Source organism: Gavia stellata, chromosome 13 (genome assembly GCF_030936135.1).
Source record: "Gavia stellata isolate bGavSte3 chromosome 13, bGavSte3.hap2, whole genome shotgun sequence".
Lineage (NCBI taxonomy): Eukaryota > Metazoa > Chordata > Aves > Gaviiformes > Gaviidae > Gavia > Gavia stellata.
Window position 1 is genome coordinate 1,054,316 of NC_082606.1, and position 113,969 is coordinate 1,168,284.

Consider the following 113,969-nt stretch of genomic DNA (forward strand, 5'->3'; position numbering starts at 1 on the left):
GTGATTTAATACCAAATGAAAACATAACGCGTAATAAAATGGGATTTATTCTTGTTCCACCTTCATCTTGCCTGTCAAGCTGTTGTATTGTGCGCTTCAGGCACGTCGCTGGTGGCACCGCATCTCTCCGGCGCAGGATTGACGGATGGAGCAGGTTTGCTGCAGATCAGCTGTCTGCCCACGACTGCACAGCAGCGATTGCTGCAGAAGTGGGAAGATGATGGTAGAGAGCTCCAGACCGGGAAAGACAACAGGCTTTGAGCTGATCCTCCCTGGGCAGGAGATAATGAATGCAGCAGCAAGCAGCAGGGCAGGTGATGGCCGCATGGATCACTTGGTGCAGGACACCCCTGATTCCTCTTCCCCAGCAAACACTGATTTGGAAGGTGACTTTGGCTAGGGAGTGGCACAGAGGTGTTCACAGACTTACACAGTGTGTGCATAGATGTACAGGGCCGTGCACAGAAACGCACGGTGTGCGCACGGTGTGTGCACGGACACACACACAGTGTGTGCATCAGGTTGAGATAACAGCCTTGGCCTAAGCTGTTCTTGTCACTGGTATATCAAACCTCGGTCCAAATGGAAGGGGTGGTTACAACTTGAGTCAGATCTGCATGTGGAGAAACCTATGTCCACCAAGAGAATTGCCAAGCCCAGCAGATGTCCAAGCCTGGGCATATGGGAGGTCAGTGACATCTGTGGACCAGGGGTTTGGGGGGAAGTTTGTGGGGAGAGGCGGTGACTGTGAGCGATTCAGCCATGCAATCTAGTAGAGTGGTACTTGCAGACACCACCAGATCCAAAGCCAGGACGCCCAAGTGAATTTTACTCTCATATAAAGTTTCTTGGATCCTGTTGACCTGTCAGAGTCAGTGTATACTGGGTCAACAATTTGGGTTTTGTGGTTGCAGTAGTTACGATGTGGTTGTAAGCACTCCAAATCTGGATTTATTCAGTCGGTTGACAGTGGCCTGCCAGCAGTTGTAGTTCTTCCACACAAGCCCCAGTGAAATGCTTTTCTCAGCTCAGATCTCAGGACAGTCTTGCATTTGAGCAGTGTTTTGGAAGGAGCCTTCTGTCATCTCAGGTGTAGGTATTGGTGTTTATTTGCTTTTTTCAGGCCACTGTGGCAGGTGATTACATTATCAGGCATGTAAATAGCTGGATTTGTGATACCAGAGAGGATACCTGGTTCTGGCAAATGCAAAGGAGATGGACCTTATAAGGTCCATAAGGAGATGGACCACCTTGGATGTGGTCCTAGCAAATGTGGGGAAAGAAGGCAGTCCCAGAGGGCTGACTAAAGATCTCACCTTCACCAGGCAGTAAAATAGCAGATGAAATTGCATAAAACAAATGTAACATGATCCATAGGGGAAACAACGGTACTAATTTTCAATAGGCAGCAGTGGGCTCGGTGTGGGCTAATGCTGCTAAGGAATAATCCATCTCAAACAGAATAGAGTAGACCTGAAAAAAACGAAACCCAAAATTCACAGAAGGGCAGCAAGGATGACCAGAGGTCCAGACTGGCTGCCGCATGAAGAGTAACTACGTAGACTGGGACTCTTCAGCCTGGAAGGAACAACTGAGGTACATGTGACTGAGGTATACACAGCTGTGAGGGACAAGGAGAACAAGACCAGGGACATCAAGTGAAATTAGCAGGAGTAAAAGGGAGATGCTTCCTCCCTTACCTTGGCATTAAGCTGCTTCCACATATTGCTGTGGCTGCTCAATGCCAATAGGGGTTAAGAAACCCCATAGGACAAACCTGTGGAAGGAAAATCTCTTGAGGTTTACTCAGGACAAAGATAATACCTTTGGTTCAAGAAGTCTCTGAGCTACAAAAGAATATTCACTCTGAGTGTGCCCCGATCTCACACCCTTTGCTGTGCCCCGGCTGCTGCCCAAATGTGGGAGGCAGGATGCTAGGCTGGGAGGACCCAAGGTGGCATTCTCCTGCTCCCATCTTTCTCTGAAAGGAGGAGGACTTTCAGGTCCCACAGTTTCAGGAAACCTGAATTCAAGTCCCAGCATATGAATTACACATTATTTTACCATCCCATCACCATGAGCCCTATCTCATGGGGTGTTGATCTGACAGAAGAGAGCCCAGACCATCTTGAGAAGGGTGTCCAGAACAGGTGGGTGTCTGTGTCAGGCCTGGAACTGTGTCCGGTTTCAGACTCCCAAACACAGGAAAGACACTGATATTCTGGAGTCAGTCCAGTGAAGGCCACCAAGGTGATTAAGGGAGCTCAGGCACTTGACATAGGAAGAGAAGATGAGAGAAACTGTGTTTAAGTCTTCAAGGGAGGGCTAAATGGAGACCTCCTTGCCTTCTTCAACTACCTCACGGGAGGGTGCACACCAGACAGAGCCAGCCACTTCCCAGAGGTGCAGAGTGATAGACTGAGAGGCAGCAAATGCAAGTGGCAAGGAGGAAGTTCTGATTAGATGTTAGGAACCGAAATTTCCTTGTGAGGAGGATCAAACAGTACCACAGAGTCCCAGAGAGGTGGGTGATCTCCATCCTGGGAGACAGTCAACTGTGGATGGGAGAAGGTGCCGAGCAACTGATCGACGTCCTGCTCAGGGTGGGAGACTGGACCAGAGACCTCCAGAGGTCCCTTCCCACCCTAGTCATACCGTGGTTCTGTGCCTCACCCCGGTATCGGAGGGAAACCTGGATGGTGACCGCAGGTTTAGCTCTACTGTTTTGAGACAAAGCCTGTTGTGGTGTTTGATCCTCCCCCCAGATGCATGGTGGATGTATTTTTTTCTGTCCTTTTTCAGGCTCTGACTGGTTCTTGTTCCCGTTGCCTTGCTGAGACAGAGATTTCGCCTACAGTATCTGCTCTCCCGTCATTTTGTTTGCAGAGAGTGACAGTGCCCTTTGCTCCCCTCTCCATTTGGAAACGTTCTTTCTCACCGTTAAGTTTTTGAAGCCTAAGCCAGTCAGCCACAAGACTTCAATCCTTGTCAGCAAAGCTTTCCTCCTCTGCCTGCAAATCCAGCGCTGACTCACAGCAAGAGTCGCAGATGTTTTCTCACTCCTCTCACACAATATATCCTTCCTTTTCCCACCCTGCACGCATACCCGTAGGTTCCTCCCTTTCTAAAATCACGGGCTTCTTCCTGTTCTCCGATGTGATGTCAACAAGCTCTCACCCCTGGTTCTTCACCAAATACTAATGCAGACTATGCCAGGGCAGGGCTCTTAGAGAGGACAAGCACGATGGACTTTTTGTCTAGGTATTTGATGGAGGATGCTCTCTCTGAAGGCCAGAGAAGCAGTCTATGGGGAACGCAGCAACCTCCAGCTGTTTGAAGAGATGCTGCATCAACCAGAAGTGTCATTTTTAGCTCTGGGAAAGTGCTGGGGTTAATTCAATGATCATTTTTATTAGCTACCTGCCCTGCATTTATAATAACTCTGCATCACAGGCATGACACGGAGCTACTGGCACATACTCAGCCAGAACCTTCATTTGTGATTCATTAATATGTTTATTTTAAACCTGCAAGGGTATATTTCCAAATGCTTGGCTGGACCCTCTAGAAATTAAGAAAAAGGAGGGTCTGTGTGATCTCAGAGACAGCTGGGGAGATGAGCATAAAGAAAGATCCTACGAGTCTATGCTAAGCATCACCTTCCCTGTATCCAGGAAAGGAAAGGACCGGTCCCTGCAGGAGCAGGGATTGCTGTGGATCATATTGGATGGACAGGGTGTAGCATGTTTTCCTACCTTTGTGGGAAGGTGGCATGACTGTCCCATCCTGCACAGAGGAAAGGACGTGGAGGGAGAAAATCCTTCTTCCATCCACCAATTGTGTTGGGTTTGGCTTTTTCCTACCATCTTCTTCCCCAACCCTTATAAGAGAAAAGCAGCAGGTAGATGCGCATCCCTCAGCCTTGCTTAGTCCCTCCAACCCTATGGCATGGCTCAGCTCTGCCCTGGCTTCCCTAGGGAACCCCGTGGAGGTGATCCATGATTGCTCTCCGCCACGACTGCTTCTCTCCGCCATCCCGAAGACCTGCCTGCACCCTTCCATACTGCCACTGAAGGCACTTTGGGAGAGACATCCCTGATGGCCTTGCTTTTCCTTGGTCAGCCCCCGTCATAGCCACTGCTGCAGCCCCGGGAGAGAGAAATATCAGCAGAGGAGCAAGAGTGTCTCTCACAGCTTCTTCTCCAGATGGTCCGTGGGCCCCCTCATGCTAAAGTCCTGGTCCCCATCACTCCTGGCACCACGGCGACCTGCTGCCCAGGACTGTTGGCTTGGGGAGAAGCCAGACTGATGTGGATTTGTCTGCCCTGGGGCTGGGAACCCATCAGTGGGGCCCCCCAAGTCCTGAGCCCAGACCTCCTTCATCCCCATTGGCTTTGTGTCACACTCCCTGCCCGGTCATTTCAAAGTTCTTTGGGAATGACAACCAGTCACTCCCTGGTCACCCTCCATCCTCTCCATTCACCATTTCCAGCTCCTTTCCACGTGGTCCTCCCATCTCTTGGAAGGTGACAAGTTCTGGTTTAATGAGGCTGACCTCACTCGCCCTAAATGAAATTCACGGCACAGCAGTAACGAGTCCTGACGCTCACGCCACGTCGTTTCCCCTTTGAGAGCAGGCTGTCCCCGGTCGTCCCCAGCCATCCCACTTCTACTCCAGTCCCAGACGGGCTTGTGCAACCTCCGGGCGGGGTGGCCCAGCACCACTTCCCCTGGGGCCCTCGTGATGCCTGGCTCAGCTCGTGGGGATTTCTCGGAGGAAGCAGCCCCAGCCCGGCCGGCCGAGTTTCTACCCACCCGGCAGAGCAGGGGCAGCAGAGCTGTGGCTCCACCATGAGCCTTGGGTCTGCGGCCCCCTGGGAGAGAGGTGAGGGTGGCCGTGGGGAGGGGGTAAGAGTGGCTGTGTGGATGAGAGCAAGGGTGGTCGTGGGGACAGAGGCAAGGACACCTGTGGGGATGAGGTAAGGACACCCATGGGGAGGACAGCGGTGGGGATGGGGTTGAGGACACCTGTGGGGAGGGGGCCGAGAACACCCGTGAGGATGGGGGTGAGGAAAACCGTAGGGATGTGGAACAGGACAGCTGCAGGGATGGGGTGAGGACACCTGTGGGGAGTGGGGGGAGGACACCCGTGGGGATGGGGGCGAAGTCACCCGTTTGGAAGGGGGTGAGGACGCCTGCGGGGAGAGGGGTGAGGACACTCGTGGGGATGTGGGCAAGTAAACCTGTAGGGAGTGGGCGGAAGGGCACGGAGGGGAGGAGGTGAGGACACCCGTGGGGATGGGGGGCGAGGTCACCAGTAGGGGTGGGGGTGAGGACACCCGTGGGATGGGGACAGGTCACCCGTGGGGATGGGGGCGAGGACGCCCGTGGGCAGGGGAGGTACGGGCAGCCTTGGTACCCGAGCGAGAGGCGCCTCCCGCAGCGTCCCCGTCGGAGCGGGCCGGGCCGGGCCGAGGGGCAGCCCCGGCGTCGCTCGGCACCGCCCCGCGCGGTCTCGCTGTGGGAGCAGGGCGGGCCCGGCGGCGCGGAAGTGCGGGGCCGGCGGGGCCTTCCCCGGGCAGCGGGGCCGGCGGCAGGTGAGTGCGGGGCCGCGGCCCGGCCCCGCGCGGGGAGAGCCCGCTGAGGCCCCTGCCCGGCGAGCCGGAGGCCCGGCCTTTCCCCGCCCCGGAGCCCGGCCTACCCCGCCCCGGAGGCCGCCATGCCCGCCCGCCGCCACGCCGGGTGAGCGGCCCCGCCGGACGGGCCTGAGCCGCCCCCCGAGCTCCGGGCGCTGCTGTCCCGCCCGTCCCAGGTGCTGCTGCTGCTGCTTCCCCGGGAGAGGAGCCGCCGCGGGCCCGGCCGGCGGCCGCTGAGGCCGGGGAGGAGCCGCCGGCGAAGCGATGCAGGAAGGTGAGCGGCCGCCTGGGAGCCAGCAGGCAGCTCGGCCTGGGCGATCCCCCTTACCCTGCAGCGCAAAAAGTGCTGCCGCCCGTGTGTTCGGGCCCCAAGAGGTCACCCAGAAAAGGCCCGTGGCATCCCCTGGGCACGGGAGGCCGAGCATCTCTGGTTTTCCAAATCTCCCTTCCTCCCGGGATAGGTGCCAGGGGCCCCCTCTTGCAGCCCAGCGTGCCTGGCCACCGGCTGGGAGCAAACCCCTGGGTTGCACCTGCCGGGTTGATTCCACCTCCACGTCCTGTTTATCCACAGCCATTGTGATCACTGAGCAGCCGGTCTCCGTCTCCGTCCCGGTGGGATACTCCTTCACCCTGCGGTGCAGAGCCGAGGGACGGACATCACTGCAGTACCAGTGGTTTTGTCAGCATCAGGTAACGGTGGGAGCAGAAGTGGCCCTGGGTATGGCACCAGGATGGGTCCTTGCCCGCAGTGATGGAGCTGACTGACCCTCTGTGGGCAGACCTGGTGGGAACCAGGAGGCTAGAAGGAGAGGGGGATAGGATGGGTGTGCATGCCGAGGGCTTCTGCAGATGCTGGCAGGGGGAGCGTGCAATGGAAAATCTCCTTCTGCATCCCTGCGGCTTGAGGAGGGGAGGAAACCAGGGATTTCCACTTTTCCTGCTCTTACAAGGGGCCTGCTGGTGCCTTCTGCTACCAGCGGTGAGGGGGGACTCGCTGCCCACCACCTGTGTTTTCCCTTTAGTCTGTCTGCCGCCAGATTCCTGGTGCCACCAAGCAAGACTTGCCCATCACTGCACAGCAGACCCAACTCTACACCTGCAGAATCAATGACATCTACAAAAATGCCATCTTCTCCGACTGGGTGAAGGTGGAGGTCCATCAGTGCGTCGCCAGAGGTACGAGCGTGTCTTCTAGCTTTTCTATGTTTTATGTTTTGCCTGCCCTTGCAATGCTGATCCTGTGCAGTTCCCAGGGCAGTGTGTCCTCCCAGCTCAAAAATCACAATACAGAAAGATTGCTCCAGCGACGTGAGCCTGCAGGTCTAAGCCAAACCTCTGCGTCCATCCTCTGGATGGTTCAGGTCCCTGTCATGGCCCCAATAACCCCAGCTGTATGTACCTGCTCCTCCTGCTGATTACTTGCCATGGGTTTCCCAGAGTTATACTGGGTGTTTGCCTGTTTGCATTGGGCAGAGGGACTGGAAGAGGCAATATGGCTATTTCAAAGCTGAGCAAAAATAGCTCCGGGTGTGGTTGACCTCAGCATGTTGACTGTGCCCTTGGCAGGAAAGGGCGAGCGTCAGGTTTGGGAAGCCAGAGGCAGGGCTTTGGTGTGTCATTTACTATCGTGGGTGTTGCTCTCAAGGATTCCCTGCTCTCAAAGCAGAAAGGTGCAGCGGTGATGCTGCAGCTGCAGCCGTCCTGTGGGACAGTATCTCTTGGTGCAGGTGGAAAAAGCTCGCTTTTCTGGCAATATGCACAGGGTCTTATACAGGGGGAAAAAATGACCCTTGTTTTTTGTCCTTGTGGAGGGAGGACCAATTCTGTGTCGCTGCTTCGCAGGACTGCCCCCTCAGCTCTGGCGAGGAGAACCGGTCATCGTCCTCAACCCCACCGAGCAGAGGGTGGAGGTGGGGAAGCCGCTACTGCTGCAGTGTGCTGCCATGGGTGTCCCAGCCCCCAGCTATCAGTGGTACCGGAATGGGAACCTGCTGGAACACCAGAAGAAAAAAAAACTCTGGGTAATGTTGCCTTGGGATAGTTCAGAAACTTTGGCTGCTGAGGTGGGTGATGGGAGAAGCTCATTGCTGGATGGTGGGCGTGGGAGAGCCTCAGAAGCCTTGGAGAGACTGTTGAAAATTGTGTTATCGTCATCCTGGACATGACAGGTGGCAGTCCTTAAGCCTGGCTCATATCTGCCTGTCAAGGTCCGGGCGTGCTTTGATCTGCGTGATCAGGTGAATGCCAGCAGAAAGCAGTCTCTCCTTGCCTGTCCTCCCTGTCTCTCCAGCCCTTGAGAAGCGCCCTCGTGCTCAGCTATCTTTCCCTGCCGCGTTGCAGGGTTGTGAGAAAGCACTCCACGTATCACCCCTGTTGCTTTGATAGCTGACTGAAAGACTCCGGGTGAAGAGGGAATACATTTTATGGGCTTCTTTCAAAGCTGTGGATGTTTCTCTAAGAAGTAACCAATTCATAGATGCATCAAGGGCTCTCAGCACGTCTCTCATGCCTTTTTGCAGCAGTGACACAAGAACAGCTATTGTATGTCTGCGCAGGGGACTGCAGAGTCATGGAGCTGCAGTAGTGCTGTCTGCCTGCAGGAGAGCTAGAAGGAAAAGTGGTTAGTCCCAACAGAAAAGAGTCAGGGAGGCAGCAAAAGGTCTGGGTTTATTTTGGGTCACTGGCTGAACGTAAATCAGTGCGGTCTTCTTGAAGCAAGAAAGGCAGATTTCCTTCTGGGGCATCACGTGAAGGGTAACGAAGACAAGAGACACGATCTCTTCTCAGTAGTGGTAGATGGGGACCCCTACCACCAGTGGTAGGGGACCCTGACCTCAGATTGCACTTTTCACAGGGGAGTTCAGGCTGGGAATTAGGAAGAGGTTCTTCATTTGGAGGTGGGTGGTGCTGCACTGGAGCCAGAAAGGCAGTAAGATCTTTGTCCTTGGAGGTTTTCAGTACTTGACTAGACAAAGCCATGGCCAACCTGACCCAGTGGTGGCTTTAGCTCCTCTCTGAGCAGGAGCCTGGGGTGGAGAACAACAGAGGTCCTTGCCAGCCAGTACTGCTCTAATTCTTGTCCCACGTCAAGAGAGATGGACAAGAGTTGAAAACTTGCCAGAAGACAGCAATGGGCATAATCAGAAATCTAGAAAATGCCACCTAAGAGGAAAAACAGGCAACCTTCTGATGTTGGCTACGCACCATCCTCCCATTGTCGCTCCTGGGGAAGAGTATGGCTATGACACAGGGTTTTGGGGCTGCTGGAGAAAGAAGTAAAGGCATTTGGGCAGAGGATTCTTGCGCTGTAGAAGCTGGGGTCAGCAGCAGACCTTAGCGTGTGGCCTTACTGAGCTTCTTAGAAAGACAAAAGTCATGGGAAATCTTAGCTTTGTGAGGCAAGGAATGAGGTCTCAGCGAACAGCAAGAAAAAAGACTTTGTTCCAGGATCACGGGTGCCTTTGGCAGATACTGGCAGGGGGCTGCAAACTTTCACCATAAATGATGTGATTTAACTTTTGATCTGTCTAGATCACCCACACAAAGGTCAGTGACTCCGGCACATACCTCTGTTGTGCCTCCAATAGCCACGGAGAGCACTGGACCAACGCTGTGGATATTCACATAGGTGAGCAGAGCCAACCCACGTCTGCTTTGCTGCAAATCTCCTTCTAGCATGAAAAGTAATTAGAGGGCAGAAAGAAATTTAGTGTTCTCACCTCGAAGCACCGGGCTGGTGAACAAGGAGCCCAGTGCTGGCATGTTACCCTGCGGCTCAATTGGTGCAGGAGAAGCTGGGCTCTGGGGCATGGGATTAGGAGAAGTGGGATGCGTGGCTCTGACACTTGCACCTTCCCCCAGCTTGGATGGATCTTGCACGCTTTTATTAACAAAAAGAAAGGCCACTGGTTTTAAATACTACTTCTGCAGGGAGCCGAAGGTAAAACACTTCAGAGTAGAGAAGCAGCATGGGGCTCTACAGGGAAGCTGGAGTGTCCTGGCAGTCCTGCAGTGGCTGTCACAGGAACAGCCTGCAGAGCGCGATTTCACACCCTGGATATACTGGATAGGATGATCTCAGCAGAGCTGTGCAAGCCCTGCTGAGCAGCGGGCACAGGCATCCGTCAGACCGTGATAAATAGAATTCCTTGATAATGGGGTTTAGAGGTAGCGAGGGAAGTGGTGTCTGTAAAAGAAAAAAACCAAAACCTGGTGATCCGCTGTACTGCGGTGTGGTATGCTGGTGAGTCCTGCAGTCTGTCAGAAGCCTGCAACGTTAGGGCAGCTTGAGCACCCTCAGATGCTTGCTGCAGTTTTCTTGCCTTGCCAAGGTGCTGGTTTAATAGCTCCTCGGCCAAATCGCAGCGAGCTCCTATGCTAAAACTCACTTACAGCCTTGCTGAGATGAAGTGGTGCACTCAGACACATAGAGCTGGAGAGGATGATGTTTATTTCGGGAAGGTTCAGGCCGCTCACGTTGGCAGCCCAGGCATTAAGCTGCGTGAGCTGATGGATCCCAGGGAGAAGATGGGTCCCTAGAGCCTCGGGCATGCTCCACCTTCGGTGTGACGGCCTCTTTGGCCCTCTGCCTTTGTCCTGCTGTGAGACAGGAATAGCACGGGCTCGCTTTGCTGGCTCTTTACTCCATCTAGAGATTTTTCTATGCCATAAGCTTCTCATCTCACCTTTTAGGCTGGCTTTAAAATTGCTCCAGAGGGCAAATTGGTCCTGTACAGCCAGAGAACACTCTCCCTGCCTCCTCGCAGCTGGCAAAACAGCATCCAGGGGGACAGGCAGAGAGAAATAATTCAGAGCCTGTAGGGTTTTAGGGTTTTCTCCTGGGCTGGATTTTTTTTATTTATTTTTAATTTAAATAGCAAAAGCTGGGCTGTTAGGGTAACGATTTTAAGAGGCTGGGAGCGCTCAGGCAGGGGAGCTTGTGGAGCTCATGGAAGTGAGTCACATTTGGGATAGCTTTTCTGAGCTGGAGCTGCTAAAAGGCAGGGAAGGGCAAAGCAAGGTGGCAAAAGGCTCTGGGAATATTATCGCAATCAAAAGCAAATAGGTGACTTCCTCTGTGCTGACCGCTCATGGGGAGAAGCTCTCTGTCTTGAAGCTTATGTTGACCTTGAGTTGTGTTTCCTTTTGCTTTCGCTGCAGCGAGGGAGCAGGCAGGTCATCTCGAGAAGTGTGGCAGCCCAGGCAGGGCTAGTACAAGTAGCGCAGACCTGCTGACGGGTACAAGCTCCTCTGTGCTGGCCCTCCTTCCCCTGGCCTGCCCCTTCTCCAAGCTTTGATTCCCAGCTGCTCAGGATTTCATAAATCAGGCAGGATTTCATAGATACTCCTAAAATCACCAGACCAGTGTCTTTAAGGTTAGCAATCAGGCTATGAAGAACTTGCCCAAGGAGTGTTGCTTGTGCGGACGCTCCGCAGTGTTTGGTCCAGCTTTGCATTGCTGGGGGATGTTGGAACAGGTTTCAGACCTGCGATGGGAGCTGGCACTGGGGTGCTGGGCACAGGCTTATCATTTCACTCTTTGTTTTCCAGGTACATGTCACTCTGAAAAGTTTTTTGGTGAGTACTGTTATCTTTTTTCCCTGAGCAATTATTCCCTTAATTAAAAGCCAGGCTCCAGGGTGGATGGGAGGACAGGTCATAGGAGTGCTTTTCCTGCAGAGACCACTTCAAGCCTTTATGCCCACATTGTCATGGGCTCTGCGCTTTTGGGATCAGAGCTGCAAGGCATAGGGTGAGTCCCATCCCCTGCCAAGCTCTGATCGGTCTCAGCAAGTGGGGTAAGATCATTCCTAATGAGTAACCCAGTCTTGACCTCTGTGCCCACCAAATGAGTTTAAAAGTGGTGTTCACATGATACCTTTTCCCTTCCTTGAAATACCTCCTCAGAGCAGGGCAAAGCTTCTTGCCCCCACCACTGCTGACTGCCATAAATCTGTTTTTCCTGCAATGGAAGGTGGGGATGAAATGAAAGCAGGAGCCCAGGGTCTCTCTCCTTCAGCCCTGTGGGGAAAAAAACCTCTTCGCCTGGCTCAGTGCATCCCCCTCCCAGGCACTGCTGGCAAGCAAGACCTGCGGTCACGGTAGGGCAGGTGCTAAATAACCTCAGTAGCACAGATCCTCCTACACTCCTGGGATTTTGGTTGTCAAGTGAAAACTTTTCAAGTCTTTCTTTCAAAGTGATCGTTTGTGTATTTTGTCAAGGTGTCAGAAAGCCAAGGGCTTTCTGGAGGGCACTGCAGGCTCGTAGCAGCATAGGGTCCGCTCTTCCTGCCTAGATGTAAGAAAAGATTTCCTGTATTCTGACTGAACTGAAGGAGGTGAGACCTTGCCTTCTGCTGAGCATTTACAGCATTGTCGCTTGGTGTTTCTGTTAGCTACAGGCAAGATAGCGCTTTTAGTGGGCAACAACCACTACCAGCATCATCCCAACCTCATGGCTCCTGTCACGGATGTGTTTGAGCTGAGTCGTCTTCTGGAGCAACTGGGCTTCCAGGTTGTCTCCCTTCTGGACCTGAACAAGGCTGAGATGGTGACAGCGGTCAGTCGGTTCCTGCAGCTGCTGGGGAAGGGAGTATACGGTAAGGCAAAGCCAGTAAGGTAAGGTAGCTGATGCGTTGGGTAGAAGCGGTTGATGCCAGGGATTTGGCAATTTTCCAAACAGCTGTTGAATTAAAAGAGAATAATTTGAACTTTCCTTTGGGGGGGGCAGAGGAGCCCTATGGCACAGTCTGCAGCGGTGCCAGGCTTGGCAGAAGCCCCCGGGTAAATGCCGTTCAGTTTTGGCCAGGTTACAGGCAGGCAAAGTAGGTATTTCTCCATCACATGGCTCACCTCCAACTCCAACAGCATGGTCTCATGCTGCGGTTTTGGGGACCGAGCACTTCTGATGGCAAATGGGAGAAGGTCTTTTGATTTTTCCTTAGATGAAAAATTGAGGAGGCTGACTGTCAATTGGCCCCACCACACTCCTTTTGCGAGGAGAGGAGCTCCTTTTGCGAGGAGAGGAGCTCCTTTTGAGCTGTGATTGCTACAGCTGGCCATGATTTCCTTGTTTCTCTTTCCTGATGGTCTAATTTGAGCCTCTGACAGCCTTTCTGCAGAAGCGAATTCCCAGCTGCAGATGGCTTTGAGGTTGGGCTTTGAGCTTATCGCAAGCTGTCCTCAGTAGGAAGCGCTCCTCAAACACAAAACCAACTGGCAGATCTTGTGGTTCTTAAAGCAGGTGTGCAGATTTGGTGCTGAAAGTAGCTTCTTTGGGGTTTCTGAGCTTCTCCCAGCCTGACAAATACCTGAAGATGTTTTTTTTGCTTCCAAACCTTACCAAGGCTTATCTTCACTGCCCTCCTGGCTGCGTGGCATACCAGACAGCATTCAGACAGCAAAAGTCAACACAGGCCAATTCCAGCCCGGCGCTCAGCGTGAGGCTTGGAGGTTGTGCAATGAACAGGGACACAGTCACAAGTGAAATGCTGCAAAGCCACCTCGTTCCGGGAAGCACTGACTCACTCGGGGAGACCGAGCTGGCAGGGAAGGGCAGTACACGGTTGTTGCCACGCTGGCCAAGCGCATCATCTGGTGACAGCATATTCCTATGACTTCACTTGCAGTTTCCTTTTGTGGTTGCTCTCTGAAATCCCCTTGCATCTCAGGCTTTACCTCCTCTGCCAGGTCAAAGTCATCCCTGGGGGGTGCTATGCCTTTCCCACGGCGCTGCTGTTCCTACCCTTTATCCATAGCATGTGAGGACAAAATGGCATTTTGTCCATGGTGCTTCCCTTGTTTTCATAAGCATTGGAGAGAAAAAAGATTTGGAAACAGCAAACCTTTCATGCTGTCATGCCTTATTTAAACTTCTAGTGCTTTTCTGCATTCATGGTCACTGATCTTTCCTGGCAAAATTGATTTTGTGCACTGACCAGGAAAACATCAACAGCTGAGTTACTGAACCTTGATAAGCCTCAAGTGTTTGCTAAGCATAGCCTGCTCCGGATGGTGGTTTCCTTTACAGCTTTCTAAGTTGAGTGGTCTACTATTATTTGGAGGCAGTGAACCCCAGCGCAGGCTGGTCCCAGCAGCGTGACTGAGTTGAGGACTCTTGCCATAATTGGTGGGGCTTTGGGTCAGTCTGCCTGCTGATTGCCCCAGGGTTTCTCCATCTCAAGTGTGCTGCCTCTTGCTGTGATGCATGTTCCAGCATTTCCTCAGCTGTTTTCCTTACATAAAATTAAAAGAACTAGGTGAAGTGCAAATCATTGAAATGAACTTGTCTTGTTAATAAAAATGCACATTTAGAAGAAGCTAACAACTCCTAAACCCCATGTATCAATTTCTCAAGGTACTAGCTCCAGAATAAACATCTAGAACCAATTGAGAGGTTTAGGATTCACATAACTCGTATGCATGGGAAGACAGTGGTGAGACAGCAGCTCCAGGAATAACATAGGCAGCCTATTAAAATTACAAAGACCCCAGGGGTGCCTGTGATAGCCGGTCCTGTACATCCACGTGGTTGTCTCAGACATGCATGTGCACAGAGGCATCCCAGTGCTTCCACCTGGTTTTTCTTGCTTAGGGAACCTGGAGGTGCCATCTCCCGTGTAGCAACCACCATAGCTGAAGTCAGGAGAGCTTTGCATAGGTGTACGGAGTGAAGCGGGGAGCTGGGAGGAGAGGGCTGACTGGTGAAAGACTGTCACTGGACTGAAGTGGGAGACTGGTGTAACACAGACACAGCTGACAGCATGCCCAAGAAGTGAGGCTGGCTGTCTTCTGAAGTTTAACACCAGCGGCAGTGATGCTGGGGCATTCATGCATCTTTCTGCTGGTGCAGATCAGAAGAGAGGACATAGCCATGTGGGTTAGTATTTGAGCACGTTGCTTGTTGTTACTTCTAGAGTTTTATTTAGCTTCAGGATACTGATAAGAGCTGAAGAAGACGTGTCTGACCTCCCTAGACCTCTTTATTATTGTGGGGCTCTCTGGATGGCTGGCCCTCCCTTGTGTGTCCTTACTGACCTGTCTGTGATTTACACTCCTACAGGAGTTGGTGGGAAGGGACTTTGGAGTCATCAACCCAAGGTCAGGGTTGGTTGTGGCTCTCCTTATCAGGTCTTGAAGACTTCCAGGCATGGAGCCCCCCACTTCTCCACCTGCCCATCCCAGGGCTGCACCACCCTCCAGGGAAGTCTTTCCTCCTGTCAAACATGACCCTCCGTGGGTTGGTTCTCGCTGCCCCATGTTGTATGGTCCACACCAACAAGGAGAGTTGGGCTTTGTTGTCTCCATAACCGCCCCTCCAGGAACTGCAGGCTGTTGTTAGACCTCTCTTCACCTCCACGTCTCCAGACCATACCAGCCCAGTTCCTTTCCCCTCTCCTCCCAGGCCCTGGGCCCCAACATCTTGGTAGTGTCTGCTTTTTCCAGCTTCTCTACCTCCCTCTTGAACTGAGGTCCCTAAAAATGGACACAGATTCTAAGTGGGGTCTACTCGGGGCCAGGGAGAGTGGTGACAGGTTCCCTGACGATCTTGCATGTCCTAGCATAGCTCTGTCCCCAGTCAGTGCTGGCTCATCTTCAGCATGGTGTCTGCTATGACCCTAGGCTTGCTGCTCAACTGGTACTCAGCCCCAGCCAAAATGCTGCCTGGGGTTATCTGCCCCTGTGCAGGACTTTGTCCTTCTTACTATTGAACCTCCTCTGAGATTTCTCAAGTCCAGAGCAAAAAGTGGCTTCATTTTCAGGCACAGGAATATTGTATGGCTGCACGTTTGAGGTGATCCAAAGGCTTCTCTAATTTACCGTATGGAGCTGGTGGCTCATCTGGCTGCTTTTCCTCCAGATCTCCTCTTAGAAAAGCTGCAGAGGATTTTTGAAGGCCCTAAACATCCCCTGAATGGTCTAATTATGCAACCCTCAGGCAAACAAGGAATCCCCCGGATGTCATTTCGAGTGTCCTAAAAAGTCCTGAGTCGAAAAAATAATGCCAGAAATGCAATGAGAGCAGAAAATTGTGAGTGAAATACTAGGAATATGCCGTCATGCCTTAATTAAGCTGCATGCTGACATTTCCTGTATTATAAGCAGTGCCTGGAGCTTCCCCTTTTTAGTTTGGTACTCGGAAGCTTCTCTCTGATCAGCAGTTTTGACTCACGAGATGTGGGAAGAGCGTTGAAATGTTAGCTCGGAATAAAAAAACCCTTTCCTTCTCTAGGGAAACTGTTGACTTTCCTGTTCAAGAGGAGAGATTAAGTACAGGAGGGGTTTGCAAAGTTGCTCAGCTGATGTGAAACTCACGTCTTTTTTGATTTGAACGCGAGTATTTCTGGTTTATATAGCACGGGAAGCACTTGGCGGTGCATTCAGGGTGCACAACAAGACCTTGAAAGTTAGAAGATTTAATGATTGAATGATTCTTTGTGGGCTTTTCTGTAACATTTCAGTTTTTTCCAAGTGTCAGTGACACTGCCAGGTTACGGATGTCATCAACTCCCTTTCACGAACAGGAGGAGAGGCAGAGGGACGAAAGCCATCAGTGCTCGATGACTTGAGGGGCCAAACCTGAAGTGCCTGCATCTTGTTTTTCCAGAAGGCTTCCTATTTTATACTCTTTTATAGTCTCAGGGGAGGTTTTTGTGGCTTTGATTTGCAAGTTATGAAAGTTTAAAACTTCTGCAAATCAGAGCCCACTGTCTCTGGCTGGCAATCCACAAGAAGAGGAACTCAAACCTTGTGGAAATCTGTGAAAATAGCCATTTGAGTAACTTTCCATTCTCCCCTGAGAATAGAAATCAAAGGTGACTTGAGGCCTTTTTTTTACTATGAGATCATGCTTTCCATCCTCCACACGATGAGATCATGCTTTCAGTCCTTCAGCTCCTGCCCCATTCACTGCATCCCTTGCAGCATCAGAGATTAAAGCGAGTGTCCTGCGAACTACAGGGGCGGGAACAGTGAAGGGAAAACAGAGGAGAGATTACTCAATGAAGCATGGGCTTTGGCAGCAAATCTGGCTGAAGAATTTCTCCTGCTTTTGCCTCTTAGCCACTTGTTCCCATTTCTGACCTCTCGTTCTTCACTGTCCCTCAATTGCGGTAGTGCAACTGTTTGCGTCACCTTGCAGAGCTATTTTTAACCCATTTCAGTTCCCTGAGTTGGCTTTTGCCAGCACCCCCAAGCAGTTGCATCAGTGCTGAGAAAGGGTAGCCAGCCACTGTGCAGCTTCCTTTCAGGAAGCTACAGCCCACATGGGGATCCCTGCGCAGAAAGAAAGCCCTTCGCCGAACATGAGGGTTGGAGAGAAGAACTAGCTTCGGCCATGCCAAGCTCCTCGGTGCTGGCTTTCCAAGCTGGATGTCCCCGTATTGCCATCTCTTGTGAAGGCAGAAACCATTACTAAGTTTCACATGCTTAAGAGTAAAACTCAAAACCAAAATTCTTGTTGGGTATTGGACTTCCCACCAACACCTGAATGAGTCTGACTCCTCTCCTGCCTTACAGGGCTGGTATCTGGTCTGAGGTTGTTGAAGCACATAGTCCACGTGTTCTGGACATCTGGAGAACTCATTTCTTTCTATCTTATTCTTCACCAGCTTATAGGTGTATAAATACAGGCAGACCTTTGAAGGCTGGAGAGTGTTTCCCATCACCTAATCCCTTGCTTGTCTCTCCTCCAAAACTAGGAAGCTGAGGACCTTCTCATTTAAAAGGCTGTTAATGTATTTTTCATCATGATAAAATACTTTGTCTGTTGTCATATTCTTGCAAAGAGATGATAATTAACCAAAACTTGTAACAAAGATGGTGTTCAGCCTGGCAGATGCCAAGTTTGGGTGTTGTAGCACAGATGGTTATGGAAACATGTAAACCCAGTGACTTTGGGGTCTCCTGACGAGCAGTGCTGGAAACCAAAAGTAAAGGAGAACCTCTCAGGCCTGCTTCCAATTCTGCTGAAGGGAATGGACTGGAAAAAAGTAGAAATTGTGAGGTCAACATAGCTCCAGTTTCATAGGTGCTACTGGTCTAGGTCTGCCCTGCACCAGTATCCCTTCAGGACAGGAGGTGGGACATGGCCATGGGGAGCTGGTTACAGACCTGCAGGTTCACATCGTGACTTATCTTCTCCTTTCCCTGTTCCCAGCTATATTCTACTACGCTGGTCACGGGTACGAACATTCGGGGAGGAACTACATGGTCCCCGTTGACGCTCCACAACCCTATGCCCCTGAGAACTGCATCAGCGTGCAGAGGATCCTCCAGAAGATGCAGCAGCAGCAGACAGCCCTGAACCTCATCCTGCTGGACACCTGCAGGAAATGGTAGGGTGCTCTTCCCCCTTCCTCGCCTGGGATGGGCAGAGCATGGCGTTTTGAGGGGTTGGGGGAAACGGCTGCTAGCCTCAGCCCCTGCTTCAGCAGTGGGCTTCTACACAACCACATGGGGTGTTCCCGTGGATTGCCGGGGCCACATCTCCCGTTGTGCTGCTGAGCCCAGGCCTCTGTCAAAGTTTATCGGGCTGTTCGTAAAATCAGCAAGACTGCTAGGTCTTGCAGGATCTACTGGGAAGCCCAGTCAGTCACGTATTAGGGGCAGAGAGCATCAGATGCTGCCTGAGATCTGCTGGAGAGAAGGAGCTGGAGACCCTCCCTTGATTTTTTGGGATGAAGCAGCCTGACAAATACAGGCAAGTCACCTAAAGCCTACAGGGGGCTGGCTCTGCCCTGGCATAAATTGTTGGCTGAAACTCAGCATAGGGTTTGTCTTCCTGTGTTTCAACCCCCTGTCCCAAACCACCGGCCCTGGCAGGCTGTAGCAGCATCTTGCTGATCTCGGGCTTTCACGGTACGTGTTTCCCAACATGCTCAGGCTGGGACTGTTTAGCGCACCTCTCTTCTCCTGGCTGCGTTTTTGTTAACATCTCAGTGAGAAGACTGCAACATGATGGGGAAAATATTTTAAGCCATGCTACTTGGTTTTTGCTGGCCTTAAATGCTTCTGAAGTGGTCATATCATGAAGTGGGACCCAGGCTGCTGCTGAGGTCAGGGATCAGCTTTTTCCCTCTGTCTGTGAAAAGCCCGTCATCCTCCCTTGGCCTGCAGATCTCCATCCTGCAGCTTGTGGGCTGCAGAAAATTACTACTTGCCCATTTTCAGCAGAGGTAGGTAGACTATTCCAGTAGAAGCTGTCATTACTTCATTTATTTTGGTCTCCTGAGGCAGATTTACAGGTCAGAAAAGACCTGGAGGCCAAATGCAGAAAAGTCTCCCTCTTCCTTCTGTGGTTCCTGCACTAAGAACCAGAAAGATGACAGGGATTTTGATACCACTGCCCTGAAGGAGCTGCCAGCCCCTGGAAAGATGTTAAATCTTTGATGCCTTTTAGCTGCAGAGGTAGAACGCTCGCTTTGAATAGCTTACAAGCTGGCTGCGCTGGGACTTATCCTGCTGCCACAGCTCTGAGTTGCCAGCATCACTGGAGCTTGCTGTCCCTTGATACCTGCCCTAAATGCCCCAAAGTGAAGCATCCCCTTCCTCCCTCTCGCTCACTGCTGCCACTGAGAGCAGAGCGGGTTGCTTCCCTGCACTGCTGAGTACGTCCCCAGCACATGCGGCAGCACCTTGCTGCTTTCCCCAGCACGATATCAGGCAGGGGATGGCTTACAGCCGAGCAGGAACATATGGCTTTTGCAGATGCACGGGTGGAGATGGGCTAGCATGCCTCTGGGCTGCTGGTAGCCCATCCGAGGGCAGTGTGGTGACGTGGAGGCTGCATGGGGATTGCTAACATGAATGGCGATGATCTATGAAATAGCTTTTGAGCTGATGTCTCCTTTCTTGGCGTCGCCAGCGGCTTCCATGCTTAGTGGAGTCTTAACGGCGCTTTGGGAAAAGGATGAAATGTGAGATCTGCTGTGACATTTAGGCATGGTTGTGCAACTTTTTTTCTCTCTCCCGCCCCAAGATCTCACACTTCTTTCCTCCTCTTTCCCACAGCAAGCACAGCACTTAGTGCAGTAGGTGTTATCCCTGGGTTTGCGGGGGATTGCTTTAGAAGCTCTCTCCTGAGCTCATTTTTCTTGAGAAGTCATCATTTCAGCTCAGCAAAGAGTTTGGATTTTGTAGTGGTGTGTGTTTACACCAGTCCTTAAAACAGGGCTCCTGGGGCCTCCTTTCCCAACGCCCTTTTGGTTGGACTGATGGCTGTGAGTCTGTCGACAGTTCACTCAGCCATGCATGAACCATGCATGAGGAGCTGTGTCTGTGCTAAGAGGGATCTCACCCGGAGTATCTCTTCACCCTGTATGTCAGCATCAGAAATGCCAAGGCGATGAGAAACACATCCTTCTTTGCCAAGTGGTAGCAGATGTTCAGCTTCAGCAGAGGAGGAACCAGGAACATGGAGCCTCTATGTAGCCTTGTACATTTATGTGCTGATTTTGGGTGGATGCGATTGCCTCTTCCAGGAGGAATTCCCTGATTTATGAGGGTTTCTAGCGTGTGCCGCTTAGGACAGAAGGACACCATCTCCTGTCTGGGATGCACATCAGAACTGGGTTGCATGAGATGTGCTGTATAAATAAGACTTTTTGTGGGCCTGAAGCAGGAGGGAGCACTGCCACCTTCTCTGCTGTCAGGTCTCTCTCTGTGTTCAGTCACCATCTGGAAGTGCTCCTGGAAATTCAAGCCCCTGCTGAAGCTTGTCTTCTGCTGGGGCAGGGGACCATGGTCAGTGTTTCCACTGTGTTCAGCTCCAGCCTTGCTGGAGCTGTTGATGGCTGCTGGTGTAATCACGAAAGGTTTGCATCAACTCATGTCTGCACAGCCTTGGGTGAATGTCCCCAGCAGTCAGTTTACTTTGGGATCCCATGTCTCGTTTCTCCTTGGACCTGGAATCCCAGATTTCTGCATTCATTTAGGAGTAGCTGAGGGGCAGATAAATCTCTCTGTTCCATGTTCATATTTAGAAGCATATCTCCTTTTCCACATTTTCTCTTCTGATCATCTTTAGAAAACTTACACAAGCCAGATGAATACTGCCATTAAACATCTCCAGACTGTGCCACCAGCAGTAGGTAATGTGCTGGCTGCTGGCGATGCAACCATCCCTTCTGCTCTCCTTAGCGTGCCAGCTTCAGCCCCAGGAAACTGTGCTGGAATTGAGTAACACCGAATAACACCGCCTCTGTGCCTGGCTCTTATCCCTGTGCGATTGGGAACAGCCCCAAGTCACTGGTGTAAACTGGAGGCAGCCAGTCCCCACACTGTTCAGTCTAGTTGCAGTCAGATGAGCAAGGTTTGGCCATTAAGTGCAACCATGATATCGTTTTTGGTGGAAACCAGGACTGTCACCTGATCTTGAAAATAACAGGGTCTGCGCTCATTAAGCTATATCTAGACCAGGGTGCCGGGACCAGTTCTGGGCTTTGAGACCTGGGTGCATGTCCTGATCCCATCTCTCAGTGAGATCCGGAGGTGTATCAGCCATAGCGTGCTTTGGTGTCCTGGGGCAGAAGGTGTGTGCATGGATGGAAGGGAGCTGTGGGGCACGCCAGGCCCCTGGGACAGGCGGTTGAGCCACAGCCATGTGATGTGCACACCTCTGACTTCTTTAGGGGCAGTCATCCCTTGGGCCACAGTGAACCCATATGTTCTCTGCACTGTGCTGCTGCCTGGATTTGTTAAAAACCAGCCTCAGGAGGGAGGAGGCATGGTTGCACCCACAGCTCCAGGCTCGTTTGCAGGGCAGGGAGCAACTCACTGGCACAGATAGGTCAAAGCTGGCCCTATCTACTCATTTCCCCATGGTTTGGCTTCTTTGTAGGACTCCTAGCTTTAGCCTCTGTTGCTGCCCAAGTAACATGCGTGGTTATATTTGACATGAGGGTTGATCTTATTGCCATCCATAGGAGATGGACTTGGTGGAGCACACAGGCTCTGTCCCTTCCAGGTGCATGCTGGCGGGTGTCCTCGACACTGACTCGTGCCTTTGTCTTCTCTTCCAGGTACAATCCGGAGTGTGCCCTTTCCCAGGTACAGCCGCTGGAGCCCTGGGGCAATACCGTTTACGGCTACGCCACGTAAGTGCACTTTGCTGTGCCCACCCTGTGACACAGGACCAAATATTGGCATAGCCATATCTCCTCGCATCCCTTCACACGTGGTTGCTTTGGAGGCTTGAGAGAGCTTTGCTCATGTTTTCTCTGGCTCTCACCCTCCGTCTCTAGTGTTTCCCATTCAGACACTTCTTTTCCTCCTCCTGACATCAATAGCGGCAGCCTGTGCATCAGTTACAGGTTATGTGTGAAGGTGGTATCAGCTCCTGTAATCTGTCTTTCCATGCCTGAGCCTGATTCCCAAGGCACGTGGCCACGAGCATGTCACCTGAAGCCTCTTGAGATGAAGATGAGCGTTGCTTACTGTTCCAGACCCAGTTCTGCTGGCTTTTCAACTGCTGTCACCCACCTAGGCTGGCAAAAGTGGCTGTGCTCTCCTCTCCTGTCCCCCTCCACTGCATTTTCCCATCCCATGCCCTTCCCACCCTCTCCTGGGCCAAAACCAAGCCCTTTGCGCCGTTGTGTGAGGAGCTAACTCAAACTCAGCCAACTGAGTCTAGACAGAGTTGGCAAGCCCTGACTCACCGCCAGGGCTTCCTGCCTGTTGCAGAAATGTGAGGACGAGTCCTTACTCTTGCAGGAGTGAAGATGCAGAAGCCTATGAGTTGCAGGATGGGGAGTTCAGCTCTGGGATCTTCATGAAATATCTGAAGAAACATATTCTGCAGGAGAAGAAGGTTACACACATGCTGGAGGATGTGTTAGAAGGTAAAGGAGTATTTTTAACCCAAGCTAGAAACCACTTACTTCAGTAGCAGGGGTGAGAAGAGATATCACTAGAAACCAAGTGGCTCTGTGCCACCCCAGCCCAGCCATCCCAGCAAGGGTGAGAGTGAGGATCAGCACCTCTGATCCCCCTCCCTAAAAACCAAGTTGCAGGCCATGACCTGTGCAAGCTTTTAATAACCTGGCAGCGGTACGGAGATGTTCCTGTAGGGTCTGAAAAGCAGGATGATAAATAAGGAATCTGGAGTGACCCTTGTGCCTCCAAACTGTCTCCCCCAGACATCGGCCGGGATCCCTTGGTCACTGGGAAGCAGGTGATGGAGATCAAACACACTTTGAAGGAAGCCCGGTCCCTGACAGACCCAATCTGCGCTTCAGGAGCAGCTGCCGAGCTCTGGGGACATGGCCATGGTGAGCCATGCAGGGTGCAGGGAGGGCTACCAGGTGTGGGGGAGGAGAGGGCTGGGTGTCCCTGTGCCCCTCAGGGACACCGGTCTGCAAGGGCCTATTGGTGAGACCCCCTGAGGATCCAAGGGCCACCAGGTGCTGACCCCACTGGGCTTTCCCTTCCAGAGCTGGTGAGCAAAACGGTGACCTTCCCCTGCGGGGCACAGGTGGAGCTCTGCTTCCACCAGGTCTTCTCCAACGTGATATACGTGTGTGCCAAGCTGCAGCCCACCCCGGCCCACGTCGCTGATGCCCATCTCCTGCTCTGCCGGCCCACCGTGAGTCCTCCAGCAGAGATGCTAGTCCCCTTCCCCTCAATTCCCACCGGGCTCCTTTCCCTGGGGCAGACTTGGGAGGGGGGTTATTGTGAGCCCGAGGGCTGGAAAAAGCTGAACCCGTGTGGAAAAGGATCCCCTTCTCTGCTACCTCCGATGCAAATAATCCTCTCTGCAGACACCTCTTTGAGTGTTCCTTCCACATATCAGTGCCCTGCAGACTGCCTGCCTTGCTCCTAATGCATCGCAAAATAGATTTCGTGCCAGTTTTGATCCCTTTAACCAGTTACTCCTCGGACTGATTTCTGGCCTTCCTGATTAAATTATTGCATTTAATCTGATTGAGATGAAGAGCCTTTCTGTTTTCTCTGTTTGGAAGCAGATCTGGCTTTTTGAATGATGTGTTCTTAGCCTGCTGTGCTAATATATCTTAATGCAACAATATATTCTCCTGTACTTGTTCCCAGTTGAACCATACCAGCTTCCTTGCACCCTTTCTCACACCTTTCCTAACAGACCACATGCCCAGCGTGGTCTTTTCTGGTGGTCTCCATGCCACCTCTAAGGATTTAATTTGCTGCTCCTTTTTGCTAACCATCTTCCTCATTTTCTGTAGTCCTTTTGCTGAAACGTAGCGTGACTGTGGTGGATTTTTCGGCCCTTGTTGCTCGCGGAGGGATGCTGCCCCTAAGTACGTTGTGGTCACTGATGCAGAGCGGTGCGTCCAGCGGGAGGTTTGGAGCCTGATCCTGCCCATTACCAAGCCGGAGCATCGTTTCCCCTCGTGAGCTCCCTAACCACGCATGAAAATCATGTGTGTGTGCGTGTGTCTGCACGTGTTTGTGTGCGTCCACCCCACATCAGTGATTGTGGGGAAAGGGAGACCCAGCTGCTTGCTCCTGCATCCGGAGCTGTCTCAAGAGGGATTGGGATACCAAAAAGGGACCCCAGTAGAGCCAGGGAGGTAGGACCCCCATCCTTATCCTACTCCACAGCAGTGCTAGCTCACACTGACCTCCAGCGGTGTCTGCTGACATGGCAGCACATCCTTACATCAGACAGCAATTCGTCTCCCCCACGTTAGACATCCACAGCGAGGCCAGCCACTCTTCCCTGTGGGACCACAGAGAGATGCATAGGTGTCTGCAGGAGGGCATCTGGCTCCTTTCAGGATCTGGGTGAGCTGGTTGCGTTCTCACCATGCCAACCCTCCTCAGGGATGCTGAGGGGAGCTGGGGGACCGTCTGAGCCACGCTTGCATTGCTGGGATGCAGGAGCTGGAGGCTTGAAGGCCAACAAAAACAGGCTCAATGTGAGGTTGTAAGCCCTGGGGAAGGAACCCAGGGAGCCGTTTGGTTGAGGAAATTGTAGTTTTCCCACCATTTGCCACATTCTGCTTATCAAAGTTACTTAAGCAAAGAGCCTGGACTTGCTGTAGGGCTTGCCAGAGATAATTACGATGTAATTTTCTAGCATTGATCCATTTTCTTGAGTTGTCCAGTGGTAGTGTTCTCTCCCATCCTGCGTCTTGCCTGGCTTGCATTTTTACTTGACAAGTACTGTCTTCAGAGAGGCTGTTCTAGGACATATGTAGAAAGGAATGGTGCTGAGAGCTAAGACATTCCCATCTTTTTGCTCTGTACTGTTTAAATGTTTACTTTTTTAAAACTTTTATGTTGGATCTCCTTGTTTTCAAGTCGCTTGATCTGGAGCTGTTTGACCTAATGGGCTCTCCAGTCACCCTTTCCCAATTTATTTTGAATATCTGAAACTCTGTGCCAGCCAAAACTCTGGCCTTGCCAATTCCTGGGCATCATCTTCATGAAAAAATGCCTTCCACCACTGGGAAATATTTATAAATAATTCTGAATAGGCTAAAAAAATGAATTTAGAAAATAATTTTCTCCATTTCCTGACTCCTACACAGCCAGAAATGATAAAGGAGACTAATGGAAGGAAATACTTGCCTGCATGCACTGTAATTAGATTGTGGAAGTCATTGGCTCACGAGGCTATCAAAGCTGGCAATTTAGCAGAGTGCAGATACTTGTGGATAATGAGTTGCTGCCAGCCGAGGGGCTTTGCATCTCACGTGTCAGGGCTTTAATTGATCCCTCGAGATTAGGTCACTCCTTGCCCAGGTGAATGTGTTGAAGGTCACTAGGCTGGAGAGCTGTGTTCCTTTGGGACACGGCCCTGGAGAGACGAGAGGTGGTAGATTTTCAAGAATCCTGATGAACAGGGAATCAAGCTAAGGCAGCAGGAGGCCTACGTGGATGTGCCGGAGGCCCCTAACTGAGCTGACACGTGAAAAGGAGGTGTGCAAGAGGTGGAAGTGAGGGCAGGTGACATAGAAGGACTATAGAGACGTGTTTCAAGCACGTTGGTATGGGGTTAGGAAAGCCAAAGCCTACCTGGAACTGAATCTGTTGGCAACAAGAAGGACTTCTACAAGTAAATCAGCAGCAAAGGGAAAGCAAGAGGAAATATGGTCCCATTGCTAAATGGGGCAGGGTCCCTGGTGACACAGGGCATGGAAAAGGCCGAGGTACTTGATGCCTTCTTCACCTCAGTCTTTACTGGTCAGACCAGTCTTCAGGACTCCCAGACCCCTGAGACCAGGGAGAAGGTCTAGAGCAAGGAAGACTTACACCTGGTGGAGGAGGACAAGGTCAGGGAGCACTTAAACAAACTGGACATTCACAAATCCATGGGGCCTGACGGGTGCACCTACGAGTGCTGAGGGAGCTGGCAATGGGACTGCGAGGCCACTCTCCATTAGCTCATGGTGGTCTTCCTGAGGCCTGGAAGAAAGCCCGTGTCACTCCTGCCTTCCAGAAGGGCAAGAGCAAAGATCTGGGGAGCTACAGGCTGGTCAGCCCCATCTTGATCCCTGGGAAGGTGATGGAGCCAATAATCTCTGAAGCCATTTCCAAACACAGCAAGAACAAGAAGATGACTGGGAGCAGTCAGCATAGATTACAAAGGGGAAGCCATGCCTGATAACCTGGTAGCCTTCTGCGTTGAAATGAGTAACTCGGTGGATGAGGGAAGAGCAGTGGATATTGTTTACCTTGATTTAGCAAGGCTTTCAACACTCTCTCCTGTAACATCCTCATAGACAAGCTGATGAGATAACAGACTAGGTAAGTAGATGGTGGAGTGTATTGAAAACTGGCTGAACTGCCAGGCTCAAAAGGTTGTGATCAACGGCATGAAGTCCAGCTGGAGGCCGCTAATGGGGAGCCCCAGGCATCAGTACTGGGACCAATACTGTTTTACATCTTCATTAATGATCTGGATAATGGGGAGAGTGCACCCTCAGCAAGTTTGCTGCTGACATAAAGCTGGGAGGAGGGGCTGATGCACCAGAGGGTTGTGCTGACATCCAGAGGGACCTGGACAGGCTGGAGAAATGGACCAACAGGACCTTATGAAGTTCAACAAGGGGAAGTGCAAAGTCCTGCACCTGAGAAGGAGTAACCCCATGTACAAGTACAGCTGGTGGTTGACAGGCTGGTAGTCAACTTGGCAGAAAAGGCCCTGGGGATCCTGGTGGACATCAGGTTGACCAGGAGCCAGCAATGTGCCCTCGCAGCAAAGATGATGGTGTCTTCGGCTGCATTAGGAAGAGATGCAAGTTCCTGCATGTGGGCAGGAATAAGCAGTAGTGTAAGCACGGGATTGGAAATGACTGGGGTACCAGTTCTGGTCAAAGTCCACAACAGCTAGTGCAACAAAAGCAGGGCAGAAAACTGTGCCAAGGTTGTAAATAAGAGCTCCGACATTTGTGTGAGATCCTCTCTGGCTCTCCTCACTGTTGCTGAGGCCGGAGCACTGGGTTCAGCTTTGGGTCCATGGTTCATGGAAAAAAGTGTGCCAACTAAAGCACATCCAAAGTAATAAAAGGAAGGAGCAAGAGAATTGTGGTTTAGGCAAGAAAAGTAAAAATTGGTGGATAGGGGCCCTTCAAATCTATAAAAAGTTGTTTCCAATGTGAAAGGAAGTCATGGTTTGAGTTGCAGTAAGGAAGATCCAGGTTGGACATGACATTTTCATGGTAAAAAGAGTGAATGTGTGGGAGGGGTTTTGCCTCAAGGTGTTGCAGAATCACCACCCATGTGGATCCCTTAGAGCATCTGGACATGCATCTGTCAGGCGTGACGGGTGTCACCAAATCTGTGTGTTCTGGGTCACGCGATGTCTTTGGTCCCTTCTCCTATAGGGTCCATATCCCGGTGGTGAGGGTCCTAGCCTCAGGAACAGGACGCAGGCTCAACCTCATGTGCAGAAGCAGGTTGGCAGCATGTGGCTGGCTGTCAAATCCAAAATCATTTAACAATGCAGTCATTTAATCAGTTAATCTCTCGGGCTGCTGGGAGATGCTCCCTGCGTGGATGCTGAAGGGACTTTGGGCATTTCCCCACAGTGCTGAGCATTTGCTCCTTTGTTTCAGGATGGTCCCAGGTCTGTGCCAGAGAGAAAGGGCACATCTGTTTTGGACGTTCAGCACTTGGGACTGGCTTCATTCCGCTTGGGGAGGCTGTGTGGTTCACCCCATCCAAACTTCCTGATGCTGCTTGGCTTTTCATGACCTATGGTTTAACTTGTGATGGAATATTCTTATATTAGCGCTAGTCACGTCTGTAGTACACCGAGTATTTCTTAGGCTGAAAAAAAGGGCAGCCCAACTTCAAGGGGCTCAAAATTGCAGAGCCATAAACAGACATCTGGGAGAAGAGTCCAGTGCATTAGCACAGATCTGAGCATCCCTGCCCTGCTAGCATAAACCCAACTGTGATGTTAGTTGCTGAAGATTCACAGTGTCTGCAAAGGCTGCTAACACAATTGCAAAAGCAGGCACTTAGAGGTCATCTGATCCAGAGCACATCTGTGCCTGCAAGGAGACAAAAGGGAATGTGGCCCAACCCCAGCTCTGACAGGCTGATGAATCCCCGGAGGAGCCACTCTTGGAGAGGTCGCAGGTGTGGGGATGCACCAGGGGAAGGCAGGACTGCAGCAGTCAAAAGACACATGTGGAAACAGCGATGAGGCAGCTACGGAGAAGGTTGGAGGAGAGTGCTATGGCATCATCACATATGGGGAAGAGAGGGGACTAGTGGTGGGGTGACTATGAGGAGGACTTCTGGCCATGGACTGTTTTCCTCCTAGTGATTAGGATGTCATGGGTATTACAAGTCTAGCAGGGTTCCAAAATAACTTTGACACCTTCATAGGAGTCGATAAAGGCTATTGAAAGCACAGACACCACCTTTGACCCAGAAAGTTGCTGATTTTCCCATTGCAGGAGGCTGGCAGGGTAGGTTCACCCTGGGCAGTGCTGGCAGTGTGTGCATCCTGTCCTTCCTTAAGCATGTGCTGGAGGATGGAGCTGGCTGGATGCAGTAGGGCCATTCTGCTCCATTTTGCAGTCCTCCTGCCGAAGCCCTGTGTTAGTGGCATCCAGGCTGATCTGCTTTGTGTCTCTCTCTTTGGTATCCAGGTTTCGTTTAACCTGGCTGCTGGGCTCAGCATAGCAGTGATGGCATCAGGGGAACTGGGAGCAGGTACCTGATGCAGTGAGCCAGGGGAGAGCAGGAGAGGGCAGTGTTCATTTGCAGAAGGTGCTCTGTGTTGCAGCCTGTCTTCTGTTTCAGGCACTGTTCAGGCTGGTGGAAGGAACCAGGACGAGGCTCCCTGAGCAGGAGAGCTGCTCCATCCCTCTGTGAGCTGTGCCCTCCCCTTGTCAGCACACCCATCTCCCTTTCTGCCAGTTCCATTCACTGCCCCGATCTTCCCTAAGCTCCCTCCAGTCTATTTTTCCAGTAATGAGTTGCCAAGTGCAGAGATGGGATTTGTCTTTGCTTTGTGCAGAGATAAATGGTATTTCCTCAGCCTGCCTCCAGTGGACCTACTGGATCAGCAATGGTGATTACTACTGTTCTGCCAGCCTTGCAAGCAGGGGTGACCAGCCAGCATTTGGGATCCAGCATTTTAGCTTCTACCCCCAATATTCTCCTGGCTAGAAACAAATTGCTTTGGCCACTTGTAGACAGCAGTTCAGGGAAGGTCTGTAAAGGCTAGCAAGAGCTCCCAGGGTGTCTCTAACCTCTGCCTCCCTGCGATGTCCTAACAGCCTCCTTCATCACCCAGTGCAACTTCTCCTGCCAACGGCAAGAAAGTTTTGCAAGGGTTGGACCCTCCTGACGTGCCACCAGCTTTATGTGTGGCTACAGCAAGCCCTCCCGGGCTGCTCAGCTCCTGTGGCCAAAGCCAGGCCGGCACATTCTAGCGTTGGCCAAGGCAGGTTAGCAGGATCGGGCTGTGGTAGCTGCCGGAGCCAGCTGGCAGAGGGAAGCGTCTTTGCATGGAAGGGGCTGGTGTAGTTTTCCCAGCAGACACCCTCAGGGGATGTTTAGCTAGGTCTTCCCATTGATATGCACAAGGCGGGTGTGTAAAATGTCTGTATTTCTGTTGCTTGCGCTCTGTGGTACTTCCATTAGGGTATGCAGCATTTCCACCAGTCAAAGTGTCAAGTGCCCAGACCAGCCCCAGGCATTGCTGTGTGCAGAGAACCAGCATGTTTGATGGACAGTTGTGCCTCCATGCCCAGGCTGAAGCTGAAATTTCCTTCGTTTCCTCTTGTTTTCCTGACCCAGGAGATGGACGATGTGGCCATCCTGAAGGAGAGCCGTCTGGACCAAGTGGAGTCCCTGCTCGCCTCTGTGTACAAGCGGGAGGACCTGGACTGCGTCCTCCAGCTCTGTGGACTACAGAAAATTCAGGTAGAGAGCTGCCAGGTGCAAATCTCTGCAGTTCTCCTGCAGCCTCACATAGCCAGTATTCCCTATTGCCACTGGCTTGAGCTGGATGTGCCCTTCTGACCGTGTGTCTGTGACCCCATGTGGATGATGCCTGGGACGCCTGTGTCAGTGTAACGTCCAGATTGATGTCAGAGGAGCTTGATGATCTTCAAGGCACAAAAGCAATCCTCTTTGTCTTGGTTGGCTCTGTCCTTCCACGCTGCCAGGCCAGGGAGGCTGTTCTTTGCCTGTAACAGCCTAGGGGGGATCACAGTAGCCCAAATATTTCAGATGAAGGATGTCTCACTAGGATGTGTGCTTGCCTGAGAGATGGGCTCACGGGCTGGCCAGGATCTCAAGCAGCAGGAGGGTTTATCCCCTGCCATCAGGGTGACACTACTAAGCCTGATCCAAGCTATGCCTCTTTGGCATACTTCAAAAGACTCAAACTATTTAAAGATCATGAGAGAGGCAGAATTGCTAGTCCCCTGGCTTGTCTCTTCCAGCAGATTATCCCTCCCCAAATAGCAGTGTGCACCTTGTTTCTCATTTGATTTTTTTTCCCCCTCTAACACCCAGCCAGTGGATCTTGCCAGCTGCTTATCTGTTCTGCTCCACGCAGCCTCACACTGAACGTTGCTCTCGAGCTGCTGCTTGGATCTGCCTACAGCGAGCTCCGTTTGCTGAGTGTGTGATGTGCCTCGGCATATGGCAGCTCTTTGAGTCCTTGATTGTTCCTGGAGCTCTTTTCTGAACCCTTCACAAGCATTCAGCCTTGCTTTTAAGTGCAGACGTGAGACTTGGACCCTGCATTGCCTGCCAAAATCTTCTTGCTCCATTATACATCTCCCTGCTTTGCACAGCCAGGCGTCTCAGGCACAGCCCCATGCTAGAGGTTCATGTTCAGGGATTTAGCTGCCATGAATATGGTTATTTTCTGATTTCTTCACCATCTTTTATAAAAATCTAAAGTAGTGCTAGACTGTGAATGGATCCCTGTGGAGCGCTGCTGTTTAAAACTGTTGGCTTTTACTGTGCAATGTGTTTTATTTAAGTGATTCATAGCGCTCCCCTTGCATGCTTTCCTCTCACACCTGCGGCAGTCCCATGCCCTGGCCAGGACAGATGTCACGCCATTCCTCACATGGGTGCAGCTTGCCTGGGTGCAGTCCCTCTCCCCTCCTGTTCTCCTGTGCCAGCATCCTGGGGATGATGCTGTCAGTAACAGTGCCCTGACTGGGCTGATGAGGTCTCAAGTGAGATGGCCTGATTTCAGGAGAAGTCCTGAAATCCAGAAAGTATGGCTCAGGCCCACAAACGTCATAAGCGTATGTAACAGCTCATTTTCTCTGACAGTAGCATTGCTCCAGTATGCCACAGCATGGGGCTGTGAGCCTGCAGAAGAGCCAGCCAAGTCTGTGGTTTTGTGGACAGCGGCAACAGTGAAAAAGCTCTGCTTCAAGTCTTAGTCTCCGATTCACTTTGCGTCCTTTGCTCTTCCTTTCCAGACGGACGTGGTCCTGCAGTTGGATTTGCATTACACCCAGCTGGGCACAAAGCAGAGGACTTGTGAAAGCCTGCAAACAACCCTCCAGAAATCTCTGCTAGGGCAGTTTTTCAGCCAGAGGAATTACTCCCAGCCAAACTACCAGAGAACTCCTGCCTACACAAGCAGCATGTGCCTCTGGGATGCATCGGCACTGAGCACAGACCCAAAGGGGCAAGCATCTCTGAGGACAGGCTCTGGCCACAGCTTGCCCAGCAGCAACCCCTCCAACTCCAGCAGCGAGCCGGAGGAGAATGACGAGAGCGACCTGAGCGAGCTCTGTTCGGCACTGCTCCGGGCTGGCCCAGGGCAGGACTACCCATGATCCCCATGGGCTAGTGTGCCCAGCCTTGGGAACTGCTATTTTTTATAGAGGCAACAGTTATTTGAGTGCTAAATTCTTCAGAATCCATCAGCTGCTTTCCAGCCTCAGCGATCACCCTGTCCAAATGAGGCCAAGGCTGCTTTTTCGGAAAGGCTTCTCCAGTCTGCGCCCTGCAGCGTGCAGAGCCTGAAGCCCACTGGAAATAACCTCTGTCCCACAGGAGCAGTCAGGATCAGCAAGGAGTCGTTGTTGTGTCTGGTGGAGGACAGGGCCACCCAACAAGTCATAGCATTTCCAGGCAAAACCCAATGTCGCTTAAAGTCAAGGGCCCCAGCTGATGTTTTCTGCAAATTAGGCCTTGCCTGAAAGCAAATGTTACAGCGTTAAAGGTGTTAAGAAACCCATAAACACTACAGACCCGTGCTATACCAGCAGCACGGCCTCAAAACCCAACTACAACTGCTGACTCTGATCACACTTGTGCAAGGGACACAAGGCTTGAACAAGGGACCCAGATAAAACTGTGTGAATGTATAAGCTCTCCCTTGAGGTCACAATGTGGATTTCTTTCCTTGTGAGTCCTGCCTGTGTCAAAGCAGGTTTTAAGTTATGCATTTATGTATTTCTAAAGAATGTATTTATACTTGGGGCAAGACATTTGCTGCCAGGAAAAGGAAGGTCAGATGTTCCGTCAAGTGTGTATTTGCAATGAAGGCTGGTTTTCCATCAGTAATAGCCACCGGGCAGGTACACTCCCACGTGCCCCATCTAGCATGGCACACAGGGGCATTAAAGTGTGTTAAGTCCTGTGCAGGCCTGAGTTCCTCTCAGATGCAGAATTTCCTACATGTGGGAGATGGAAAAGACGAATGTGGAGGAGGAAGAACCTCAAAAAAGTCACTGTTAATGCAGATTTTATTTCTAAGTGCCTGTCTTCGTGCATTCACTGTGGGCAACCTCAAGCACTACCTTTCGTGGAGAACCAGTTGTCCAGAGAGCGCCACAGGTGAGCAGGGCCCAAAGGATGACCCAAGTGGACACAGTCTCCTCCCTGCCTTCTTCTCTAATATTTGTTTGATAACCATTTCAGCATAGCTCCAGGTGATTGCTCAGCAAGGGCCAGAGAGGGTGATCGAATAGCTCAACAGGGGCCAATGACCCCAATGAGGTGTGGGATTTCCATCCTTGGAGACAGTTCACTCTGGATTGGAGAAGGTGCTGATAAGCTGATCTAAGCTGTCGGGGTGCTGGACTAGAGGTGGCCAGAGGTCCCTTCTTACTGTTGTGGTCCTATGAAAGAAAGAACTTGGAGAACAAAGACTTCTTGAGAGGTCACAGATGGTGGGGTGGGGAGAGTGCGCAAGCTCTGTCCTCTGTCTTGGTCTAAAAGAGAGATGGAAGAGAGCATTTTTGAAATTTCGGTTCTCCATCAGCAGTGAAGATGCTTGCATCTCTGTCTCCCATGCCTGTTGTAGCATGGAAGAATATGAAATGCTCCTTCCAGATAAACTGTCCTACAACTGCTGGAAACCTGTTCAAAAAGAAGAGGAGGCTTTTTATTCTTCTCATAGTGAGTAGAGCCAAGGGAAAGAAGAGAGGCCCCATCTGGCTGAAGTCTAGAAAGTCTCCTAGGAAAAAATGTAAAGCTCAAAAAAAAAAAAGAAAATTACAGGGTGTAGTTTAAATAAGATGGACTGATAGAGAAGCTAAACCAGAAAATAATAAACTAATTGAAGGGAGAACCAAAGATCAACTCAACACCAGCAGAAACTTAAGACAGGTCAGTGGGAATAGCTATGCAGGCATTTGGGAGGACCTGGGAGTCTTGTTACCTCTATGAGGATTATACACACCCTCCTATACTGTTGGGGCAAAATATATTTCTGGCTCACATAATCATGGCAAGTGTCATCTCATGTGAATGTTAATCTCATTCCAAGCAAGGCTGTTTGTATTTTCTGAATAAACCACTATTGGTGTTTTTGAATGCATAAAGCTTCATGTGGCTCTGAGTTAACTGTCTTTATTTTTCCCTCTAATTGGGGAAGGGTGTGACTTAATATTGACCTACTGGGTTTTTATGCTTTGAACTATAGCTTCTAGGCTCTTATGTGTGAGGACTGTTTCTCTTTTTAGGTATCTGCATATTAAAGTTTGGATTTAGAGGGTGGATCAAATGACGTTAGATAGGATGAAATAATGTCAGGTGAAATGTGTAGAAAAAATGTCAGGATTCATTGTGAATTATCCATCGGTATTGTAAAGTGTAGCTCTCAAGTGGCTGGGTCGGGCTTAGGAGGTCTCCTGTCCCGGTGCCAACCACAGGACTTGTCCCTGTCACCAGCTCTCCTGCTCCTTCCAGGTGACCCTGCAGCCAAGGCCAGGGCTACCACCACGTTTCCGTGCACCTCAGTTGACAGGGTGTTATAACTGAGAACGCAAGCACTTGCAAAGCTGTATTGCAAAGGTGGAGTTTGATTGCATCTTGGGCCTCCGGCCATGACAGCATGCCGCCCTGCCACCAACTGGGTTCATTGTAGGAGGGGGTGAAGTTGTGTTTGCCTTCATCCCCCTACCTTACACATGAAATCCAAACTCCCCCATGGTGGTATAACTGTTTAGCATCAGTAAATTTTCCCTCGAACTTGTGTTTCCATCTCCCAGTATGGAGGACAGACAACTCATCCAAGATTACTGTGCTTCTCTTGACCACATCCTTCCCAATCTGCAGCCATAATCCTTGGGCTCCATAAGCTCCCTGTGGCCAGCCTGAAGGGTAGGAAGGAGGGAGCATGCATCCCCGTGCAGTGGACCAGCATTTCAGTCTCTGCTCATGGCATGCCCATGGCTGAGTAGTCCCAACAGCCTCTGCCCACTCAATGCTTAATTTCTCTCTTCATTGCTGCTCCTTCCATCTGTTGCTTCCTGGACAATGCTGCTTTTCCCCCACTTCTATGTGACCTGACCTCACTTCTTGCTGCTGCATCTCTCTGGCTTGCCCTCTGCCACAGCACTGACTCTGCAGCATGCAGCCATTCTTCTTACCGCTTCCCTTTCTCACCTGACAACGTGTATCCCACCCATCTTGCTATGTCATTTCAGGTTATCCCTCTATCCCCATCGATTTTGAGTAGACTTCCATGCCTTTTCATAGATTTTTCTGAAGTAGCAGGTGATACCTCCAAACTTAAAACCCCGGAAATTTGATGCTCTCCCATTGCATTTCTTTGCAGGGTCATAGCCTGGACAGATCCTATGGCTGGGCAGTATGGGTGGGCTCCCCTGTGTCTAGTCTTCATACTCTCTTTAGTAAGAGAACCAGTCCCCATTATTTAGTTTGATTCTCCCAGAAGGACTACAAGACCCATTTAAGGCTAGGACTCCTTCATTAGATGCACAACTGCGGGCAAAGTTTGACCAAGAAATCAGCTCCAATTTACATTCCCTCTCTGCCTCCATACCTTCACTTACACATTCATAACCACAGCCATTGCCCTCTGCTTCCCACTGTTTCTGGGCCAGCCTGTGCCCAGAGGCTACAAACAGCCGCTCAGCATTTAGAAGCATTTACATAGGTAATAGAGCTGCTTTCCCTTTGCCCAAGTCTGCTATGTTTTCTTTGAGAAGCACGAAGTGAACTGAAGCTTTAAAACATTAATTAATCTCTGATGAAAATAGCAACACCTAAACGTTCTATAATTTTATTTTTAGATAGATGCCTTTTTTTTCATCTCTGCTAATGCAGATGTGTTGATGGGAAGGACCTTGGTCAACAGCCTGATGTGCTCTTCTGCTACAGAGTTCATTCAGGATGCAGTTCTCAGCTCATTTGCTGATGTTTGACAGTTCCTGACAAAACAAGGCAAGTGGACCCAAAAGGAGTGAGAAAACAAGGCAGTGAAAACCAGGGAAATGCCATTTCTGTCTGGTTTATTTAGTTACTGGAAAATCACTGGCCCAGCACATAGTCGAGAAGTGTGTTACATGTGCAGTGTCATATATATCCAAACCTGGCACACTTATGCGGGCAGCAGATTCCTTAAGGTTTGTTCTCAGTTGGCTTTTTTGTGACCAAAGCAAGGAAAGGGTAGATTTGTCCCGGATCAGGCACCCTCCAGCCTCAACCAAAAAGAGAGGTAAGAGTAAGGCAGGTCTTTCTGCACCTGAAGAATTGCTCACGCAAATAAACCAGCAAGTTAGGGATTAGAAGGCAGCAGAAGCAATGAGTTCGTATGTCAGGCCAGTTAGGGACACAGCTACAGAGGCAGATGACACCAGAGCATGTCCTCATGCCAAGAGGATCTTCCTGGCGCCTTTGGGTAGCTGCATGTCACTGTGAGTGTTTCAGACACCATGTGCTGTTTCCACGTATCCAAGAAGCAGCATGGAGGCAGGGCAGAACGTGGGATGTTTCTTGGTTCGTGCAGCCCCTCACTGGGCACTGAGCCATCCCTGCTGGCTCTGGGCAAGAGCTGTCTCCTATTGGACTCAGCAAAGGTGCTGGTACAGAAGAGAAGGACTGGGACCCACTGATGGGTACCCATGTACATTTCCATCCTCTATAGTGCATAGGCATGTTTTCTTCCTTACCTATCTAGAGTGTGCAATAGAGGGACAGAAATGCCTCCACCAACTCCTGCGTGATCTCTCACCATAGTCATATTAGTGAGTACAGAAACAACAAACTTTAACCCTAGCCTTATTAGCCAGCCATCGAGTTCTGCAGCTTATCTGGTAAAAACTGTTGACATTCAGGTCGTTGGTGACATGCTTATAGCTGGACTAGCCCAGCTGACTGAGATGATTTGCAAGCTGTGCTGTAAGCCAGGTAGGTTACAGAAAAATGGGTGGCACATACGCTGTCAGCATAAAGTGAAGGTAATAAGCATACCTTATAGAGCGGTTAAGTGTTGTGTGGATAAGACCACTGGATGCTGTATGGATTTAGTGAAGTCGCCTCAACAGGGCGGAAAATGCCTCCTCCATGCAAAGCCGCAGCTCGTCATTTGCTTTCTCAGGGTTACGCTGCTTACCGTGCCGGTCTGGTTGCTCTTGGGGCCGAAGGAGCACCCCAGAGGTGTCTCCTCTCCTTGAGCAAGCTTAGCAAAAGCCCTGACAGGGTCACGTAGTGTCTGCAGAGCAGTGTGGCAGTACACCTGGGGCAATGGCTAAAGCATAATGTCATTGAAAGAGTTGTTTCTGGGGGAAAAAGTCAATATAGAGGAACATTGAGCCATTTCACTTAGCAGCTCACTTATCTCTTTCCAGCTTTTTGGAACAAATCCTTCTCCCTCACACAAGAGTGAATTTGAAATTACTCTGTAGAAACTGGTAGGTTCTCTTTATTTTCCACTTGATAGAGATTTTCCATAATAACTACTACAGAACCTGCCAGATCATTTCCTACTTCGCATTGCAGGACAGAGCTAGTGGTGCTGTCTACTAGATATGCTTGCTTGACACCTCCCACTATAAATGCTGTTTGCTGTTGCTTATAGCTGTCTAACTGATGAGCTGAAATTTTCTATGCTGTGGGCCAATCTCATGCTGTTTTCTGGCCTTTCCAACCATAGGAGCATTTGGAAGTTTGCAACCTTGAGCGTTTTCTTTCTTTTATCCCAGGACAGCAGGATCCGAAGAGCCTCCTGATATGCAGGCAACCTAATTGGTCTAGGCCTGCATGGCCCCTTATGGAAAGGACCTGTGCACTATGGTAGAACATATAGAGGGACATACAGGGAAACTGCAAGACTCGAGAATGCTGTTTTGGTCCTCTTTCCCTAATTTTTGGAAGCAGTTTCTCATACTGGCAGGAGAGATCCTGAAGGCATTAGCTGGCCATTCCTTCCCAGGGAAGGAGGGAGCTTCCCAAAGTGCAAGTTATCATGTTCTTTAGCAGTTATGGTACCTTTCTTGTAGACAAGGATTGAATAGGATGATTTCTTGAACTGATCTAATAGAGGAATTGCTTTTTTTCTAAAATGCACTGATTAGGTCATTAGCTGAGGATCGCTTCTGAAATACCAGGTAGTGGCAGTCTACTTCCTACAGGCGTAACAGGACCATACACAAGACAGTAATTGAAGATACCAGAGTCAGGACTAGTAAGGAGGTCTTGAATTGTTAAAGCCAGGTGGTGCTATCAAAGGCGGTGTGTCACAGATGGCCTTTATCCATCATGCTTTGCACTTGGAGACACCCACGGCTGTGCTCTCCTCTCTCCTAACGTTGGCAATCATCCTGCTTTGAACAGGAGGTTGGACTAGGTCCCTTCCAACTAACGCTTCTGTGATTCTGCTTCCAGAATACATGCCCAAAAGAGTATACATGTTCTGAGTGATTCTGAACAGCGAGCAAACTGGGAGATGCAAGACTGTGTTTTCAGTGAAATATCCCTGCTCCCTGTCCAAAAAGCAAACGAGGACATTGGTTGAGCTTGGCTGGTTTCAAAACTTTTAAAAACAAAAGCTTATGGCATGTCTAGAAAATAAGGGAAAGGAGGTAGAACAGTTCATTTGAAAACGTAAGTTGGTTCAGATTCAGTTCTTCCAGGCTTCCCCAGCAAGCGGATTGTTCAGTAATGAAACCAGGAGGATAGTTTTAAATAAAAGGGGTGAGTGAAGTCATCCACTGTGAAGACAATAAACCCAAGATTACTCAAATTAAAAAGAAGACAAAACACTGTCGATCTGCATTCAGGCAAGCTACCCTTCTGCAGAGAGCTGGGATGCCTCTTTGGAAAGCAAAGAGAGAAACAGGTTTGGTGTCATGGTGAAGCCTGCAGACTGACTTCATTAAAGGTGAGAAATTATTGATAGCACAGCCTCTTCATGTGGTCCCAGAGTTCCCTCCTCTATCAAAGATTTTTTCAATGACTGTTTTGCCATTGTTACTAATCACTGGAAATTAGGTTCATGACATCATGTGGCAGTGAAGAGAAAAGCGTATCACCAAACAAATGAGAGTCCTTGAAGTGCTTGAAGTTGCTTCTTATCTTCACAGTTCGGATAACCTTTTGCATAATAATCAACAATTTCAAATATATTGGTCATATCACCTCCTCAAAGAGATGGAAGACAGTCTCTGAAATTACAGACCAGACTTCATACACAAGAGAAGCACTGACGTGGTGTGACACAGTAACGAAGCGCTAATGTCTCTTTCATAAAGCTGTCTTCACTGAGTTGGATTTTCTTGCCATGGTGTCAGGAATAGTTGATGAGACAGACATGTTATTAAGTGGTAAAAATAAACAGATGGAATAGACAAGTGAGAGATTTCAGCTATGACTTTCCAGAATTTTTCAGCAAAGAATAACCTCCTAATTTCCATTGCCTACCAGAGATGAAAAATACGAGGTACCCAAGTGTTGCATATTTACAGATCCTGTGTACCAGTGGAGCACCCACTGTAACGCTGGGCTGCAAGGCCCTCGAGCCAACAGCTTGTCCCTGCCTGACCACAGCGCCCATGAGATGGGGCAGTTCGTGAACCCGAAGAAGGGGTGCTGGTCCTGCCCTGCTGCTACTCTGGATGCAAAGTCATCATTGTGGAGAGCATCGATGCATGTCCACATGTGTGCTGACTGGCTTGGATCCTGCTGGGCATCACAACCTTTTTTTGAGCCACCTTTCTCTTTTCTCACTCTCCCTCCCCAAACCACAGCAGTATCTTCTCAGCTTTCTTATTGTCTCATCCCTTCCCCCTGTGGAGGATGCAGCAGTTTGGCCAGGACTGTGCCAGCACCCTGCCCGACCAGGGGAAGGACAGAAAATGACAGGCAGGCTGAAGATATTTCATCCCCTGGGATTGCAATGGTTACAGCATCAGCTCCTGCAGAGATGTGACAGTGAAACAGTGTTAAGTGGCAATGTTGTGAGCGTGGAGGAGGCTGCCTTTGCAGCTGGGGTCCTTACCACAGCAGGGCATGACAGAAAGTCCTCTTTTCTGTAGAGTCGATAGAAAAGGGCTGTTGCTCCCAGACCTGGCTCCTACCCAGCCCGCTGGACAATACATTACTGGAGAAGTAGAGGGCAGCTTCTGCTATGTCACTGCAGCCATCTCCCACCTGCCTGCCTTATTCTTCTGTGTTGCTTAATATCAATTATAAAATATTAAATCAGATAAATACCTTTGACCTTTCTGGATGATAAGAAAATACATTGTTCTGCCTTCTAAAATGCCGTTGTTTTCACTGGAAATGCTAATGGGATTATGTAAAGGTTATTTCAGCCTCCTCTCAAGTCTGGAGACATGGCAAAACAATCATGATGCCCTTTGTTTATGCCTTTTTAATGACTGCTTTTATCTCCAGGTATCTAGGGCCTCTACATCTTCTCAGGTGCTCACTTGTGGGGTCCTTGGGCTGCTTTTGAGGGGAAACTCCCTGGGGAATATAAATGTCTCTGTGCTGCCATGTTAGAAATCCGGAGGAGAGCTGTTGTGGTGGAGAGCTCTGGAATTCCGGCAAGGATTTGATGTCTATGTCTTGATAATTGCAGATGTGTGCCCTTCTGCAGTTTGCAGTATGAGCGTCAGGGAGCGGGCATGCATGGGTCCGATATGCTCCTGTGGCGCATCTGTGCAGCAGTGTCTGCACTGGTGTGCACCAGTGCACCCCTGGGGCTCTGTCTTCTGGTTTCCTTTCTTCGAGGCATCTGTGTGTGAGCCTGTGCCAGGATGCACACATGAGTGCACGCAGTTCTCATGATGAGCAAGTTGCATGGCGCAGTCCCTGTTTGCAGCCTCCAGTCTAGACTGGCCTTCAGTGCACCGTGCAGAAGTGACAGGCTGAGTAAGAAGCATAGTTCACGAGCCAGAGCATGTTTTCCTCTAATTTTTGGTTGTTATTGGTAAAAAAACAGGCCCAGGCCCTTGATTTTTACTAAGTCATTCCCTTGCATCCCAAAACAGCCCCAGTGTTGTGCAGGGAGCTTGTGATGGCCTGATAACCTCATTGCTTTTCAGAGAAAAGCAGAGCACCAAGAAAGACTGTCACAATTTTTAACACCAGAAACATCAGGAAAGAATTGGTTCTCACTGGAGACCCCTAGGACCCTGCCTCCATGTGGGCTGATAAATAAATTTCTTTAAACTGGCACTGTCAGGAGCATTAGGGTCACACACATCCTAGGCATCAGAATCACAGTATCATAGAATGGTTTGTGTTGGAGGGGAGCTTTTAGAGATACAGTCCAAACCCCCTGCCATAGGCAGGGACATCTTCCACTTGATCAGGTTGCTCAAGCCCCATCCAACCTGACGCTGAACACTTGCAGTGATGGGGCATCCACAGCTTCCTTGGACAACCTGTTCCCATGTCTCACTATCCTCATTGTAAAAAACGTCTTCCTTATATCCAATCTAAATATGCCCTTTTTCAGTCTAAAAAAACCATTGCCCCTTGTCTTGTCACCACAGGCCCTGGTAGAAAAGTCTTTCTCCATCTTTCTTATAAGCCCAATTTATATATTGAAAGGATGCATTAAGAGTGGCCTGAGCAAGCTCTGAGCCAGTCGATCTAGGTCTGTGAACAGCCTTGCTTTGAGCAGGAGGTTGGCCTGGGGACATACCAGGGGGTTCTTCCACCCCAAGTCCTTCTAGAAGTCTATAAAAATTGCTGTGAAATTCTGTTTAGCTGCAGTCTTCTGCCTTTTCACGTTCTCCTGAAGCTTGTTTTTGATGAGGAAAAGATAAAAACAGAAATGTGGCCAACAGAGGGACGCTCCTCCCTGCCCACACCAGCTGAAGCTTCACATTGTCCTGCGTCATTCATCCCGTTGGTGGCAGAGGACGGGTGTGCATGCAGATACTCTGGGGGCTGCCTGGAGTAGTAGGATGGGGATTCACACTTACCCTAAAAAATTCTTTTATGAACCTGAGGGAGGGAAATGGTATCTTGGGAACAATTCTAGGCATAGCTTGATTGTGTTAATAGATTAATTTGAGAGGAACAAGAGACAAATCCTGGAGAGCAGAGGAGGACATTAGGTAGGACAGCCAGGATTACATCTTTCACAGCTAGTGGAGAGAGAAAAAGAGAAGGCGATTGTCACTGCCTGTTGAATGCAAAAGCATGTATCAAGGACTGCAGGCAGAGAAAGGTGGTGCATCCCTGCTGTTTGGTGGAGATACGAATTGTGAATCCTGTTGCTAAAAGTCGTAATTCTCTCCATTGAAGTTATTTTGTAGGTCTCCCTGGAGTATCATGCCTGAGACGTCAGAGACAGCGCAGAGCAGCTGCTTTAGGAGGACAGTACTCTCATTGCTGATGGGGGAGGGGTTTCTCATGCACGTTGGCCATGCAAATTCATATAGTAGGTTTGATTTTCTCACCTAGTTTCAGTGAGACCGTTTGAATCCTCCCAGGCTGGAGGATTTCACAGTGTGGGATGCACACAGCATAGTTTGATCATACCATGACAGGCAGCGGTCTTGGCCATGTCTGCAGGACAGGATTTGCATGTGGTGCTCCGCTTGGTGTGCTTCTATGCAACTGCTGCTCTCTGCAAGTTTGGTTTGGATGATCGCTTTGGTAGCATTTGAAGGGAGAAGAGGGAAAAGATTTCAGAGGACAGTTGTTCCAATATATGTGCCATTTGTGTAATGCTTTTTCTGAAGAAGTGCCAGGTGATGTTGGTATGGGACAAGCAGTGGAGGTTCAACAGGGGAGCTTGTCTTTTTTCCCTGCAACAGTATCAGCTGGTCTAATGAGATTTATGCACTCTCTCTACAGCCCTTGCCAAGTTATATCCTTAGGCCACTATCACTACTGCTAAATTGATACCTTCATTCACTGTGCTGTTCTCCAAAGTCCCACTGCTGCTGAGTTACTCTCATCCTTTCACTTTCTGTATATCTTTCAAAAGAATCTCCCCAGAACCTGTGTTAATTAGAGAAAATCTGAAATTTAATTACCAACACAACTTTTCCAGTTTTGGGATCATCTTTCCCAGTGCACTGCTGGCTTAACAGAGCCACTGGATTCCCTCCCGAGATTGCCAAGACCCACTGTGGTCTTGCAGGTGCCCGTCTGCAGTCACCCATCACATCATCATAGCTGATGGGATTCCCCATGACGCTGGCTGCACTGGGTTAGGTGCCCACAGCCTACCGCTCCTGCAGCCAGGGAGACACCATGGACCCACCCTGGTGACCAAAAATCACAAGAAGCAGCAAGGTGATCTGCAGCCGTAAGCCTGGAGCAGCACTGTGGGTGGGGAGCAGCCCCAGCCTGAGCTCAGATTTCAGTGAATTTTGGATACACGCATGTCTTCAGCTCTTTTGTGCATGTAGCCCTTGAATGAAGTGTCTGCTCCTTCTGAAATGATAACGTCAAAGCTAATAGCTTCACATGAAAGGTGAGATCTCATCTGGAGGGTCCAGTCTTTGTACTGATTTGGGATGGTCCTGCTGAGGATGCAATGGAGAACATCAAGAAGCATGCTGAAAAGTACAATCAATCTGGGAGGAAAAAATGGAAGGATCTTGGGCAGAAAAGAAGATTTATGGAAAGCATAAGATTGATCCTTGTAAGTGGTCTGCATGCTGTGTCTATCAGTCTTTGGAGTTCCACAGGTTATGGACGCTTATCACTCAGTGAGACAAAGCAAGAGCCTATTTAATGCTCTTCCCTTTGACATCAGCCCTGTCAACCCACCTCAACTCCTCCAGCAGGAAATTAGGAAACACGTCACAAACCTCCAGCACATCAGCAAACTCCAGCGGTTTCCTTCAGGCAATTTAAGTGGCTGGATCAAAAGGACTATCTCAGAAGCACAGCAGGTCTTCCTGAAGTACTCATGTGATGTGCATTCTTCTCTGCTGGCCCTGACTCTGCAGGGCCTGACTCCAAAGTCAGGGTCTAAGACTGTCGGTAGAGCAATGCATCGCTCCTGCTCTCTGCCCTGAGAAGCTGGTGGCCACTGAGGAGAAATGCAGAAGCCTAGGTCTGAAAAGAGACCACCATCCACTCCAGACCCACGACACCATGCTTTGAGCACAAGTGTGTTTTGGGCATGATGTGCAGGTGCTGATCCTGAACATGGGATCTACAAGATCAAACCCTCTCTTTGAAAAGCACCTTGAAGTTGGGGGTTTTGTAGGTGATGGCGATAGCAGTGGCATTAGAGAGCAACGTGCTGATGCTCAGAAAGGACTCTGTCCAGCTTGGGCAGCATGGCCCTGGGGAAAGGGGACACAGGAAAGGGAAGGACATTCACCAGAAACCCCTTCATCCCAGTACATTACCTCTAGCAATGTGACATGGCAAGATGCTCCAGGAGAAGATGAGAAACCTGCTGCCTCCCACACAGGCCAATTCCTTTATTGCTCATTTCCTTCCCACCCCAAAGCTGTAGGTTATAATTTTACCTTGTCTACCCCATCGTAATTTTACCCTTTGTCTTCATCAATGCTTTAACAAGCCCTACTCAGCCCTTTCATAGGAAGAGGGTTTTTTAATCCACAGTGCAATAAGGCTGCTTATTCATTCTTGGCTCTCCACTATTTTCTCTCACAGGAGACACTTCTGCTTCCAGGTAGGCTGCAGTAAGAGCGTTTAGCACACCTCTCTGCTGCGCTAGTATGAGTCAATATGAGTTCAACCTTTGGAAAATTGTTTTTTGAAGGCCAGAGACATTTGTTTGTCCTATACTTAAACATCTTTCACTGACACATCAGAGCAACCACAGCCCATCGCTTAGTATCCCGAGTGATGGCACAGCGTAACTGAGGGCCCAATGAATGTCTAACAGGATAAAAAAGAACATGAAAATACTCTAATGTCCACAGTTAATGGGGTCAAAGGAGGCCTGCTATGGAAAACTTCATTTTCAGATTACTTTTGACTGTGCTAGTACAGTGCTTTCTTATCATCACAGTCCCTAGTGTTTTTAAGGCATAAAACGAATTTTCTCCATAACAAATCTTACAGTTGTTTTCTTTTTGTTTTCTTTTTTTTTCTGAAAAGCCTGTTTGTCACAGCCCCTTATAGTTTCCTATCTTTCTTCATCTTTCTCCCAAAGCTTGGTTTGAACAAAAAGTATTCAGCGTCCTGCACTTCTTATGAGATGCTGTGTCCTGATACACAGTGTTATTTTTTCTCCTTTCTCCACACCCCAGTCATCTTTGTGGAAAAGTAATCAGATGAGATAGCTTCTACCATTGAACAAAAGAATAAAAATGTTAGTGCCTTTTGGTGCCAGAACCCTCCCATATTTTGTTGACTTGTAGCCCAAATTTGCCAATAGGGTGCAAGCCTAAGAAACCTCTGCTTTGCAGCCCCTTCCCAAGGAGACAGGATTTGGGAGCCGGACAGTCGCATGCCCTCCTGACATAGCACTGCAGTTGCCGTGCCAGCGTACAGGCTGCAATTTCTCAGTTACAGCCTGACTCTGTGTTCAGGAGCTAGCACTTTTTCCAGGGACATATGAGTGTGAAGGCAACTTATTATCAAAGGCAGAGCGGAGACCAGTTCTGCCTGCTCAGTCTTACAATGCAGCAAAAGCCTCTGGGACACACGGTACACAGTACCAGTTGTCTCAGTTAAAGCTAGGTTTGAATTTAAGGACAAAGCAAGGTGAGAGAGGAAGGAAAAATATGGTGTATAAATTCCCAAGGTCCTTCTCCCTCTAGGGATAAAAAACCAAAGGTCTGGAGAAGAAGGGAGAGAAAGTCATCAACTTTTAGGAAATAGATTTTACATCTAAAACTGCTTCTCAGGAGCTGTAGCACTGAGAGATGTTGCTGAAGGCTGTGACCTCTCCAGGGGAGTAATTACTGCTGCTTAATGCCAGCCTTCTCCAGCTTTTTCTCAGTAAGGCCTACTATGTCCTATGAGGCACCAGCATGGGCTGCCCCAAGCTGAAATGGCTCTGCCCATGCCACCTCATGTAGGCAGATGATGCAGAAACTAAAGGCGATACAGGAGCCAAAGGCAATGCAGAAATGAGAGAGGAGAAATGAGGCAGAGGAGATGCAGGAGGGAGAAGAGATGCAGGAGGGAGAGGCAATGTAGGAGACAGAGGCGATGCAGAAGGCAGAGGTAAAGCAAGAGGCAAAGGAAATGCGAGAGACAGAGGCGATGCAGGAGGCAGAGGCACGCATGTGCCAGGCAGCAGAAACAGAGGGGTGAGGAAGAAAGGAAGATACACTGCAGCTGCAGCGACTTGTCTACATTTATCCCCCAGCTGCATATAAGTGAGGTAAGTGAGCAGATGTGGGGGGCTCTGCCCTCACGTGTGAAATAATGTGAGACACAAAAATGAAGGCAAGACATTGATGTTCCCGAAATCCGAACCAGATTGAAAATTTAGCAGTTTTTCCGAGACGTTGATCTTTCCTTTGACTGAGAGCTTAGTGGAAGGACTAAACAGGGAGCAAGACACAGCAGAGTGCCCTGGAGCCCGTCTCCAGGGAGCTCAGAGGAGACACATCAGGTCACCACATAGGTGAAATCCAGCTCCTAATGCAAATGCACGAGTTGAACTGCATTCTGTGTTGCTGCACAACTGTGTAGCCATTCTGATGTTGTGAAAGGGTGACACGGAGCTGGCCCGCTTCCCAGAAAGCAGAGTCAAGCACTGAGCTTTGGCCACCTTACCCCCAGCATCAGCGTGGCTGCACGGTCAAGTTGTGGGTTTTCTTGGGAGAGGCGTGAAGTAAGCTGAACTAGTTGCACGGAAATTTAATATTTCCTGGTATGATGGAGACTATCCTGGCAAAGGGAACAGTCTGTTTTAGTATGTGAACTTAAATAACGGTGTGATAACAAATACTTGGAGACTAATGCTGTGATGAACAGAATTCATACATAAACTTTTCCAGTGTAAAGGTTCAGCTGCATTTTCCTACTATTATTCTGAGAGAGAAAACAGTAACATACAATTCTGAAAACAATAACCCACTGAGATTCGAAGTTTCAAATGAGTGAAAAGGTTTTGTTAATACTTTCCAAGAAAAAAAATAATAGAAACTATGACAGGGTGGAGATCAAACATGGAGGATTTTTTGCCTCATCTGTGGGATTCCTAGGAACTCGCAATGGTTGGAAAGCAAGAAGAAAAATCCTTTGGTTGCTAGCTATCTTCTTCTCCCTAGCTATCAAGAAAAGCCTCCACCCCAGATTGGATACAGTTTAAAATCCGTCCCTGCTCCTCAGTGCAGGCTGTGGGATAAAGCCTCAACATGTGCCACCCTGCCCTGGGCTGGAACCGCCCAGTGTGCCACCCAACTGCAGATTAAATTGCTCAGATGCCTCACAGTCCCCAGCGACCTTTCCACTGCGCCCCAAGGAGGATCTGCTAGTCTCCTGCAAGCACCTAGGAAAGTGCCTGAGATCATTTCAGTGCCAAGAAGCATGAGACGGGTGCTCAAGTATGTATGGGCCAGGGCAGAAATGGCACAGTCAGTGGGGTTGTGCACCAGGAGCCCTCATTTCTGAGCTATTTTATTCTTACTGTACTACTGAAATGGGCTTCTGTAATGTGCCTGTAACAGGCTGCCCAGGGAGGTGGTGGAGTCACCCTCACTGGAGGTGTTCAAGGAACGTGTGGACATGGTACTGCGGGACATGGTTTAGTGGGCATGGTGGTGTTGGGTTGATGGTTGGACTTGATGATCTTACAGGTCCTTTCCAACCTCAGTGATTCTGTGATTCTTCTGTGATTCTGTGATTCGGTACATGATGTCAGTTTTAGCATTTTAAATATGAAAACTGTCCAGCCACTGGATGATGCCAGAAGTGTCAAATTCCCTTTAAGATTATCAATGCATTTGCACAGACAGCAAAAATCCTACACCTCGTTTTGGGGCTACCTTGCACTTAATCCTGGTTTGACACCTGGGAACATAGTCATTCATTCTCCTAATGACTCTCCTAGCTATATGAGATAATTTGCAGGCAATGCAATTTCATCTACTCACCGCTTCTTTCCTGCGTCACCTTCAAACCTGGTTGTATTAACTGCCTGTTCCTCCTGTAAGAAAAAACACCAGTTTGTTATAACCAAAGGCTATTGTAATACACAGACACAAGCTCTGCTTCCCCAACAGATCCATCTCAAGAGGGTAAGGATGGAGTGAAAGGGCAGACTGTTAGGGTTTCTGGGGTATCTCTGTTTGATGTAAACATCTTACTATTAAGCTTGATTGGAGAAACTAACTGAAAAAAAGGCTTTATGCAGAAAGCCCAGTCTGGGACTGAGCCTTCCCACACTGGACCGCCTTGTTGCAGTTCAACATGTTGGCCAAAGTATGGGACTACACAACGGCTACCACCAAGCCCAGAACATCCCGCTTTCCCCTCAGCTATGCCTGCAACACAGACCAACTTTGCACCTACATTACTAGCTCTCTTTTCCTGAACGTGCAAAGCAATCTCTTGAGCTTTCTTGATGAGGCTTTCCAAGGTACAACTGCATTGAAACTGCTGGGAGGGTGCTACGGGCAGTTTAGGACAGAGAACCCTTGCAGAATTATTCTTCTTGCAGTTTTTTCAAGCTTTGGTTAAACTTTCTAGCAAAGTTCGGGAGAGTTTCAAGAAGCGACGTGGGCTGTGGCTTGATGCCATGGGTCTTTCTGCCCCAGCAGCTCTCCCTCTGGCTGGCTCCCACCTGGGAGCCAACTACCCTAGTCTTCATTTTTGCCCACACAAACGCGTGTGTAAGCTGATGAGGGAAGTAATGAAGCTTAATTTCTTCCCAAAGAGGTTTATAAAGCCTGGCTCAGTTCTCCCCAGTTCACAGAGCGGTCCCGCTACCTGGGGGTAGTGGGGGGGCACAAAGGCAAGAACAGCTCAAGCCAGTTCTGTCACCCTGGGACCCACTGTGTCCCCCGGCCACCCCAGTTGCGAGGCCAGGCCCGGGGATGCAGTCACATGAAACATTGCTTCAGCAGGAGAACCATCTGGAGCAGATCCTCTTGCCATAGCCTGGAGCCAACTTGAGAAGAAAGGGGTCACTGTGAACCCAGCTCGCGTTCAGCAATCAGGTGCAGAGCCCTGCAGGCGCTTGCATCAGCACTACTCAGGCAAAGCAATACGAAGCCCAGGGCTTTGCGCTGTCTCCACTGTCGGCACAGAGGATTGCGCAAAGGGTCCTTGCTTGCCCAGACCTTGGAGCATGTCCGTACTGCACCAGAGCCTGCAGTTCTCATGGGTGAAGAAAATTGGCTGTGTGGAAGTTATTCTCCCGTTTTCTAGTTGAGTAGTAAAATGGGTTTGCCATTGCGCCAGTGAAAGCTGATATGGGAAACGTACATCGTTGCCATTCCAGCAGTCTTTCACTACGACCTCCTCACAAGAAAATGACCTATCTCATCACACCTCCAACACCACCAAATAGGAATCAGAAGCACGGCGGGGCACGGAACCGTTCTTCTCTAACAGGATTTTGCCACCTAAGGGTTCTTATTGCTATTCCTAAACTCACTGGGATACACAGCTTCGTTCTTTTTGATTTGACACAGGAATTCAAGGTCACGTCTCCATCATTGCAAGCGGTTACCACAACCACTGACTACCAGCTGCCTTGAGCACGGAAGTGGAGTAAGGGCAATTTTTTTCCGTGTTCGTGGTGTATCAGTGGTTGTATAGAGGGATCTTCGTTGAAGAGACATGTCGGCTCATCGGCGTATGTGTCAAGAAGTAAAAAGTGGGGAAAAAATCTGTTTGGGGCAATGCAGAGGGCATGCCCCAGGAGTCAGGGAGACCAAAAAGCCAGAGTGAAAGGTGTAAATGGTTTTAAATGTATACAAATGACAACAGTGTAATTAATTACCCTGATTTAAGTTACACTGATATTTTTTTGTGTAGATAATGCCGAAGGCTACACTGTTATCTTAGAGGAATGTTTGTGTCTGGAGATTCATTCTCACCCTGCCAATAATAAACCTTCCCTGGAGTTTCTGAAACATTAATTATAGTTTTGTAACGCACAAGTTTTGCAACGAGCTCAAGGTAATTCTCTGTAACACCGAGCTCTGACAGAAACAAATTAATCGCTGATTTGAAAACTGACAGTCGCCTAGGCATGAGCACTCAAGACTTTATTACGTTTGTTATGTATAAACAAAATGGGTCTCACCGTACTTGCCAGCCCGCCTGCCTACATATGCACACGCACACCCTCCAACAAAGCCAGCACCTGGGAAGAACCAGTTTCCCCCAGCTAAAAAGCAAGCACCAACAACCCCGAGAAGGAGGAAGAATTAAAAGTGAAGATCTCAGATGCAGCTGGACATCATTTGAGTATTTCATCCAGAGGCTTCCCTCACCAAGGTGCCACCAGGACACAAGGGGTTCCCACCGACGCTGCTTCCTGCTTCAGCCTCGGCATGTCCTAAGCGCAGAGGGCAGCTTTGTAACAGCATCTCCTTCGTCTCTACCACATCAAATCCTTTAGCGTGGATCACGAAACGAGCCTAAAGAGACAAATTTAAACCTAAAAAAAAAAAGGGGGGTGGGAGGAAGATTTTTTATTTCCAGATTTGTCAAGTTACCACATTGGACTAAAAGTAAAAAAAGAAATGTGATTTTTAGATCGTACAGAAGAATATAGATACTTAGCCCTTTTCATGTCTCTGCTGTCTTGAGGAGGGGAATGTAGCTTCCCACCCAGCCATTCTAGGGCTGCCTCTCCTCCTTGGCCATCTGGGAAGGAGCTAAATTCCCATTGGCATTATATTTCTTAATTAGCACAGTCCTTCAAATTACAGTGGCTTTCCTGCAAGCCACAACTTGTTCAGGACTGTGGCAGATCTTTATAAATTGTGTAAGAAATGTCAGCTCTCTTACTAGATACAACTTACAGCTCCTAGGCAGCTTTTCATAGAGACATGCTGAAAATACAGGTAACACTTGTGATATTGAAAGTGTTTGCATGACTTCCTTTGCCCTTTTGTTGGTCTTAAGGGACCGGCTATCACCTCCAAAAGGAGAAAGGTGATGACGCCAATTCAGAAATGAAGGCAGTGAAGCTACGAGTGTCAATAAAAACAAAGAAGAAATATTTTGCCCATGGGACTGATGACAAGGAAAAAAATATTTAACCAGATGAGAAACAAATGCGGTATGAACAATGATGTACGTCCAGTAGGTAAAAAAATGTCATGTCACAGGAAAGACAAAGTCAAGAAATACTTGTCTTTTGTTTCGATGGGAGGGTGATTCATACCTGAACACAAAATGCTTCACAGCATCACAGAGTGGTTGAGGTTGGAAGGAACCTTCAGAGGCCATCTGGTCCAACCTCAAGCAGGGCCACCTAGAGCCAGTTGCCCAGGAAATCCAGAAGGCTTTTGAACACCTCCAAGGATGGAGACTCCACAACCTCCTTGGAGAACCTGTGCCAGCGCTCAGTCACCCTTACAGTGAAAAAGTGTTTCCTGATCTTCAGAGGGAACCTCCTGTGTTTCCGTTTGTGCCCATTGCCTCTGGTCCTGGCTCTGGGCACCTCTGAGAAGAGCCTGGCTCTGTTCTCTTTGCACCCTCCTGTCAGGTATTTATAGACATCGATGCGATCCCCCTGAGCCTTCTCTTTCCCAGGATGAACAGTCCCAGTTCTCCCAGCCTTGCCTCATACATGAGATGCTCCAGTCCCTTCACCATCTTGGTGGCCCTTCGCTGGACTCTCCAGTCTCTCTTGCAGTGGTGAGCCCAGCACAGGACGCAGCTCCCCAGGGGTGGCCTCACCACCGCTTCCGAATCCATCACTGTGGTGGAAGATGTTAAGCACAAACCATTACAATTAATCTTTTTTTTTAACTGTAGGACTTGGTAGTGCATACCCGGGAGTTTCATCAGCTAAGGAAGACACTGAGCAATTAGCATCGACAGTCAATAAATACCAACGGCCTCTGCCAACTCTGTACGGCTGAGGGAGGCAAAAATCTAACGCCATTCGCACGTTTGCAAAAAGAGAGTGGCTAATTCCAGGTCAATGAGTCTAATCATAAACAAAATCACCCCCGTGCTGATGTGGGACACAATGAAGGAGTAGTTCAAAGGCAAGGAGATGCGATTAGCAGCGGGTGCCTTTCGGAAAACAGCTTTTGGCGAGAAAACGTTAAAAATGGAGAAGCGCGGCGCCTCGGAGGGCGTGAGGGGCCCGCGGGCAGGCCCGAGGGGCGCCTCCTGTCAGGAGCCACCCCTGAAGGGGAGGTGGGCCCGGCGCCGGGCCGGCGACCGGGACGCGCGACCGGGGTGGCCGCTGGCCAGGCTCCGCCGCCTCCCAGCCCCGGGCGACGCGGGCCGCGGCGCGGGCGGCCCGCAGGGCCCTGCGGAGCGGGGGAGGCCGCGGCCGAGGCGGAGGCTCCCGGCGCCGCCGCGGGCCTGGCGCGGGAGGGGGGGGGGGGGGGGGGCGGTCCGCCGTGCCCCGGCCCGGCCCGGCCCCGCCCCCGGCCCCGCCCGCCGCCGCCGCCGCCATGTTGCGGCCGTTGGTGCCCGGTGCGGGGTGAGGCCTGCGCGGGGCCCCGGCGGCGGCGGGGCCCTCAGAGGAGCCGCCTGCGTGGGTGAGTGCCGCCGGCCGGGCCCGGCCGCGCCGGGGCCCGCCCCTCCCGCTCGCCCTCCGCCCTCCCCGCGCCCTCCCGCCGGCCGGGCGGGTGCTGCCGCCCCGCGGGCAGGGCGGGCGGCCCCGCCGCCGGCAGCCGGAGCCCTGCGCGCCCGCCCGCCGCACCGGCTCTTCCGGCCCGCGGGGCGTCCGCCGCCTTCCCCCCCCACAACCGACCCCCGACCCCGGCGGCGGCCCCGGGTACGGCTCCGGCTGCAGGCGCCGGCCCCCGCGGCGGCCCGGCCCGGCCCGGCCCGGCGGCGCCGGGACAAACTAACTTCAGCGGGGCTCGCCCACGTGCGGCCGGGGGGCGGCGGGGCCGGGCCGGGCTGTCAGCGCGGCGACGGGCGGCAGGGCCCGGGGCGCGGGGGGGCGGTGGGCCGGGGAGGCCCCCGGGCCTTTGTCTCGGGTGGGTCGCGCGTGGGGACGGCGTGGACCGGGGCGGGGGGGCGGGCTGCCACGGGCCGGGTGACCGCCGAGCCCCCCCGGATCCCCTTGCGCCGTTTACCCGGGACGTGCCGCCTTCCCGTACGGGGCTCCTGAAACTTTAATGCGTGTTAAAACACTGGGTCCCGTCTGCCGTTTGAAGCCTCCGGTTCCATCCTCCACCAGCTGCGGTTTCCCCGTCCCCACACCCTCCTGACAGCCCCTCGGCCGCCGCTTCCCTCGGCAGGCTCGGCCGCCTTGCCCCCTGCCAGTTGGCGTGGGCAGCCCCTGCTCCTGACATCCCTGCCTTCCCAAAGTATTCCCCTGGCAATCGATCCCTGTCCGCCTCCCTCCTGCACCCGCTCCAGGAGACGCCTGCCTCTTCTGGGCCCACGAGAGCAGCCCTTGGCAGATGTTTGCCCTTGTACCTCGCTGTTGTTTTGCAGATTTATCAATATTTGTTATTATTATTTTCCTTTCTTATTTAACTTGCGTGTAATTGCGTTTTTATGCTTTCCTATTAGGTGGCAATCTTGAACCTCCTCCTTGAACAGTATGGTACGCGCTGGTTTGAAAGCTGCAGAGGAGCTGCTGCAGATCTCCAAAAGTCCCCAGGAATAGCACTGCTAGCAAAAGGTTTGTATGGTGCGTGTGTGGGACGTTGGTCCTGCGGTGCCTCTGCCCGACTGCAGAGTTTTGACGCTTAGCCATGGCAGAAGGCCCTGGGGTTTGACATACCGCCTCAAGTGAGTTCGCGGCGGTTTTCTGGATGACTTGGAGGCTTCTGGGTTCCCTGCTTCCTAGAGAAATGTGCTATAGTGAGGTTGGTTTTGCGCATTGAAATACAGGCGTTCTACCCTGTAAGTCCTTCTTCTTTGCTCATTTTATTCACCTCTTCTGTTGCTTTGCAAATCTCAACCTCCATGTTCTCATAGGCAAGTAGAGAGAGAAAACTGGATTCTGAGCTTGGGTTCTAAGGCAAGTCCTTTGCACGAGAAGGATGGAGGTCTTTATTTTCAGCTTTCCTCACAAGCCAGTTTGCGGGAGGCCTTGACATAATTTCCTTCAATATAGTTTTTCTGTTTGTTATCTGAGAACAGAAGTAAATGGGATTTAGTAAAAATTTTAAATTTATGTCAGTTAAAAATCACTTCTGTTGGCAAGATACTGACTTGGTCTTCTCTAGAATCTGGGTCCAATTTTGCTTTATTTTGAGAAATTGTAGCTTCACGTATGACAAGTTTAAGAAGCAATTTTGTGGAGAAATACTTGAATAGAGACTTGTGCTCTCATAATGGCAAAGAGTATAAACTAGTCTTTTATAGGACTCGAAGATGTACGCAAAAGCTTCTGAAAACGCAGGGTTTCTTCCAAGAAAAGCATATTTTGTAATGCTGCAGATACAAGACACAATAAATCCGAGGTATTTCAAAACACTGACGCGTCTGAAGATGTGGATAGGTGTTCGAGAGTGAGAATGGAAAAATCAAGAGCGATTGGCAAGCTCATTTTTTCTCTCTATAAAACTTGAGCATTCCAGGTTATGAATGAAATGTCTTCCTTGTTGGAAGGATTTGTGTGCCAGAAATTTTGGGAGCCGAGTGGTGCCTAGCTCTCTCCCAGCTGGCACAAGTTTTCCCACCCAAAGGAAGGGAAAGTTTCAGGTCCACACTCTTTGCCAACTGCAGTAATCTGCGATGTTTCAAAAGTCCTTATTGAGTGCTGGTGATGTGAAGCGTATGGATAATCTTCTGGGCTTCCAGGGACTTAACACACAGCTGCCCTACCTTGCTGAGGGATGTGATTGTAAATTACTGCACAGCCCTCTGTGGACAGTCATATTTGTGGTTGAATTTAAGAATGAGAACAAGTTTAAGCTAAACCACAGCGAGCCACTCTTAAGCCAAGTAAATCTCCGCAGAGCGTTTTGCAGTAGATTAACCAAAGCGACACCTCCGGGGCTTGTCTGTAGGCCTGGCTGAACTAAAGCTCAAAGACCGGTATGTCCTCCTCTTCCATGCTAAAGTGATTTCTCCTGGCCCAGCTCTGTAAATTGTTCCCCGTACCAGCAGTCTGGCAGGAAGGGTTGCGCTTTGTTTGGTTTTAATGTGACGCTTGACAAACTTTTAAACCCAATTGTAAATAATGAAAGCAGCCTGAAATCAGTGGCTTTCTGGGAAGGTGTCAGAGAGCTGCTTTCTCTCCCTCCGCCTTGTCTCAGGGTCCTCCTCTCTGCCTGCATCTCTGCTCTCAGCTCTTCCCCCTTCTCCTGGGCTCTTGCCACCCTCTCCGTCTCTCTTGCTTGCTGCTGGCTTTGGCAGCGCTGATGCAGCCCAAGTCAAGTGAGTGTGGCAGGGCTTACCGTGCCTGTGGGTGCTCCTTGCCAAGTAGGAACTGGTGCTCTGCTAGTTTAGTTGACGCTCTTTGGGTGTGTTTTTTCCTCCCCTGCATACAGCGTACATCAGTTCACATGAACTTGGGGTTTAAATGGAACATGTATTAAAAGAATGGCTTATTAAATATTTGGGAAGCCTATACATTGCACCAACTTGAAAATATTTTGATTAAATAGGGGAAAACCATTATCCCTGACAGTAGTGAACACAAATGTTCAAGTAATTCTGTGCTGTCAGTTTTCATTATGCATCTCATCAGAGCTTGATTATTGCTGTCGTAGGTCTCTGTGATGAGCGTCTAAGTCCCCACTTCCCTTCTGGAGGGCTTATAAAGAGAGAGCTGTCTGGGAACGCCATTTCTTGTTATGATTTGGATACGATCCTTTATGCCGTCTTTGGGCAGTTTTGCCTCGCATCGTTACCTAATTAAGGATTGCCCCTGTTTCAAATAAACCCTGCTTGGTTTATTGTGCTTTGAGCTGCTGTATTGAAATACTTACTGAAGAATTCTATTATTTAAATTGCTCTGGATAGGGAGTCATCTCACTTTTCAGGCCTGTTTCTCTTGGACCACCTGTTTATTCCTGCCTTTTTTCCTTGAAGGAGGACTGGATTCTTCAGATGTGACAATCTTGAGAAATAGGCAGGGATCGTTGCCTATTAGCTCTAGGAAAAAAACCCCAACCAAACAAAAAAGAAACCTTGTAGTAATGTACTTCTGAATCTTTTCTGTGGAGGCTCATGACAATGTCTGGTTTTGGAGTAGTGATATATCTGACAGGTTGAAAAGATGTCCCCTGTGTGAGCTTGGTGTAATTTAAAAGGTCGTATTTGAAACAGCTCTGTTCTCGGGCACCCTGGGAGAAGGGGATGCTGTCTGCCACCTCATCGCTTAAAGCACCAGGAGCAGCTCTGCCCACAAACCGGAGAGGGCGGATTGTGTTGCAGGACAGGAGCAAACGACTGGTCCCTTGTCACACGCCCCTGCCAGCTCGAGTAGGACGGGACCTGAGCTTTTGCTGATCCTCCACGCACAGCTAGGGCAGGAGATGTTCCTTCCCCATGATGCCCTGCAGAACAGCACTGTTGTGTTGAAAGCTGTGTTGAAGAACCTGGGCTAATACATTTGTGTGTAAACAGTCAAACTTGGAACAGTTAAAATGGAAGCTGAAGTGTCTGCTGCAGATGTTTCTAGCCTTTGTACCCTGCTGCGTTAGCGCTTTGGGCAGTTGTGTTTTTTGTCACATAAGATGTTTATGCAAATGAGTCTTACAAAGTTTGTCTTTGGGGGAAATGTATCTGACACAGTATTTTTTTTTTGCTTTTAATTGTAGCTTTCATCATGGGGGACATGAAAACCCCTGACTTTGATGACCTCTTGGCTGCTTTTGACATCCCCGATCCGACTAGCCTTGATGCCAAGGAGACCATCCCGTCAACTGCAGAGGAGAACGAGAATCACCTGAAGTCATCAGGAATCTGCATAGATGAGAATGTGTCCTTATCCCACTCTTTGCCTCCCTCTGATGCTCCTGTTGTGAGTGTGATAGTGAAGAACACGAGTCGCCAGGAGTCCTTTGAAGCAGAAAAGGAGGGCAATCACCTCGGGACTGGTCTACTACACAATGGGTTTCGTGGGTCCGATCTGCCATCAGAGGCTCATGCTTTAGTGCATAATTATGGCAAGTTTGAGTCAACTTTTATTAATGGCGACAGCTCAAGAAGTTACTCTGATAAACTGGACCAGTCCAAGTCGGAGCCTTTGCCAACATTTAGTCAGTTTAGCCCGATTTCCAGCCCTGAACCAGAGGACGCGTTCAAAGAGAACAGTATTGGTGATAAACCCAAACATGCCCAAACTCCATATTTTCCACCGCCTTCAATGTATATACCAACAGGAGCTTCAGTACTAGATCATCTTAGGAAGGTACCAGAGCCTGAATTAAGCATGTTTGATCAATACTGTAAAAAGGAACAAAAGATGGAAATCCATTGCCAGCCAGAGAGTAGGCTGGAAATGACCAGGAGAGAACAAGACAAAGCAACAGAGAGGTTTGTGGAGTCAAGCAAGGACTTGGTAGATACCAATAGCTTTCTTGGAGAAGGCTTGGTGTTTGGAGACCTCCCTCCCAATAATTTAGGAGAAAGTAAGGGGTCTGTGCCCGAGCTGAACATGTCTTCGTCGGTACCCGCCTCGCCAGAGGTTAAAGCCAACTCATTCAAAGTTGTCATCCTGTGTGGCGGCGTTAGTAGCTCTTCAGGCCAAAAAGGTTGCATGTATTCCAAAAGGCGATCAGCCAAACCTTACCAAGGAACCTGGTCCTTTTAAAGACGGGACAAAGGGAAGTCCAAAAATGCCCAAGTCACCAAAGAGTCCCCGAAGCCCCTTAGAGGTGGTGAGGAAGGCCAGCAAGCAGCCCGAGAGTCCTCGAAGTGTGTGCAGCGACAGCAGTGGGAAAGGCTCTCCTTCCATGGCAGCCGGCTCTCCGCCAGCTATTCCCAAAGTTAGAATAAAGACTATCAAGACATCCTCTGGTGAAATTAAAAGAACTGTAACTAGAATTTTGCCAGAGAATGATGAGTTGGGCAAATCTTCAGAAGAGTCGCCTGTGGAAACCTCGTCTGCTGAAGAGTTTATCAAATCTTTCCCATCTCCTGACACTAGTGCAGTTATGGAAAGCGAGGCTAGCAAGAATTCAACCAAAAATGGGGCTGCTGTGGCTATCCAGCTGGCAAGCATAGGGAGTCCTTACGCAGACGGTATGAAAACAGATACTGCTGCAAACAGCACGTGTGCTGTGTCCTTATCTCCACTGCCAAACTGTGGCGGTGGTGCCATAAAAGTAGGTGTTAAGAGGCAGCAGCAGGGTATCGTGGTGCAGCCGTCCAACGTGACCACCTCCAGCCTTCTTCCCAAAGCCGTGCACTTGGCAAATCTCAACTTAGTCCCGCATAGCGTTGCTGCTTCTGTTACGGCGAAGTCATCCTCACAGAGGCGAAATCAGCCTCAGGTGACACAGATGTCTGTGCCGCTGGTGCACCAAGTCAAGAAAGCTGCTCCTGTCATCGTGGAGGCATTCAATAAAGTACTACACAGTGCCAATCCGGTGCCAATATATACTCCAAACCTTAGCCCTCCGCCTGACACCAGTATTAATTTACCTGCCTCTGGGTATTGTTGCCTGGAATGTGGGGACTCCTTTGCCTTAGAGAAAAGCCTGACTCAACACTATAGTAGACGAAGCGTTCATATTGAAGTCATGTGCACTCAGTGTTCAACTACGCTACTTTTTTTTAATAAGTGTAGCTTGCTTAAACATGCAAGAGATCATAAGAGCAAAGGATTTATCATGCAGTGTTCTCAGCTGCTAATGAAACCAATTTCCGTAGACCAAATGTTTTCACCTTCTCCTACAAGCTCTTCAGCCTCTCTGGCTCCTCAGACTTTGCACTCGCCCTCTCCTTCACGTAAGCCCAGTGCTGCTTCAGGAGGTGGGATAGGAATTTCTGCTAACACTCAGCCAGCCTTGCCTCTCTATACGGACCCATTGAGACTAATCCGTCATGGACTTAAGTGTTTAGAGTGTAACAAGCAGGCGCAGGATTATGTTGCTTTAGCAGCTCATTACCAGAGAACCTCAGAAGATAATGAGAGACTGGTAAGTCATCATTTTAATGTTATTAGTTAAATCTCTCTGAGTTTGAAGAGATTGTCCTCTGGGGGAAAAAAATAGGCATTGTAGTGGCAAATAAGTCGCTTTGCCTAAAAAATTGCTTGTGGGGAGGATTTGGGATATGCATGAGGCCGGACGTGTGCGCATGGAGATATGTTTAGCATAGCTTGCTTGCCCTCTTTTTACCCTTTGCCAGCAAAAAGAGGGTGGTAAGGAGACTATGGTGATCCTTGAGCATCAAAGGAAGGTGTTGGAGATCAAAGATCACTTGGATAAGGTGAGCAGGAGCATTGTAGGGGAGGACCAGCAGAGCGTTATCTGAAACAGGTTTTTGTGCTCTAAGCATGGCTGGAGGAGATCTGATACAATTTAATTTTACCTTTCCTAGAACTTGTGCCAAAATCTTCCATGTAATTCTTTGAACGTCGGGTGCTGGTTTTACTTTTAGCATGGTAAAGGGTATATTGGGATGGGACTGGCTGAGAGCTGAGCAGTGCGGTATGTGGGGTGGGAGGCTATTTTTGCCCCTTTGGGTGGGAGAGGGATGAGCCAGTGCCACGTTTCCATAGCAGGGCTCGGGAGCCCTGTTAGTAGCTTCCTGCCTTACTCCAGTGCTGCCCTGCTTGGGTCTCCACCGCCTTCTCGGAGCTCCCTTGTAGGTGCAGACAGACGTATTGAGTCCCCTTTGAAACTCCAGCTTGGGTCTCTGCTGATGAAGAGGAGCAGATGCTCTTCATTGTGTACCAAGATCATACGCTTCCTTTATTTTTTTTTTTATTTTGGAGGATATGATCAATCCCATTTACGTATAAACCAACCTGTAGTTGAACAGGCGGAGGAATCCTCTCTCCTTATCTCTTTAGATGAGGTGAAAGCTTTCCTTGTTGGTCTGGCTGCCAGCAGAGCTGGCAGGCTCCCAGTGCAGTCTCCTCCACAAGCTCCACGAACGAGGGCTCCATGCCAACATGAGACATTCGGGGAGACGACCGCCAGTCTCTGCCGTGGCCGTCTTATACCTGCATGCTCCAGAGCCTCCCTTTGCTTGTTAAATGGTTTGCATGAGTATTGAGGTCGCTGTGGTCCTGTTTAAGATGCTTTGTTATCTTTCTCTTAAATTCATCCGCAGCAAAGAAAATAGATTATGGCTGAATGGTTTTTATGTCGTGAAAAATAGTGAGGCCAGAAGGAATTGGCATGGCCACATAATCAGGTTTCTTGCCCGAGGCAGACCAGCAAGCACTGTGCTCTGTCAACACTGTAACTTATTTTTCAACTATAATGCATTTTTGGGAAATGTCAGCAGTCTGGAATTAAAACCTTCAGGTGAAGGGATACAGCGAGTGCTCCAAAGTGAGCTAAAATGTCAATCAGTCGCATTAAAAATATATTTCGTACTTTTGTTGTGGGGTTATCAATTCAAGAGCTCCTTAAAGAGAGAAGGTATGTCTGATAGTAAGTATTTTTAGCCTGTAATCAAATAATTTATTCTGTAACTTAACTGAGAAAAGAGTTTAAGCCTCTCACTTCAAGTTAGGTCTGTTACATATGAGATTATTTTTGTAGCATTTTTCTAAATAGAGACATTGAAAAACTGGAAAAAAGAGGTGACATTAGAGCTTGTAAGACCATCTCCTCCCTGTTTGATGTTTCCATGCTTATACTCAACAGGATGCATGCATTCATCCTCTTGCTACTGGGAGTCTTTTTCCACTGTATCTGCTGTCCACCAGTCTGCCCAGTGGGGCTCCATGCTCTTCCTGGAACATCTGCTTCAGCAAAGCTATTACATTTCTAAAGGAAATAGTAATTCTTATTATGAATGTAAAAATTCTTAATGAACGTAAGCAAGTCTGGTATTAAACATGGTGTGAGAAGGATGTAGGTGAGGCTGTTGGACTATGCATCGTAAGCTCCCAAAATAGGAAGACATGAACTGGCCAAACCCATTCTGAGAAGATGCTGTGGATGTGCCAAACTCTGCATTAATGAAGCTAATTTCTTGGGTTGCTATTTTTATTTCGGTCAGAAAAAAGAGGAAAGTTGGTAGGAGCTGGAGACAATCGGGTGACTGATTTTACAAACACTTTCTTAGGTGGTGGATGCAGTTGGAAAATATTCCTGTCCTCTTTTCTTGCTCTCACTCTGGTTTCCATCTCCAGAGTTGCACCAGGTCACTTGGTTTTTGGAGCAGTGGCAGAAATTGCATTGCTGAGGAAGACATCGATATAACACCCGTATTCAATGTAACAAATCTTTTAGTGCCCTCAGTAGTGGCTCGAAAGCACTACCTCCACGTGGCAGAAGGCATTGATTTATATACCGCTACTTCTAATTAAAAAAAGGTACATGAGCGGTAGTCGTGTACCCATGCTTGATCCGGAGCACACTGCTGTTGCAGGACAATCTGCTAGGATGCAAAGGTGGTATTAACAGTCGTGAGCAAGCTCAGACATGAACCGCATCCCCAAATCTCAAGAGACTAATTATCTAGTATTGATCATAATTTTGCACATTTGAGCAAAAAACATGTGTATTTCTTCCTCCATACCTGACGTTTTTCTCACTGTATTGAAACGTTGGTTTAGAAGCAACTGTGTGGGGTGGGGGGGAGAGTGTCGTAATTTCTTTAACAAACAATTGCACTCTAGTATTTTGGAAACTTTTAAAATTTCTTACTCAATCCCAGAATTCAGACACAAACTCTTCACCGTGCCTCCTTGAGAAAGTGTGGAGTATCTTGATATTTTCTGCATAAAGCTATGGCTTGACTTACGCCTTTTAAAGAGCTTCAAGAAATAACAGGGCAGGTCCCCACTGTATTATGGCCTAAAGCTTATCATCTGGGACTATTCAGATGTCTGGTACCAGATTGTCCCAAAAATAGGAATTCTTGGGAAGGATAGATGGATGTATAAGGGAAAGAGCATTTTTGGCTGAAGATGAAGGGTAAAAGTGATTTATTTGCAGCACCTGGATTTGCACTAGAAGATGGAGACCCCTGACCTGTGGAAAATAAGCTAGATGGATTTTTGATCGATGTTCTTAGAAGATCTTCTGACACCAAATCTGGATTATTAACCATGACATGCACATCTAATGTGACCATAACTTGAGAAACTGAGCAGACTTTGAAGTGCTCAGTTACAGTGCTTTTAACTCAAAAACCTTTTTAGACCTGATACGGAATGGGTGTGTCACCTTGCTAAGAAGGAAGGGTTGATCCAAAAGGTTTGATGAAGAAAAGAAATAGCAGGAAAAAGACTGATTTTTCAATAGGATGTTTTTAGTTATCCAGAAGTTGCAGCAGTATAGCTGAAGGACAAGCAAGCTGCGGTAAGAGGCAGGAATGATTGGATTGGAGATGGGGAGCAGCCTGAGCTGGCTCTGCTCCACGAGAAAACTTATCCTGTGTTGATACTTAAGACTTCTCACTTTAATTGGAGTTTCTTACCGTGACTTTGTGAATTACTTTGACATCTTCAGGTTTCCTGTATCTGTTTAAAAGGAAAATACGGTGATTTGGGGGTTTTCTGTTTGTTCGTTCCAGTTGATGGCTTGGGAAATACTTGGTCTTATCTTTCTGAATGGCCTTGGGTAAAGTCCATATTAATAGGACTGATAACGGGTAAATGAGTTTCCTAGGTGTGGCCAAAGTGAGAATGACATGGCTGGGTCACAGTTGTTTTGGAGGAAGGAAGAAAGATATGGATGTCTCTGGACAGCAGGGAAAGGAGGAGATTTGGAGCAAGTGAGAGGAAGAGAGGGAGACGATGCGGTGGTTGAGAAGGTGGAGTGCAAAGACCTTTAGGAAAATGATTGAAAGCTTGACCTTAATATTACAGTTTAGACTTGTGGCAGCTACATGACTGCAGTTGTTCAAAGTACAGCAGGGAAATCCCACCTGGCTTCTTTTTATATGGAATATGCGTAAGAGGAAGGCAGTTCATTTTGGCCAAATACCGTGGTGGGATCTTTGTGGCTTACAGTGAGGATACAGGCTTTGTGAATTGTGAGCTAATCCACTTCAGAAATAGAAAGAATTGGTTTTGTTGGAGGTATGTTTTGAGTGGACTGTCTTAACGGATCACAGTTACTTTTTTTGGAGATTGGTGAGGCCAATTTTGCAATTTTTGCAAGCTTGTGAATTGAGTCCCTTGATAGGATCTGTTTACTGCTTTTCAAGCGCAGAACTGCAAGAAGAGAGCAGTGTGTGAATTTGACTGTCTGGTAGGTTGGATTTTGTTCAAATTAGAAGCTGTGCTGCATGTAGGCATTATGCTTGTCCAGATGTTCAAAAGGTGGTAGCAGATGTTTCATGTAACTTCAGGTCTGTTTGGTCTGACTATAGCGGTGCCATGTTCTAGAGCAAGATTTTTTTTGTGGAAAAAAAAGCGTATGATTAAATAGGTGTAATTTATGCCAAATTAATCTGATATACATCTTCTGTAATTTATTTTTGGAGTAGAGAAATAGGTAGATCCTAATCTTCTTGATGTTCAGCGGGATGGTTGGTGGAGTGCCACGTGAGGAATGGCTGTACTGAAGAAGTTGAATCATGAGGTTGGAGCAGAATCGGGTAAAAGGGAGGTAACTGCAACTGGGGACAGGTTGCTTGTAAGACTCCCTGAGGGATGGCTTTAGGATACATCTGCAGTTAACGTTTATATTAAGGACCTTGGAGGATGAATGTGTAGATAAAATTTGTTGAACCAACAGAGTAAAAAATCATAGAAAATTGGGAATATTTTACAGGAGGACCTAGATGATCTTGAAGACTGAGTAGGAATGGGATGAAGCAACTGAAAAGCAGGATGCATGCATTTGGTCAGGAGAAGACTCTGAATGACCAAGATGACAGTTGTGTAGGGGATTTATGTTAACCTGCAGGTTAACCGGTCAGGGTTGCATTAATACTCCCTGTCGCTGTTAGAAATAACCTAGCTGGAGAAGAGTGTATTGTTTTGTTTATCAGGGATAAACTGGAATAAGTGAGGGAAGAATGACCAGAGAAATGGGAGGATGATCACTTGAGGGGAAATTAAAAAACCTTTGAGTTTAGCTTGGCAAAGACCTGATAAAGTAGGGTGGGTGTCCTTCGGTACTGTAGTAGGCACAGTATTAAGGTAAGGGTTGTGGCACTTTTTTCCCACCAGAAAATAAATCTGGGAAAGAAGTGCTTCCTGTACTTGCAGGGATCGCCCCGGGTAGTTCGTCAGCATCAGACAGTTTTTTGTAGCCTTTTCAGGGCTGGGCTCAAATTACAGGAGATGAACAAAACCCATGGAGCTCCCTCCCGGTGCCTTCATTTCAGATGTGCTTTTCCGTAAAGAGTGAGAGTGGATACAGAGGACACTCTGTAACCGGTGTGATGTTTATAGAAAAGAGTTTTTTAAATTTAGGGGCAACAATGATGCAAGAACAGACTGAAATAGATTTACACAGAAAATTAGAGGACGGTCTGTAGTCATCAGAGCAGTGAATTCTGGAAGAAGTTTGCAGCAGAAGTAATGAACAAAAGACACAAACTGGTTTTGAGATGGAGCTTATTTGTTTTTTTGGCAAGGACAGACCAGTGCACAATAACATGTGCAAGAATTCAAAGTACTTCCTGACCCTCTTGGGCATAATTGTCCATCTACTGGTAACCAGACATTTTTCATACTTCTTTTTTGTCTTTTTTGACTTGACCACCCAAAATCCACTGAGGTAGCTGGGAACTTGAATAAAGTACAAAACATAAACTAAGGACCTTTGGATTTTCTTGCACCTTTGTGCTTTTGTTCTCCCCCCTCTTTTTCTTCTGTCACCCTTTATTTGTCCAATAACAATTTTTCAATGAGTCGTGACGTATCCTGTTTACGCACCACCTACACTGGAGTTATTTAAAAGCAATTTTATTGCTGCCTTTTCTTTTTCTTCTTCCTTCCCCCTTTTAAATCAATGCGTTATGATTTATTGGCTAAAACTTGCCAGAAGCTAGTAAGACCACATGCTGCACTGGTAATTTCCCAGCAGCAAAGTAGCAAGCAAGCAAGCAGCCATATCTTTGCTATTTTTTGTCTTCCTTTTTTCCGTCCCGCCCCCCCCCCCCCCCCCCCCCCGAATGTTCATGTTTTAATTTAGAAAACAAGAGGATTAAATATCAACAAAAATTCCCTTGGCCCCGTAAAGCACTGCTTTCCCCATCTCCCAAACCAAGGGTGATAAATGCAGTCCTTAGGTACTAGCAAGGCTGGATTTTGTTTTATATGGAAATTTTCCCTCTGGATTTTGTAGCAGCAGAGGGATGGAGAATGTTACGATGAAAGCATGTTGAGGGAATGGAGCTCCAGGCAGGGATCGCTGGGAGCGCAGACAAAGAGATGAGTGGCAGGACAGGAGCGAGAATCTGCACCCTGAGGCCAAAACAGAGCATCGGGATGAGGAGGAGGAGAGGCTGGGGAGGAAGAAAAGCTAGGGAGTGGCTCCATGGTCTGCTTAAATCAGTGTGTGATCCACTGCCACACAAGGCGACAATCCCACCCTCTCCTCCTTCCCCACCCGTGCTTGCTTGCCTGGCCCTGGTGATCCTGCAGCCCCTGGGGGACTGAGACCAGCTTGGGGGAGGAGAATGAGCACGGGTGGAAGCTGGAGGCCAAGACATGGCTAAGAGCCAGAAGGAGGGGACAGCTGGAGACAAAGGCAGAGTCTGTCTTAGGTAAAATGGAAACTGAGGCTGGAAGCTGGTGCCTTCTGGCACCAAGAGGAAGGCTCCTACTCCCCTGTTCTTCTTCCACGTGGGCACCAATGATGCTGCCAAGAGCAACCTGGAGAATATCAAAAGTGACTGCAGAGCTCTGGGGACAACGGACAAGGGCATGAAAGCCCAGGTGGAGGTCTGCTCAGTTCTGCTGGTGAGGGGAGAGGGTGTGAGGAGGAGGTGGTCCTCTGAAGTGTCTGATGCTAATGCACACAGCATAAACACAAGGAACTGGAGATCTGTGTGCAGTTGCGCGGCTCTGATCTTGTTGGCATCACAGAGAAGTGGTGGGATGGCTTGCATGACTAGAGTGTTGTGACAGAGGAACCCAGGCTTTTTAGGAGGGACAGGCTGGGAAGAAAGAGGAGGGGGAGTTGTCCTTTATGTGAGGCAGTTGTTGGAGTGCCTGGAGCTCTACCTGGGGATGGGTGAGGAGCCAACTGAGAGTTTATGGGTCGGGATTAAAGAGCAGACTGGTATGGGTGACATTGTAGTGGATGTCTGCTATAGGCCACCTGACCAGTGGATGAGGCTGCCTACAGAGAGCTGGAAGCAGCCTCACATTCACCGACCCTGATCCTCATGGGGGACTTCAGCTACCCTGATACGTGCTAGTGGGACAACCCAGCAGGGCGTAAACAGTCCAGCAGGTTCCTGGACAGCATTGATAACAACTTTCTGACCCAAGTGATAGGGAAGCCGAGGAGAGGTACTCTGCTGCACCTCGTACTCACCAGCAAGGAGGGGCTCACTGGGGATGTGTGCCTTGGCTGCCGTGACCATGAGGCAGTAGTGTTCAGGGTCCTGAGGACAAAAATCAAGATCACAACACTGGTCTTCATGAGAGTCAACTTTGGCCTCTTTAGGAATCTGTTTGAAGCAGTCCCATGGGATAAGGCCCTGGAGGGAAAAGAAGTCCAAGAAGGGAGCTTGATATTAAAGGGCTACCTACTTCAGGCTCAAGAGCAGTCCACCCCAACAAACAGCAAGTCATGCAAAAATGCCACGATGCCTGCCTGGATGAACAAGGAGCTCTTGGTAAAACTCATACTTAAAAAGGGAGTGTACGGAAGGTGGAAACAGGGACAAGTAACCTGGGAGGAATGTGGAGGCACTATCTGAGTATGCAGGGGTGATGTAGGAAAGCCAAAGATTACCTGGAATTGAATCCAGTGCAGGATGTCAAAGGCAACAAGAAGGGGGTTTTTAAGTAGATAAGTAGCAAAAGAAAGACTATGGAAAATGGGGGCTCAGTGCTGAATGGGGCGGGGGACCTGGTGACACAGGACATGGAAGAGGCCGAGGTACTGAACACCTTCTCACCTCAGTCTTTAATAGCAAGACCAGCCTTCAGGCATCTAGGGACTTGGAGACCAGGAGGAAGGTCTGTAGCAAAAAGATGTGTCCTTGGTGGAAGAAGATCAAGTCAGGGAGTACTTAAACTGGACATACACAAGTCCATGCGTCCTGATAAAATGCACTCATGAATGCAGAGGGAGCTTGCAGTGAGGCCACTCTTGATAATCTTTGAGTGATGATGGTGATTAGGAGAGGTACCTGAGGACTGGATGAAAGCAAATGTCACTCCTATCTTTGAAATGGGGCAAGAAGGAGGATCCAGGGAAGTACAGGCTGCTCAGCTTCACCTTGTTCCCTGGGGAGGTGATGAAGCAGCTAATCCTGGGAACCATTTCCAGACACTTGGAAGAACATGAAGGTGATCAGGACAGATCACCAAGGGGAGATTATGCTTGACCAAGCCAATAACCTTCTATGATGAAAGGATTGCCTCGGTAGATGAGGAGAGAGCAGTGGATAATGTCTACCTTGACTTCAGTAAGGCTTTTTATGCTGTCTTGCATAGCATCCTCTTAGAGAAGCTGATGAAGTATGGGCTGGATGACCAGACAGTGAGGTGAATTGAAAACTGACTGAATGGTCAGGCCCAGAGGGTGGTGATCAGTGGTGTGAATTCTAGTTGGAGGCCAGTAACTAGTGGTGTACCCCAGGGTTCAGTACTGGGTGCAGTCGCATTCAATCTCTTCATTAATGATCTGAATGATGGGGCAGAGTGTCCCCTCAGTGAGTTTGCAGATGACACAAAACCGGGAGAAGTGGCTGATAAGACAGAGGGTCGTGCTGACACCCAGAGTGACGTTGGCAGGCTGGAGAAATGGGCCAACAGGAACCTTATAAAGTTTAACAAGGAGAAGTGCAAAGTCCTTCCTATGGAGACGAACAACCCCATGCACCAATATACGCTGGGGGCCACCTTGCTGGGAAGCAGGTTTGCAGAAAAGGCTCTGGGGTCCTGGTGGACACCACGTTGACCATGAGCCAGCAATATGCCCTTGCTGCAAGGAAGACCAATGGTTTCCTGGCTGCATTAGAAGGAGTGTTGCCAGCAGGTCAAGGGAGGTGATCTTTCCCCTCTACTCAGCACTGGTGAGGCCACAGCTGGAGAGTTGTGCCCATTGCTGGGTTCCCCAGTACAGGAGAGATATGGACATACTGGAGAGAGTTGAGCAAAGGACCACAAAAATGACGAAGGAGCTGGACCACCTCACATATGAGGAAAGGCTGAGAAAGCTGGGACTGTTCAGCCTGGAGAAGAGAAGGCTCAGGGGGATCTTACCAATGCGTATCACAACACCTGATGGGGGGAGTAAAGAAGATGGAGCCAGGCTTTTTCCAGTGATGTCCAGAGTCAGGAGCAGAGGCAGTGGGCACAAACTGAAACATAGGAGGTTCCTTCTGAACATAAGGAAACACTTTTTCACTATAAGGTTGACTGAGCGCTGACACAGGTGGTCCAAGGAGGTTGTGGAGTCTCCATCCGTGGAGGTGTTCAAAAGCCGTCTGGTCATGTTCCTGGGTAACCGGCTCTAGGTGGACCTGCTTGAGCAGGGTGGTTGGACCAGATGACCTCTGTAGGTCCTTTCCAACCTCAACCATTCTGTCACTGCCCCTTGGGTAGCAGGCACTCATTAGATTGGCATAAACCAGTCATGAAATCCCAGGAAGCAAGGACCCACTGGCAGTGATGGGGCCTGAGAGAGGCTGTTCAAAGGGGTAAGTGGAGGAGTTTACTGTGTATCTTCCTTCTGGAGCAGGAGCTGAAATCTTTTACTTGGGATTCGCAAATAAATGATTGGTCAAGAAGGGAATCAGTGAAAAAGCAAAGTGATTGATGAAGATCATAGCAAAAATGGCATTTCAAGAGCTGTGGTACTGTCTTTGATGGGATGCAAGGCACAAAGAAGTGCAAGGTGAGAAGAAAGAAGCAGAGTTGGGAGGCTGCGAGATGGGCATCACTCCTGATGGATGAGCAGAAATCAGCCCTGCAGTGTGGAGGGAAGAGCAGAGGGCTTAAACATTGCCATTGTAAGAACGGAGAGGGAACGTGCCGTGTAGCCTTAAGGGTTATACTGGTGACTTGAAAGTGGGGATGTGAAAACTTGGTGTAATCCAGTAAGCGATCATTTTAGCCACTGGGAATTCAGATTTCAAGTTGCAATGCAAGAGGTTAGCGGTTTGTTGGTGGGTGTGGTGGGTTGACCTTGGCTGGCTGCTGGGTGCCTGCCCAGCTGCTCTATCACTCCCCCTTCTCAGTAGGCCCAAGTGAGAAAATAAGACAGAAAGCTTGTGGGTTGAGATAAGGACAGGGAGATCACTTACCGATAACCATCAAGGGCAAAACAGACTCGACTTGGGGAAATTAATTTATCGTGAATTAATTGTAGCAGAGCAGGATAGTGAGAAATAAAAACAAAACTAAAATAATCTTCCTTCTTCCCGGGCTCAACTTCACTCCCAGTTTCTCCACCTCCTTCCCCCGAACAGGCGGGGGAATAGGGAATGGAGGTTTGTGGTGGGTTGACCTTGGCTGGACGCCGGGTGCCTGCCCAGCTGCTCTATCACTCCCCCTTCTCAGCAGGACACGGGGGGAGAAAATAAAAAAAAAAACCTCGTGGATCAAGGTAAAGGCAGTTTAATACAGCAGAAGCAAAGGCTGCACGCGGAAGCAAAGGAAAACAAAAGATTTATTCTATACTTCCCATCAGCAGGTGATGTCTCGCCACTTCCTCGAAGTAGGGCTTCAGTATGCCTAGCGGTTGCTCTGGAAGACAAATGTAAATAACAAATGCCCCCCCTTTCCTCCTTCTTCTCTCAGCTTTTATTGCTGAGCAGATGTCATATGGTATGGAATATCCCTTTAGTCAGTTTAGGTGAGCTGTCCTGGCTATGTCCCCTCCCAGGATCTTGCCCACCCCCAGCCTGTTGGTGAGGGGGGAATGTTGGAGAGACAGCCTTGGTGCTGTGGAGCACTGCTCAGCAGTAGCCAAAACACTGAGGTGTTATCAACACCCTTCTAGTTATCAATACACAGCACTATGAGGACTCCTATGTGGAAAATAAACTCCATCTCAGCCAGACCCAATACAGGGTTGCAGTCAGTTCCTCACACGTTGCCTCTGCCGCTCCTTCTTCCTCGCTCTCTTCCCCTGCTCCAGTGTGGGTCCTTCCCACCGGCTACGGTTCTTCACAAACTGCTCCAGCATGGGTCCTTTCCAGGAGGTGCAGTCCTTCAGGAACAGACTGCTCCAGCATGGGTCCCCCACAGGGTCACAAGTCCTGCCAGCAAACCTACAGCGTAGGCTCCTTTCCTCCTGCCAGGAGCCTGCTCCAGTGCGGGTTCTCCGTGGGCAGAAACGTCCTTCAGGGCACATCCACCTGCTCCGGTACGGGGTCCTCCACCGACTGCAGGTGGATATCTGCTCCACCATGGACCTCCATGGGCTGCAGGGGACAGCCTGCCTCACCATGGTCTTCACCACGGGCTGCAGGTGAATCTCTGCTCCGGCGCCTGGAGCACCTCCTCCCCTCCTTCTTCATCGACCTTTGTGTCCGTAGGGCTGATTTGCTCACATATTCTCACTTCTCTCTCCCAGCTGCTGCATAGCGGTTTTTTACCCTTTCTTAAATATGTTATCATAGAGGCACTACCAGCATCACTGATGGGCTCAGCTTTGGCCAGTGACAGGTCTGTCTTGGAGCCTGCTGGAGCTGGTTCTGTCCAACATGGGGGCAGCTTCTGGTGCCTTCTGCCAGAGGCCACCCCTGCAGCCCCCCACTACCAAAACCTTGCCACGTAAACCCAATACAGTGAGTCAGAAGAAAAGATGTGGAAACTGAAATTCTTGAAATTACAGCTGAGATCATAAAGGGAAAAGAGCTACAGATTGAGAAAATGCAGAATTAAGCTTATTTGATGCCACATTGTCTAACATCTGTGATACTAGTGGTTTTTTCCATTGCAATTCCACTTTGTGTCCTAAAACTGTCAAGTTTCTAGGTCTACACTGATGCTTTAACCAGGGATTTTTCCACATACACAAAAATGTATTTTGTGTTTATTGAACAGCCTTCATTTCCCAGGGAATAAGGTTTTAGTCGAACGCCTTATTTTACTGAGGCTTAAGCACCCTGGTGTCTTGGGATGGTTTAGATGTGTGTGTAGGAGTCAGTCTTGGTGAAGGTCTGAGGAGGACGCTAGATTTGGAAGTGTTGGGCAGTGAGCGAGGTGCAGGAGTATAAATGAGAGTGAACAAGAATGACAGGAGGAGGTGGGGTGCAATAATGAGGCTGAGGATGAATAGATGTGAGGTGGAGAGGGGGAGTAAGCTGGAGGTAGCAGAAGAGAGGATGGATGGGAGAAGTTTTGGATTGAAAGGTGTCTTGCGGTCATGTCCTTTAGGCTGAAGGCCAAGCAGACTCCCTCAGTGGCATTGGCTCTTAAAATAGGCAACTGTAACCAAGGAAATAAAAATATATGCTGTGCTTGGGTATGACAATGTAGCAGCATATAGGAGTTAATTAGGATAAAACGTGTATGTTAGGACTGGACTTGACACGTATTCTGTCACTGAAACTTGAATGCATTGGTTTTAGGGTATCAGTTGGGTTCTAGATTTTTCTTCTTAAAATTAATAATCTTGAGTTTCTGTTGTAGGGTTTTTTTCATCTAGAAATTGAACATGCTAATGCAGTGATGCCTATTCATTTAAGGAGAGCCTGGGGAGGAGTATAGTTCAGTAATCATGGTGACAGCAAAAGAAATTTTCTGCTCGCCACTTTCTGCTCACGTTGGTAAAATTTTGCCTAGCAGCATTGTAAACCGGATTGTTGAAATAAAGCAAGTTAAAAATAATCCTCCAAGCATCTGGATCTTGACTGTAGCATGGCCCAGCAAACAGTCGTACGGGTGGGAGGTGGGGAAGGGGAGCGCGGAGTTGCAGAGACGAAGGTGTTGAGACCAGCTGTGCTGCCAGAGCGAGCACGTCACGCCGCTACACACTGGAGCACCTACGCTGAAGGATGCAGGTTGCTGGCATTTATCCCAGTGAGGCAGTAAGTGAAAGCTAACGTGAAGTTAAAGGTTAACTTTTAAGTAGTCATTCACCGCTAATTTTTTTAATAGCAGAAGCATCCTGCTAATCTCTTAACGGCCTGTGATCCCTCAGCTGCCAGAAGTATCAGCTGCCCCTGCAGCTCTGCCTAAAGTAGAAAAATTAAAGATCATAAAAGGCTGGATTTGGGAAGAACTGGGGCTTTGGGGCACCGCTGGTGGGGGATTTTTGGTTTGAATATGTAAAGGACAAGCACTCTTTAAAACATTTACATTCCAAAAATATAATTTCTGTTCCCCTCTAACTGTTTCACTTTGAGTCCTTAGAAATTTTTTTTTTTTTTTTAGTTTAGAGATCATTAGGCTTATGAATATTTTCCTCTTTCATAGCCCTGATCCCATGCCTTAGGGTTGGTGCAGCCCCATGTTTTTAGCTGAAGCTACATGATGATCATCTCAAGGAGGACGCTTGTCGTCTGGGGGCATCTCTTAAATAGTTGTGAACTTCATCAACATCATTTAACTCTCTGTAACAGCAAAGTGACTCTAAAACCAATGTAAAGTTTCTTCGCTTGTGCTGAAGCCGGTTCCCTTTCCGCTTGCACATTGGGAGTAAGTGAAAGCAAAGAGTTTTGTGCCCCGGGTTCATCTTTCAGTGGTGCGTTGATGGGGATCGTGCCTTGACTGTCACAGGCTTTATCTGGGCAAGAAAACTGGCCGCACAAATTTTGCGGTGATGCCTGTGTGAGAAGGTGGGAGCTTGCTCTGACTCTCTGATTCGGGGTGCTTTGCACTGCCAGCGGTTAGAAGAAAACACGATTGTGAATGGATCAAATCTGACGCCGAGTTGTGTAGTCAATCCTTTCAATGAAACAGAAAGGTTAACGGTGCCGCCTCTACGCAGGCACTTTCCAGAGCAAAACTGTGTGTTAACTGTAAATTTCCTGATTTGCAAACACCTCTGTGGCCACAGCATTGGGTTTAATAGACAAACTTTTTTGCAGTTTTTTCAACCTTCACTCTACTTCAGTGAGTATTTTATTTTTTTTCCCCCTTCTGGAGGAGCTAATAAGTAAAAATGGGAATAAAATCAAGTGTTCTGAAACAGCTGAGCTTTTGAGCATTTCTCTGTGTGTGTGTGAATGTGACTTCTGGAAGAAAAGCCCACATGAAATGTGGCAGGCAAACAGGAATTAAAGAAAACTTGTAATAAATAACTCTTGATTAAAGTGTATGTTATGGGACTATATGAAAAACACAGACATTACACAACTCAAAATCATATCCTGGTAACATGCTTTAGAAATAACTGACTAATGAATGTCTCAAATTGCTGCCAGACTTCTTTGAAAAGTCATGGAAAACTAGGAGAGAGATAAAAATGTGACATCTGGAACCAAGTTACAATTTCTCATACAAAGCAGAAGAGTTGCAAAAGAAAAAGCCACTTCATCTCCAAGATGAAGCCTTTGGTGGGGGAGCCCACATGCGGCTGCCCACTTGCTCCTGATAAACGCAGCAGCTCCTGGCGTAAAATGGACACGCGATCCCTCCTCAATACCCCAGGGCAGGATTTCTGGTCTCCTGTTAAGAAAAGGATGAGCATGAGCATAAAGATGCTGGTTATAATTTTTTCCATCCACTGAACCTTTTTCAGCATTACTGTATTCCTTGGTTGATTCAATAGACAAATATAACCTGTTATATATAATATAACCATGTTATCACCCGGTCACTCAGTCCTGTAGTTCTTTGTGGTCAGCCCTTATCTGTAACATGCTGAGTTACTGGGTTATGATCATCAATCTTTGCCGTTTCACTACTCATTTTCCTTTCCCAGATACCTTGAGAGTATTTCAAAGAGCCCAAATCCCAGCAGAACTTCCCGGGGACCTTCCTCCATTAAAGAACCGATTGTTTATTCCTTTCTTCTACTCATGCAAAACCTTCCTCTCTTACGCCACGGCAGCTTAGTTTCCTTAAAGTCCTTTAGTGAAGGGTGTTGCAAAACCATTTTGGAAATCCAGGTAGCCTGACCCATCTGCAGGTCAGATCTTCCTTACCCACATGATTGTTGAGTCCTCTGGAGAGCTCAGGTGGGTTCGTGAAGCAGGAAGGGAGAAGCTGTGTCGACTTTTCCTGAGTACAGAAGTAATGCTGGTTAAAGAGGACAGTTTTCTTTATTCTTACTGATTTATCCTTATGACTCATTGCTCTTTATTTTGTCTGTTTACTCGCTAACTTCTTGTCCCTTCCACGAGACAATCTGAACTCGGAGGCTTCGGCTGGTTTTTTTGTGTCCCCCCTGCAGAGTGTGATGTCAGCATGGGAATCCTTCCAGCTTCTTCCCCAGTGTCTGCAGACGCAATAAAGTCATTTAGCCTTATCCTCGCCGAGTCTTGCTTTTTATTCCCATATCATGTGTATGCACTCTCTGGCAGGCTTCCTGCTCATGTGGAGCCTGAAGAAGATAACCACGAGTTTTGATGCCTCTTGCTAGCTGTCTCCCAAACTTTTCTGCCCTACATTAGCATATTTTTGGTCCCCACTGAGCCTTTTACGTAACGAGGGAGGGGGCAGGAGCTCGCTGCCACATCCCCAAGCAGCAGTGCCCAGGCACGGAACCCATTAAATATCGGGTGATTTTGACATATTTTAGATCAAGCACAAGCACACACAGCAGTGAAATTTCAGGATTTTAATGCGTGCTGATTGCCAGGGTGCCTTTGGGGGCAGTGGGTATGGCATGCTGGGGAGGAAGAGGTGAGCCCCAAACGGTCTCTTTGCAGACTTAAAATCGAAACTAAATTGGCTTTGATAATGCAGGATCTGGAGAGAAAATGTTGCTCACTAAGCTACAAGGGCCAAGGTGCTTTCACCTTGTGGTTGTGCTGAGTCTGCCTTAAATACTAGGCAGGATCAAAGTGAGAGGAGGCCTGTTTTAACAACGCCAAGAAGTTAAATCTCCCATTGCAAATCAAAACTTGGTTAGAAAAAAAATGCCATAAAACACAATAAAACTGCTCTGAACATTATTTTCTTCTTGTAGCTCTTATTTGGAGATTTGAGAGAGCTTTGGAGAATTTAAGGTCCTGCTCAGCTCCTCGCAGAGAGGTCCTGGGGGCTTTTCTACTTCCCATTTTCCCATTCCCATTTATATTTCATGGCTCAGACCATGGCTCTGCAGCACTGTTTTTCTCTGCTGAAATTAGGGGGCTTCTCCAGCATTTGGGGAAGGGCTGAAATATTCTTGAGTTTATTTCAGCTGCATTTGGGTGCATGCATGGGGGTCCTACAATACAGTTTCTTCCACCCATTTCTGTCTTTCCTGGGGAAACCTTTTCTCCTCTAAACTTAAGTTGCAACATGTCTCAGCTTCATGTGTCCGAGGCTTTTGATGTTTGGCAATTTCTGCAATTTCCTCCTTCAAGAGCCTAATTTTTTATTCTTCTCCCCCCCCGCCCCCAACCTTTTCAAGTTTGTCATAGCTTTGCATTTTATTATAAATTATGTTTTCTGTTACGTGCAGTGGTTTTGACAGTTCCCTGATGGATGTTATATGGCAGAGCATCACAGAGATGCTGCACAAAATAGCAATGATATAGAAAATGGAGTTGGCCCTTTATTGTATTTTATTGTCAGATTTAGGGGCTTCTGTCCTGGGTTTCTACCCTGGTTGCCAGCAGTGAAGTCGGCAGGACTTGGTTCAGTCCATCTTTGCGGGCACATGCTACGTTAAAAGCTTTGTTTGACCATGTAGACATACGCTCTCGTACAACTTCTCACCATCTCTGATCTAATGAGCCCCATAACCTTCTTTAACCGTAGTGGAACAAATGATGTAGTTAAATGACCTGATTTGATAATCCATAATTAGCTGCTTGCTGTAGTTCATTCTTAAGCTAGAGTTAGGAGCAGAGGAGTAATTTTGCATGGGTTTATTGATGACTGAAGAGAGTTGCAGCTCCTAGAGGCCTCAAGGCTGGAGGGCTGGTATCTACGCCGGTTCTAGTCCTACTTAGGCATCAGGTAATGTGCATCCTACAGAGGATGAGTAGCTGCTCCTGGGCTTTGAAGGAATACAGAAGAGTCGAGACACCTGTGAAAGGGAGCAGAGGTTTGACAGCTGTTGAAACTGGGATGATACATCCACATAAAAAACTTTACATGACAAATAAATGATGCTGCTTCTGCAAAGCAGCATTGATAGTAAGTGTGGCCTTTCTAAGGGTAGGGAAAACCAGATTTCGTAAAGGGTGCGGAAACAGGGAGAGAAAGAGTCTTTGCATCATTTCTAGTTATCAGGAAGTTTCTATAAGAGTATCAGCACACGTGGTTTGCGGTCTTTGAAAGTTCAGATTTCATGTAGTCCAAAGAAATTTTGCAAGAGACACAACTGAGAGTTTGGTGGGGAAGGCTGCTGCACGTCAGGACTGCACCGTGTTCAGCAGTAAGGGTTTCAAGTGGGGTATAATGGAGTTTTCCTGCCTTTTTTGGGTGATTTTGGTGTGGGGCGGGGGCTTGTTGAGAAAAGTGCTTTCCTTCTCAAGTGCCTTAATGCGGAAATGAAAGTAGTGACCAAGCAGAACATCTTCAGAGCTAAGAGATGACAGATTTTTTTTTTCCTTTTTTAGCAGGGAAAAAAGGAAATAAACCACAGAGGATGGGGTTTAGGAATGGATAATGTCATTGGGAATGGCTAATTGTGGAAGTTGTTAGGGTTGTTGTGGAAAAAGTTTTGTAGAGTTAATGCTAATATTAGAGGAATGTGCTGGAGCCTCCTCTAAACCTGAAAGTTTTCTAGGGTGAATTAGGGGGGAAAAAAAGCAAATAGAGAATAACTAAGTAATGTAACCTTTCTTTCGTCAGACGTGTCAAGTGTGCCAGATGATGCTGCCCAACCAGTGCAGTTACTGTGCTCACCAGAGGATCCATGCTCACAAGTCTCCGTACTGCTGCCCGGAGTGCGGAGCTGTCTGCCGCTCCGCCTATTTCCAAACTCACGTCAAGGAGAACTGCCTGCATTACTCCCGCAAAGTCGGATTCAGGTTTGTGCAGCTCCAGAGGGTCCGTGCTGAGATGGCGAGAGGGAATGGGAAACTTGGATTTAGATCTTTGGAAATGTGTCTTCCTTATAGCAGAAACGAAAGATGATGTAGCCCAGCCCTGGTGTGGTTTTCTGCATGAGAAAACACATTTGAAATGAGGAATTACTAAATGGATTTAAGAGGAAGTTTCTGAGAGCAGAAATTATTTTGAGGCAGCTTTATGCTGAAAGACGCTTGTGTTGACTTCAAGTTGCAGACAAGCATCTCAGGATTGATATTTACAGCAAAAAGATTGCAGATCTTAATCCTCTAAATCTCTTTAAGGTTTGAACTTATATTTATGTCAGTTATAACGGACTGAAGGATGTGTGCCTTCACGAGAAGGGCATAGATTATTTTCTTGTATGCCCCTAGAACTCTCCAAACACTTCTCATGAACAGAGACAGCTGGAGGAAGGCTTCCAAGGTTCTGAATGCGGTGGTGTGTATGTGTGTGTGTGTGTTGTCTTTTCTCCAACCAAACTGATTGCTTTAATAGATTACTTTTCCCTACAAGCCTTTCCTCCTTGGCCTGTTTAGATCACCTCAGCTGCTGCACAGCTCTTAAGACGCAGATGATTTGCTTGGGAGATGAGACTAGGTGACCTTTTAAGATTCTTTAAAGTTCTGGTTTTTCTCTGATTGCCATTAAATACTTTGAAATTTAAAATGAGCAGGGCAATTTCTGCTCTTGGAGCTGTTCTTTTAAGATGTCTGCAAATTCAGGAAGCCTCCACTGTGTGGTTTGTTCTGAAATCACACTTAGGTTTTCAAGGGCTTTTTCTTTCAACCGTGAAGACAAGAGACACATAACAAACTGATTCTGAATTTAATTATATACAGATAAGGGGTTTTTATGTGGGATCTGATTTGAGGGGGCACAGCCCACAGCAAAGAATTAATTCCATTGCAAATTAAATGGCTGTGATACTTGAGCTGTTTGAAAATGACTTAATCTGAGAGAAGGAGGAAAGCTGGAAAAAAAATGTTTTCCCAGAGATGGAAAAATGGGAATGGAGTAGATGTCAGAAAACTAACCACGGGTTTGGTGAAGTTCTTTAGACTTCACTGGCACCTGAGAATCCCAAATGTAGGCACAGCTTCATCGTGCTAAGCTGCTTGTGAAGCTTCCCCATCCCCATTGATGCCTCGATCAATGTGTCACAGGGTTACGCTGACCTGAGCTGCATTATATAGGAAGCTCAGTCTTTCAGCAGTGATCCAGTGCAAGTCCTTTTTCCTCTATTTCCAGCTGATGGGCTTGCAGTGTACAGCAGAGCTTGGTCCTGACTCTAAAGTGTATGACGTGGCATTTTTTGAAAACATTATTCATTCTAGATGTATTACAGTAATATCTTTATGATGCCTTAATCCTTGTCAGCAACGAGAGCTTCCATCCATCTACAGATGTCGTTAGCAAATATCTGCTTTCTGGGCCAGGGACATTAGTGAAGTTCTAAACCAAGACAGAGCTCAAGAATTATACTTACGGATTTTTTAGCTTTACCCAGCTTCTCTAGAAGCTAAATTTCTTTAACTTTTCCTCTAATTCGCATCTGCTCAAGCTTATCTGTGAAAACTAAGTCCACCAGAACTTCTGGCTGTGCCATCCGTGTTATCCTGCCTGTCTCTGCTGCGGGGTTGATGTCACTGCCAATATTGAAGACAGAAGGAATATATTTTAGTTGCAGAACTGTATCTAGATAATCCATGGCATCTGCCCTGTGGTCACGTAGTGATTTTACTTCTCTTCTTTCACTTTTCTAACTTGCAGAGCTGAAAAGCCGAGGAGTTCTGTTAAATCCTTCCCAGGATCAGCTCGACTTCTGCTGCTTCTCACTATATCCCTGTTTTTCTTGAATTTCTGATGCATAAGTTTAGGTTTGTTTCTGTGATCAGTCCTTATTCTGTCTGCTTTTCTGCTAATACCCCAATGCATTCACTTAAGTTTGGAGTAAGATTGTTTTCTTTGGGTTTTAGTCATGGCTAGTGATTACACTGAAAATGAGAAAGGTCTTCTGCACTTAAAAATTAAAATCAACAACCCTGTCCTAAATGCTCCTTTCCACTTGGTTCCAAGTGTCACCTCCCCACCTTTTCCAAGCACCTTCCAGCTGTCCCCACTGATTTGGGACTCGTTTTCCTGTTTGGTGCCATCTGGAGAGTTGAGGGGCTGGAAGGTGGCGCACAGGAAATGTTCAGAGGGTTAAGACAACATCTTGGAGCTTTATCTTCTCTCTAGCAGGATGCTTTCCAAGACTTTTACACCACCCCTCCTTGTCCTGAGGCTATCCGAGCTTCTCTTGCAAATTATTCCCCCGTGCTGGGGGAGATGATAGCAGAATTTGCAATTTGCAGAAATTACATGGGAAGCCTCTGACATCCTCCATCCACTTTGTTCTGCTAATTAGTTTACTTTAGCAAACTTCGTCCTTCTGGCACTGGGATTCTTGATTACAAAGTGGCTGTTGTTTGAACTTCCATTTACTGTAAATTAAATTAACTTGTGATCATTTGACCCTGAGTTAGTACTTATTTCATCCCTAATTCCGAATGAGGTACTTACTGAAACCAAGCATTAATGCAGAACCATCTCTTGTTAGTCCGGGGAGTTAGCTCCGGAAGGAGCCCTTTGGATATTCCTGGATGTACCAGCCAGACCTTACGGTCAGGATTAGCATTTGTTCTTCCATTTGTACTTGGGGAATTTATTCTTCCATAATGACACGGTTCCTGGTGTTACTGTACTAGAAAGTCTCTCTCCCCATCTCACGTGAATGAGGATCAGGCTTGAAGGCAGAACTACCCGAGCAGAATGTTTTCATGCTTCCCCAAAAATGACACCCGCTGTTGTCACTGCTTCCCTCTCTAAATTTCAGAAAACGGCACTTCTATGTATATTTTGGGGGGAGAGGGTTTGGCTCCTTTGGGCTGGCTTCTGCCTAACGATCTTTTGAAGTGTAACTTCAAAGCACAGGCTTGTTTCCTAAACGCGGTCGGGAGGCTCATTTGGAGGGAAGGATAATCTAGCGGCTTGTTTGGTTTTGATACGGGCTTGGAGCTATTCCAGTTGCTCGATAGCTGGGGTCCATCTGCGACAGCAGCGTCTGTGCTGCGGCGCTGCTGAATGCACAAACGCTAGTAGCGCCTTGGGCAAACAGCAGACCTCAGAACGAAGGAGAAAAATATTTCTAAGGTGGCTTAACTCCAGGCTCACCAGAGGAAGTTATCCCTTATGTGTCTCTCGCATCCTACTAGCTCAAGCGTTGGCCCCCCAGATTGCCCAGCTGAGCTCCTCCGCTGTAACGCTCCGTACGTGCAGTGCTGGCTTAAACAGAGATCTGCTGTTAGTCATTTTGATTGAATCTTCTTAGGAGAGGCTATTCTGGTCCTGGATCAGTGTAGGTGGTCCTATGGGGATGGTAAACCCTGCAGCTGGTGTGGCCAAGGCAGGCGAGGGCAGGTGTCTGCATCCTCATGTGCCCTTACAGCATTGGTGTGTGGCTTCTCTCGGAGCACAGCAGGTGGGTGGGTGCTTGGGAAGAGTATTAAAGCTAAATACAGTATGGCTACCAGTTGTTGCCATCCTGGGGGAGTATCAGGCAAGGCCTGTTGCAGTAGTGTGCTGGAAGGAGAGGCAGGCTGGGACCAGCGGGGTGACCCTGGCTCTCCTCCTGGCGCCGGGTCTATGTTTTCAGCCACTGAGAAGCATCCTTTGGCTCCACGTGCAACCTCTGCTTCTTCCTCTCTCTCCTCCCAGAGCATCCCCCCAGCTCCCAGACAAGCACTTTCCAGGCAACACCTGTGTCTTAATGATTTTAATGAGCTTAATCCGTTCCTTGGGTGTTTCTGTTGCTGTTTTCAGTATCTTTGCTGTTGCTGTCATTATTTTCTAGTGCTTAATGGAGTATGAGAAGCAATTGTACAGGGTTCCTGAAGATTTCCTAGCTGAATATTCTTTTTCTGTTTATTTTGTACTGGGGACTAACTGGTATTTTTACTGCTTATTGCTTCCCGGAGATCCCATCAGATACTTTACTTCTTCACTTGTACCTGTGGTAGAATTGGCTTTCACAGATACAGGGCTGGCATTTTGCTGAACCACATCTTCCTTTATTCTTTCTGGGTTGTTTTAATCTCTGAAGGCTTCTTTTATGTATCTTGTTTGCTTGCCTCTAACATCCATCCAGTCGTGAGCTCTGCCCAGCCCGTGAATTCCTGTATCGTATTCCTCCTTGACTCTTCCACGCTGCTACTGAAGAGACTAAACGAGGACCCACCGTAGCCTGGTGCTTGCCTCCATCTGCGCCACTTTGCATGTGTGTTAGAAGCAACACTGTGGCTGTAACTTGGCTCTTTCTTTGTGCGTCCTCCAGGTGCATCCATTGTGGAGTTGTCTTCATGACTCTCGCCATGCTGAAAGTGCACATCCATGAGAAACACTGCGAAGTCTTCCACAAGTGTTCTTTTTGCCCGATGGCCTTCAAGTCGGCAGACAGCACCGTGGCTCACATGACCAGCCAGCACCCAGCAGAGCCTCACAAGACTACTCAGTAAGTATTTTGGTTTTATTTCTTCTTCTCCTTTGCTGGGTGGCTCCAGAATTTCCCCTTCCCCTCTGAATTTTTTTCCATTTTCGGTTTCTGTCCTCATATGAGAAGAAGAGCTGCCACTTTGTCTGCCAACGGGGGTCCGTTCCTACCCACAGTGTGCTCTCCTCGGTACAAATGGGGTCTCCTTGGGTAGGAGGAGAGCAGTTTGGGCAGGGAAGAGCTGAACATCCATAAAAGGATCTTAATTGTCACCTTTTTGTCCAGCAGGATCCACAGTGGCACCTCTTGGTAGATGGCTCCAGGGTAACTGCTGCATCTGGCACTCAAAAGGAGGAGGAAAGTTATGCCATGCACCGTTGCCCCAAAAAATCTCTAGAGAGAAACCTCCTGTTTTTTCCACTCTGTAGCTTTCCCCTCCAAGCCTTGAGCTACTGCCAAGAATGTGTGCTTTAAGGGAGGAACTGTGGAAAGGTGGGATTGAAAGTAATGTGTAGCTAGCTAGTATACTTTGAGTTTGCTCGCACAGACACACACACGCACACGTGCGCGAACGGTAGGTAGTTATGCATATTCATAGAAGTATTTTTAGAAAGCTGTGGTATGTGCCTGAGGCATTTTGTTGTTCTTCCCAATTGAGTTAATGGTTCAGTTGTCCACGTGGGTGTGTGTTGACAATACACTGAGAGCACAGCCTTCCTCAGAAGCCCATCCCTTTCTGAAGCTGCTGAGATAACGTTTTCCACTGTCTTCTTAAGATAACTAATGAAGAGAGATTGAGTTTACCTTTTTTAATTGTTCCAGGGTGATCTACAAATGCTCTTGCGAGACTGTCTTTAACAAGAAGAAGCTGCTCCAAGAGCACTTCCAGCAGAACACCAACAAGTTGTTAGTGGGAGTGTTTAAGTGCCCACAGTGTCAGCTGGTGTATATGCAGAAACAGCAGTTAATGCAGCACGTTAAGGTAGGTGACTCCCACTTACTGATATGAGGTCCTAGTTTTTGAGTTCACGGAGAGTTTACATCAACTGTGTGAGGAAATTAGTTGAAGAACTGAAAGGTTCTTGAGGAATATATTAGTAGAAAAATAGACTACAATGATGTACAGTATTATCTGGAAACATCAGTGGAGCATTTTGTGTTAGTTGGTAATAATGCAGGCAATTACTCTTATCTATGTGTAATTTAACCTTATGACAAAGGCTTGTTTTCTAGGGGTAAATCTTTTTTATTTTTAACTGTCCTATATTAAACCCAAGGAAGTGATTAAACCAGCGCGGGAGCTTTATCTTTAGTTGGGAGGCAGGGAGAAGTATTCTCTGCCCACAATGTTACTCAATTTGTATAATGAAAGCTGAATCTCGCTCTTTTGGGTGCTCACCTAGAGAGCTTTGGCCCCCTTGCAGCTGCCTCTGAGAAAGGCTGCATGGCGTTTAACGCCCGGCTTCCCTGGCTGCTCCACTTGCCTGTGGAACCACACCAGATTGCAAGAGAGTAGTGAGAGAGGCTGAAGTGATTGCCCTGGAGGTACCAGCATTTGGGAGGTGGGACCCCGCCTTGTGTGCATCCATGCTGGCACCAACCAGGCTGCTCCAGAAGATGGACTGAAATGGATAGTTGTGTGCAACCCCAAAACTTGGTGGAAATGGTAGTCCGGAGGGCGCTTCGAACCTGCCCTCCCTCAGCAACGGCTCATATTGCAATGAGCACTGCAATAATCTCACTATCATTCATCGCTCTTTTATACATGTGAGAAGCCGGTTATTGTCCATTTGGTGGTGGTTTCTAGCAAGATGCGTGTGACGACTTGCAGATCTGATTATCCCACGAATGTGTGAGCGCTGCGTTTTTCTGTTGTCTTAGTCATTATGTTTCTATGTGCAGTGTCTAACAACATTGCCGTGGAAATCCTGTCGGAAGATTTCTTGATGGCATTCTGAAGAAAGAGCTTGCAAAGTCTTACTTCCCTTTGATTAGAAAAAAAGTGACATAATTTTTTTAATCAGTGACTTTATTTTTTTTTATATTTACACTTAAAAAGCCAGAAGATTTGTTAGCTCACTCCTAAAAGCAAAAACCATTCAGAACTACTTCTTTGCTCTCTCCACCATGACTTTGACTTGCAAATCTGGAAATGCTTCGCATGCAGTAATGAATTAAAATTTGAAACCCTCCTGTGAAGTTGATGATTGCTAATCTTCCTCTATTATAGCTAGGAAAATAGAGTCGAGATTAAGGCTTGGACCTTCAAAGAGGCATTCAACCCCACTGCTAAAAGACAGGCTTGAGTTGAGGTACACAACTTGTTGCAATTCATTTGCAAATCCCACCCCCAGGGACCTGCCTGCAGCAGTTTGTGCACCAGCGCCCTGACACCTCCACTGCAAAACTTTTGTCTTTTAACCATGAGGCTGTATTTGGCCATCAACAGGTCTTTGAGATGCTAATTGAAGAAGGCTTTTTGGCTGTGGCAGGGTAGTAATTGCACTAACCCATCTTCTCTCCTATCAGATCACGCTCCTTTATGCAATGTAGAGTTTATAGGAGGTGCTGTCTAATTTGCTTTTCCATGCAAAATAAAGAAACCATGTGCCTTCTCATCTTTCCTGGCTTTCTGCTGTTAAAGCGTAAGAGTAGGAGTTAGGAGGTCTCGTTCCTGTTATTGATTCTGCAGAGAAGTCAGTTCATTTTTCTGTGCTCCTTTTTTTTCTCCTCCAGTGGTGTGATAACAGGAGGAATAGAGTAATGCCTCCTAATGTACTCTTTGCTCATAAAACACTCTTGAGATTTCCAGATGGGGAGAAAGGTGAAGTGTTCACGTTACCCTAAATAGCTGGCAATGCTGTGGAGCACAGCTGTCCTTGCCCTGCCATTGCATGAAAGAGCTTCTGTGGACATCAGCTGGATCAGGTGCAAAGCACGCAGGCATCTCAGATGAGACCTTGTGTTTTGAAGTTTGTTTGGTGTCTAACCCACAGAAAGACTTCCAAAGGCCTGGGGCCTTTGTGTGTTGAAACTTTACCCGTTATTAATTACTGTGCACAATTAAACCTCTAAATTATCTTTTTGTGTGGATGAACTGTTGTTGCTCCTAGGGGAGTTTCTTGAGGTTTCTTTGGTATGTTGCTATTTTATTTGCTTTTGCTTTCCCACAGCTCGTCGTTTCTGGATTATTTTCCTTATGTTCAATTTTCTTTGTTAAAATAACTTTTTGGGGGACTTTGGATTTTGGCCTGTTGAACAACCAAAGAGCCTGGAGACATATTCCTTAAAAGGCTGATTTCTGGCTTTATGCTTGCTTTTATTTGTCAAGAGCAAAGTTTTGAACCATGAAAATGTAAATAGCAATAGGCATCGTGGAATTGAGGAAAGTAGGGTTGGAGAAAATGAGAGGTTGTCTCTTCCCATCCCTTGAGCAAAGATGAAGCAGCTTTGGAGCCCCCAAGATAACAGCAAACATTTCATTCAGAGCTTACCAAAGCAATGTGTTTTTAGAGCTCTTGAAATAATGACAATTAACATTTCTCTTCCATTACATCTTCCCTGTTTAACCAGAGTTCTCAGAGCTCATCCAAAATGTTCAACAGGCAGCACCAAGGAGCTGTTATTGTCACGCAGGAAACATAAATAGAAGCTTCATGTTTCTTGGGAAAATCTCTTGCCGGGGAAAGCACTAGAGCTGGCTTCAAGGGGAAATGGAAAGATACGCAGGAGCAAACCATCAGCATACTGTTTGGGGGGAGGGGGGGGGCAGGAGCTTAAATGATTTATTTAAATAATAAATGTTATTTATTTATAAATAAAGGTGTACAATATGAATTACATATAAATGTTACATGTGATTCCATTATTATTGTTATCCAGGGTGTTCATGGAGTCCCCCAAAATCCTGAGGAGCTCTCAAACTTTCGACAGAAGTCTGAGAAGGCATCAAGGAACCAGGTTCATACCCCACCAAAGCAGCTGTCGGTAGCCAACGGGACTTCCCACTCCCCTCTGCCAAGGAAGGACATGAGGGTGGAAGGACACATTCCTGAATCCAAGTCCAGACTGAGAAGAACTGGTTGGACTTGCAAGGAATGTTCACAGTGGATCCCCGATCGGGAAACCTATGTGTCCCACATGAAGAGAAGTCATGGAAGGGTAAGGACTCAGATGAAACACAACTAGGTAACAAGATATTTTTAGCAAAAGAGTCTGATAATCGTTAACATTTGGGGCAAAAAGAAACGGAGAATCTGTTTGCAAGCTCACTGAAGAGTAAGCTCAGGCCAGAACAAAAAAAAATTATATAGCCTATTGTAAGCACACTTTCTGTCCTTGATCGTATACCCTACAACCTGCATACCTCATCCTCTTTGCTGTTCCTCCTTCCACTGCATCTAATGTCAGGCTTCCTCTTCGGCTCATCTGGGTAAGTGGATGGAAAGTTGTGTCTTCTCCAGTTGGTTCAACAGTCTCATCTAAACTATCTACATTCAAAGTTACAGAAGGACATACAGTTCCTCTAAATTATGTTGTATTGTTTCGTAGATATCACTACATCTAACTGGGGAAGAGTAACAGCCTCATGCAGTGCGTAGAGCTATCAAGAACTGTAAATCTCAATTTTGTTGGTTTCCTCCAGCTCAAGCCTTGTGTTGCCTTGACCTACTTCTGTCAAGCTAATCCTTGCTTGCTGGCAGAACATAGGCCAAGAGTTTGTGTGCAGTCAGATTTCTTAGTACTTTGGCATCAGGACTTCTTGTTTGATATACTGACTTACCCTTCTCGAGTCCCATGAGCAGAGGCTGTGGAAATCTGTCTTTGATTCCTTCTAGCTTGACTTGGGGAGTGCTGGATTGTCCCATTTGATAAGTATTAAGAGAAGAAGATGGGGGCAGGTTGAGAATGATGGATTTTCCATTTGAATTCTATAGAAGTAGGAAATTTGCCAAATATTTAAGTTCAATAAATATATGTATTCATTAAACAAGTCTAAGAAGATTTTAAATGGAATGCATGCAAGGTTATACAAAGGACTGTAGAAAAAGGAGGAGGCTAGTTACAGGGCAGAGTTGTGTAGGGGGACGTGGATATCATACATGGATAACAAGCAGGACTACGTGATGCTCTTTAACATCTTGCCCTTTTATTGTGATGAATTATGAGGAGAGAGAAGGGTAAGTGGACTTGTACTTCTCACTGGGGTCCTGCCTTCTTCTGGGGCAGAAGGGACCTTCCACTGAATTAATTCTACAGGGGTTCCTGTAATGAAATGAGCCCACAGGAGAAGGAGCTAATGCAATTCCTATTAAAAAAAATAAATCAAGCATGTGCTTTAACTAGTCCTGGTTTTTATAAGACCAGTGCTAGTATTAGCCAGCTGCTGGGCTGAGTATAAGTGGGACCCCAAAATCACAGTGATCTTTATCAGTGGAAGAGGGATTTTTTGCACCTGAGAGGTAAGGTCCATATGAAGAGCACGGGAATGTTAGAAACCAGTCAATGCCTTCCATCTCCCTGTTATTAAAAGATATTTCTGTTCTTCTGCTAGTCTATGAAGAGATATCCCTGTCGACAGTGTGAACGCTCGTTTAATGCCTCCAACAGTCTCCGTAGACACATCCGCAATAATCATGACACAGCAAAGAAAGTTTATACTTGCTGGTACGTACTGAACGCCACTTTTCAAATTTGTTTTCAACAACAACAGGCTAATTCTTCAAGTTTGGAAGCCCTTTGTAATAGACCGTGTCTGCTCCTATCTACTCCAGGCTATAAGTTACTGAGGGAGAGTGAGAAGAAGAATATGTTAAACATGAGAGACTTGGTGGCTAAAATAAGTCCTTGCTTTTGACTGCACAATGCCCTTTGGAAACTTAGGGTAAGGTTTGATTTAAGATCTGCAGGTGCAAAATGAGAATTATATTGTGCACCCTTGTGGAACAGCCAATAAAATACTGGGCCAATCTTTCGCTGCTTCGCGGTTGGTGTAATCATGCATCACTCTTGTGCCTTCCCCATGAAAAAATGGTACAAAAGGTGTGTAAAAAATTAACCAGGGCACTAGATCTTGCCACCACTTTACACAGGCAGAACTGATTGCACAAGCTGCAGGGCAGTGGAGAATTAAGACTGCTGGATTTGCTTGGGAAGACGCACCTTAAGGTTGGAAAATGGATTTGGAGACTTCAGATGATCTATGTCAATCAGCAGTGAATGAAAATCATTGCTGGTGAACATATTTTAACTGTGAGTACAGTCTCAGTTCAGGACAAAGCCCAGCGCTTACAAAACTGCCTCTACAACTGCTGCGTTCTCATCTACTGTTGCAAAATAAGTCGTACATCAAGCAACCCTGCAGACTTGCTTCCTGTCTCGTTCTGAGACATCCTTTTGAAACAGAATTAAAGCACATTTGTGTTGGAAGGGAAGTTTGCAGTGATGTAGCTTGGGGGATTTTTTTTTTTTTAACTAAAATTTTGGTTTAATGCAAGTGTCTCTGAAGAGTGTGCTGTCACTTTATTGCACTTAAGTTACTAAAAGCCTGTCTTGAAGAGTACATCCCTCATGTACTTTATTTCTTTGGACTGCCTAGTGAGCCACAATAGCTTTTAGTAAATGGATAAAGTATTGGCATCACCACTGGGGCCTGATAGGAATACATTCCTGACACATTTTTCAGCCAGGACTTCTAAACTTTCCATTTCTTGTAACTGTGCTCTGACTTGGAAGCTCTGGAGAAGATGAAACGTTGGCTCCCAGTATGTTTCATTCTGCTTTAAGTTTGTGGGCGATGGTCTTTCAAGTTACCTGCACCTCGTTTTTATAAACCTATTCTCTCTGGATCAGTTGTTTTCAAAGTGGGGTGTATTAGAATCAAAATGAATGTAAGGCCTAGCCGGGGAGAAGGATTTGTATAGAAATACGTAACAACCTGGGCTGTGCCAGCCTACTGTATACATTAGCTTGTACAGGCCCTGGAGTCCAGTTTTTCTACTACGTTTCAGAACGACACAGTTGTGGATCCACAGCTTCACCCAAGGGTCCATGGTCATGCCATATTTACAGCAGAGAAGACACAGCTACAAATTCAAGTGAATTGTGGTTGTGTTTAATTCTTAAGCTTGTAGTTGCTCCTTCTCAAAATCTGTTGATGAAGTCTTAATTGGACAGTGGTTGTCTCTCTTTATTCATTGTAGTGGGAGACTTACTGAAATCACAGCACTCTTCAAATGAAACCTCTTCCTTGGAATACTTGTCCCAGCATCTCCAACAGCTGCTCTTTGTTTCAATCCGAGGTCTTCTGTCCAGTCTCCCCTTTGATCCTGCTTAGTTTGTCCAGAGCGCTGTTCTAAAAATCACCTATGTGACCGCTGCTCGCAAATCCTCCCGTCTCTTTGAATTCCTTCTCAGCTCCTTTCTGCGCTCTGTAAGGCATCACATCTCTGCTGCTCCTTTTCTTTTCCTTTGGCTGCTGGTGTCTGTTTTCCTTCTTCCCACCAGGCAGTTTGTTATCAGTCTCACTTGTTATTCTCTTTAGGGGTTTTGATGCCTTAACTTCACATCACCCTCTTCTCCTAGATTTCCATGTGAAGCATGAGTAAAATTTGTCATTGATCTGACAATTTAGTATTTTTGTGACTCCAGCATGCTGTCTTGTAGGTGACCTCCCTCTGGCTTCTAACACTTCAAGCTGTGATTTCCCCTCCTGCCCCTTGCCTCTGCCTTCTTTTAAATTTGTAGGGAGGAACCAGTGGTAGAGAACTTGCTTGAATACCCTCCTGCCACTGGAATAATTCAGGCTAGGAAAGCATCTTTCCCTGCTCACATGAAAAAAATTCTAAATTAGGACGAATTGCAAAATATTCTGATGTTTTGTATATTTTCTTTCATAATTCACTTGATTATTGTTATGGGAACTTGTTCTTATTTTTGAAGTCTTAAGTACAAACTGTCTGGAACGCTTGATTTTCAACATGTTTATTTTTGATAAATACCACTTAATAACCTCTCATCTTTCCTCCATGAGGGAGAAAAATTCCATCATAATTAAAAATTGATTTATCATCCAAGCGGTTCCTGTTAAAAAGCAGAAGTATTCAATGAGCATGTCTGCATTTTCACATCATTACTGACTGCTGTTTAATTTCCGTCTAGTTACTGGAAGATCAGTAGGAATCTTATTCTCTTCTTTTAAAAGATGTCTTTGTTGCCCAGAGACACTTCATCTCCTCTCTTTTGCTTTTCATCCTTTGCTGCCTGCATTTCAACTGCAATTTGTGCATTTCAGAGAGGTCTGGTGTTACTCGCCTCATTGCTCGGGTCATTGCGTAGCTGATGGACCTTCCCTGTGTCACACTGGCAGGCAGCAGAAGAGTACTAAGTCAATCTTGGGTTTTCTGGTTGCTAACAGAGAGCTCTGTGTACCTCAGCATGCTGCAGGAGGGAGGATATGCGTCTGCAAGACCTGACACTTATTTCCAGTAGACCTCGGTCATCTGGGAGTGAAGGTTAACAGATGGCACATCCCATTCCCATCTCCACTTGAAATGCAACCATGGTCTCTGGCAGCTCTTGAATCCTACCAAGTTTTAACATGAATAGTTACGTATAAATGATGCACTCGTGAGTGCTTCTGCCTAGGTTATTGTTAGCAAAGTTGGAAGTTTAGCGGTTTTGTAAGAATTTTAAGTGTGTTACATACGATACACATGGTCTTGCGGATGGGATGCTGCACTGGTGCTTGGGAGCGCTGGGTGCAGAACCTGGTTCTGCCACAGGCCTCCTCGGTGTTACACAAGTCATGAGGTCCATCTGTGTGTACGCCTCTCATCCGAGAGTCGTTTTTCTGCCATGTGTTTTGCATCTTGATTATTTATCTTGTACTTGTGTAGCACGTAGCACAGTGGGCCTGATCTCCACTAGTCCCTGTATTAATTTAGTACTGTACTGTAAATAAGATGCGCCCTACTTTCATTCTTATTCATGCTTACGGTGGTAAATTCTAAACTGTTCTAGCTTTCTCTCAGGGGTAATGTTTTATTATTAAAACAATGATTTGCTGTATATTTTGGTAATCTAATAGTATATGGCTCACCAGCGTCTGTCTCCGATGACACCTGTTGGTTTGCTACATAACAAAGAGCTGTTTGGATGGAAATGGACAGCTGGGCATTTCATCTAATAAATTTTCTTTCTTTTTATATTTCCAAGGTACTGCACAGATGAAAATCAGACATTTCCTCAGCCGTTCATGCTGGAGAATCACATCAGCCTCATGCATGGCATCAAAAACCCAGACTTATCCCAGATGGCCAAAGCAAAAGCTCCAGAGAGAGACACGGCAGAAGTAACTGATATGTTTTCACTGAAAAATAAATGTACCTGGCGACTAGCTGTTCACTCGGGGTGTTATGTCGAGCCGCACCCTTGCGGCAGTCAAGCCTTCTCATCCATACAGCAGATTTCCTTTCCCTCTTCTCAACTCCATCCAGTTTGTTTCTCTCTGAGAAAAAAAAAGAGTCAGGATCAGAACTGAAAGCACAGCTGAGCTGCGGCAGCAGCTTGGCAACGTATCTTGCGTTTTTCAAGATACTCTTGAATGTGTGGCCCTGTGTTTTACTGGCCTTTTTTCAGTCTACTTTGTACCCAGGTCTAATTTAGGTTTGCTATTACCCTTGTATTCCCCTGCCACTCTGTTCATGAGCCTGGTACATTTTTCCTCTCTCTCCCTCACTTTTTCTGCTAGTTACAAAAGATACCTTTTCTGTTTTAAAATACTTACTAGATCCGTTACCGATGAGAACTGTGTTCTTCCTAAATAGGACTGTGTAATTTTTTTCATCAAATGTAACTGTTCAACTCGGTTTATTTCGGGGTGTTCTGGAGTGGAGGGTTGGCTGATTGGGCTTCTTTCCTCCATTTACTTCAAAAATAGACGTAGGTTTTCCGTATCACTGCAATTTATTGTTCAGCTGTACCGTAGCCCAGAGGGATCGCAGCCAAGACTGAGTCCCCTCTGCTTTTATGCCGTAAGGAAACCTGGGGTAACTCAAGAATTCAATTCCATGAGTTGATGGCTGGTTCCCCCAAGCAGAGCAGATGTACCAGGGCACCCGGCTAAATGGGGGCAGGCAGCTGCTTCACGTGGCTCCAGCTGGGTCTGCAAATACAAGCCTATCAGCTGTATTGTAAACAAAGACTGCTCAATGCTGCTGGATAAGGAGATAACAAAATCACATGAAGGGACATATGCAAGCGAGCCATCCTCATGGGAGGAGAAGCACGCTGCGGGATTATAAGACAGAGGGGATGAGTTAATGAGAGATGCCATGAAGAAGAAGCCAGAGTGGAGGGGAAAATGTTAAATCTGAGAAGCGTTGCCTGGGCTAATGACCATCCCCATGTCCCTCAGCTGTCCCTGCTCTGGGGGATCCTCCTTCCCACACCAAGTTCACATTCTCCTTCCCCATCATGTTTCTGCCCAGCCAACCCCTCCCAGGTCTCCCACCTCACATCACAGGACAGCAGTTGGGGTGAGGTGTTTGGGTACTGGTAGGAAAGGCAGTGCAACAGGAGTCCCTAGGCATGGCTTCGTTTAGTTTCTGTCAAAATACCGACATGTATTCACCCTCAGGTGTCTTCAGATACATGTGTGGAATTTAGCATTTCTTCTTCTGTGGGCTCAAACAATAAAGTAACTTTTTAATCTTATTTTTTTAAGGCAAAATCTCCAAAGAGGATGGCAACGGATGAGCTGGGTCAGGCAGAGACCGCTGCGGGTTCAGACGCGCCGCCAGCCAAAAAACTGAAAGCGCATTGGAAATGCGCTAAATGCGGATTTGCAACAGACATCAGTACTGAGTTTCAGGAACACATACCTCGGCACAAGACAGACAGCTCCACCTACCAGTGCTTGTTCTGCGGTTTGTGCTACACCTCTCACATCTCTCTGAACAGACACCTCTTCATTGTTCATAAAGTAAAAGATGAGGAGGAAGAGGAGGAGGAGGAGGAGGAAGAGGAGGAAGAGGATGAGGAGGAAGACGACGAGGAGGAGGAAGATGAAAGGCAGAAATTACAAAGGGAGATGAGTGAGAATGGACACGAGGGGTATAATGGCGAGATGAACACTACGGTGGAAGAAGAAAACCTGAAATGCAAAGAGTGCAAAAGTGACTCAGCTCTTTGTGAACACAGTCAGACGTGTGGCGTGGAGGGTCCTAACAGCACCTCACAGAACAATCATTCAAAGTCTCTTAAGACTTAAAAACAAAAAACCCCTTTTGGTTGGTCAAGGGTTTTTTGTTGGGGGGTTTTTACTCAAAATATGGGGTGGGGATGGGGCGAATCTTTGAAATATTCTGTTGATTTCTTGGGATGGACATTGCTTTCCGTTAACTTCTATTTGTAAGGGAAATTTAAAAAAGAAAAAAAACACCCTGCCATTGCATCCTAAGCACTAACTCTCTGCCAGACCAGAGAGGTGAAAAGGGAAAGCAGGGCGAGAATCCTCGCTGGAGCTTGTCCAACTCCTGAGGATCAAGGAGCACTTTCTGCATCTGCAGTTTCCTTAAGATGAGCTCTCTTCCTTCGAGTGTGCACTGCCTCAGCCTCTGCCCGGAGCCCCAGCCTTGCCTTCCCTGTCTCGCTTTCTTTCTCCTTCTATTTATGGCTTCTTTTTTCTCTTCCCATCCTGCCTTTGTTTTACTCATTTTAACTCATAACACTCTCAGCAAAACACACTTGTCAGGACTGTGCTGGCCGATCCGGGATCTTCTGTTACATGGGATGGGTTCAAGCTGTAAGTTGTGCTGATTTTTCTTTAATTGCCCAAATAACAACCTTATTTTCCAAACGGCAATTTAATGAAATGTCTTGGACCTGAATCATCCTGAAAGAGAATTTTGTAGCCCCCGCCCTCTTGGGTGAGCACAGCTCAAAGCCACATGTTGCGTTAAGGAGGGCCTGGTGCCCCTCGGGGACTCGCTGGCTGTGTGACAGTGGAGTTGCGCTGCTGGAAGCCATCCCGGGGGTGGGTGCAGTTGTGCCTGGTGGTCGGTGGCTCATCAGCGGGGAGCTGGGGCAGAGTCGGGTGGCAGGTGAGGAGCGCTGGGGAGGGGACGCCACCATCCCCAGAAGGGGAGGACATCCCCCACCCCTGTCCATGGCATCAGCTGGAGTGAAACCATCCCGGCACTCCTGACGGCACGAGCCAGGGCTCCCTGACCGGCTCGTTTTCAGCTGCTGCGGCAGAGGAGGGAAGCGCAGCCTGCAGAAGCGGGAACCGCCATCCTGCCTGCGGCCCTGCGAGGGCTGGCATCCGTTGGTAGCTCTTCTCCTGCCACGGCTCGGTGTTACCTGTCACTTGGGAGACGTTTCTTTCCGTGTAGTCATATTGACTTTCTCTTTCCTCACTCGTTCCCCCATCACACGTGCGCTTCGTGTAATATAATTATCTTCTATACCATTTTTTTTATTACGTTGAGCCAGAACCCTGCTCATTATTGTTTACTATGACGATGTTTAAATAATTTAAGAACTATTTATCTTACTGCATTCGGATCGCTCACCTTCTCGTCTCGACGTGTTTTGATACGAACGGTTTGGACTCTTTGTATTTTTTGATACGGTGTACGTTAGCCTAGGGGATGTTTTACCAGGTAGCCTACGTAGAGTTAAGGATAGCAGGGGGCACTCCCGAGCCATCACGTATCTATTTAACCCGCAGCGGCGTTTGTGCCTTGCTATGATGTTTACTTCAAAGTATTGCAAATAAAAGCATCCAAGGGTGCCTGCCTGGGCGTCGTTCTTGGCTCAGGCCGCCATGACGCCCCCTCCACCGCCTCCCTTAAGGGGCGGGGCCGGAAGCGGCGGTGACGTGAGCGGAAGCGGGGCCGGAAGCGGAAGCGGGGCCGGGCGGGCGGGCGGTGGTGGTACCGCCGCCGTCGTTGGTGCCGGCGATGCTGTCGCTGGACTTCCTGGACGATGTGCGGCGCATGAACAAGCGGCAGGTGACGAAGCGGGGCGGAGGGTCGGGGGGGGGGGGGGGGGGTCCCGTGGGGTGGGGCCGGGTCTGCTCTACCCTGCCCGGCCCCGGGCCGCGGCGTCTGACTGACTTCCCCGCCCCCCCCCCCCCCCCCCCCCCCCAGCTGTACTATCAGGTGCTGAACTTCGGCATGATCGTCTCGTCCGCCCTCATGATCTGGAAGGGGCTGATGGTGGTGACGGGCAGCGAGAGCCCCATCGTGGTGGTGCTGAGGTAAACCCCGGTGTGTGTGTGTGTGTGGTGTGTGGTGTGTGTGTGTGTGTGTGTTTGGGCTCGTTTGGCGGTAGCGCTCGGGGGTGAGGGGTGAAACCCCACGGGGCGTGGGTAAGGTCTGGAGAACAGGCGGGCCCTGTCGTGGCGTGGCGGTGCTGGGCCGCCGGTACCCCACCGGAGAAGGTTTTCCAGAGGGATGGGGCAGCTGGAGGCTCCCGCCCCATCCCCGGTGGGCAAGAGGCTCTCTAAGAACTCGTGCTCTCGTGTAACGCAGAGGAAAAGCGAGGGAAGAGGAAGTAGGTAAGCAAGGCTGGCAGCCTTGTGTAAAAATAGCACCTCACCCTTCCACTTCTGTCAGCTGGCGGGCTTGTACATTCAAGAGGTGATCCTGAGGAGGGACTTCAAAGAAATAAGGCGAGAGCGCAAACCAGGCATTTCTGTATTGTACCAAGCCTCCTGGAGAAATGCTCAGCGATTTGGAAAAGAAAGGCCTTGAAGCAGGGGGCCTGGCACAAGTGATGAACCCATTGCTCGGGCAAATCATCCCGGTGTAAAAGCAATGTTTGTGGCAGAGCTCTTCTTCTCATCAAGGCTAATGGCACTTCCCATAGCAGAAGTTGTGGTAGCAGTACATAGCAGTGGCACCTCCTGCCGTGCCTGTTCGCATGTTTTGTTGCTGCTACGTGACCAGTTGAGGTATGTGGTGAGTCTTGGTTAGTGAAAAGGAAGTGGAAATCTTTGCAATGCCAGCAAATAAACTTGTATAATGAAAAGGAGTCGTTGGGTTTTTTTAAATGGCAACTGGCTTGCTGAAATGCCCATTGAGCTTTATTATGTGTTATGTAGCATCCTTGAAAGTATTCACCAACTCTTCTTTTGCAGCTGCTTGGTTTTTTCCCTGGCCGCCTAGTGAGTTGTAACATGGCTAGGAAAAGGGGAGCTGTAGCCGTACCCTTTTATACGCATGGCTGAAAATAAGGGATATCACTCTGTAACTGGATATGTTTTAGGTGCCTTCGCAGAAGTGCCATGCAGTAGGTTCCACCAGTGTTACCCCCACCCTCCTAGTGCCTGGGACAAATTCCTGTGGCCCAAGTTCTTGGGCAGCTATCAGATGCTGGTGCTGTCAGACGCCGCGTAGGTATTGCACGGGGCCTGTTCTGTGGCCGCGTTGGCCTTTCCGTGTGTTCCTACGTCCATGTTATTTACTGCGTGCCATTTAACAAAACTCCCGCAAAATAAAACCGAGTCGTGTTCCTGTTGCCTCCTGACGGGTCTGTGAAGTCCAGGGGAGATGGTTCATGCTGTTCCTCCCAGTGAGTAAGACAGGGGCCGTTAGGTCACGTCCCTTCTTCAGCGATGTGATCTTCTGTTCTGAATAGCAGCTTCTACCCTGTCTTGAGATAAAACACAAATATATGCGGTACTTAAAGTTCATCATTTTGTTTTGTACTGCATTATTTATTTGGAATTAAGAAGGTTAAGTATTTTGTAACAATTGCCATTTACAAGACAGGAGAAAAATAACTTGAATAGCAGTGCCTGAAATGAGATCGTTAAGCAAAGCGATGAATCACAATAACAACTTTTTAGCACACCCGTCTGTCTGTTCCAGATGGGAATACAAGAGCCTGTATGCTTTCAGTGCTTTGTTCATGAGGATGATCTGTCTGCCTGCAAAAAATAAGAATAAATGAAATAGAGCTTCCCACTGCTGCAGTGCTGCCAGTGTAGACTGACCAATGGAGAGCTCGGAAGTCGAGAAGATACTGCTTGTCGTGAGCCTTGTTGTTATGAAGAAGGCAGAAGGCTTTTCCCGTTTGGTGTGCTTTTAATACTGGCTGCTGGCAGTGCTCTTTTCCCAACAAATCTGAAGTGCTGGTAGTGTGGTGATTGAAAATCTGAATGCAGTAGAGGTTAGACACATGCCTGGTCTCCAAGTCCATGTGGTTTTCTTAGGAGCTTTTCATTGAGGTTATTGTGAGATTTTTCATAAAGGACTGTAAACTCTGAAACCTGTTTCTGAGTGTTTGAATATTGTTCAGTTGCTTCTCTTTTCTTTTTTCAGTGGAAGCATGGAGCCTGCATTTCACAGAGGAGATCTCCTGTTCCTCACAAACCGAATTGAAGATCCAATCAGAGTGGGAGAAATCGTGGTCTTTAGGATAGAAGGAAGGGAAATTCCTATAGTACATCGCGTCCTGAAAATTCATGAGAAGTATGTCGAGAGTTTGGGGGATTGTACTGCAGATGTTTAGCTAAACTGTATTTTTCCTTATCTCCTTGGGTAAACGAATGGGTGGGATATCGGTAACAGGTGTCCAGGTGCTGTAGGAAGAAGTAACATAGAAATTTCAGACAGATGAAATCTGCCCTCTTTGGTTTACTTGTAAGGATCATCCAGCAGAATTCACAAGCTGGGGAGTCTGTGCTGGTATCCTGGATTCCCCATGTCACTTAATGTCTCCTGTGCCATCATTTCCATCCCAAGCTGCTACGTAACGTTGCTGTGCTGTCTCCTGTAGGTATGGCCGCATTTGTGTCTGTGAAGTGGCTCTTGTTGGTAGAGGTAGAACTTATAAAAGACGGGCATAGCGTGCGTTATTTTAAAGCTTGTCTTTATGCTCCTGGTTCCTGCTCTCATGCAGAGGCAGGGTGTTTCGTTTCTTTTCTGTAGGAAGTGTTGTGTTGTTATACTCGGAGTCCCTATATGTGCTGCGCTATGCTCGCCATGTGTTGTTCTCTGTAAACGTTTAGCAGGTTGCATGTCCGAAGGAATGAAGCGCAGTCACTCTGGTTTGATTGCTGAACAGGGTTTAGTTTTCCAAGCCAAGCTTCTTCTGCAGCTGTGAGCCTTCCTATTTTGCTGGTCGGGGAAGATGCAACTGTGACTGCTCCAGGCCAGTCTGTGGGGATACGAGCCAGCTCCATGAAGTGCTTGAGTGAAAACTAAACCTTGAACTAAATCCCTGGCTCTTCAAGCCAGCTCTGAGAGGGGAACAGTGGGATGGGGTCCCAGCATCTGTTTCTGCTGAGTAAATGCCTGCTGCAATATGAATGAACTGGAGCTATTCCAGGGCTCAGAGATCTGTTCCTAGGTTAAGTGAATCACTTGAATCATATGTAAGGGTGGCATTTAAGGATTGCTCTGGTCAAGTGAGGTCGATGGGATAGAGATGGTCCCTTCCACCAGGCATTCGTAGTGGCCACAGCTGTTGGGACATCTAGACCGTTTGTCTGGCCCAACATCAAGGTCGACCAGCATTATGCACATAAATAGTCCAGCTGAAATCCTGGCTATGAGAGAGCGGCACCTCTCCCAGTAGGCAGAGCAGATCCTTTGCTATTCAGATTTATTCTATATCAAAAACATTTAACAATGTCAGTTTTCAAAGCACTGTTCTTTGATACCACTAATTTAAAAATAAGGTCAGTATACTTGGTAAATTTGATATCTAATGTTGCACGTGCACTTTTTATGATGTCTTGGGAACTCTTTTAAGTGAAACGCTACTTTCCTTCTCCTGTGTTGCATGCTAAAGGCTCAGCTGGCTTCCAGTGCTGCTGCTTGGGCTGATTATTGAAGCGGCAAGAAAGGTCAGGGTCTTCTCTCTTCGATCTCAGCCAGTGTATGGGAAGGAGAAGCAGAAACGTGCATTCTGTGCGGCAGTTCATCTCCAGATACTCCCCACCCTTCTTTTCTTTGCCTGGCTCTATCTCAGCACTAGGTCTTAAGGTATCCAGCGCTTTTTTTTTTAAAATGTAACAGAACCATAGTGCCAATCCTAGATTCCATGAAGTAAAGCAGTTCTCCAGTATTTTAGGTTTCATTTAAATAAAACAACCAAACACAAACCTGATCTTTATAGTAGGAAAGATAAAACTGAAAAATACGTACTGTGATCTGAAGCTGAGCACTGAAGGCAGGACTCTGAGGTATCAGTTGCTTCTTTCACTAGTTAAAGAATATTTTCCTGGTGCCAGTTTGGAATTCAGGAGTGTCCTCTGAATGGGCAGAGTTTCCCATTTCTTCCTGTAGTTATGGACTGAATGAAAGCTGTGAAAAGTCTCTGTAAAAGCTGACAGGACTGTCAAAATGAGGGAAAACAGAAACCCTGTTCTCCATGATTTTGTGGCAACTCGGGCTCCATTTCACATCAGTATTATTTCAGTGAGAAAATGGTTTTTTACTTGCTAGCCTTTTCTTCTTTGTTCAGAGCAAAATTGAGTTCATTCTTTATCACTAAACACAGAGTCTGTGGTCAAAATTTACTTAGTGGTTTTGGTGCAGAACAGCCAGACCAGATTTCATTCACCTTTCAGACAGCAGAGCGACTGTGCTGTGGGCTTCTCGTGGTGGTTCGTGATAGAGCACTGAATCTGCTCAATAAGATGGTGCTCTCCTACACCATCAGTCTTCAGAGCTGAAACTGTGTTATCCTCACCTTTGGGTATCTTCATCTTTTTCCAGACTGTCTGTAAGCTAGAGTGTTTGCTGTTCCCACACTGTGAGCTAAATGTGCTTTGAAGAAAGATCTGTTCTTTTTCCCTTTTTTTCCTTCCAAGCTTCTCCTGTCAAGTAACGCACATTGGTATTCAGGCATGATGAAAACAGCATGAGCTCAGAAGACCTTCTGCATGCTTCCCCGTGTTGCATTTGATCTGTCGTTTCTGTGAGTAAGCTGACAGAATCAAGCAACGAGAACACTCCTGCTCAGCGTCTGCCTTCAGATGCCACAGGGAGAAGACGGTGGCCGGCCGATCGCCGAGTAGCGGCACAAACTGCTGCTTAGAAGCAAGTATTGCTGGGTGTCCAGCAAGCTGAATGGAAATGACTGGGGAAGGATGCATAACATGGTGTATAAAACTAGAGCATAACAGCAACTGTTTCCAGGTCAAAGCAAAGGTTCATCTGCTCCAGGATTCTGTTTCTGGCAAGCTAACTAATTCATCTCAGGACAAATTAAAGACTAGAGAGAGTATGTAGTGATAATTTCCCTGCTTTCTGCAAATTATGATTTCAAGCACAAAGTCACAGTTCTTTATTAATAGCCTCCTTTTCTTATTTACGTGGAGTATCTGGTCACTTTTTGAACTGATACGGTTTTTTGGCATCCAAAATATCCTTCCAGAAAGACGTGGTTTAGTTTGCACCGTTGTTAGTTCTGCGTAGCACCTTCTCTGGCTTGTTTTAACCTATTACCTCTGAGTTTCATTTGATGCCCTCTAGGTCTTGTATTGGAAGAGGCAGTGAAAAGCTGTTTGATTGTTGCTGTCTGTATCATTTGTATTGGAATACCGTCATATCTCCCATCAGTTCTGTCTTTTCCAGGCTGAAGAGTCCTGGTCTGTTGTTTCTTGTATGGAAGTGGTTCCAGACCTTGTTACCCATTTCTGAACCTTTGCCAGTTCTTCTCTCCGTTTCAAAAAAGGATGTAGGGGGTTCAGAACTGCACAGAGCGTTCAAGATGTAGGCACATCGTGAGTTCATGCAGTATCATAATGGTATTGTTTGTTTTGTTCTGTCCCCCTTTCCTAATAATTTCTAAGTTTCAGCTTGCTTCTGACCACTACTGAGTAGAACTGTATGCTTTAGCCCCAAAGTCTCATTTTGGGTGGTAGTACGGAGCCCAGAACCCAACATTTCTATATGAAGTAAGAGAAGCATCAACATGAGAGAGGTCAAAAGCAAAGAGGCGATAGCTGCACCTTCACTAGAAATGGCTCATCCTGCTGGTTCTGTTCTTAAACTCTGCCGGAAAGCTTGGCTGGGGCCAGAATTCATTCTTTTGTTAGCAGTTTTTTTCCAAACTGTCTGCTTTCCGCTGCATTTGACAGTTTCCCTTTTTCATCCTGCTTGAACATGTAGGACGTGATTGCTGCTAATGTCTTTGTGTTAGTCTCTACACACTTGTTTTAGAACAGCTTTTAGTAAGTTCATTTTCTCTGACTTACCTGGCTGTCTGGTCTTTGCTAGGCAAAACGGTGACATCAAATTTTTGACAAAGGGAGACAATAACGCCGTTGATGACAGAGGGCTGTACAAACGAGGGCAGCACTGGTTGGAGAAAAAGGACGTAGTAGGACGAGCTAGAGGGTAAGTGAAGTTCAAAAAGATGCAGCTTTTTACACTGCCCTCCCCCAATGCCATTTGTTAATCCCCTTCTCCTCTTGAACTCTCCCTGCTGGGTTTTTGTGACCTGCATGAAAGCATTTCAAAAGGTACTGTGGAGAGTTAAAAAACAAAGGTAGTTCAGTTCTTAGATTGGCTTAAGCGTAGGTATCAAGCTGTGAGCTGCATCCTGAGATTTTGATGCTGGATGGACACTGCTGCAAAGGCAGTGCATGCTCAGGCGTGATCAGAGTTTTCATCAAAACTATTCTGCAAGGCACAGTCTTTGCAGGCAAGTGAGATCTCAAGAAGGTAGAGGCTAAAACACACTCTGGGGCCGGTTGTCACTCAGCCCCCACTGCTGTGGCTTCCCTGCTTGGGAGGAAGAAGTCCTAAGCCTGTTGACCGTTGCCCTCAGCATGCTCGAGTGGCTCTTCCTTCGTACAAGTACCAGGGCAGTGCTTCTCTTGTATGCACCCTTGAATACCATTTGATATAATAAAACCTTTACTCTTGCAGATTTGTGCCCTATATTGGAATAGTGACTATCTTAATGAATGACTATCCAAAATTTAAGGTAAGAGCTCTTTCATTTTCTGCCTGCTTCTCCCACCCCAGCTGAAATTACTTCATGAGAACTTTATACATGCAGGCAGAACCGTTTGCCCTGTATGTTTGCTGCTGTTACTGCATCTTTAGCTGTGGATGTGCACTCTTGTGTCTTCTTTTCTTTCTCTTGCAGTATGCAGTCCTCTTTTTACTGGGTTTATTTGTGCTGGTCCATCGAGAGTAGCCTCTTGTATCGAAGTACGAGGTGAAGGTGCCATGGATTTTTTTAGATGAACGTTTTAAGTAGATGATGGTCCTATGTGCTGGGAGGAAGAAGAAAACACGCATTTCAAAGCTTCTTGCCAGTTTGGGTTTGTTTTGTTTTTTACTGCGTAAGGGCGAATGTTTGTCACAGTATTTCCAATGGTTTGTCACATTTTAGCATTTTTAGTGAGTTTTTATATTAAAAATTTAAGCCAAACTGGTCAGTGTTTGTACTTTGAAGCTGAGCTTCCTCTCGAAGTGCCTACAGGACTGTGTCCTCTAAGTCTGTGCCTCGGCTGGGCACGTGTGACCTCTCCCTTTGCTGACTGAACTGTCAAACGGTGAGCTGTGGAGGTGATGTGTTTTCCCATTCAGAACTGGAATAAAGACGTTGCATCTGGCCCGGTACGAGCCCTGCCATGTTCTTCGTTACTGCTCTGAGTGCAGCCTTGTTGCCCAGTTTCCCTGGGTGGGTACCTGAGCTTTGCCATTGCAGACTGACTCCTAGACCCTAGCGAACTAATGTGTCCTGTCTTTGCAGAACGATAGCAGCTGCTCCTCTCATTTCTTTTTGGAGAGTAAGCAGTCCTGAGCTGTAGATCCGTTCAATATGTCTATGTTTCTGTAAATCACACTGAAATAATCTGCTTAAAGACTGCAAGGTGTTCTGGGCAGAAGATGGCCAAGGATTACTTCGTGCATAAGCTGTCATTGCAGCACTAAGTAACAGAAGAATTGAGGTGGGAAGTACCATAGCTGATTGGCAGGGACAATTTAGTAGGATGCAATAGTAAAATTTTCTTAGTTTTGGAAATAGGTTTTAGGTCTCTAACGATTCCTGCAGCTGGCTACGTCTTACAGCTCACCTGAAAGCTACAGAAGGGCTGAGCCCCCACTGCCCTGAGGTCTGAAAGAAGCAGCCACTTGTCACCATGTGCAACAGCTTTTTTCCTAGGCTTCTCATTCAGGATAGTGATCCTGCTTGCGTAGATGTGGTGTCAGAGGAGAGCCCAAGGAAGAGGGACAAGGCAGAGGCTCTGTAGTTATCAGCATCGATATAAATTTGCGACACCTGCACTGAGTGATTAACCGTTATAACTTGCCTCCATGGTGTCTGTAGTGACTCACGAAAACATTTTACTTCCCCTTCGCTAGGGCAGATCTTCACAAGAGCAGGTGGTGGGAGCACGGTGCCATTGCTACCTCCATCTGAGGCTGCCTGACCCCTCTGCTGCAGTTTACTTACCGGTTGTCTTGCTGGGACAGCTTCCCCCTGGAGTGGGAGCCTGTCTGCTCCCTGTCTTGTGCTTTCCCAGGGTTAACAGCTCTCCTCTCAATCTTTCAAAATCTACAGACAGTTCAAAGCTACTGGGTGTTACTTCAGGTGCATTTCACCACATCCTCTATTCTCTCTTCATGACTGCTCCGAGATTCCACAGCAACAGGGATCATTAAAGATGATTACTGCTGCCACACACACAGCTTGTGTAGGGTAAAAGCAGTCAGGAAAGGCAAGGACAAAACCCAACGGGGTGTTTATGGTCTATTTTCAGTTTCTTGCATATGTCCTCAATAGTCTTGTCAGGCCTGTTCCATCTCTAGAGGAGATTTTTGTGTTGTTAGTTATGTCCGTGGGACCATTTTGCTTCATATGCGGTAGCTGGGCTGACCTGTGGTATGCCAACACGAGTTGGTTTAACGGGGTGGTTTGTTCCCTGGGTAGGATGAAGCAAAAAATCATCCTATGTTGGGGACACTGCAAAGAGTCTATGAACAGGTCCACCCCCTAGCACTGAGCCCTGGGCCTGTGGCTCTTTGAGTAATCATAACTTAGTAATAAAAAATGGTAATAAAATCCTTATCTCCCACTCCCAGTGCTGGAGCCCTTGAGAAGAGAATTTGGATATGGAGTTTCTCCAAAATGCTTGAGTCACAGATGGGATGTTTTGTCAAAAGGCAAACCTGGGCAGCAGTGAGGGAACACAAAATCTCTCTGTGAGAGCTGCCATCACCTGAGGATGGAGGCCATCTCCTCAAAAGGTCTCCTGAGGACTTGGAGTAGCATTTTTGCCTTTACAGGTCATGCTGAGGTTGAGTCTCTGTTCCCTGCTTTGCCGTTAGCTTAAACTGTTTTTGTGCATAAATTAGTCTTTAACTTGGGCTCACATAAAGGACTGAGTTGAGCTCTTCTGATATCTGCTAATCAACACCTCCCAGTGAAAGTTCACTGAAAGTGCTGCTGTTGCTGTTCTCTAAGTCCTCTCGCTTTCACACCTTTTGCAAAAACCTGAGCCTGCAGAAGCACTTGTGTTACTGTCACTGAGTTAATTTAACAAAAAAGGCTAAAATACAAAGGATTTATGATTATAGAGCAGGGATTAGCTCTTAAAGAGCATCTGCTGAAACGCCAGTTCTGAGGGAAAAGAAATGGTCATTTTGAGATGTTAGGAAGTAATAATGTACCAGTCCTGCCTGTGGCAGGATTACCCTGCTGGTGCTGCTGGCGGTGGGTGTCAGCCGTCGGCGCAGCTGAGGACACACACTCCTTGCTAGTGTGGGTGCAAACCCACGCTTGGGCACTTGCAGGAAGGTGTGCCTTTCCCAGCCTTGCTCTCGCATTATGCCCTGTGAAGTGATTGAGCAGGAAGCACTTAAAAAAAATGCAGGATGGTTGGGGTAAAGGGGCGGATGAAGCCTGCTGCAGCACAGCTTCAGTGGGTTGCTCTCTTCTGGGTTTGCAGAAGCTTTAAGAACAGAAACAATTTCCCTAAATCAGGGGCTGCGGTGTGAGGTTTGGGAATCCATCTCTATGGCCTGTGTTCTGCCTATTTTCAGCTCAGTGTAGCTGAGAACGTGGTTCTGTGTTACCTGCAGTCGTGAAACGAGGTGTTGGCTCTAATTAGAGCGAGGATAAATAAGCAGTTAATCCACTCACAGCTCAAACGCCCACCAGCTCCCGCACAGCTTCCCACATCACCTCCCGCATCCCTGTAACACCTTTCCTGCCACAGTGGGAAGAGAGGGTGCTGGGCTCAAGCCTGCACAAGCTGGAAACCGACAACGTGGGGGCAGGATGACAAAGAATTGTTGGTGGCTCTGTCCCCGCCAGACTTACACTGCTTTGCTGAGCAGAAAAGCTACAGAGCGTGCAGGATCTCTGGTTCAGCTGGGTGCTAATGCTGAAATGTTTGGCTAGCACGGCTGTGCTCCCGCAGAGTCAGGGGTTTTGCTGTTAGAACTTGATATGTCTTTGTTTTTTATTTCAGTTTTATTCTTTTTTTTAAAGGTGAAGCTGTCTGGCCAGCTCCAGCAAAGCCTTTGAGACTTAAGGCGTAGGGAAGATGGAGATCTTTGTGTCACAACAGGAATGGGATTTGTTTGTAAAGTATGTGGGTGTTGAAAGGTCTGGTTTATAAAGGGAAAAAAAAAAGAAAACAATCTGCCAAGGCTAAGATTGCTTCTGTCTCTGTTGTGGTTACAGTCAAACAGAGCAGGTTTTCTGGTAGGCAATTTCATTGCTTAATTACTGTTCAATCACATCCGCAGTTCAAGGCACAGATTCCTTCATGGGCAGGAGCTGTTTCACAGAGCAAAGCAATGCTGGGCTATTTCTGATCGTTGCTAGAATTTTGTGGGGTGACTTTTTTTTGTATCGAAGCTAAATGCATAAGCAACAGCATGATGAAGGGGAGGTGAGCTGTGAGGAGTAATGTGCTGAAAAGTTGAAGTTGCTTGAGACAAAGACTGTCTTTGTATGTTTATGATGCTTGAACGCACGGTTGTCGGTTAAACGGTAATAAGCATTACGCTGTTTCATCCAGATCTGTCACTGCTTATTGCTTAGCAGGGGTTTCTAGGGCTTGGATTTGTAAGGTGATCGGTTGCGTGCTTTCTTTAATGAGACCGGGTAATCTCATGGTGATTTTCCTGCCCTTAAAATCAGAACAGGTCAACCTTACTTTCTCCAAGGAGAATCTGCAAGGTGAAGTCTTGTCCATGCATGGTTAGAAGACCACTTCCTGCTGGAGAAACACATGAATGCAAACCCAGCGCACAGCTCCCAGAACAGGCTAAGCTCAGTGGCCAAGAGGAGAGGAGAGCTGGCTGAGGCAGCCTGATGCACATTGGATTCAGAAGTGGCACAGTGGCTTGCCTGATAAATCTGCCTTGTTGGATTGATGATCGGGTGGCTTCTCTGCTTCTACCGTCTGCCCCTCTTCAGGGTTTTCTGCTGCTGTGTGCTCATCCCTGCTTACCTCCCAATTTCTGTAAAAAACACCAGCTCCTTCACACAGGGTCCTGCTTCCCCATGGAGCAGGGCCTGCCTACGTGCTGGGTCCTGCTGGCTGAGTGCATTGTGTGTTAAACCTGTTCCTGCTCAGGGGGCAATTCATACACATGTTCAATTCTAGCAGGTCCTTTGAATGCTTGGTCTAGCAGAGCTCCCTAAACCCTGGGGGAAATCAAGTATCTCCACAGAGAAGAACAGCCTAATTATGGACAGACTAGAAATGCACCCTCTGTGATCCAGGACAGAGCAGACACGCTCACTGTCTCTTGCTCTCTCTGCCCGGCTCCTCATCTCTTCACTTTTTTTGCTCCTTCTGTTTAATAATTTAAAAACACTTCCTGGAGCTCTCTCTGCCGAGCATCTTGATATCACCTTGATATCCAATCTCTCCTCCTCCTGTAGAAACCAACCTTGCAGGGTTTCAGTTTCCAGAGAGACAGAAGTAAAAAGAATGTGGAGAAAATGAACTTCAGTTTAATTTTTGTGAAGCTTGATTCGCTCAAACTGGAATGTCAGATTTCTGCCACATAATTCTGGTTGGGACACTTCTGAGCTAGGCCTGGATTTGCCTGCGAGAAAACAAAATTTTGTTCTCTAAGTCTTCTTGCAGAGCAGTTATTTGTACTATGTCCAGCGGGTGTGGAGTGAGTGGGAAACCTCAGGGAAAACCACAACTCATTTACGGCTTAAATGAAAATTGAAAAACAGTTGAAAACAAGATGTGCGGGATTCCAAATTTTATCTTTTATAAACAACAGTTGTTGCCTGTGGACAAATGAGCGTAACAGAGGGATTTAATCTTTGTAAACAAGAGACAAATGCATCAAAATAGACCCTCAGGCATATGGCAGAACTTTAAATTTGACCTGGCTTTGGTGAAGCAGTAAAGAAGAAGCTGAAACAACTTAACCGCTGCTAAGAGTTTTATTGGCGCTAGGAGCTCTGTGAAAGAGACAAATAGGGGGATTTGAGGCCTTTGCTCTTTGTATTTGTTTTTTATTAGAGCCATCGGTTTTGAGCATGGATTTGCCTGCCCAGGTGGATATTTGCAGGGCCTGGGAGCGCCTGCACTGTGTTTCTGGAGTTCTCCAGCTCCGAGTCTCTCCCAGGCCAGACTGGCCACCTCTCTGCGAGATGCATTAGTCAATGCCAGGGTATCAAAGCAAAATGCAACAAAGAAGAAACAAAATGGACCTTGCTTTAAACAATATGAACCACAGCATTTCCAGGTTGGTCTGTTAGGTTTGTTCATTATTAGCTCAGCATTAGCAAGGCCCTCTTAGCTGTGCAGGTTTTAGATGCATTTATTTTGCGTAGTTATGGAAAGGTCTCCTTTCTTTGCCTGGTGAAATCTTGCTTCGTCTTTAGGTACATTTGGAGGATTTGCTAATAGCGCTCGTTTCACAGCTCTGTTACTACTTGTGTTAGCCCTACACGGACAAGAGTTGCTCTTTGATAGAGAGCAGGGCACCCCAGGTGTCCTGTGCTGCCATCAGCTCCTGGACATCAGCAGTGGAAGAACCTGCAGAAGAGATCGATGACCAATAGAACAGCCATGAACCCCCAGGCCTGGGTGGAGCTGCCCACGGGCTCTGAAGGGACGCAAACCTGAAAGCCTTGAGCTATTTGCGGTGGTGAGCACCTGATGCGTCAAGCCCACCATGGCACTGGGGGACAGAATGGTGGCTGAGGTGGAGATGCAGGGATCTGTAGGCTATAAACCAGATTTGTGCATGGCTGCTTTGAAGAGTAGACTTGGAGCTTGTTGAAGGAGTTAGGAGGTGTACGGGCAAGGTGAGCCCACTGGGATCATCCACCTGGATTTCCCAAAGGTATTTGTCAAGGTCCCTCAGCAAAGCCTCCTAAAGAAAGGAAGCAGCCCTGGAATAGGAGGTGAGGTCCTTACAGGGAGAAATCATTTGCTAAAAGGTCAGGAACAAAAGGTAGGAGGCAACAATCTGTAGCAGAAAACACCAGGGAGCTGTGCAGGGACTGTGTTCAGTATACTGAAAAATGATCAGCGAAAGCAGGCAAATACTGAAGTTTGCTGCTGATACAAAGGGTTGTGTGGATGAAGGCCAACTGTGGAAAGTGACTGGGCAATAAAAAAGATGACATTCAAATGTACATAAATATAAAATGGTGCACAGGGGGGAAAAACAATTTTAACTCTATTTATAAAACAACAGGTTCTGAGTTAAGTGTTACCATCTGGAACATCGGAGTTGTAACAGATTGTGCTATGAAAATGTCAGTTCAGTGGTCAGTAGTCATCGAGAATAAATCGCATGCAAGAATTACTAGGGGAAAACTGCAAAACAATCACTGTTTCCTCCAACTGGAGGCATGGGGGGAAACCAATGGTGCAACCTAAGGATCCCTGGAGCTGCTTTGAGGCAGCTTTGGGTGAGAGGGGACCGTTCCTGGTGGGTGTGTGTCTGTGCAGGGCTGCGAAGAGGTGGCTGCAGGCTGCTCTCACCCAGCCCCAGAGGGTTAATCCCACCAGGAAAGGGGACTGTTAGCTCTGTGCAGATGCCTCCCGGACAGGAGTAACCCATCTATCAGAAGCCTGGCGTTTGCTGAGTCACCTCTGTCCTTCCCTGGCTCCATTGCGAGGCCCTTGCAGGAAGCTGGTGGCTGACAGGCCAATCTCCTGCACCACCTGCGGAAGCTGGTGCGGTGACCTTTGCCAGCAAAATCAATTTCTAAAATAGAATTTGTAGTGCCTTTTTTGATATATAAGCTGGGAAGATTGCATTGGTGGCTGGTAACAGTTGGGAAAGTGAACCTCTGCTGACCTGGAGAGAGCAAGCAGTGGAGGAGTGCTGCAGTGACAATTCCTGCCCTGAATGCTGGAGGTCTCAGCCGGCTCCAGACCAAAGCTGTCACATCAACAGGCTCCAGCCTCCTCTGCTGCTGAGTGCTGGCTCCCCCGCTGCTTGGCAGATGGGTGTGCAGGAGCTGGGGGGCCTAGTTCTGCACGCCAAAGTTGGAGGAAGGCAGAGGCAGAGGCAGAAAATCTATCACAAACCCTGCCAGGCTGGTGACTGGGGATTGGAGTTCAGGTTATGGTACCTCTTCCCGGCAGGTCCCGGGTGTCAGTTATTTTTCCCAAATTAGGAACAACATCACCTCTTTGCGAAGAAGATACAGACTAAAAAATTGAGAGAAAACCTGGTCTCCATTTGTAAGCGAGGCCACTTTTGTTGCAGCCACCTCTCAGGCTGCATTTGTTCAGGCTCAGGGTGACAAGGGAGGGGGCAGCCCTCTTGCCTTCCCAGGAATGGAGGAATTTGGCCACAGTATGATCAGCCCGCTCTGGCCCCATACGACCAAGCTGCAGTTCTTATTCCCAGGTGCAGTAAAATACCCTCTGGATGGACCCTGCTTGTCAAGTATCCGTGCCTGCCCAGGAGCTGCTCAGCACCCACACCAAGTTCATCGGAAAACTCACTTGTCTGTGATCATGCCACTGAAGCGGGTGAGCTGTGCTGAGCCTCCTGCTCGGGATCTGTCTCTTGGTGTCTGGGGCTAGCTTTTAATGAGACTGCTGCAGAGGATGAAATCGGTGTTCTCAAAGCCCTGCCTGGATTACAGCTGTGCAGTCTCCTTTAGCACCGACACTGCTGCTCAGCGAGCGGTGAGCTTGGGTGCCTTTCATGAGTTGTTTTCCATAAAAACCCCACTGGCTGCCCTGAATTGTGCTCCCACTTCCAGCCTCCACCAAGTCCCTGAGCAGCTATTCCGTTGCTCTTCCCAGGCTTGAAATCACGGTTATGGGCTCAGATCTCCCACACATGCCTCATCTGGCCAAGCCTCGGTACTCAGCAATTAATTCAGTGTCCCCTCAGTTTCCAAACATTTATAATGACGCTGCAACAGGGCAGGAACTCCCTGATTTCCTTTTCCCAGCCTTTCCCAAGCCTGCCTTGCAGTCCCTCATCAGTACCACTGGGATCAGAAATAACTGTTCCTGATCTCCCACCCTGACAGAGGTAATGCGTGCAGCCTGCAGCCACCAGCTGAAAAAGACGGAAGATGTGTGTCAGTTCTGTTGTGTATCTAGTTAAAATCAGATCAGCACAAACGCCTTTGCCCTGTTTGAAATGCTGTGCTGCTTCCCACTGCTCGTCCCCTGTCCCTGGGGCTGCTTGCCCCTCTCCAGTTAATCTTCAAGGAGCACTGCGCTGTCCTGAAGGAGCAGGGTTTAACCCCCGTCACACTTTGGTAGATGCCGTAATTGCCTGGGGTTCTTTTCTCTGCCCTCTCTGTAATTGGTATCACTTTATCCCTGGCTTCATCCTCCGTAATCCTACAGCTAACCCCTCGTCTCGCTCTTCCCCACCCCTGGCTGCTGGTGTGCAGGGACACAGCGGCTATAGCAAGTGCCAGGACAGACCCAGTCCTGCTGAGCCACCTGGCAGAGTTTGGACCCTGACACAGGGAGAGGTTCCCCCCCGCCAGCACGCTGCAGCTGCTCGAGTGAAGCCCTGGCATTTCTGGGAGAAAAGCAGTGGACAAGTCTTTTGTGCGTGCAGTGGAGCCAGCAGCTCCAAAGCACCCGTGGAGGAATGCAGCTCAGCTTCCTAGATAACGCCCCTTCCCCAGCGTGAGGAGAAACCAGACTCATCTGTGCCAGTGCTGGGCAGTACCAGGCTCATCTTTCACATCCAGCACCCTCTATGCACCTCACATCTTCCTCCTCCTGTACTGACTACATCCCAAGCCTTCTCCAGACACCCCAAATTTCCAGCACTTTTGCCACCATGAGTGAATTTAAGACTGTTTTAAAAAAAAAGCTTGGGGTTATGTCAGTCCGTTTCAAGCCCTGTGGTATCAGTATGTAGTGACAGCGCAGGACATTGGAGAAGGGACATGGGCTGCAAGAGGAAATAGATAAGAAGTGTGTGTCTGCGTATGTGTGTCTGCAGCCGGAGCACCAGCTGCAGCAGCAACAGCCCTGCAAATACTCCTGCCTTCCCCAGAAGGTAGTGGTGCAGATGGGGCAGTGCAGATCAGCCTTAGTGTTCCTCCCCTCACACCCTGACCGAGACAACGTGTGCAGCCTGCAGCCTCCAGCTGAAAAAGAGAAAAGCTCTGTGTCGGTTCTTGTTGCGTGTCTAGTCCAAAATCAGATCAGGGTGGGATCATGGACACCATCCCAGGCAGCCCAATCGAACACCTTCCAACAAGGCTTGTGAGGACTGAGAGGGGACATCAGAGCCAAAGTGGTGATCACAGCCACCTAGCCCCACCAGGACAGAGGACCTCAGGGCTCCTCTTCCAGCTGACTTGATGGACTAGATGAAGCTGCCACAATGTGAGCATGAGGGTCAGGGCCACTGTGCTGCAAATGCCACACCCGTGGTGGACATCATATTCATGCACCCCACGCAGTGCCTGGGGAGCGCCCAAAAGGGCCATCTCCTCAAAAGGCGAGCAGAGACATGGGCCCAGCACTGTTGTGCTTGGGAATACTGCTGAACACAGTCAGGGAAGGAGCGTGGTGAGAAAGCGGAGCGAGATTCCCCGTCGCAGCCCAGGACCTCCAGCACATGTAGACACAAGGCTAGAGGAGGCAGCCACCTCCCTGTTGGTGGGCCAACTACAAGGCCGTTATCTCCTAGCCGGCCATGCCCATGAGCATGGCACACCTCCCAGACAGTAAGGGAGCACATGCTGACCAGCCAGCTGGCCACTCAAGGGGACGCACACAGAGTTTGGAAGGATGCTTGTCTAACACAGGAGTGCTTTTTAATTTTTTTCTTCCCTGTGACATTAGAGCAGCGTTTGCAGTTTGGACTCTAACCCCCTGCTGTTGAAGAGGAACAAATCTCCTCTAGCCCTTTTCTCTTGAACAGCAGTAAATGCTGAGAAGGGCATTGCTAATAAATCTTCCCTGTGCCAGTTCCCAGGAGAATTGGGTCATCTCAGGCACTTCCTCCCCCACCAGCCAGCACCTCTTTGCAAAGTGATGGACCTGTAAATTTGGCAGGAGCTGTCAGGGCCCTGAGGACACTCATAGGCCTTAATGGATCTCACCTGGGGCCTCCACCCCCATGAGGCCCAGGAACCCATTTAAGCTCAGCCCTGGGCCTTTAGTCTCTTGATCTATGTTGTAGGATCACTGGTCTCCAGCTCAGCAGTGCCTGGCTGTGGACTGACTTGACCTGATCTCAGACCTGCCTCATCACTATGGTCCTGTCTGGTCTGAGTCTGACCATGGTTACCCCCACCAGACCTCATCCTGACCTGCAGCTTGCCCTGGGACCTGCCTCACCACCAGGTACATGCCTGATGATCTGGACTCTCTCTGAACTTGGTGACCATCTCTGAATCTGCTCTGCTTGCCTCTCAGGTACTGTGGCTGTTGAGAGAGCTGCATTGCTGGCTGCCTGATCCTGGTCAGCCCCCAACCCTTCAGGCCTTCTGCCTACTGATAGTGGTATGTGTATACAACACAAAATGGAGAAAATTCAAAGCCCAGCATGCTGGGTGAGAGTTCTGGGCACTCTTGCTCATCTTTTCTATACCATGTCAAGACACACAGGTTTGTCCTGCGCGGTCCAACCCCTGAGAGTACCCCTGTATAAATGTGGAACCTGGAGGAGCCTGAAAGCCCATGTGGGCTACAGGCAAGTGACAAGAAAAGAAGAGCACAACCTGTGTCTTGGGGCCCTCTGATAAAATCCTTCCAGTTTTATGTGGACTTCACTTGAGCCCTGGGCATAAACAGTCCATGTCCCAGGCCCCCACTATCTTTGTCCCTGAAATGGCTGGGCACAGCTCCATCCATGCGGTTGCTGGACATGCGTAGCTCCATCCCATTAATGGAAAAGGAGGGACTGATGGGGAATGTGATAATTAGGGGCAGGTTTGGGTGTAGTGATCAGGAAATAGTGGTCTGCAAGATCCTGAAGGTGGTGGAAAAGGTGAGTGGTGATACATAGACTCTGGTCTTTGCCCTCTACAGGGAGCTGGTGAGTGGGATCTGCCTCTGTAAGAGGCTGCTCTGAAGAGTAAAGGAGCTCAGCAGAGCTAGCAGGTCTTCAAGGACAGGGTCTTCCAATAATCAGGTACACAAGTAGATGTACTAGGAGATGGGTTTGGCTAAACTGGGAATGAAACTCATGACTGAACTCCAGTGCAAAAAGGCAGTATGAAGGAGGTGGAAGCATGGACAGACCATGAAAGAGTAAATTTGGAAATCTTACCTGGGTTTGTAAGAACAACATTAGGAAAGCCAAAGCTCAGTTTGTTGAGATGTGCGAGGAACATCAGATCTGTAACTAAAGTGTGCTGCTATAGTTATAGAAGTACTGCTTTAGTTATAGAACTTATGTTGAAGATCTCAACAAACTCCTTTGGGTGCAGAAGGCTGAAGAGGAAAGTGTTCACAAAGGCATCGCCACAAACGGTAGCGGACACAGGCAAAGCTGAGGTACTCCATGTCTTCTTTGCCTCAGTCTTCACCAACGAGGTCTCCCAGGCCACGTACCTGGAGGCAGGCTTCAAAGAGCATAACCAGCAGTGGATGAGGGTCGGGGTAGTTGTTACCTGGAGAGCTTGACCTGTAGAAATCTGTGAGCCCAGAGCGGCTGTGTCCGAGGGTGCTGGGAGCTGGCCATGGGTGCTGGCTGATGTCCTCCCAAGGCCACTTGTAACATCATGGAGCACCTTCCTGGGCAGATGGAGAGGTGGGAGGTAACGGGGAATAGGTGGCCTGGGCCGAGAAGGGATAAATCCACCCGGATCACCTCCTGCGGTGGGACCACGGGGTTTGTGGGTGGGG

The 113,969-nt window shown here is 48.1% G+C and overlaps 3 protein-coding genes across 6 annotated transcripts; all 3 read left to right on the forward strand.

Annotated features, from left to right (window-relative positions):
- Window positions 1–5,719: 5,719 nt before the first annotated feature.
- On the forward strand, window positions 5,720–33,554 carry LOC104261757 (mucosa-associated lymphoid tissue lymphoma translocation protein 1). The gene is made up of 14 exons (XM_059824093.1): window positions 5,720–5,742; window positions 6,098–6,326; window positions 6,659–6,812; window positions 7,479–7,657; window positions 9,168–9,264; window positions 11,187–11,213; window positions 12,032–12,235; window positions 17,794–17,971; window positions 21,656–21,730; window positions 22,347–22,474; window positions 22,772–22,903; window positions 23,066–23,217; window positions 29,874–29,999; window positions 31,526–33,554. Exons 1-14 carry the CDS (start codon window positions 5,720–5,722, stop codon window positions 31,886–31,888), a joined length of 2,067 nt encoding a protein of 688 aa, XP_059680076.1. The 3' UTR covers window positions 31,889–33,554.
- A 19,882-nt stretch (window positions 33,555–53,436) lies between these two features.
- Window positions 53,437–93,017, forward strand: ZNF592 (zinc finger protein 592). The gene is given in 10 exon segments (XM_059823923.1): window positions 53,437–53,496; window positions 56,591–57,444; window positions 57,446–58,915; window positions 76,948–77,126; window positions 81,542–81,718; window positions 82,520–82,679; window positions 85,580–85,858; window positions 87,252–87,364; window positions 90,914–91,049; window positions 92,424–93,017. Coding segments are annotated over 9 exon segments (3,906 nt in total). The 5' UTR covers window positions 53,437–53,496; window positions 56,591–56,598; the 3' UTR covers window positions 92,970–93,017.
- Window positions 93,018–94,644: 1,627 nt separating this feature from the next.
- Window positions 94,645–102,287, forward strand: SEC11A (SEC11 homolog A, signal peptidase complex subunit). 4 transcript variants are annotated; one of them, XM_059823670.1, is made up of 6 exons: window positions 94,645–94,713; window positions 94,852–94,961; window positions 97,030–97,179; window positions 100,939–101,058; window positions 101,593–101,650; window positions 101,816–102,287. In XM_059823670.1, the coding sequence occupies exons 1-6, from the start codon at window positions 94,663–94,665 to the stop codon at window positions 101,864–101,866; spliced, it is 540 nt and encodes a 179-aa protein (XP_059679653.1). In that variant the 5' UTR covers window positions 94,645–94,662; the 3' UTR covers window positions 101,867–102,287. The 4 variants fall into 4 exon arrangements, with proteins under 4 accessions (XP_059679653.1, XP_059679654.1, XP_059679655.1 ...); XM_059823671.1 differs by lacking the exon at window positions 101,593–101,650; XM_059823672.1 differs by lacking the exon at window positions 100,939–101,058.
- Window positions 102,288–113,969: the final 11,682 nt, after the last annotated feature.

What these genes read in the sequence shown, in the direction of transcription:
- LOC104261757 (XM_059824093.1), top strand. Translation starts at nt 5,720, where the DNA reads ATGCCCGCCCGCCGCCACGCCGG. An exon ending in GCTCTGGGGACATGGCCATG is followed by an intron (nt 22,904 to 23,065) that starts GTGAGCCATGCA and finishes TTTCCCTTCCAG; the next exon opens with AGCTGGTGAGCAAAACGGTG. An exon ending in GTGGACTACAGAAAATTCAG is followed by an intron (nt 30,000 to 31,525) that starts GTAGAGAGCTGC and finishes CTTCCTTTCCAG; the next exon opens with ACGGACGTGGTCCTGCAGTT.
- SEC11A (XM_059823670.1), top strand. Translation starts at nt 94,663, where the DNA reads ATGCTGTCGCTGGACTTCCTGGACGATGTGCGGCGCATGAACAAGCGG. An exon ending in GTCCTGAAAATTCATGAGAA is followed by an intron (nt 97,180 to 100,938) that starts GTATGTCGAGAG and finishes GGTCTTTGCTAG; the next exon opens with GCAAAACGGTGACATCAAAT. An exon ending in ATGACTATCCAAAATTTAAG is followed by an intron (nt 101,651 to 101,815) that starts GTAAGAGCTCTT and finishes TTTCTCTTGCAG; the next exon opens with TATGCAGTCCTCTTTTTACT.